General features: G+C 46.2%; 2 protein-coding genes and 1 pseudogene across 5 annotated transcripts; all 3 read left to right on the forward strand.

Annotated features, from left to right (window-relative positions):
* The first annotated feature begins 6,345 nt into the window (after nucleotides 1-6,345).
* Nucleotides 6,346-104,923, forward strand: LOC142573180 (riboflavin transporter 2-like). 4 transcript variants are annotated; one of them, XM_075682751.1, is made up of 7 exons: nucleotides 6,346-6,598; nucleotides 36,667-36,977; nucleotides 42,176-42,372; nucleotides 47,916-48,126; nucleotides 92,725-92,961; nucleotides 98,397-98,627; nucleotides 103,890-104,923. In XM_075682751.1, the coding sequence occupies exons 2-7, from the start codon at nucleotides 36,717-36,719 to the stop codon at nucleotides 104,076-104,078; spliced, it is 1,326 nt and encodes a 441-aa protein (XP_075538866.1). In that variant the 5' UTR covers nucleotides 6,346-6,598; nucleotides 36,667-36,716; the 3' UTR covers nucleotides 104,079-104,923. The 4 variants fall into 4 exon arrangements, with proteins under 4 accessions (XP_075538866.1, XP_075538868.1, XP_075538869.1 ...); XM_075682753.1 differs by having other exon boundaries at nucleotides 36,681-36,977; XM_075682754.1 differs by lacking the exon at nucleotides 6,346-6,598 and adding an exon at nucleotides 27,368-27,518 and having other exon boundaries at nucleotides 36,681-36,977.
* A 21,959-nt stretch (nucleotides 104,924-126,882) lies between these two features.
* On the forward strand, nucleotides 126,883-128,413 carry LOC142570734 (uncharacterized). The gene is made up of 2 exons (XM_075679078.1): nucleotides 126,883-127,981; nucleotides 128,410-128,413. Exons 1-2 carry the CDS (start codon nucleotides 127,149-127,151, stop codon nucleotides 128,411-128,413), a joined length of 837 nt encoding a protein of 278 aa, XP_075535193.1. The 5' UTR covers nucleotides 126,883-127,148.
* A 1,881-nt stretch (nucleotides 128,414-130,294) lies between these two features.
* Nucleotides 130,295-131,522, forward strand: LOC142571234 (uncharacterized; annotated as a pseudogene).
* The last annotated feature ends 12,657 nt before the right edge of the window (nucleotides 131,523-144,179 follow it).

Raw genomic sequence — 144,179 nt, forward strand, 5'->3', positions numbered from 1 at the left:
TCCAGTCATGTGTGAAGTCCGACACAACTAGGAAAACTAAGCGTCCTTATGACGGAGCACTGGCGCCGATTTTCTCCAGGTCAAATGCATTCGTGTGCAGTCTCTTGCCTAAACCTGTGCCTTAGCAGAACGAATTACGGGCGAACGTATTTGATGCTAGTTATTTTTTGCACAAACCATGGTGTCATTTTCGCGGCGGCTAAGTTTTTCTTCCTGAGACCAGCAGATAGCTCACGGGCATAGTCGCTTCGCGAGTCGGTTTTCAGTAGTGACTACTGTGTTAGAAAAAGAAAAGATCATTTAATATCTATTTTGGAATTATCCCACATAGATACCAGAGGGCGGACTTTTATGTACGGAGATAAAGTAACCATCTGGTTATGTTTGATACGGCAAGAACTGTTTTCCTTTGCATAAGCACAGTCGTGACAGTGCCACATCGTGTAGAGGTTTGTCAAACTTGCGCGGCATTTTAAATTTTCATGTCATTTTGCGGTTTTTGAAAGCCCTTCACGGTTCCTTGTCTGTGATATTCCGCGGCCTATCTCAAATAGGGGTTACCATCACCAGCAGCAGAGGCAGAGCCTATTTTGATGTCCACCAAAAACGAGGGCGATACCGCAATCTCCAATTACCGCTGTCTAGCGCTAACTAATTCCAAATTGCACCTCGCAATTTACCTAATTTCATCACCCCCACTTCTATCTCTCTACCGTCCCCAACTGCACTTCTCTTCCTTTGGAAGCCATTCTGTAACTCCAATAATAAACCTGTCCTGTAAATGCGTCCTACGCATTACATGGCCTCCAGTGCTCTATTTTTTCACTTAATCTCAATTAGAATATCGGCTTTCGCCAATTTCTCTCTGATCAGCACCGCTCTCTTCCTGTTTTGTAAGGTTACGCCTAAAATTCTTCATTACATCGCTTATTGTGTGGTCCTTATACTTAACCTCCAAGTTTGTGCTCCCTGTGTTATCACCCGTAGAATGGTGTAATTGCACATCATTATTTTTAGTGACCCTGGTAAGCTGACAGTTAGGATTTGCGAATGCCTGCGGTATGCACTCCACCCCATTTTTACTCTTCTCTAAGTTTCCTTTTCTTCATTAGGGTCCCGTGTGAGCAATTGACCTGGATAAACGTACTCGTGCAGACTGTTGAGGCTGACTGGGGATTTTGAACTCTTGTTACCTTGCCCATCTATTGAACCTTACCATTCTCTTCGGGCTATTAACGTATTCAATCATTTATTGCAATGTATTCGCAGTGTCGCTGAACCACACATGGTGTCGTCCTCACGCCTTCGATTCCGGGCCCAATGGTTGAAGCTATTACCACTAGGCATGTGTTCCGGGTCGTGATGTTGTCGTGGTCATTGTATCGTAATCATCATTGCAGCTTTGTCATCAGCACAGTAACGTCATACCAGTATGCTCATGCAGTTCGTCGGCATACTGCCTTCGTCGTTCCATCGACGACAATTTTTCCTCTTCGCTGTATTGCATTCATATCGTTACCAGTCAATATTGATTATGCTGGCCTCGTCATGCCGTGATCGTTAGTCGCTATTGTGGCTCCATCGTCAGAGCATCGTCGTGGTGCCCCCGTGTTCATTTCATCAGCGTCACTTTTAGCTACGTCATCCGGCTGTCGTCGCGCCGTCATCGTTATAAAGGCTTCGGGGTGCAGTCATTATTGCGCAAGAGTCATCATGCTTTCGTCGTCAGCCCATTGTCCTAACGCAGTTGTACCATCGTCGTCACGGCATCGTCAACATACAGTCGTCATGCATTCGTCGTCGTGTCGTCGTCGGAATGCTGTCGTGGTCATTTCATCGCCATGACTATAACTTTGACATCTGACTCTCGTCATGCCATCACCGTCGTTATACCGTTGTCATCGTACCATCATCATTACTTCACTTCAGTTTCTTCAGCTCATTGTCGTTGTGCGTGGCCGTCATACCACCTTAGTTCATCTATCAACGTCATTCTTTGTTCGTTATTCTGTCGTAATCATTCCGTCGTCATACAGTCGTGATGATAAATGCCGTTGTCATGCCATGGTCGCCATTGCGTCGTCATTACATAGACGCTATCTTCCATCTGTTGTCACCAGGTCGTCGACATGCCGTCTTAGTTGGGCCGTCGTTGTCATTCCCGCTTCTTCATCCGGTTGTCATCATACCATCGTCGCCACGCCATCGTCCTATCAGTGTAGTCGTCATCTCATTTTCATCCTGTCATAGTCACCACCGTGTCGTTATACCATCTACATATTTAGGAATTGACATCCCATTGTCGCCAGCCCATCTCTCTATCTATATTTGTCTCTCTCTATATATATAGCCAATTTTCTGCCTTTACCTGTTTGGACTACTAGGCATGTGCTCCTTGCCGTGATGAGTTGTGGTCTTTCCATTGTCGTCATTCCAGCTTCCGCCTATCATACTATCATCATGCCGACGCTGTCTTGCCTTCTTCCCAAAGCCAGTGGCTGAAGTTGTCTAATAATTTTGGCCACTGGGTGTGGGCTCGTGGTAGGGATGCCGTCGCGGTCATTGCATAACTGTAATTTCAGCTTTCTCATCCGACAATCGCATTTCGTCGCCGTCACGGCATAGTCGTCACAGAGTCGTCATGCATTCGTTATCACACTGCCATATTGATACCGGCATGGCCCCTCAATCGATGTCATTCCAGCTTCATCACCTGAGTCTCCCCATTCTGTCGTCGTCATGCCTTCAAATCCGACCCAGTGGTGCACGTTGTCTAATTGCTTGGGCCAATAAGATCGGGGTCATGATGCCGTCGTGGTCGTTTATCGTTTAGTCGAGATCGTCATTCCAGCTTTGTCATCAGACGCTCGTCATGCCGTTGTCATCGCGCCATCGTGGTCACACTGCCGTCCTCCTGTCATCATCGCCCGCTATCATTTTATCATTAGCATTTCTTCAGTTGCTAAAAATGTAGGATAGGGCCTGTTGGTGAAACACGCTTTAAAGTCTCAATAAGAGCGCAAAAACAGCAGAGGGGACAGAAGTGAGAACAGAGTTCTATTAGCGCTCTGTTCTCTCTTAGTCCCCTCTACTGTCCTTGTACTATTATTCAAACCTTTAGTTGCGTCATCGCATTGTCGTCATGCCGTCGTCGTAATGCCTTTGTCAGTACATAGACGTTAATCTTTCTTTGTCATTGTGTTGTAATCATACTCTCGTCATGTAATCATAATTATGATGTCCTTGTCATGCCATCATGTCAGGAAGTCACTATTGCACCTTCATTGTCGTACCATTATCGTAATTCCGTTGTATTCATGCCATCATCGTGATTACAGTTTCGTCATCCAACTTTCGTCATGTCTAGTCATAGAGGTACATGACAGTCATCCTGACGCCATTGTTCCCATACAGTCGTCGTCATCCTGTTGTCCTCATGTCGTTATCATGCCATCGTCGTTACTGCATCAGCGTCATACATTCGTCGTAATTCAATCGTTCTTACACCGCTGTCAGGATGCCGTCGTGGTTATCCAGTCGTCATCATTGTAACTTCGACATCCGAGTCTCTTGATTGCATCATCGTGATACCGCTGTCGTCAAGCCATCGTCACCACGCTGTCGTGAAGCCATTGTCATCAACTGAGTATCGTCGTCTTATTGTTGTCATGCCGTCGTCGTCATACCACCTTCGCCAATCCAATGGTATCATTTCTTGTTCGTCATTCTACCGTTACCATGCAGTCGTCATTCAATCATGATTAGGCCACCATTGTGATGTCATCGCCGTAGTTCTTCGTCGTCATGCACCCGTTTTAATACCACCATATTGGGCCGTTGTGTTAGTGGCATCGCCGTCATTTCAGCTTCGTCATCCGGTTGTCGTCATACGCTCGTCATCATCCGGTTGTCCACATGTCACCGTCATCGTCATGCTCTTGCCTTTATACAATCGTCATCCTTTGAATTATTTCTTCGGACTGTCGTCATGCCACTATCGTAATACCACCTGATTTCGTTCCTCCGACGTGATTTCTTCTTCGCATCCCCCGCGGTGGCTTAGCAACTATGGCGTTCCGCTGCAAAGCGCGACGTCGCAGCATCAAATCCCGGCCGCGGCGGCCGCAGTTCCATGAGGCCGAAATGCGAAGAGGTCCGCGTCCCGTGCATGGGGGCACGTTAAAAAAGCCCTGGGCGTGCCCCATAATCACATCATGGTTTTGGCACGTAAAACCACAGAAATAATTTCCAAATTCCTTCTTTGTCATTCCATCGTCGTCCTTGTTTCAACGTAATATAGCTCCTTTCATGCGGTCCTTATCATGGACGAAATCGGCAAGCGGGTGTCATTGCAAAGTGGGACAGTACGGGAGTATGTCGCACACAGCCGAAGCAAGGAAAGTCTCAGACTGACTAGTACAGCTGTTTAATAAACCTGACTTCATAAACATGGCGTCTCGCTACGTTGCCCGAGTTCTAATCACATTACTGTCAGGAGTCAGCGTATGAGCTCTGCGGTAATAATTTATGGCGTCTGATTATTAGTTGTAGCTCAAACCCACCATTCCAGTGTAAGATGTATGAAAAAAAAACCTGAATCTGCCAGATCTCTCATTACGCCGCAAATGTGCTCGCCTTTGCCTATTCCACAAGGTTTATCACTCTAACCACGCGCTCAAGAATAAACTTATCACCCCCCTTTTCTAGGTTTCATCCCGTTCTGACCACAGATATAAAATTACCGTCCCATCCTGCTGACCGAACAAGTATCATGGTTCCTTTTTACCCTGCACATGCGTCGACGGGAAACACCTTCCGGCTTCCATCATTCAGATCGCAGATAGCTCTTCACCAACAACAGCAGTCTACCACGCTATCGCTTAACGTTTACCTTTATACCAATGTCTGCAGATTACTTTGATTTGTTATGTACCACTCCTTTCTGTAGGGCCTTAGGGCCTTGAAAGTATGTATAATAAAAAAATTAATGAAAACAGCGTCAGGAGATATGGACCGCAACCACCATTTCCTTGTAGACCTGACCTGTACACTCTTAATGGTTAATGGTTGCTCTCTCAATTGCTATTTTGATAGGAGTGTGCGAATAGTGAATTTTGGCACGGGATTGAATACGAATCGAATAGTGGCATAAGCCAACGAAATCGAATCGAATATTGTCACGTAGTATTGACAGTAAAGAACACAGTAGCAATACTGTGAATGACGAAACTAACCTTTATTGGACGAAGCTGTTCCCACAAAAACAGGCTACACTTAAAGCACAACGATAGCGGCGAATTGAGTCGGCGTTCATCGAAGTCTGACCTCCCGGTCAAGCGCGTCGGCTTTCATACACGAGCTATGGAAGGTTCCAGAGTAATCGATGGTGCCCGCGCGTCTGTCAGAAGGTTCTATGCAATTCGCGTTGCACATGCAATCAGATTACAGAAGCTTCAGTGACAACATAATCATCGATAACATTCGAGAAACTTCCGATACATGCGGGCGCGTCCCGAGTTGAGCGATAACCTTTGTTAGACGGCGAGAAGTGCTCAACCAAAAAAGATAAGCAAGTGCACGGGTCAATATTGAATCGTTCTCGAACATTTTTCGAACAATTATGAGCTGTCATTACAACTACTATAAAACGTTATTCACATCCCAGTATTTTTGAAATTGGCGATTTTGTGTCATTACATACTACGTGACAAAGCATTGCTTAATAAAAGCACAAGTGAAGCGTTACGAAAAAACAAGTAGTCCCTTCGCATGAACAGGTTTCTTTCAGAGAGCGCGAATGATCACTGTACAGCCTGTAAAGTAAGGCTACCTAAATGACGTAGCCTGTTGCACTATGCCAGTTCTCACGTTTTATGTTCATACTATGCCATGGGGGGTGAAATTTTTCCGTAGTTTTGCTGAAATTTTATATTTATTTGGACGCAGTTGACATTTTAACATATTCGAAAAGTATTAGAGAAGTATTCGCGTTTACAAATAGTTATGATTCGATTCGAAAACCGAATCGAATAAGACACTAGTCGATTCGTTATTCGATAGTTCCGAATATTTGCACACCCCTGCTATTCTATACGAGCTACTGTGTGCAAATGTAACTAATCCTTTATCACTAGTGCCAGAACCGTAGCAGTCTTCAACATGCTTTGCCATCGTAGCGCTGATAACGCGTTCCTCTCTGCCGACCGGCAGCGAGTGAACTAAACACATATTAAAGTTTTCCTCTCTTTTTGTCTCTCTCTCGAGTGTGCAAGTAACGCAACAGCGTCAGAAGGTTATCTACGATAAGCCGGTCGGCCATTTGGCATTCTTTCTTCAGCTGCCCGCTCAGCGATATGGCTGTTGCAGCACGTTTACGGCGGCAATAGCCTCAGCGTAAGCGGTCGCAGACTTTACCAGCTCCGGGCTGCTGTTCTTTGATTCCGCGCGTTCAGGGGTGAACGTGGCGAGAGCGTACACGCTTTCTTCACAGCGATCAGGGCCGCCATCATCCCTAGAGGAAAATAGCCCCGCAGTACGAAAGCAGGAGAGGACAGCCTGCTCTACTCACTGTGAGTGTATACGTGGACCCGTCGTCGCGGTGAGTGTCTGAGTGAAATACAACGTGCTCCAGTGTCGAGGGTTCGAGTGATAACATGCTGTCGGTAGCCGATATCACACCGATAAGTTGACGGCGCACAGTGTGTATCTCGTACGGTGACGAGAATTTTGAGATAGCGCTCAAAGGAACCAATAAATCTGCCTTTCAGTGGGCGTTCATTTATCTTGCGGTCGCAACGCAGGAAATTGTTTTTTGTGGGAGTTAGCGCAATGCACGTTATACTTGTATTACATAGCAATTTATCAGACAGTGTTTGTGGAAACGGGAAATTGCAAAGCCTAAATTCCTTCAGCCTGAGCGCACCTTTATCGAACTTTGGGTTGTGGCTACCTCAAGCTCGGGACCAAGACTCGGTTTCGGAAGGAAAAATAAGATGGCGCAATCCTAGTGATTCTTCAGATATCTTTTTGTGTTCATGCGGGTGCGCTTCAAGATCTGTTAATTATGATCGCAAGACATGCGCTTGTTTTCAACCTAATGTCTTCGCGCATCAGCTTCTGCACCACTTGTTTTTCGCAGTGGTACTCGTGATAAAAACATTAAGCGAATCTCACGCACACGTATTGCGGGAATCGATGCAAGCGAAGCTTTCTGTTCTGTTTCTGTTGATTGACTACAATTGGCAGTCATGTTTACGGCGAGTGCTTAAGTTCCTCAGCGTTTAGCGCGATATTAGAGTGGTGAGCTTATATTAAACGTTACGTGCGTGCATACTTGTGGTTGTCAACGCAGTACACAGAACACACAGCGAAACGTGCTTGCTTGTGAAGTTGTTGTGCACCATTGTTCATGGCCCGCCAGAATGTTATCGCTGTCATTGCCTTCCATGGCGCAACGCATCGTGGCAGAAGTAGAAAACGTTAATTAATTATGGTGCTTTGTCACCTCGGATTCTTCACGGTACCCCTAAATCAGGGAACGCAAGCGTTCTTGTGTTTCGCCCACATGGAAATGCGTTTGATTCGGTCGGAATCGAACCCGCGAGATCCAGCAACGCCATCACCACAAAACTACCACAGCGGGTGCAGAAGTTTTGAATTGATGGGCGACTGTTCCCGCAGTGTCGTCTAGGCGCTGCGGTCCGTCAATGTGGCTTTGCGTCCGCACGGACTACGTCAGTTGCCCGCTTGATAAGCTTGCACGGTGTTTAGTTTCCAGAAATAACACAAACGTACCGTACCGCACCTTGAACTTACATTTATCCAGTTTGTCCACAACTGCTACCGTCTCTAATAGTAGCGTTTCCTTGCTTTATTACGTTGACTCCCTCATCCCATGTATGCCATCTTCGAGCGAATAACGGCAAGGCTGTTATTCACACATTTCTTGACTCCATCGGTTTTACCCATTCTCTGCCTCCTCTCCCGAATCCCTCGCTATTGTTAAGTCTACATCCCCTTCGGGCTGTTGCACAAGAGGTAAACGCAGCAGTTTCTGCAACGCTTCTGCGGGGCTCACAGTCAAAAGGTTACTGTGTCGATGGCCTAGGAACTCCAAAAGGCATCGTGGCAGCGCGATTGAAAGGTCCAAACAATCTTCTCGAGTCGCCTTTCCTCGCTATCGCCCTCGTGCCATGCATATACAAGCTCTGAACCAATCCAAGACGCAGCATACAAGACGACAGCAGCAATATACACGACGACAGCAGCAGCAGCAATACAGATGTCGAAGGTAGAGGCAAAGCAAGCTTCTTTGTAAAAAACGAAGCCCTAATCATGTACAACTTCGTAAAGCGCCAGAGTTTTACTGTAAATTTTAATTATGGGGTTTCACGCGCCCGAATAACGATCTGATTATGAGCCGTGGGGGACTTCAGAAATTTGAACCACCTCGGTTTCTTTAACGTGCACCTAAATCGAAAACCTAAACCCCCATCGAAATTCGGCCGCCGTGCCCGGGCCTCGATCCGGTGCCCTCGTGCTCAGCAGCCCAACACCATAGCCACTAAGCAACCACGGTGGGTAGGAGGTTCACTGCAAGGTGTGTGAAAAAGAAACAGTCATTCAAGCAAAGATAGGAACCTGTCGGTACCTAACATATTATTTAGATAACTATATTCTTACGCAGCAGTGGGGAATAGTGTGACTGTGAACAATGGCGACGATATAGAGAACTGAGCGTGCGGATATTTCGGGCAGCCATCTTGTGTATCCAGCATTGCTGCAACTTCTAAATAGCTGTAAATACAGCTTCGCTTGACTACTTCTGCCCCGTGGCGTTTCGGTGGAGGTGCGTGGTATCGATTTCCATACCTCTTGCTACAGTGGCGTAGAATGCTCATGCGCACTACATCTACATATTAACAAGGAAACTAAAAATTTATGCGTCGACGTGTTTTCAATATGAGTAGCATTGCATGAATGCTGCTATAGGTGGTGAGCTACTTTCTGCAGTTGTGACTATACGCAAGCCAATATTATGCCTTACATGTAGCTTGCTCGAGGACACATGTACACCCCTGAGCAAACGGCTTGGTTGCATTCAAAGAAAGAGCAGTAAATGATTTTTATTGCCTAATCCCTGGTACGCATACTTTTGCTCACGGGTGTACCTATACCATTTCGTTCTCGCAAATGTTATGACTCCTGTTTTAATGTGCCTCATTGCAGTACGTAGACCCGAGTTTTAACAGCAAGGACAGGACAGCCTAGTTTCATTGGAAAATCAGAAAGCTCTCGATTTTTTCGAGGCTTAGAGCTACAATTCGCACAGAGTGGATTTTGGAATCGAGACTCGCCACCATGAGGGCACTGTTCAGAGCTCGTGGAATCGAGTATGCCAGTGAAACATAACGCACGAGCACAATAATAAAGCTCAAGATTGCGTCTTTGCAGTGGCCGATGTGAGGTTGCCCTGTAAAAAGCAGTTGCTGAGAAGCATCGACGTAGAGTCTGAAACAAGAAACTCGTGGTGAGTCCGCAATAAAGAATGCAAGGTGCCGCGAGTAAAGGTTACATAACGAGTGGTGGCAGCTGTTCATATATAAAAAAAATGCCGTGAATGACTTCGCCAATATTTGCTCTTCCGGCTGCATGCTGCAGCACAGATTTGTGCTTCACGCTGAGACGCGTTCAGACGGACGTTCTCACTGAATGAAATCGTGGCAGAAGCCTGGTTACTTAACGCAGAAAAATAAGAACTCAGCCGTGGCCCTTTCTTCAAAGTAACTTATTGAACTTTATTATCTTTCAATGTAGAGATAAATGCAATAACTGCAGCAAGAACGTTCTCCAAGCCTTCCTAACATTTTGTGCCCTCTCTCTTAGCGCCTGTAGCGTATAGGGCGAGAGGAGGACTAATGGAATCCGAGGGGCTCGACTATTTGCTAGTCACAACGACACAAGAAAACAATTCATGAAAGCATGAAAAGACAACTGCAGCAAACTACCTTCTGGTTCACTTTCACTCGCCCTTAATATTTCGACGTTTCTATTAAACCTAAGCAACAATTCCTCTTGCGCTTTGTCTGGCTTCAGTCTCTGTTTTTTTTCCACTGAAGTGCGGATATCTGGTAGGTTGTTTACGCAACATTAATCTATAAACTTTATCCAGATATTACTTTAATCTGTGTGTCCCAGACAGTTCCGTTACCGTGGTAACCGGCTGTTTTTAGAAAGGGTCTGGGAATAGAGATTACTACTGTCAGTCACTAATCATATCTCGTAAAATCTGAAACACAGCCTTTTCTTGCGATGGACATAAAATAAAATGTCAAATTCGATTGCATGGTAACCAAGCAGTCATGGAGGAGTATTTCGTATTGAATTCGTGCAGGAAGCTCAGGAAAAATACGCGATTGTGATGGCACTGGCGTTCACACGACCGTTGTTGAGCTTTGATCGCGTAGGCTTTTCGGAGCACATCCTCTCATTGGGAAAGCGTTTACGCTATGCAAAATTCTTTGTTGGAAACACGGCAGTTTTTAAATGCGTCAGCATTTCTATGCCTACCCAACTAGAAATGTCCACGAAGGACAATAAATGCATTATACCCCCTCAAGCAATGGCTCATACCCAAGTAAGGCTGAGGCTACGAGCGCTCGGCAAAGTGAAGCGAAAAGTGCATACATTCATAGAAATCACCCATACAACCCACAGATCCACATTGTTGTGTCGGCAGTGGCAGGCAAGTGGGGACCCGTGGCCAGCGAACGCGCGGCGAGCGCCGACGCAGTGAAGGAGACTCGGAGCTAACTGCTCCTGATGAAAACCGGAACCAAGACTGAGCCGGCTCGCGGCCGTTTATTACTAAAAAGGATCACACGCCAGATTGCACCTCCTGATTGGTCCCAGCTTGTCACATGACAGAAGGGGGGCGCGCCATCTAGCTAAACTACTACGAAACATAAATGTATGATAACACAGAGATCTGGCAGGGGGCGACACTATACTACACACATGCGTTTCAATAAAGAAGCTCAGAACAAGCATCCGAATCATCACTAAAGCATTGCGTACCCTCCTCAGCAAATGTAGTAGTGGTTTGCAACACCTGTGCTAAATTTACCCTACTTCACCTTAATTAACACCAAAGGTACCACTCCCACGAAAATTCGAGGGTTCGAGTGCCTTAGTTAACTCCATGTTAATTAACTGTGGCTCATTAACTTCACCTCAGCACCAATGGCCATGAGTTCCAGTGCCGTAAAGTACTTTAACCTAATTAAACCTGCCTTATCATGTTCGCTATCGAACATGGTGAGCAAACGACCGATGAGAGTTGATAAGCGTTTATACTGGTCGGATCAAATCCGATAACATTGATAATAACATCGGGCTACGTGGATATGAGCAAATAGCGCAATGCTTACGTATACTTAGACAAATACCAGAGGAGTTCCTGCATTTATTTTTTTAAATTCTGGTTTCATCATTTAGGCAAGAATCAATGGTGAATATTTGAGCAGTTCCACTGTAGAAACGTGCTGTGAGCAACTCAGGTTATTACTGCATTCTATTTTAGTGGCACATTATTCCATTTCCTTAATAATAAGCTTCTTAAAGGCGCCTGCTCTTGCGCAGATCGATCCGTTATACTGAACATCATTTATTGTAGAAAATCAAGGTACATAGAGAAGGGCACACAACCCACAGAAGCTGCCACTACCAACTGATTTAAATATCAGTTTAAATGATAGTGACTTAATCATTTTATTTGCAGTTTAATGACACTGTGCGTGTCAAAACGCTCGAAAAAAATATCACCGCCCAAGCACTCCGTAGATGAATAACCAACGAAGCTGAAACGTGCGGCTCCGATGTTCATCACTGAGTTAATCCCAAGGGTTCATTAAACGACGGCTTGGTAGGCTCCGGGATCTTCGGTGCGCATTTGCTGCTTGCGCTCGGCTGCACGAGCCTGTTCTTATGTCCGGGCTGCAGCATCGGGACGGCGTAGACGAGCTCGTTCCCGGTTCTGCTCGCGGCGTTGCTGATAGAAAACTGCCTGCTCCTCAGGAGTAGGTATGACGCAGGGCCTGATGATTTCGGAGCCGGAGAGAAACTGCGGCGCACGCGCCCGGCTGCGAGGCAGAGCAACGACGTCATTACTGGCGCAGCTACTCCAACACCAGGATTTTTCACTCCGATTAATGACGTCATGTTACCTTACCCACTGCCATAAAATATAATGGGGATGCTCTCGAGTTGGCAACACTGATTTCGATGTCGCCGCTTTCATCGCGACAGCCTTTAGCAGGGAAAAAGCTTGGGCGTGTTGGTGGTATAAATACAAACTGGGATACATAGCGCAAGAAAGACAAAGGGACAAGCAGGAACACGAGCGCTCGTCCCGTGTTCCTGCTTGTCCCTGTGTCTTTCTTGCGCTATGTATCCCAGTTTGTACGCCAGCCTTGTCAATGGAAATTTCGGGCCAGGTAGCGTGACGTCATGGATCGGAGTAAGCAGGCCTTGTACTATCTAGGTAGTGTTAGTTAATCGCGTGCCTTTATTTCTCCTTTCTTTATTTTTCTTTGCATGTGCATAGGGTTGCGCCGGAGGAGTTTTCGGCATACAGGCGACCGACAGATGGACGGACAGACGAATTGGCTAGCCATAACAGCGTCGCAGTAAAAAGATTTATTCAGCAATGAACCTCGGGGAACCAAGGTTCTTAGCAATAAAAGATCCCTCTTTGCCTGCCAGAAAAAATCGTGCTGACATCAGTGAGGTCAAATCATTGCCAGAAGACTGAGAAACGAACCGCTGCAGCGCCAAAGCCTAACATAGAAGAGGTTAGTTAGAAAACCAGACTGTGCTAAGCATAAAGGAACGCCTGAGCTTGGCAACCGCATGGATATCCACATTACAGTCCAGCCGCATATACCGTTGCTGCATTACCTTTGCGGCACTAGCCTTTGCCTCGAGCCTAAATGTATATCTTTCACCTGCATTCGTTAGATGGGTATGCGACTTTGCCATTGTCTCTACTATTCGCTTTGTTCCAGCCTTCTACTATATAGCGGTGTCAGCAGCCACTGTCTGCACTAGGCTCTTTAAAGCTAGACTGGTGTGCTTTTAAAGCTAGACTGGTGTCGTGCGGCCAAAATGCTGAAGTAAATCTGTTACCGCAACAATGTATACGCGCCTTAGATCTCATTACTTTTTGAATGATGGGTTTTAGGTGCCGTCAGCAACAGGCGGATTATGTGAGAAACGACGCAATGGGCTAGTTCCGCCAATGCGAGCCCGATTCTAGACGCAGCCTTGTCGGAATGCGCTCGCCGCGCTGGGGGGTGACCTGGCGCTGAGCGCCAGAACGCCATAGGCGCTGAAAAACTGCAGCGTGTCGTCGTCAGCGTTTCTCCATCATTACAGCGATACGTGTGCTTCACAGTAAATGCAGGTGATTGACTTCTACGGATATTAACGGAAGCCTAATACTAATGAGGGGCGGGCTATTTCAGTGGCTCTAGGCGTTAAACTGCAAACCTCCGGCAAACATTCGGTGCTTCGTCCCCCTCACCCATATGTCTGTCTGATTCGGACACCCTGAAAATAATCTAATTGGATCACCATCGCCAGAGCTTTTCTTCCACAGAGTGTGTATTATGCGTTCAGGTACTTGCTGCTTTCATCGGAATATTCCGAAGTCATTACATAGTAAACGCACAGGAATATCTTCATCACGCGCGCACGTATGAAGAAAGCTTGCGTGCACTCTGTCGGTGACCCTGCTTGGCAAACAGCTATTGCTGTTGGTGTGAATGCCACACGAACTGACCACTTAGTTTTATTTTATTTTTCTCACAGTCCTATGATCCCTCGCTAATGATACGCTGACATCTGTCGAGTGCCTTCTTGTGTTGTTCCGAGAGATTTTCTTATTCGCTGGTCTCCGCATCTTCGAAGTGAGTTCGTTGTGCTGTCGCTTCCTGCTTCCTTCGCGTTGGCATGCCCTTGAAGTTCAGCGTTCCTCCATTATACTTTGTCGCTTCTCTAAATAGCAACCACAAAGAAATGTTTTCTCTCCTCAGCTTGTTTCAAATAATAATCTCAAAAATGTTGTGATTATCTAGCGTATGTATTATTATCTAATCAATGATTCAAGATACCGTGAGTTCTTAATTTCAAAGAGGTTCCTTTCAAAACTTGCATCCAGCAAACAGCTCAATCAGCAGGATCACGGAGATATCAATTACGTACACGCGACACCTTATTTAAATGTTTGTAATTTAAGCGAGTCACTAATTACTTTTTAATTATTCAATTTTGGGAAAATGTTCAAATGGGCGAAATTGAAGCCGACCAGCAGTGAACTTGCGTCTGGATAAGCTCGCATCCTAAGACAAGGACCACTTTCTTTATATCAGTTCAAGGTACGCGCTCCAGTTAATTTCTCAAATCCTCCCTCGAGCAGTTCGAAGGATTTACCGGGTGTTCAAAATTAAGCTTTATGCTATTCTTAAAATTAGGCACTGGGAGGCACGCGAAGACGACCTGTGCAAATAAGTTAAGTGGCTATGGTGACACGAATTGAAATGACAATTATCGATGTGAGCAGCGCAATTAACTAAAATTGAATAATTAACTTTCTATTGACTGCAGTCAGTGTGTATGTTTTTATTCAAAAGTTAGAGGCAGTCGCATTTCTACACAGTTTCACTTGGAGGAATTCTAGCATGCCTGTCCTCCGAGATATCCGACTCCCTATTTTAATTATCGATCGCATGATTACGCATGCAAGAGAATAAGGATCGGCGCAAGGACAACCGATGGTCATTAAGGGTTACGGACTGGATTCCAAGGGAAGGGAAGCGTAGCAGGGTGCGGCAGAAGGTTAGGTGGGCGTATGAGATTAAGAAGTTTGCAGGGTCGACATGGCCACAATTAGTACATGACCGGGGTTGTTGGAGAAGTATGCGAGAGGCCTTTGCCCTACAGTGGGCGTAACCAGGCTGATGATGATGATGACGACGACGACGACGACGATGATGATGATGATGATGATGATGCGAGTACAACAGGGCGCAGGCATAGGCAAAGATGATACCTGTCCCCCTTTCCCCCTCGGCTGGCGAAATCAAAATATGGCAGCGCGGTGCGCCTTGCTGTTGTGGCTCTTGATTTCAGTAAAACTTACAATAATTGGAAATTAGCTGTCCCTTTATTTGCGTAGCCCAGGCAAGGACCATGCCCACTCGACTAGTCACCATTACGCACGCGCACTGCCCTCCGGCTTCTTCACTCGCGCCATTATCTCGACGTGGTAGTTGCCGCCACCGTTACAGGCTGCGCGGTCACGTGTCACGACAGCGGTTCCGGGATCTTCAATATTTTTTTTTTATTTCGCCAGCAGAGAGGGGGAAGGGGGACAGTTATCATCTTTGACAATGTTATCATTAAACGCCACATCGCCTTGTTATCAGATTAAACGCCACACGCAACAGCCAGAGGAGCTGGCACACAAAAGAGGATCTTTGCGCCGATCCTAACTAGCTTGCATGCGTAATGATGTGAACGAGAAATAAAGTTTGGAGTCGGATACCTCGGAGCACAGACACACTATAAGAATTCTTAGAACTCATACTGTATAGAAACACGGCTCCCTCTAACTTTTCAATACAGATATACCTACTTACTGCAGTCAACACAAAGTTAATTATTAAAATTTTGTTCATTGGGATGCTGCCAGCGATAATTACCATCTCACCTTGTGTCCCCCTGGCCACATAATTTATTTGCACAGGTGGTCTTCATGTGCCTCCTAGTGCCTAATTTTAATAATAATAATAATAATATAATGGTTTATTTCCATCACCATTACATTGATGGAGGGGATGGGAATAAAAGCGATTGACGCTTGACTAAGTTCCCACACCCCGTACACTCTCAAAATTTTCACACCCTTATGGGTGTAATGCGGGTGTACTTATCTTTTCACCCTTGTAAACACCCTTGAAACACCCTTTTTAACGGGAAAGGCTGTTCAATAAGAAAACACTCTTGGAACACCCCCGTCTATCTAATTTACACCCTAATTATAAGGGAGTAAGTGAACAAGCTTACAGTATATGATAAACGAACATTGCCAGTTAAGGCGTTGATATTGGCTATACATGAAATGCGCGCTACCTGCGCTTGAATCAGGTAGCTGCAATGATTAGATCGGGACATGTAGGCAGCAGCGCACTGACTCCGAACAGTGGCCAAAAATAAGTTTCCCACGAATGTTGATATCGAACGGATGACACTAACGCGCCGACTTTGCATAGCCAGATATCTTCAAAAAGGCTTCGCATGATCAATGGCGAAATATTTACAATGCTATCGCTGAATACTTAAAGGTGTGCAACCAGTTAGACTGGGAATGGTTAGGAGTGATGGCTAACGGTAAATAGCTCACCAACTTACGGTTTGTAGATGACATTAGCATACTCAGCAAGGCTGCAGACTATTTGCAGCAAAGGTTTGAGGACCTTCGCTCAGAAAGTGTAAAAGTCTGATTCAAAGTTAGTATACAGAAGAGAAAAGTAATATTCCACAACCTGGCGAGAGGACGAAATGTCATGGTCGGCAGTCAGCCTGTAGAACCTGCGCAGAAATTCGTTTATTGAGGTCATTTACTCGCAGGGCCCTCTGATCAAGGAAATTAACAAAATAAAACATTTGCTGGAGAGCTTACGGCAGGCATTACTAAATCATGACCATGGATCATTGCTTTTTACCGTTACTAACGTATGGGGCCAAAACTTGGAAGTTACCAAAAAAGCTTGGGAAGACGTTGAGGACCGCGCATAGAGCGACGGAATGAAAAATATTAGGCATGACGATAATAGACTGTGAGACAGCGATGTGGATTAGAGAGCGAACGGGGATAGCTGATATTCTGGTTGACATCAAGAGGAAGAAGTCGTGCTGGGCAGATATTGCAATGTGTAAGGGATAGGGTAAGAGATAACTGCTGGTCTATTGGAGTTGCAGAATGGGTGCCAAGGGAAGGGAAGCACAGACGAGGACGGCAGAAAATAAGGAGGACGTGATGAAATTAGGAAACTTGAAGACACGTGGAACCAGTTAGCACAAGACAGGGGTATTGGAGATAGCTGGAGAAGCTTTCGTCCTGCGATGGACATCAAAATAGGCTGATGATGACGATGATGTCACGACATCCATGCCAACTTCGCGGCATGTCATTCATGTTATGCTATGCATGCGCGTCATGCACGTTCTGATAGCTCGATCGGCGTCGATTGCGGGGAGGGGGGGGGGGGGGAATAATGGCGTAGCCAAGGGGGGCACGCAGAGCACTTGTAACGCTCACTAACAGTAAATTTTTTGCTACTATGGCAATGGCCCCGCTCCTTCCCCCTCCACGGTCAACGGGGACCCCCCCCCCTCACTCTGTGGGGAGGGGGGTGTCAGATTGCTTTAGACCCCTCCCCCTAACTTGTAAACGGAAACGGGGAAAGGGTGGGGAGCTGCCACCAGGCCACAAACCTTAGGCAGCTCAATTACCGGCTGCATTTCCATTTGGACGTGAATACTGCTCTAATGCCATTACACAGTAGGATTCATGGCGGTTCGAGGGCATGCGACAATAAAAAAAAAACCAAATGCAGCCATCAGCGAGTCTCAGCTTGAGGAGAACTTTGGGAGCTGGGCAAGACTCTCACAAAAAGAAAAGCTTCGCACCCCTCTTACATGCATTGTCAACTCTGGGTCACCGCCGACAGCAGGGGGGTCACTCCCCCCCCCCCCCTCTGCTGAGCGATGCCGTCTTGGTCGCCCCCGGGAAAAGGGACACTACGCCTGTATCTCAGTTGAAGAAACGATGATGAAACGTTAACAACGACAAGAACGGCGTATGCTTAAATGCTTAGGCATTTTCCCATGGCCTCCGAGATTTCTAGGCGAAGCTGGCGCACGCGAATCTACGAGGCCATAATTTACCGTTTAATCGCATAAAAAGACAAAAAAAATTCCAAGGGACACAGAAAAAACGTAAACAAAGAACTGATCTTAACCATACTGTTTGGAAAAAAGAAATAAAAGATTAGGCAGCCGCAACACACGCCACTAAAGCCACCACCACCGGCATAACGTCGGAACCAACAGTTGTCAACATGGGTTCACCGCTACACGGCTACACCACTGCTTCGTCTCCGCAACAAGAGCCGTCATCTTCTCGTGCGTAACGTTTTGTATGGTTTTATCTGCAAGTCCGCGCACACAGCTCATCAGTGGATGCATGGCTGGACGGCGTCGCAATGCGGCCTGGGTCACTTTCTCATGTTCGCTTAATCGGTGTGAGACATGTCGCATGTGAAATGTTTCATAGAAGTGCCTCCCGTCCAAGTGAAGCGGCTGTATGGGGTACGGAAGTGTCATCGGGTTTCCGGCGTGCGGATTTCAGGTACGTGCAAATGCGTTTCGCCCTCCTATTGAACTCTGGTGCAAAGCGTGCAATATTTCACGTGAAAGATGCAGTGCCCGTCATCATGGTGTGAATGTCGAGCGGCAAACGAGAACTGCGGCACTTAGCGCACACCGCGGGTGCTAAGTCAGCGTGGAAATTGTTTTATGTTACCGTAATATGTTGCTGTCAGTCTAACCTACGGCTTGTGGACAGCTAGCGCATTAGCCCATTGACTTTTGCTTGTGGCAGCGACAGATATGTAAATGGAAGCGGTAATAATTTTCGAGAGCAGACAGTTGTTTCGCACGATGTTTGGTCGTGTTCATGTCGTTATGAAGGCTAGAAAACTGTCTTGATCGTGCTTAGTTCTAACTACAAGAGGCATAACGTTTGCGCTGTATCTGTTTCTTTTCCTTGCCGCGAGTTCCACTTTCATGCTATTGCTGCATGAGAGTGGTAGCTGCTACATGCCGCCTGGGCAGAATACACTAAAAGCAATTTTCTCACTTTCATACGTATGCAATGTGACGTAACAAAATTTCCAGCGTTTTATTCGGAGCGTAAATATCCAGTATAGTTTAGTAGGCAACTCAAATTCTAGCTTAGCTTAGTAGGCGTGAAACAAGTGAAACTCGCATTCCTTTTTGAATAGTTCGCCCAAACGCCCGCAGATGCGTAATCGGGTATTTGACAGTAGCTTCGCTACGTGAGTTGTTTTATGCGCAAATATTGCCCGGTTAAGTATCCTATTAATTTATGCCGACGCTCGTTCATCTTAACGTTAAGCGATTACTATCCCCGAGTACCGGACGATGCCAAACTTGTGAGGTGTTGGAAACGCGGGAAATTCAAAGTGGCGTGGCTGCAAGTTCCTGTTTTTACGTTTCTTGCATTCAAAGCCAAGAGACACATTATCACTGATTTATTTCCATTTCTGCTGTACTTGATCAATACAAAGTGACAACTGTATTTGCTCTTTAATGTTCTCAATTTTTGTAGCTTTTTGCAGTAGCAGGTGCTCATTTTTTTCAGTATTGGTGCGCCAGTTTTAATTTGTTTTTCTTGGACTGTGCAATTTCCACTCACAGGAATGCATGTCATCTGAGGTGTTCTTTTTTTATTCAAGAATGCTGAGCTTTCCTTTGCGAAACTCGATTTCTTGCCTCAAACGACCTTGTACAAGCTGAACAAGGTGATAATTCGACCTGCTTATATATAAAATATGTTGCAGTTATGAACCCTCATAATGAATGACACATAGTACAAAAATTTTATATATTAAAACAATTTCATGGAATTTTTCGTGTTTTTCGCCTTCGTGTCGTCCACTTCTCTACTCTTGTGTCCTGTTTGCACGCCTCGCCTCTTTTTTGCATATTAGATATCGTCTAAATTTAACCATGCTTTCTTTACCACAACGCAGGGAGAAAAAGTTCCGATAACACCATGCATTCAGTATGGTGGCCCAGACGTGTAGGCAAGCAACCTCCTTCATGTGGACCAAGAACTACTCTTCAGTGTCTGGCAGACTGCCATGCGAAGCCCTCAACATTCTCGTCTCAGTGGAATGGCTGCTCATCTATCAGCGTGTCCATCACAAAGACTGCTACTTGTAAAGCTTCTGAACCCCTTTAAGGAAGCTTAATAATGTTTTTATTTACTTTTCACGGTCGGCCGTAGAATCTGAACATTTTTGGTGTTTCCAACATTTTTACCTGGCACAAAGCGGTGCAATAACTTTAAACCAGTGTAATGTATTTAAGTGATGCTCACTCTAATGCCTATCTCGTTGTGTGAGTGTTTAAGAAATTTGAATGTCTGATGAGGTAACATCATTTGAATTTGTCATCGTGGCTCGTTTCACTGAGCTGCTAGGAAATAAGACGCAAAACTTACCACACGCCAGTTGTAGCATTTTTGTTTTCATGACTACAGTATACACGTTTCAAAAGATGGATAGTGGGGAAAAAAAGCCTCGAGAACATAATCATCCTAGGATTGTCATGTCCTTACAGCTCTGCAATGACTAATTCCTCATAAATCTTGGGAGCACATTGGTCGCAAGGCCTAAAGGCACATTTGATAATATATATATATATATATATATATATATATATATATATATATATATATATATATATATATATGTGTGTGTGTGTGTGTGTGTGTGTGTGTGTGTGTGTGTGTGTGTGTCCTTCGCTTCAATAAAAATTTACTTGCGAGTTAGCGCTCGTCGTGTCTGCTTGTAGTATGTGTCCGTGTCACTTTTTGCGCTACAATCCAAGATCATGTTACCGTACCAACTCGCCCAACTTTCTATCCTTTTGTTCACATACACACACTCAGCCTTGCTCTTTCTTATGTGGCCGGTTATTTCCGTACTTTATGATAAGATGTAGTGCTTTTCGAATGAAAACGTGTGATAGTTCGTAGTGAGGTTATTTAAAAAGACTTTTCTGCTTAAAGTTTAATTGAACAAGCCTGTGACATTATTCAGTGCTTATGTCTTTGTATTGGTATGCTTTTACTGCTTATCTTCCCTTTTACTTTTAAAATGTGCAAACATTATTTTGTAACCATTTCTCTTTAATGAAACAATAAATACTTCTGACATTCCGTCACAAATCTTAGGATGATTTTGTTCAATTAGGTAACCTTAGACTAGCTGATTGTTATTCTGGTAGCTTAACTTACAATGCCTGTGCGATATTCAGGTGAAAAATAAACTAAATTATTTGGTATAAGCAGGTCACTGACAGTAAATGAAGCATGCATAAATTTGAGGAAATAGTGCATGCTTATATATTAAACAGCACGCACAGCTGCACATGCAGTTTTGTTTGTAAATGCTGAAACATTATTCTAAGTGGAAGCGCTTCGTTGCACTTTGTTCTTTGGCATTCAATGCTACCTTTAGGTCATTATATATATGAAGGTACTAGTAAAAGCATCCCTCGAAGATAAATGACAACTTTCCTGAATAGAGGTATCAAATATGTGCTCAAAACAGCAAAGAACTGCTTGACAGGCAAACGTATGCTTCTGTAGTACTGCACTGGTTACCGTCGCCAATCCGTGCATTGCTTGCGATCTATTGCATTCAATATGAGCTACAACAACGAGCTGTGGTGGCTGTCCCTCCTGGTTAAGCTGGTGTTGCTGCGAAAATTTTTGACCAAGAAAAGTGGAGGTTCTTAATTATTTCAGAAATGCATGTAACATGCTTTCGGTTGTGTGCTGTTTCCATGGCGTGATAAGTACTGGTGAACCAAGGTGCGGGATTTCCTGTGTCCTTAGTGCAGCTTGTGTTACTGCGCTCTGCATCCTTCCGGCAGTGTACTATCACAGCAGAGGAAGATGACGAAAAGCACAGGGTGTGTGAATTGCTGCGATTATGAAACTTAAATATTTTCCTGAAAGTGTCACACGTTATATATGCTACCACATGACAGACCAGAAGCGCGATACGACGACGCCTCACAGATTCTGGCTCATACTGAACAAGGTAGTAGCACAGCTAAGGCTAGGCAGCATTCACAACAGCTAGTGTGTCCATTAACTGCATGGATGTGTTGAACGCTAAAATACTTGCAGGGATAACACCCTTTGGAAGGAGCTGTCCATGCTATACTCATATTGAAAGGGTGGTGCCTGTGTTACACCCATATAGAAAGGGTGTTGTTTGTCTTACACCCGTAGGCAAGATGACGTCATATTACCACCCTTTCCTTTGTGGGGTGTTAATTCACACTCCTTTGCTTGGGGTGCAGCAATGCACCCAAAAATGGTGTCACTCATGAGACGTCATTTACACCCTTAAGGGTGTTAACATTTTTAGACTGTACTGCAGGTGAGCAGTGGCATGCGACGGCACTTCTGTCATGACAGCAAATACAAAGTCAAACAAAGCATTAGTATAAAAACAAGTATGCAAAATACAGAATCACCTCCGTGTGTGAAAAAAAATATAAACCGATTGAAAAGAAAGACAAGTAGGTCGCGGGATCGAATCCCGGCCACTGCGGCCGCATTTCGATGAGAGGGAAATGCGAAAACACCCGTGTACTTAGATTTAGGTGCACGTTAAAGAACCCCAGGTGGTCGACATTTCCCGAGTCCTCCACTACGGCGTGCCTCATAATCAGAAAGTGGTTTTGGCACGTAAAACCCCATAATTTATTTTTTTAAGAAAGACAAGCACAGCAACTGAGAACAAAAACGCTTACGAAACAGCAAAAGAACAGCAACCAAAAATACGCTTATGACACAATTAGACGCAGAAACGTTCACAGATATCTAAATGTTCACGGATATCTAAATCTAAATGTAAAAAGGGACGCGTTAAGGAGGAAGTAGTCGTGGAGGTTAGAGCAGCTAATGTTTCTTAAGTCTATATTTTCATCAATAAATTTGTTAAGTAAGGATGGAACTTGAAATGCTACCATTTGGCGCCCATAGTTTTTTCTTACTTTTGGTAATACCCAATGTGGTTTATGCCGGCGTGGATATGTGCAATGAAGTAATTAAATCGGGGCTAAGTCAGATATATCACTTATGCATCTTCTTTGTTCTAGTTTGTAGGTGCGTAGTAGTCTATAAGCATAGAGGCTGAAAACGTTAATGATCTTGTTCTTGAAAAATAAGTTTTTTGTTGAGTGTCTACTTGGCAGGTTAAGAAGTAATCTGAGGGCCCTTTTTTCGAGAGTTCCTAGTTTCTTCAGACCGGTTTCTGTAGCAGTACCCCATACTAATGAGCAGTAGTTTAGATGTGAGCGAAATAATGCGTGATATAGAGAGAGTTTTACCTTTTTTGGGAGATAATTTTTGGAACGCGTTATCAATCCCATGGCTCTAGATGCCTTTAATGCTACATTGTCTGTGTGTTCGTCCCACAGCATGTTTTCGGTGAATGTTACGCCAAGTGATTTGAATAACCTTACTAACTCAATCTGGTCTCTGTTATAAAATAACTCACGGAAATCACGGCATTTTTTATTTTCGGGACGAAAAGTACTGCCTTTGACTTTGCAGTATTAACAGACAAAAGATTCTTATCGCACCATATATGTATTTTTTCCAGGAGTACATTTGCATTTGTATTTAGCTTACTACTACTAGCGTCAGATAAAAACAAACTAGCATCATCGGCGTAGATTATGAAACGAACATTAGTATCCACACTGATGATATCATTAATGTACAGGTTAAAAAGCAATGGTCCTAAGATACTCCCTTGGGGTACCCCGCACGAAACTGTTCGTAAAGTTGACTTCTATTGGTTTATCTGGACATACTCTCCTCTATGCGATAGGTAAGAACCATAAAGCATAATTGTGAACAGCCGGCGCAAATGCACGTTTTCTTTTATATCCCGGCACGACGCCCGCATTTCAATGGGGGTGAAATGCGAAAACACTCGTGGGGCTACTAAGATTTAGGTGCACGTTAAAGAACCCCAGGTGGTCGAAATTATAGCGGACTCCCCCGCTATGGCGTGCCTCATAATTAGATCGTGGTTTTGGAGCGCAAAACCCCATAATTGTTTTTAATGCACGTTTTAAACCATCTTAAAGGCGGTGATATTCATAGGATTTACGCTAAGCAAACGGGGGGGGGGGGGTTACACGGCAGCTGCAGTTTTGCATTTGCAGATATTGTGTTCTACAGCCAAATATAAAACTTTAGTCTATATTTCATTTAGCTTCTTGTGCATTGCAATTTCAAATACAGGTAATTTTCACCTAGCACAGAATTGCACCTGAAAAGCCTAAGAACGTATGTCTCACGGCCCCTTTTTATTTGTTCCTTTCTTTTTATAGAAGGTCCATATAAAGTTAGAAAGAACGTGGGTGCTTTCGTCAGCGAGTGAAATAGCACAGTCGGGTTCAAACCCCATTGTCGAGTTATTCCCCCTGGACCGCATGTTCTTTAAGTCGTTTTAGCGGTATCTGCATGGAACCCGCCTACATTCTTATATTTAGTTTCATCCCGAAGCTGAGCCGTTTGGCAACGCAACGGAATTAAACAGAAAGGATCCTCCTTCATTCTAGTGGGGGAGATGTCGCTTCTTTCGTGCAAAATGTATAGCTCATTTATCCTTTGGTTGGTCGACGCGCACGTGCCTATCATTATGAGGTCTGTAGCGTCGCTATTCTTTACCATTATAAAGCGAAGCTTCCTTTGCTCTGCCAGTCAATTTGCGGGTGTTGCTGTCTAACCGAGCATGGAAGTTGCCGAGTGGACAACTAGGTTCACTGTTGATGTGCCCAAATATACAACTTAGGCAACTGTACAAGAGGATATGTGCAAGAGTACATGTGTAAGATGGTACGCAAAAGTGAAAATTTTGTAGTCCACGCGGCGGTTACCATATGTATGCTCCAGGAATGGGTATGTGCCCCAAAATTGACATGTTCCAATGTGACGCAAGCGGTATAGAAGTCTCAAATGCATTCGTGTATATTTCGCGCTTCTGTGTGCCACACACATTTCGTCAGCGCACTTTCGAGTGGACAACCACACGGCCTCTTCGGCCTCATGACGGAGACTGCTAACAGCTACAGGCGACGAGGTTGTGTCCGTGTCAGTCGCTGGTGCTGTTCACTCGCTAGCTAACACGAGCTTCCCGTCATTTAGGTTGCAACACTGCGATGAATCCGTCCGTCCGCCGATTCTTTTTTTTTTTTCACTACCGTTTCATCAGCCAAGCTGGCACGTGTTTCTGTCTGACAGAAACTCCACGAGCTGCAAGGTCGGTGGCGTGTGACATGAGTGCTGCGCAGCTGCTGTATCAGTTGTAGTCCGCATTTTGTTTGTTGCAGTGCGAGTGCTAGCCAGAATGCGCAAGCGCTCCCACAGGAAGTGTAGCAGCGGGACGGCTCTTCCTGCAGCCGTCACACGTTTAGGTTTGGGTCCGTGGAGAAACAGAAAGTGGCTCGCTTGGCTACGCGCTTTCGCAAGTCTGCATAGCACAAAACCAAAAGGTCGCACAGAAAGTACGCATCAGAAGCGCGCAAGAATATCGCAGTAGGAACGCCAAACCTTCACTCCTTTTAAGTTCAGGGATATGCGCCAGTGCCATTATTTTCGGGGAGCTTCAGCCCACCTGTGCAGTGACTAGCAAATTCTTCCGAATAAATCAGAAAAACTTTGTACCTATATTTTTTATTCTTTATTTTTTAGCTTAACCTGCATAGGCAAAGCGGACAGGACAAGCTGTGACCATACACTAATTTGATGGCCTTTTTGGATGTTCTATGTTTGTTACTTGTAGCTTATGTTTCAAATGAAGAGCAAAAAAGACGTACGTCGAAGGTAACCTGCTTTTTCTACATCACAATACGAGTGGCGATGAATGTCCAGAATCTCTGATATCGAATAATTTAAGCGTCTGACTAACTACCGCTTGCTAATGGGCTTTAACTAAGCATTAGGGCTGACGTTTCAATTACGCAGTTGAAGCTTGCTAGTGCTCAATTCGTGTTCACTTGGTAGAAATCCTGAGAACGTCAGTTGAGATAATCTCCCTCAACGTCTCGAAGAAATGGCTCTGTGCCACATTGAATAAGGGTTACTTCTGAAGAAGATATTCACTGAAACACCAACCTAATTCACCTAAGATTTTAGGAGAAATGATTCAAAACTAATCCCAGTCTCTGGATTCCCACGATCTCTACCGGTTTTGAATTCCTGCAAGTTTTAATTTCGTAGTTGTTGATCCCACGTTCGGTTTCCTTCGTCGCGACTCCTCGCTAGCCCTAATTCGTGTAACGGTGCCGCTCTGCAACACGCTTGCCGATTCGAACTCGAATACTCTACGAGTACGTCGAATCCTCATTCCGCCTTTCTAATCTGATCACCTCAATCCCTCGAAAACCACGCAACTTGTTTCACACTTTGTACTTACTTTGACACTGCCTCTCTCGTAAAAACAGCGTTATCTCCCTGACCTTGAACAAAGACGAAAGATAGCATGCCTTGTTTTTTTTTTTTTTTGACCAGATCAACCACATCAATTTTTCCCTGTAGGAAATATTGTTCTGATCACTTCACTACTTCTCATCTCACGTTCTGCACTGAGTCAATGTACAAGTCCCAAGCTGCCATGCAGACCTCTATTGAACTTCGTTCTAAGAACAGCGTCCAACTGGAACAATTTCCCAACACTCGGTGCCAGCTAATACTGAGCCATCATCTTTTTAAAGGCACTGACATATTAGTTTTTTATTATTCAATTTTTAACGTTAAACGAAATTCCTTGAGAAAAAGTGGTGGCAAGTCATTTCTTACGGCACCATATTTTCTCAAATAAAATGGTATGTAGTACCATATCGGACGTCTTAATGGCGATACAACACCGCATAAACGAAGCCAAAACTGGCTTTAGAAAAGCTACTATAGTAAAGAATTTAGGGCACTGTTAGGATGACTGCCCCCGCCCCCCCCCCCCATGCTCATGTACAATAAATAAAAACGAGGGACTCGAAAATATTCTGTACCCCTCTAAAACCACCACCCTAAATATTTTCACATTCATTTTTACCGCTAACGCCCTACGTGGCGTCGAGAGTGTTCCAACAAACAAATAAATAATGGCGCATTTGGGAAAATACACATGAGAGACCACTCCTCACCACAAAGGAATCCTTCTGCCGTGGATAATTTCAGCTTTCAAGGGCACTTCGTTAAAATGACAGCGTTGCAAGTGCAAGTTAGCGCAAAATCAAAGCTACGAACGCCTTATTAACTCCGTCGTTAACAGGCGGTTCGCTATACCGCTGTGCCGCAGCTGCGGTTGACACCGGCCGTGTGAATATTTTTCACTTTTCCCGCGCAATTGGTGCCAAGGCATGTTTCCTTTACGGCTTCGTGCCACCTGGCGCCATCTGCCAGTCTGTTCTCTATTCAAGTCACAGCGCCAACACTTGGATGTGATTACACGGATGGCACTGCGCGATGTTTTGTTCTAAGATGGTTACCCTCCAATTTTGGTAGAGCTCTGTTGCGAGTATCCACGGAGGAATTGGCTGGATAACCGACACACGTGAGTACGGATTCGTGGCCATGTCGTCGGTTCCCGATCGTATCACGCGACGCGCGACATCCTTTCTGAACGAGGCCTCAGCTCGCATGGTGTGAAATTGCGCGGAAGCTTGCGAAACAGTGCGCTGGCTAGCCTCTTTGCCGTCTCGTGCGTTTTTGCCGCTAGGAGCTAGAGCGGCGCTGTAAAAGTTTCTCCAACAGGGAGACGAATGCTGCGCGCAGCTCAATCTACCACTTAATAGTGACACGTGTACTTATCTTTATCGGGCAACCACGTTTCGCGGCCTAACAAATGCAATCACACAGCGCGGGACGCGCCTGCATGTATCCGAAGTTTCTGGAAAGTTATCGATGCTTCTATCCGCTGTCTGTTGTCGCCGAACCTTATGTTATCTGATTTCATCACCTGACGCGAATGGTATAGAACTTTGTGGAAGGCACGCGGGTCCGAACGGTTAGTCTGGAATATTCGACGACTGCTCTATAAAAGCCGACGCGCTTGACCCGCTGATCAGATTTTCGACGATCGCCGACCGTGTTCGCCGCTATCGTTGTGCTATAAGTGTAGCCTCTTTTGTGGGCACAGGTTCGCCCAATAAAAGTTAGTTTTGTGCTTAACAGTATTGCTACTGTGTTCTTTGACGTCAAGACCACGTGACAATAGTGAATTTGGATGTAAGCCGCGTACGCGCAGTATAGTGCACTAGAACAGTGTACCCGCCTAGTTCGCTACACCTGCTACACAGTGGCCCTTCGAGATGGCTACCGCCATTCACATGCCGTCAGTGCTGCTGGACAAAAGTGTTGCCGCGCCAAATGCGTATCTGTGCTTCCTGGCATGAGGGAAGAGGTAGTCCTCATCTGTCTGATAGGTGCAGATGTTCGTCGTGCGATGTCAATATAGCTTTATTGTCATTTTGCAGACAGTATTTCATTTAGCAACAGAGTGCCAAAATAATGAATCACCAGCTGGCCTACACCCACACTCTGCTATCTATTATGCAGTACGAAACGACGCCGATAAAACAAAAAAGTTCACTTAGCTGATCATTCTAAATGCCTCAAAACAAAGTGTTTAGTAAGCACCTTTCCTTCTTTGTGCTCCCCTCATTCCTCGGACCAGTACAAAGAATGTGCTATGGCTTCACCTCGAATATCACCGGGCAGGATCAGTGCTACCTGTGAGAGACTTGACATGATAGTACTGCCTTGACAAAAAAAAACTAAGACAGCAGCCGCGGCCTGCTAGCGTTGCAAGGACCGCCATTGGCGCATCATGGTTAGCGCCGAACAACTTCAGAGATGAGCGAGCACAAGGCATTAGGGTTCCGAACACTAGGCAGCTGACTCTTGATTTGGACGTTCATATCATGAAGGCGAGATTAGATGAGCGGAACTCTGCAAAATAGAGAAAAAGAAAGCTGATGATCGATGACCAGTATCCACCTCACGGATAGAAAAGGACCTACTTATATTCGTTATCGGACATTCGTTATTGTGAACCAAATAACGAATGTTTGTGTGCGTGCGGCAGCTGGTTGAACATTTGAATACATGTCTTATAGTCTGTATATCGCATCTTGTATTGTATCCGTAGGACACTGTAGTGCATGTGCATATTTCTTTTGTATCTGGCTGTCTTGTACGAACGTATATGTAACATCCCTCCCTGTTATGACCCTCAACTGAGGGTTGACAGTATTTCTAAATAAATAAATAAATTAATTAATTAATTAATCAGGATAAAAGGAAAACATTGTTCTCGACGAAGATAAATAGTTATTCCGCTTTGCTCTATAGAAGAAGATTGCAGGAAACTTTTTTGGTTTTCTGGTCACGTGAGCAAAATACGCAATTTTTAAACGCAAGCTTGAATGTCGTGGCATCATAAATCGTCGCCTCAGGTACACAAAAAGCTAAATATTTCCGAACGAACGAACAATATGTCAGAAAAACGAACATACAATTTCATGTACGCGTTTGCAACAAATCTGCGTGTTTCCTTCCCAAACTTATAGGTTCTGTGGCATCTGCCAACACTTTAAAACCCTCTACACCCTCAGGAGCAGAATGTCATACAAAACGCCATTGACACCATTATTTTCGGCATTTTCTTAATAGGGCTCAACACCGCCGCAAATACCCATGTTTCACCCTTGAGGCGTATAAGGGTGTCAGAGGGCATATTTGACAGGCTATGCTTGATAATGGTGTAGGGGTGTTATATTGTCGCACTTCTGGAAGGCTTATGATGTCCTTATAGAATTATTTTCGCAAATCTCTGGGTTGAGATTATGCTGAGTAACGATTATATCCTTATGGCGAGTTCCTATGCACGCGAAACTGCAAATTTGGTCGCGTATAATTTATCTTCTTTGAACAGAAAAGAACTTGAACAATAATGAACAATAAGAACTTGAACTTGAACTTGGACTACTCTGTAAGCCGTTTCTTACAGAGTAGTCGACACTAAGCACGGGAAAGATAAACAGTTCGGCAGCGTGTTACACACCCGTAACACATGAAGCCGAAAGCCTGCCGCACACTCGGCAATGCGTTAGGTTATACGATCGGAGGGCTGAGACTTCTTGCGAGACCTAACAAGAAGCAGCGTGAAGTGCACGTGTGACAAACGCTTGTCTGGGAGCTTCGGCCTCCTCTCTAAGTTGCCCTCTCGCGTCGTCGCGTTGCTGCTTTCGCAGTTCGGCTTCTTCGGCTCACATTCGACGCTTAGGTGCGTCTTCGTGCGCTCGTATAGGAAATCAAATTTTATTCCAGCATTCGGGATGCAACATTCGAGGTCACTCTCGTGCCAACGACGTTTCTCTTCGATTTTACCTTGCATCTTTTCAGCAGGGGAGGGCGGCAATCCCAGTCGAATGCCTTCCTTCGCACGTCGCACCTTGTTTCTAGCTTGGCGAGCATTCTCGGCCGTAGCGTACTTCTGAGGGGCGCATGCAATCCTCTATTGGTGGTTCGGAGGATTGTGTTTAATTTGTTCTGTATTGAAACCTATGCTGTTCTGTGCGTTGGGGGGGGGGTGATTTCAATAAATGAATGCACTGTTCGCTTAACTTTGCTGAGCGCTTGTAGCGTCTGCCTTAAGGGTGTATGAGCCATTGCATTTTTTTCCTTGCTTACGTAAGCACGAGCCATTTCTGATTATGATATTTTTTTACCACTCGATTAGACGCCGCGTTTCTTAGGAATGAGACGTTTCAACGAGCCACTTAAGGTTTTCCCTTTAGTATGATAGCGCACGGAACAGCAACTAAGAAAATCCTTATAATGGCGAGAGACAAGGAAGCCATGGAAAGCTAGGGGAAATTAACAATGGTTCTCTGATGATATGTGCCACTAATAAAGTAAAGGGAAATGGAAATCGGCAAAAAGCCAACTTGCGTCCGGTGGTATGTGGGTTCGGCTCCCCTGGCAGCAATTCTTTTCGCCCACTTTCGTTTCCCTTTTCTTTATTTCTTGCACATTTAATTAAAAACCACATATTAAACTCCTATGCATGCTTTCCTTGCTTTGTCTGTTGGCTTTATTTGGTTGCTGCAGCTAGATATAGAGCACCTTGGTCCCTCTTCTTGTTTACTGATATGCTTGAAGGCTGCAGATCAGCTCGTCCGCAACATCCACCTAAGCGACGACACAGAGAGTGGTGATGAAGAGAAGCAATCCCGATTCCTGTTACAGTTAGCTAAGAAAGAGCAGTGCTTTATTTTTGTGCTTCAAGTGGTGTCTATGGAGCTCGCGGCCTACGTACAGGGCTCTTTTATCCCTCATCAAAGAGACAAGTACAAGTGGAAGCAGCATTCAGTTTATAGCTTCGTAGCATTTATTTATTTCTTTATTTAGCCGCAGCGACTTTCGGTACTACAGTGGTTCAGGGGGGAGGAGGAAAGGACGTGCGACTGTTGTACAGATAGACGAAAAAGCACTCACAAAAGAGGCATTGTGAACTGCGTAAAAATGATAGATCAAACGTGAGGCTAGTTGGGAGGGGGGGCAGAGACTTATGTCAGAAAATGTGTGTACAGACACGAGAACAGAGAAACAGAACAACATAAACGCCGGAGTTTTGTGTTGTCTGTTTCGCTGTTGTGTCCCTGTCTTCACGCCCAACTTTTTGCTAACATGTAAACTGCGATTAAGAGGCTTAGATAGGCTAGATGGTTGCAGGCTTGGTGGAACATGGTTACGTGGTCTTGAGGACGGGACACAGAAAGAATGCACAGAGGAGAGCGCGGAGTTGAAGTTTGGGAGTGCGTGTGTGCGTGGTCCTGTGTGTATCACTGGGTTGTTTCTATGTATTGTCGCTGTACGCACTTCCGCAACGGATCTTGACCACGCAGTATATTTATAACGCCCTAGGTTTCAATAAACTCCTTTGCAGTCTGCGTTTGTCCTTTTTATGGGCCTATGCAATTAGAAAACAGTCCTCTTTTTAACAAAGTGCCGACTGTGTCGTAGAGTCCAGCACGCTGCATCGCCTTTATGTGCCCACCATTTTTGCCTGTATGCATTTGATTTAGTGTCTGCTTGTATCAACTTTAGTTCTATTTACCCCCTTTCTTAGGCAGAGCTTAACCAGCCGGTCATTACCGCAGGGGCTAACCTCCTGGTCTTTCCTTCCCGTTTTCCTGCTTCTCTCTCCTCAGAATCAAGCCTCGAGGAGTAATACTGGGCACCACGTAAAGGAGGACAAAAAGAATGAAGTAATAGGAGGGTCATTGCAATCGGCAACCGATTCCCCAGAGTGGGTGGCGCCTATTCATTGGGGAACAACAATACTCCAGCTGAGAGGAACGGATTAGTTGAGAAGAAATGGGCGAAGTAAAGGTTTCACACATCTGCCTTCACAGCAGATACCGATTTTAAACATTTTCGGGAATTATTCCGCGAAAGCATCTCACTATTTTCGTCGTGTGTTGCTCAGTTATCAGGAAAAGCTATTTAGGAGACCCGTTTAGAAATGAGCTATAACGTGTAACGTGGCTTCGACCACTTAACAGTTTTTCATATAGTGTAGTTTGGGCGCAATGGAAAAAGGGAGGATTTAGCGACGATCGACCCTGTCACTCATTGCCAGGAGCTGCCAGTTTCTGCGTGCAATAAAGTTTCACAACATTTGTAGTCCTATCATGTCGCGATTCACAACAAGAAAGGCGTTGTAGGTGCCTGGCTAACACTGCTACCAATCAGTATAAAAGTGCTGTGAAAGATTAGAATAAAATCCAAGACATACACTAAACTGTCTTTACTTTTATGACGATACAACAGAAGACAGGGACCAGGGGATCAAGGGACCAATTGCAATGCATGCTCACTGACCTGGAGAGGCAAAGAAGAAGAGTGCGTCTAAAAATTAATCTGCAGAAAACTAATTAACAGTGTCGGAAGAGAACAGCAATTTACAATAGGTAGCGAGGCACTGGTGGTGGTAAGGGAATACATCTACTTAGGGCAGGTAGTGACGGCAGATCCGGATCATGAGACGGAAATAATCGGAAGAATAAGAATGGGCTGGGCTGCGTTTGGCAGGCATTCTCAAATCACGAACAGCAGGTTGCCACTATCCCTCAAGAGAAAAGTGTATAAAAGCTGTGTCTTACCAGTACTCACGTATGGGGCAGAAACCTGGACGCTTACGAAAAGGGTTCTGCTTAAATTGAGGACGACGCAATGAGCTATGGAAAGAAGAATGATGGGTGTGACGTTAAGGGATAAGAAAAGAGCACATTGGGTGAGGGAACAAACGCGAGTTAATGATGTCTTAGTTGAAATCAAGGAAAAGAAATGGGTATGGGCAGGACATGTAATGAGGAGGGAAGATAACCGATGGTCATTAGGGTTACGGACTGGATTCCAAGGGAAGGGAAGCGTAGCAAGGGGCGGCAGAAATTTAGGTGGGCGGATGAGATTAATAAGTTCGCAGGGACGACATGGCCACAATTAGTACATGACCAGGGTTGTTAGAGAAGTATGGGATAGGTCTTTGCCCTGCAGTGAGCGTAACCAGGCTGATGACGATGATGACGATGATTAACAGAAGACAATGTGGAACTGAGTTGTCAGTGTTATCAAAGGGAAGCCCGGTTCACTGGTTGTCATACAGAATAAAAAAAATTGGTTGTTACTGCTGGATCAAGTCGACACTCGACACACTGAAAAGATAGAACTTTCCCGCTAAATTCGGGATGATTGGCAACCCTGTTTCTTACCCATCCATTTACGCGCTGCGGTATCTTTGTGTATGTGTGTTTTGTGTGTGTGTGCTTACGTGCGATGGGTAGTCTTTGTTTTGTGTAAAGCCTTCTGTGTGTACGTCATGTGAGTACTACTGCTGTGTAAGGGACGCTGAGCATCCGTCACGTCGCTGATAGCTTTTCACCCAGGTGTTCCTCTAGTTCCTCTAGTGATCGACCGATTGACTGATTGATTGATTGATTGATTGATTGATTGATTGATTGATTGATTGATTGATTGATTGTGGCGTTGCAGTGCTGAGCACGAGCTCGCAGGCGTGGCGACCTCATTTCGATCGAGGCGAAAACACTCGTCTATAACTCCATTTAGGTACACGTTAAAAATTCTCACATTGTCAAAATTAATCCCTTATTACTGCGGACCTTATAATCGTATTACGGTTTTGCCACGTAAAATGCGGAATCAAACTTTCTTTGTACTCGCCGTTGTAGTGGATACCCGGCATATACGAAGCAAAACATCCACAAAAATTTCATTTTTTTTTGTTCTCCTCGAGCTGGTGTCATGTCGGCAGTTTTGTATTCCCACAAAATTACAGGGATGCAAATCATTGGAACTGATCAAAGTGAATAAATATACACTCACAACACAAAATTCAACTGGAAAATCACAGCGGCATGCGCACTACTGTGGCTGCGTTGTTTTCGCATGCGTTCTCAACGCTCCATGGCTTCAAGCACGGTGCCATCCAAGTGCTGACTCTGGCGCGAGGACGTAATGTGAGTGCGCTTCTGCCGGGACCATCGCCGCCACTGCCCGACAAACAACGTGTTGCTGGGCTACGTGGTTCATACTTCCTCCACTTTGCACGAGGTCGAAAGACAGAAGGCCGCAGGACAGCCCCTATTCGCAACTTGCAATTTTATCATAGCGAGAATCCTTAAAGAAATTAAGAAGTGGCGCAGAAGGAAGAGGGGGGGGGGTGCAGGTAGGTGCCGCGCTTAAGCCTTAATGGATATCTAATAATGTCTAATCGACCAATGCCGCCTAAACTTTCTTTCCTGTAGGGCAACGTTTAAACAAGTCATTGTAATTGAAGCCTCCTTATTAATTTTTTTACATAAAATTCTTCCATCGAACGGTTCTTCAAGCGATTTTCGCCGTGGCTATCAGGGTGCCGCCTTCACCTAGAGAGTATGTCATTGAATTCTTTCTGACAATAAAAAAAGATATATATATATATATAATAGCGCAACCTTGGACGAGGAGATAAGCCGAAGAGCATACAAGGACAAATGCTCACTTTCAACTGGGAGTTTTTATTGCAAATGTAATCATGCAGAATCAAGTAGCCCAAACCCCGACTTTCTCTCGAGCATCCTATGTCTCCGGGCTATATTGAAAGAGCTACAAGTGGTTAGAGATTACCCTCCTCTAAGCTGCGGTGTTCCCTCGCAAATTGTATTTGGTGCGGCTATATAGCTAGGTCCAGCTTCCGTATAAGGCGCAACGTCGTGCAGTGATGGAAGTGTTGTCTAATTACGGTCGAACTGAACCTGATATTTTTTCTCATTGGGGATAGCCGCCTGATGTCAAGATTTCAAGCAGCGCTCGCGTCTTCTAAAACGTGCAGCCGAGGCAGTTTTGTACCTGCACGCACCTGCACGGCGATCGTTGGTGCCATTCAAGTTCTGCCGCCCGAAGAAGACGCCACTGTGCCTGCGTTGCTCAACGATCACCAATCCACGTCCCACCGGCAGCCGAACAATCTTTTTCTAGCATGCGAAAGGGTCTATGTCGAGCAATCAGACCGTTGCATAAATGATTTTGCTGTGAAACATCAGCTTCGTATCAAGAATCAAGCCGTGCCACATTTATCAGTATGCCGGCGCTTCTGTGAGCCTATGGTCCCTAAAAATCGAATTGGTGCTAAATGTGAGGGCATTCTCGCGTGTGAAATAATACAAGGGGTTTAGGTTCAGTAACTGAGAAGGCTTCCATTACTGACACGTTTGTTACCTTGTCCACATGTAATAAAATTTTCGCGAAAAACTTGTGATTAGGTTTCATCGAATAATTGAAGATGACTGCTAATATTTCTTCACGCTAATGCGTGGTGAATTCTGTGCACTTTCCTTATTTATTTCTATTCAGTTTACCTCATATGACTATACTCAAGTTCCCAGTAGCAACGGTTCTGTGTCTGTTTGTCTTCCGTCATTGTGCATACTGAGAGTTTGTTCCCACCTGCAAGCAATGATTAAATATCGACTAAGTTTACTCAGCGTCTTTGTAGAAGTGAGCTTCAGGCCGCCCTGGCTGTGATTTAATGGCCGTATCGTGAGTAACACGTGCCCGGAAAGCTAACAAAATAAAAGCACTACGTGTTTCACTTCTCAAAGCGCGTTAAGGAACCTGGCCAAGAAGGCTTTTCAGGTGTTTGCTTGAAGAACTGGGACATTATTCCCTCGCGACATAGAACTCTTTTTCTTGTTTTCCTGTTTCCTGTTATGTACCTGTTATACCTGGTGTATACCTGTTTTCTTTACCTGCATTGATTGCTGTATCCTGATCTACAGCTGTCCAAAAGGCGAAAGAAAAAGAAAACCGTACGTTAGTCTACTACGCAATCTCGCTCAAGGATCTCGTCAACAAAGCTTTTCGGTGGGTTTCCTCAAACACCACACACCCCACGCGATGTACCATATCTGGTTTCCTCTACCCGCATGTAACATAGAAAAGAATTTACACTGTTCGTAGCCCCTTCTATGCATTACCACACGGGGCAACTTGAGTAGACGCTCAGTTTATGGAGCCTTTTTTGAGCACTCAGGAGGAGGCAGAGACTACGCTTGCCTGACAGTGGTCTCTGCGCGCCCGTGTACATTTAGGGTCAGTTTAAATGAATGTTTCACAATGTTCCTTTCTTAATACAGCTGTTTACCGACAGCACTTAGGTACGAGCGGAAGGACGTAGGAGCTCGTCATGGACCGGCCTGCTGCAGCTACCGCCAACATGGAGACGCCACCCTCTGAACCCCGCGGGTGGTCGCGGGTACTCGTGTCCGTCTGTTCGCTGCTGTTCGGTGTGAGCGCCTGGGTGAGCGTGAACGGCCTCTGGGTGCAGATGCCGCTGCTCGTGCCCGTACTGCCCGAGGGCTGGAACCTTGGCTCCGTGCTCGTCATCGTCATCCAGATTGCCAACGTGGGACCGCTAGCGTACACGCTCGCACGCAACCATCTCGGGGTAGGCCATCACGCACACACACACCGGCAGTGCTGCCTCCTCGCCGCTTCTGCGTAGTTGTATAGCATACTGTCGGAAATTATGCAGCATCTTATGATGGTCTTTTCTGAGTGCTCAAGAGCGTTCCCAAGAGGCCGATCCTGTTCGAATGGTCAAAAATAGGTTATCCGGCTAACTTCGGATCGTTATTTCCCATCCCCTGACTCCAGATTATTGCACCGAAAGGCGCTTGCAGTTCTACCATAGAGAAAAAAGTTCAACAAGAGCGGACACTCCCATAGATCCCAGCTGCCGAATTGACTTTAGCGCTTCAAGTGGCTCACAATAATACCTCAACCAAACTTCCGGTTTCAGTTTTGGGCGAAACGCGTTTTGAACGTTAGCTGGAACGCGTTACGCTGGCTGCGCTGATCGGCGTGGCATTTCTTTGTTCTTTTTTTCCATCTACTACTGGCGCGGAATTGTCTTATTAAGTGAAAATGATTGCGAATGATATTTAGAAGCCTCCATCGCATGTATGTCGTCTATCGCTGTCCTTGTTCTTCGCGCTGTACGTTATTTTTGCGCATCTGTGCCACGTGAAATTTTATAAAGCACACGCCAGACGCCTTGTGAAATAAGAGAAAAGTTTATTTTGCTCTATATAAATGCTCGTTCCGGGCCTTTTGTGCCTTCATCCAACGTTGTGGCACCAAGTAAGCTGCAGTACTTCCCGTACAAAGCTGCGACACCAGCTGAAAAACCTAACTTACAAGCATGTGTGATTTTAGTACTAACGCCTTATAGAAATAATTGGTGTAGAGGCGAAACGTGCGAAAGTGGTGAATGGGCGGCATTACAAACAAAAGCAATTCGCTTTCACCTACATGGCTTTGAATATACCCGACTCATCTCAAAACAATAACGTACTTAACATATCACAAAAACATCCGATTTCCAAGCATCCCCCCATTCCCGGGCCTTACTTCCCACCATTCAGGAGCATAAATACACGCGCGATGGCGCGTTTCCAAAATAACTTGGCTCCAACCGACGCCACAGTTCGCTACGTATACACATAGGTGACCACAGCGCAGGCTCTCGACCAGACCATGCTAGACACTCGCAAAATTCCTTATACTCACAATCAAGGCAAATGCTTCGGTGCAAAGCCTGTTTTCAGTCGTTCAGAAGACAGAATTTTCGAGTTAGAAGTCTCCGGTGTTTGAGCTCCTCGGTGTTCTCTTGCGCGATCAGCCGGCGCAACACACTCCCGTGTTATGACTCTCTGCAATCGCTCGTCGCGTTTTCGACAAGCGCGAGTACCGGAAGATGGTATATGTTGTTTCGGGGCATAAAAAGCGTCACAAGCTTGTACCACTAAGATTCAGTACACACCAGACTAACTTTGTGACCAAGGCCAAGTTGCTTTTCGGGGGTTCACGACAGGCGCGGCGAGTGTGCCTCAATATCATCGCAAAATGTACTTAAATGATTACAATCATGTTGAGGGGTCAGAGAAAGCGTCACGAACTTGTCCAAATGAGATTGTGTACAAGCGAAACTAACTGCGTTTTACAGCCGATCTGCTTTTCGCTATCTGCGTCACAACAGGCACGGCGAGTGCGTCCAAGAACTACCGAAATTAGTTACAATAATGTGACACTCGCAGAAAGCGTCGAAAACATCTCCCAGTATGAGTCATTTACTCAAGTTAACTGCGCCAGGACGGCTGAGCTGTCTTTCGCTAACTGCGTCAAGCGGAGGTTCCATGCCGTAAGCCTAATTGCCCGAAATGCGTCGCAGAATGTGGAGCAAAATTTCTCACCTTGTCGTAGTACAATATTGCAGTGGTGCCGTGTCGAAGTGCGCAAGAAACGCAAGTATAAGTCGGGAGCCTTACTAACCAGGCTAAATAATAAAAAAGAAAGACAGACAGACGGGTGGCGGTACAGGTAAACGCTCACATGCGCCGCTGTCCTCGCTCGCTTCGGCGGCGTGTCTGAGGCATGACGCATGCATCTGGCGCGTCTTTGCCCTGGCGCTAGGTGACGCAAGAAAAAGAAGTCCCGAAGTAAAGCTTAATTTATACGCAGGTATTCTTATATTTGCCCCCAAAGAATGAAAAACACAATGTCTGTTTACTTCATTTCACATTCTTTTTTATTTCTATGCTCGCGATTCCAAATAGTCGACATTCATGCTAGCGTGACGTGTTTTCTGTCGCCAGTATTCGCGGAGTGGTCCCTCTTGTTGAATTTACTCCTCTATATATGGCAATGCTGTCAGAGCAGCCATGAAATCTGGTTGCTATCAAGTCACTTAATCCCGCCCTTTACCTTTGTTGCGCTGGCGAAGGGGAACTGTCGCTCCATTCACGGTGACGATGATTATCATCGCCGGCAGCGCTGGCCGTGTTGCCGGAAGTTTTCCTCTGCTTTCGCTTCCTTCCGTCTCACTTCTCCGAAAAGCAGCCGGCTGTTCAGTTGCTGCAAGATATCTCCTACTTGGATATCTCCTACTATATTGTGAACGCAGTGGCGCAGCCTATGAGCAGCGCCATACTGGCTTGGGTGAAAGCGGTCTTTTGCATGGCAAGTATACGCTCGGCGGTAGGTTCTGGCGTTGGTTTTTGCGGTCGTGCATTCTGTTTAGTATGACGTGCGTCTTCTACGTGGTAAACGGTTCTGTGAGACGTGCTGAAGTGGTTTAAGGCGTCATGGCCGGAATTTCTGCTGGCGTTGAGGTGGACGGAACACGTAGCGCGATGTGTGCGCGTATATTTGAGCCTACAATCAGCCTCAAAGATCAATTGTGTATATCTGAATGTTCCAATCAATAATGTGACCTTATTGCAGTATTATTATGTGAGCTGCGGTTTAGGAGCCATGAAACATACGCGACGATCGTAACAGCGTGGGTACCGTTCTGCTATACGATATAGGAGCTGTGATGTTATACTTCGACAAGCGTTCAAACTGTTCGCGGCAGGTTACATTGCGTGACTACTTGGTTCGATGACTGAGGTTCTCGCCCCTGAATAAAATAGTTTTGGCAAGTAATGGCAGCATACCTTACAGTCTGAATTAAGCTTGTCCAGCAAAGGGACTGTTTACGAACTGCGCGAGCGTCCTAAGCAGTGGTAGGTGCTGGATTACATATATCTTTGTTCTATATACCGCATGGTCCAAGCATGCGGTATTTATAAACGTTGTGCGGCGTGACTATACGAGGTCCCATTGCGGCGTTAGCCCGTTTTCTCTTGCTTTTTCGAGAAAGAGGATGATAACCGATTTTTTTCGGTTGTATTCGTTCCGTTCTCTACGACGCACTCGCACTTATTACGGAAATTTTGTCCTCAAAAATAGGCATCGTATTTATGCGATCCCTCTCATATATTATGGCTGCATGCAGGCCAAAAAGGCCATGCCGAAGCGCACAGCTTACATATGTATCGTGCTGGTTAACTAAGCGCAGTGATCGCTGTGTTAAGCAATGCCATCGGCCTCATGCAGGAAGGCTAGCGTACACATATAGAAATTTAAAGCCTACTAGACTTTAAATGCGCGAGAACGATGCCGGTGCATTAAAAATATTTGATAGCGCCTGCCGCTTAGATGTGTCGTGGTTGTCTTAGGTTGGCCGTGCACGAGTATGCGCTCTTATGCTTTGTTTTACTCCCTACGTCAAGCGAACATATAGTGAGCAGATTTACCATTTCATGCTGCTAATACATGCAGAGACACCGGTTTCCTTTGTTGAATTAAAACCGATATAAGCAAAATAGGTCACAACACGTACACACACCGCGACTGATAATGTGCGTACACCGCGGCTTAGATAGATATTTCTGCCTACTGTAGTTACTGATATACCGAAAGGCTTCCCTGACGACCTGATGTGAACGGACATGGCGTAAATTTCACAAAGTACCATCTAAAACATCTCGAAATCGTTCCGCAGCACGCGACAGCAATACAGCGCCGTGCCGGATCGCCCAAGCCAGAGAGGAGGAAAGGCTCTCCGCGCGCCCTATCCTCCTCGCCCGATGAAACGGTCTATATATTACGAGCGCTGTTGTTTGTGTCCCTTCACTCGTCCGGTCGTTTAGCGCTGTTTTTATTGCTCGTAATCATGAACCAACCAGCCCAAATGCGTACTCTTCTGCGGTCTATATATGACGTCGGCCACGCGAATCGCGGACGCCGTAGTAGGGACGGCGTAGGGACGCGTTGCGGGCGCTCGTGCCTTGAAAGAGTTCTGCGACGTGGCTAAAGTGCGCACTAGCGCGGGCCTCACCTTCAAAGCGATCTGCGATGTTTGCAGAGTGCGTGTAGTGCCGGTAGCTTCGCATGCGCTGTGCTTTCGACCTTTCGTACGGGTTGAAACGACAAATGTGCGGATGTCAATTGGCTCGCGGCTGCCGCCGCGATTCCTAACTCCAGCGTTTTCACAGACAGTTCCCGGTGTTATCGAGCGATGCGTGTTCATGTTTACCTGTGCGCGCATGACACCGTGCTCGTTAATTTACTTAAAACACGTTGGTTTGAATTCTTTACTGTTGGTTTGAATCCATGGTAGAATGTGTAAGCGCGACTGAACAAGGACGTAGAAAGAAACAGACACACAAAGACAGCGCTGTCTCTCTGTGTCTGTTTCTTTCTACGTCCTCATTAAGTCACGCTTACATTCTATGATTGCTAACTTAGTAAGGGTATGTTTACAACTTTACACGGCCGATAAAACTGTCATCATTATTTCGCACAGCTATCTACTTATATGCTATCGCAATCGGGGCTTCGCCTTTCCGGCGGAATTAACTGCATTTTTTTTATAAATGCCAAGGTCATGCATACTGCTTTCTGCTCCAGACTTCAACAACTCTAGCGGCATCTGCATAACGCCTCGCTTCTCGCAAATAAGACCTCGTGCAGGTCACAAAAACAATTTAGCGGAAGAACACATCCTCAATTGGGTCAACGCAATTTACATTTAATCAAACTAAACCCATATTCCATTTATCTATTGTCGTAACGTGAAGTACGGTGCACGCTTGCCTACGCAAGAATACAATGTTTTGCTTTTGCCTATGTCCAGTGCGCCTGATGCAAACAATTTCCAGTGGCTTAGTTTCGTCTACATCGTAGGGCACTAGACGCTGTCCACCGATGGAGGTATTACAAACGTGCAGTAAATGTGGACATGCCCTGTCGCACCAGATCCGTTCCTCGGTGCACGCGACGCTGCTGGTGGGCCTGACAGCGAGCGTGCTGATGGTGTTCCTGTGGCGGCGCACGGTGGGCGAACACAGCGTGGCCTTCATTGCTCTCGCCTTCTTCCTGTCCTGCGTCGACTGCACCAGCTCGGTGCTCTACATGCCCTTCATGGCCCGCTACCCGCCGCAGTTCCTCTTCTGGTGCGGTGCAGCCCACGTATCCGCACTCCGAATATGCAGTTAAACCCGCCTATAACAAAATGGCACGATGAACGAAGATTTGCTTGACACGCGCATGTTTGTTAAGGCTTGATGGCGGGGTTGTTGGCTCTTATTCATAGTGAACGAATAACAGCTCGAAATCACGAGGACGAGAAGCCGCCACACACATGCGCTGGCTTACAACTCTGTCACCCCTCTCGTCCTCGTCATTTCGCAGTGTTATTCGTTCACTTGATAGGAGCAGTATTCCATTTTGCTGTAGCCCTTAGTTCAGGAATGTTTGTTTACAAGGGATTATGAATGCTTTGCAGGCGTGTTCGCCGAACTATGTCGAGAGAGAAGCGGCCGCGTTGGAGTTGTGTACAAGATGTAATACCCATCTTCGCTCGACTTTTTGTTATCAAGTTTTACCAACATGCTCACCTTTACACCTTGCCGCGTTGAACACAAGCATCTTTGTTTTTGCATGCGGCAGTCACTGTTTAGAGCAAGCATAGTCAAGCGCAGCATTGCAGTCCTCCAGTACCCGGGCACCACCACTCGGTATGGTGCTAAATAAATTGCGCCTGGAGGTCATACTGAGACTACCAGTGTGTGAGCACTAAAACTGTTCCAGGTCAGTATTCTTTCCCCAACATTCAGCATTTCACCGTTGCTCTTCCCTGGACCAACATCTTTTCAAAGATTGACCGTGCCCGAGCGTTACGCCAGGTAACCATGGCAGAGTAAGATATACAACGGCAGCTATTACGACACTTTTGAAATTCTGAGTTCCTGCGAATGCCGTTTGATCTTCGGAACGCCGCGCAGTCATTCCAACATTTTATTGATTCGGTCACGCGTGGCCTCCCCTTTGTCTTCGCCTACGTGGATGACCTCTTAATGGCGAGTTTGTCCGCCGAATAGTACTTGCAACTCAACGGGTTCGGCGTCCCTCGATTTTCTCGGTTATCACCTGGTTTCAAGCAGCACTTGCCCACTCTCTTCGAAAGTCCAAGCTGCAGCACACTTCCCCCGGCCAACCACCACCACAAAGCGGTGCCAGTTCCTTGGCATGGTTAACTTATACCGTTAATTCATAAGGAGCTGTGCTGCTCTGGTGGAGCCCTTGGACCGCATACTTACTAACAAGAGCATAAGTATTTGCTGTCTCGGGATGCCGCCGTCGAAGACGCCTTCAATGCATTCAACAGCGTTCCGGCCTACGCCGCGCTCCTTGCCAATCTCAATCCCGCATCGCGCCTGCCTCTCGTGACCTCCACGCCCAATGCTGCCGTGAAATAGGTTGTTCAGCCACGCCTCACTTATTCCTGGCGTTCACTTGGCTCTGTTTCTAAAGATATAACTCCGGCTCAAGCTCGCTACGCCACTTTCGGTCGAGAGTTGCTCGACATTTACCTCGCCGTACGCCACCTTTCGCATATTGTCGAGGGCTGGCCTTTTGCCATCTTTACGAATCACAAGCTCCTGACGTACGAGTTCGGCCGATCATCATCGACTTATAGAGCGCTAGAGGTTCGCCATGTCTCCTTTATGTCCTACTTCTTCACCGATACCCGACAAGTCGACGGCGACAAAAGATGGGTCTGTTGACGCGGTCAGCCTTCTGGACACCGGGATGTCGTCACCATTTCCGTCACCGCTCTATGTGCAGGCACTCGACCGGCCTCGTCACACTCTAATAATCATAATGAACTCCCCCAGCTCCGCTCATCTGCTACATGGTTGTGGTTCGAAGATGTACTGCTTGATCACGTCTCATAGTTCTCCAAGAACACGGAAATCTTTCGTCCTCAGAATGCTGCGCAGGCATATTTTCAACCTGCTGCACCAGCTTACCCATCCCGGCGTTGATACCGCGTCGTGCTTTATTTGGTAGCGTTACGTGTGGCCGCGGATGAACGCCGATCGACAATCGCGCTCATTATAAGCCGCAACGCGTGAGCCGTGGCCGAAGCTACGCTCTCAAGAAAGAAAGTAGAGAAGTTTTCGCCATTTCAGAAATACGCACCCCTGTGCTTTACGCTGCCTGCTTTCCTCGCGCAGCGATAGTACAATGGCAAGCAGGGCAGCCCGTGGATTCTCAACCTCTAGCGCAGCGTGCTTCGTCATGGTGCACGCTGCCCTAGATTGTTAACTATTCTTGTATTTTTACAGTGGAGATGTTATATGACAGGTTCTGACGGTTTGTCTGCGCAGGCAAAGAAAATGGCGGCCACCCCAGAGCTCATAGAGCTAAAGCATATATCAAAAGCGTATCGCCGGGTATGCCCCAGCTGCGGTTAATCGCGACGAGTGAAACGGGTGATGGTGGCAGTGTTTGTGGTGCCGTAGCGCTGCCTCTGCGTTTGACGCACGCGTCAAAAGGGGGCGATTGATGTCAACAGACGCGCACCGCCATCGGCATAAAAGAGAGTGGCGGTAGGTTTTGCGCTGCCGTGTAGTGGTGCATCAAATAGTATTGTGGTAATTAAAATATCGCAATAAAAGATAAAAACCGGAACAGAAACTGTTTAGTAGATATTGCGGCTTGACGCCACGGGCTCCATAGGCAAAGCACATGACCCTATCACAGTTCCCTTCTACCCGGGCAACGGGTAGGCCGCGCGCAGTGAGCACCGCGGAAGAACAGCGCGCCTACGAACACCGTCGTGAACAGAAACGGGGATGTGTGCGGCGACGGCGGGCGGCACGTGATAGGGACGAAGACCGTGCCGCAAACGCCAAGCGTATGCACCTTCGGTTGTATCACGCCTACCGACTCCACTCCCATCGTAATTGCGGGTGATTTCAACATAGGCATGTCCTTCGTGGGGTTTCTCTCAGAAAAGTTCGTTGTTCAATGTTACACGAACATCAGTGTACCGACGACGCGTCATCTGTCGTGTATAGACGTTATATTAGCCAAGAGCCTTTCCAGTGTCGCCACAGAGCCACTGGGCGTGTATCATAGCGATCACAAAGTGATTTTCACCCTGGTGCCTAAATAATAAATCCAGAAAAGCAAACAAAAGAAGGTTAAAAATCAATACCCCATTGGGGATGCAATTTAATAAACAACAAGAAAATCGTAAAATAGCGAATTCATTGTGATATGAGTCTTTCATTTTCAATCAACATGTCTATTAGCGGCACATTTACCTCCACATTTACAGCTCAGCTGTCATCCACTTTCAGAGAGTGCAATGGTTCTGAATTTTTTTCTTGTTTTTCTTTTATCCGCGATGCCGAGCTAGCTGCTCGCTGGGCCTTGCCATATCTCTCCGCGAAGAAAGCAGACGACAGAAAGCAGGGGTTATGCGCAGTGCTCAAACGGCGACACCCTCTCCACTTTTTTTTCTCCATAGCGTCGCTGGAGACACCGCTCGCGTGCTCAAATTGAGTGCGATAGTACACGACAGGATGCGTGCGTGCGCGCCTTGTCAACGTGCGCAAGTGCGTCGTCATCCCGTTCCTCCGACATGGCAGTTCGTGCAACCTCACCATCGCTTTTATGATGTTCACCCTGACATCGTAGGGCCACTAACACAATGTTAAGGCTTTCTTTATCTGCTCACCTCCATCAACCGGCTTACCTGGTGGCCAGAAGCAACGCCACTTGCAGACATCTCTGCCGCGGCGGACGTGGCGGCTTTTATCAAAACAAGGGTCGTCCGGTTATGGATGCCCGAACGGAATCGTCACATACGGCGGGCAGCAGTTTCTGTCGGCACTCTTCGCATAGCTTCTCTTGCTCTGTACGACTCGACTGTTAACGGCCGCCTACCACCTTCAGACCAACGGCCACTGCGAGCGTTTTGACCGGCACCTCAAGTCGGCACCTATTCTTCATGGTCCGTCATCGCAATGATTTTAGCATTTGCCACTTCAGTGCACCTGGTTCGCCCTGAAGTTGGACGTGGTGTGCTCGAGCGCGGAGCTTGTCTAAAGTACTACACTCCTCCTGTGCTGCGAATTCTCGCCGCCACCTCCTTCATCTGCTCCCACCACTCACGAGTATGTGCAACTTTTGTGGGGCCTCTTCCGTGATCGCAAGCCCTGTCCGGCAGGCCCGAGCCCCGTCCGCACACCTTACAAATGACCTCTCTGAGGCTACTCACATAATAGTGCCCTAAAGAACCGTTCGGCCCTCTCTGCACCCACACAACGTCGGAGCCTTTCCTGTACTGAAGGGTCGCGAGTTGACACACGTCGTGGACTTTCACGACAAACTTGACGCCGTCTCTCTTGGGTGGCTCAAGCCTGCTTATTGCGACGCGCCTCCTACAGTAGCACCTCACGTGGGAGCCGTGGATGTCGCTACTTTTCGTCGTGCTGACTCCTCTCCAGTCCGCCGAGTTACCTGGGAGGGGGGGGGGGGTATTCTGTAAGAGTCCTCCTAGTGTACTGTCCATTTCGGCCGCTGTTGATTGGCTATGGGCCGCTCGTCTCCTCCTCGTTCTTTCAGCTGCACCCAACCAGCAGCCGCCAAAATGGACAGTCCACTAGGTTGACTCTTATAGAATAACCCACCTCCCCAGTGTTGCTAAGACGCCGTCTGCGCAGCTTTCTAGCATGGGGGAGCGGCAGAGCCATTATTATGACTGGTGATCCGATATGTAGGGTATGGATCGGTATATGTAGCGATGCCTTTTCCCGATGCTTTTGCCTATCGGCGTTTTTCGCGTTCGTGAGTGGTCAAAAATCAAAGTGACGCTTTGACCACTCACGAACGTGAAAAGCGCAGAGAGGCATCGACATCGAAAAAATTGGAGGACGCTTAAGCTTCGCCTTCAAGAGTGGAACGCGACAGCGTTCCCGTCGACCCGCCAAGGGGTGTAAGACAATGGGCTACGGCGCAGCGACTACGCGCCCCGCATGGGACGCGGTGAGCGTCGAGCAACGCAGCGTTCGGCGCGACAACGAAATGTGCGCCTGAGCAAGCGACGCACGCCTGAGCCTTAGAAACAGCTCGTTTCTAAGGCAACACCGCGTTCACTAGAGGCGCTTTTGTACCGCTTTGATGCATCGAACTCGTGGCGCAGTGGTAACGTCTCCGTCTCACACTCCGGAGACCCTGGTTCGATTCCCACCCAGCCCATCTTGGAAGTTGCTTTTTATTTATGAAGTTCCTGCCGTTATTTATCGCTCACGGCCAACGCCGCGGACGCCGACGCCGACACCGACGCCGACGCCGACGACACCGGCTTTTCTGCGACACGAGCTCCTTAACGCTATCGCGTTAAAAGGGTTCGCTACAGAATACCAGCGCGGCCACGAGCGCGAGGAGCGCTCCAGATGGCGTGCCTAAACTTATATGTGAAATAAAGAAATAAAACGGGATTACTCGCAGAACCCAGTGGCGGAGGGCAAGCAAACAGACAAACCGAATGTAGCTCTCAGCGCGTCTCTGCCTTGCCTGCATTCCACTGCGCTCAGCTGGTGCGCAGATGTAGACTGTAGGTGTAGATTTCCGGCAGCATCTCAAAGTACACATACGAAAAGCCAGAGGTTTTATATGTCACTTGTGATCCACGTCCTAGGTACATGGTCGGCGAAGGATTGAGTGGCCTCGTGCCAGCTGCCCTTGCCCTGGCACAGGGAGTGGGTGATCTGACGGCGGACAAGGCGGACCCTCCAAGGGGCCCTCGTTTCGGCGTGGAGACATTCCTGTCCATGCTGTCTGTCATCGTGGCACTCAGCTGGCTTGCCTTCGCCGCCCTCGGCCACTGGCCTGTGGTCACTGCGTTGCAGGTGAGAGTGGCAAATGTGCTCCGTCCACGGGGAAGGCTAGTGCGCAACTCCTACACTCCAGCTGCGGCGGCCCAGAGCGGCCACACACGTCCTGTCTTGGAGGCAGTCGGCGCTGGGCTCGAAGGCTAGCCAACCTGAAATATCTGATTGCTTCGTGTGCCTTGTGTTCTCGCACGCCTATTTTGCGTTGAAGCGAGAGAGGCAGCACGTAGGAGTTCGCAGTGCTGCCGCTCTACAACACGCCAGCGTTCTGACAGTGAGTGCCGGCAGTCGTCGAGTGAGATTTTTATTTATTTATTTATTTATTTATTTATTTTGTGATACCGTCAATCCCATCAGGGACTTTTACAGGAGTAGGTTAGAAGGGTCTGTAGACATTTTAGTACAGGCATTTACATAAGAATACAAAGGGTACTTAGTGAATGTAGAGGTTCATGGACCTATGTTAGCAGCAATAAGTACGGCTAAAACATAACGCACAAAGAGCTTATTTCATTTACATATGATGTTTCGCAAAGAGATGAAAAGGAAGAAAAGAAGGATAAGCACATGGGATATACAATTGATAGCATGATCCATCATTTCACATTACAAATTTCCAAGAACTTTTGGTATAAATACCATGATAAAGACAATGTTGATAACATCACTTAGTCGTGGGTGACAGTACTGTTGGGCCAACAAATTCAACAAATTTGTGAACAGTGGGCTGTGCGACTACCGTCTGGGCCAAAGCATTCCAATCGCGAACAGCTCGAGGGAAGAACAAAAAGCTAAATGTATTGTTAGTGCAAGAATATTCTCGGAGTTTAAGGTGATACTTGTGACGGGTTTCTGTCGATGTGTTATAGGAAATATAGGTGTTAGAATCCACATGAACCTTAATAATGCCGGATGAGATACAAAAAATTGAGCCGGTACAGCATCGCACGACTGCTTAGTGTGTGAAGGCCGTTCTCGGATAGCATCCGAGTACGCGAGTCAGTACGCCGAAATCGGTTACAGATAAACCGCGCGGCTTTTCGCTGGACAGCCTCAAGAGTAGCAATTTGATTTTGGGCAAAGGGAAACCACGCCACGTTCGCATATTCTAGGACAGGACGTATGATTCTAACGTAGGCCAAGAGCTTGGCTTCGTAGAGTGTCGCAGGGCCCGTTTTAAGAACATAAGCTTTCGCATCGCTTTGCTATGTGCTCTACATGAGCCGACCATCTTAAGCCTGATGATATGATAACGCCCAAGTACTTGTACTGAGTGACAGTGTTGCGTATAGTATTATCACAGCCGTGTGTAAAAGTAAGCTTGGATTTCTTTTTTATTACTGACATTGAAACTGTTTTATCGAAGTTGATGGCCATTTGCCAGTTTTCACACCATTTGACTATCAAAGAAAAATCCTTGTTAGGACTAATTTGGTCTTGCCGGTTTAGTACTTCTCTATACAGGACGCAGTCGTCTGCAAATAACCAAATCTTGGATTCAGTCTGATTAGTTATGTCATTTATGAACAAAAGAAACAGGATAGGGGCCTAAATGGAACCCTAGGGTACACCAGAAAGTACTGGCACAGTTTCAGAAGCGTGGGAGCCCAACTGAACAAACTAGCGGCGCCTTGTCCTGGTCGTCTTTCTTGTGTCTGTCGTTTTGCGCTAAACAATGTATTCCTGGGTGTTTCATGACCAGGCGCAAGGGGAACTGACGATCGCTGCTCAGTCTCGCGCGCTATATGTGGAGGAAAGCAGGCATGCAGCGCGGGAGGGAGGGCGGGGGGGGGAGCTTCGATTCCGCCCGCAAGAGCGTACTTTGCACGGCCGCGCGCGCTGCATAGTGCAAGGGATCCGCAGACGTCTCATAGCTTTGTGCGCGCTGTCTTCTCACCGCTCTCGGTTGACGCGACAAACCGCAGGAAGGTCACTTCGCTCGCTGCTGCTAGCGCACTCGCTCAGGCCGGCGTTTTCACAGCGAGCGTCCGCGCTCACGGAGTGCGATGTGTTCATGTTTGCTTGCGCGCGCTGACATCATGCTTGTTTCCCTTAGCAAGCGAACGCTTCTAAGTTTATATGGCCGAGAAAACTCATAGTAACCGAATGTTTGCACGGTTATGTGGCTGATAAAGGTACTATACTTAGTATAGCTGTCTACTAATTTGCTATCGCAATGCATGCTTTAACTTTTGGGTAGAACTGCGACTTTCTTGTGTTGCGTGTCTACTCTCGTGCCGGTTATATCATTTTGGAATACCAGCTAGCCCAGTCTCACACCTTCCTTCAGTTAATGAGTGGCATGCATAACGGTATGATTATAGCAGGTTCCCGATGAAAGGTCTAGAATGAAATGCTTTGAGCGGCAGAGCAGACGATGGAAGGAGGCTCACTCGCGCTTGCTCGGGAACGAAAACTGAAGGCGTCTTGAAGATCGATCAGCGGAGACAACTGTACGGAGAAGAGTTGCTTCTCAACTTTCGTGAGTTAGGGATTGTGTTAATCTGTGGATTGCAGCTTCGACTTCGATATCCTCGTAATTGCGAAATGCTTCAACACGAACGCATTTGCACCAATCAATTAGTGGAGTGGTAGTGAAGCGCAACTTCAGAATTGCTCTATTTGCGATAAGCCCACGTGGTCATACAATCACGTCGATGGGCGCCGAATGGAATGTGTTTTTCATGCTATGAGGGCACGCGTCAGCGCTACAAAAGCAGACGCGGTAGAGCAATGAGGAACGCGCCGTCTGCGCCGGCTGCACCGAAACAGGCACGCCGCACCACAACACACGCGGATTGAGCACTGACGCGAGCGAAGCATGTATTGATTGGTTCAGGGTGCTTCTGCCCCCCCCCCCCCGTATTTTAATGTGAAACAAGGAAAAACAAGAAGAAACGTAGGGTGTACCTGCGCAAATACACTGGCGGATCCGTCTAACGTAGGTGTAAAGAAAGTTGAAAGCAGACCTCAGACGTACTAACTTTAGCCGCGCCCTATCGCTTAATGGGTGGGCTTATTTAATGAAGGAAGGTGCCTTTGATGATGACCTTGAAATTCGTTGCTATGGAATGATGCGCACGTTCTTCGTTCAGATTATTGCAGCCATTCTTTTCCGAACAGCTAAGAACAACCTAACATATAAGCAAATACACTGGCCATGTAGTTGGATATGTGGTTTTCTGGTGATATACACCCGAAGAATGTCGTAAGACAGCCCTATAGAGTTTTTGATAAATGAGCGAATAAATTTGTTATCAAACATATCCTCGGAATTTTACGTTTCTTTGTGAAGGTTACCTCGAAATGTTCGCAGAGACATGCTGTTGTAGGAGGAATATCTGTTTTTGAGGGAATAAAACTACCTAGTGCAGAGTATACCTGAGGGAAGTACAGGAGTATGGTTAATGAAGGTACGAAAGTGCGCATGCGTATTCCAGTTTGGGCCCTGCTGCTGTGGAGTATTTAAGCAGTTTTACGCAAGGTTAAGCGAGTCGTCTCTTAGACAAACCGACAGATATATCAATGAAAATTCAGGCAACACAATGAAAGCGTAAAAAAGTATCAGGATTGCACTCTGGTACACTCTGGCAAATGCGCATGTCGGACGCTTTTCCATAAAATGGGAATTACTAGCAGAAATAAAAGCAAGAAGCGCGTCAAATCATTGAAGCAGAAATTATTGAAAGACTAGGTGTGCTCTGCGTAAAGAACTAAAATTTCATAGCTTAAGCTTTCGACGTTGACAGCGTAGTCGTTGAGTTCACTTGCATGCTCAATGCAAATTCTATTGCAAACATGTACATATAAACTGTGGCCTCCTCAGGCTTTACCGCCTTTTATCGCAGTTACCTCTTTCATCTTTGAAGGAAAATAAACCTCAACTTGAAGTTCAACTTCATATATCGCGCGCTCTCCCAATAAAGCTGTTGTGTACGTCGAGCGCTCGTGATCTTGTCTTTGACTGAGTCCTCACTTTATGTTTGTGCGTTGTTTGTCGCTCCTGAAACATGCAGCAGAAACCCGAAGTCTCGGCTCTGATAGTTTTGAAGAGGGACAACCTAAGGTGGCGAATGAATTTATGTCGAGAACTACTTATATAACGTCATTATTTTTTTAGTTAAAGGCTTTTTTTTTTCAATGTCAGGGCCCTTGCTACAATCATTACTCTCCACTTCCATGCCCTAGCGCCTCTCATGTGTCAGGACTAGCACCTGTCATGTGTCTCTCTCCGTCTTTCTTTCAATCGTGTTTGAAGTTTGCGATTTCCTTTATTCCATTCAATAATGAACCAACTAGCCCAGCAACGCACTGTTATTATCACAGTAGGTTTTGCATCTAAATAAGTGCCTTGGCAGGCACCCTCTCGGATCGCATCACTCACTCCCCGAACTGCATGCCAGTACGTTGTGTCGCACGTTTATGTGAGATTTGACTCAAATATCTATTTATTTATTTATTCATTCATTCATTCATTCATTCATTCATTCATTCATTCATTCATTCATTCATTCATTCATTCATTTATTTATTTGTTTATTCATTTATACATGTGGTTTACCAGTGGGTTACGAGATGGGAAATCGTGCACAACAAAATACCCTATAGCGACAAGCATGATGGGCTAAAACCCTACAAATTGGATGGCAAATAGAACACTTCGGTATGGGCATGCCGAATAGACCCAGGAAAAGAATTTGTAATGAAGCAGACGCGCCCCTGTGTATGTGCCGACTGAAGAGGAAGACGAAGGACCGTGCCATGATCGCGAGTGAGCTCCATGCTACGGACAGCCCTTGCAGTGCCTTCCTATACTTATCGTTCTAGGAACGTTGTCAAGTACAATAAAACTCGTCGAATTTGGTGGAGGTTGCTGAGATCCTTCGCCTCGTCCGCACTGCGCTATGCCTGAACCCGCCGCCTCCTTGCATGTACTACAGGGCGCCACTGTCATCTGCGCCGGCGTCCCTCGTCAACGCGTCCCTCCCATTTTCAGTGGGACCGCCGAACACGACGTGGAAGACGGGCTGTCATCGTACAAACGTGTAAGTGCCCATAACAAATGGGATGACCAGTCTAAGCTCACCCAGCTGCCTTTCTATCTCGCCCACGTAGCCAAACTTTGGTTCTTCAACGACGAATCCCACTTTACAAGCTGGTCAGCGTTTAAGGCTCTTTTTGCCGAAGTGTTTGATCGCCCAGCTGTGCGTAAGCTATGCGCTGAACAGCGTCTCCGCCAGCGCGCACAGCAGCCTCGAGAGACATTCCCCAGCTACATCGAGGATGTACTCGATTTGTGCAAGCGAGTAAATCCCAGCATGTCAGAGGATGACAAGATCAAGCATATCCTCGAGGGCATCGAGGAAGGCGCATTCCAGATGTTGCTGGCAAAAAGTCCAACTAGCGTATCCGTCCTCATTAACCTCTTCCAGAGCATTGACGAGCTGCGCCGCCAACGTCACATCGATCGCCAGAACATTCAGCACGCCAATTCCATCTCGACCATGGCGGTTGTTACCGACCTGACCAACTCGACCTTCTCGCAGCATATCAAAGACTTTATTCGTGAAGAGGTGGCCAGGCAACTGTCGCAGCTGCCTCACAGTGACAGTGGCAAAACGGCACCTCAAAAAGTGCCGTTTTGCTGCAAGCAAGCTAACCATCTTCGGACACGTTGTCTCAAAAGACGGCGTCCTCGCGGACTCAGACAAGCTCCGCGCCGTTGCAGACTTCCCAACGCCCACGTCTATTAAAAGCCTCGGAAGCTTTTTGGCTTTGTGTCGCTTCGTATGCAATTTTGCATCCATCATGACGCCCTCGACAAGCTTACTTTCCGCCAGTAACGGTGAGCGTGGTCACCTGAATGTGATGTAGCATTTAAGCAGTTGCGCCACTTGTGGACCTCACCACCATTCTTCGCCACTGCGACCCAGCTGCTCCCGCGGAAGTTCACACTGACGCCAGCGGAGTTGGCCTTGGTGCGGTCTTACTGCAACGGAAGGCAGGCTATGAAGAATACGTCGTCGCTTATGCTAGCTGTACTCTAAAGAAAGCTGAAATGAATTACTCAGTCACAGAAAACGAGTGCCTAGCGATCTCTGGGCACTAAGCAAGATTCGCCCATACCTTTTCGCCGCAGTTACTGACCACCACGCCCTTCGTTGGCTTTCTTCCTTGAAAGACCCGTCGGGACGCTTGGGACGTTGGGCGCTTTACTTGCAAGAGTGCGACATATGCGTTATGCACCGCTCCAGTCGCAAGCACTCCGACACTGATGCGCTCTTCCGCTCCCCACTGACGCCTGATTTGGTGTCCACCTTGTCACCGTTCGCATTCATGCACTGACATGCTCACATAGCAGCGCAAGGGCCCACCACTTGTAATGTTACTCGACTACATTGCCGCTCCGTCTGATGTCCCTTCGACACGAGCACTGCATCGCCAAGCGACGCACTTTCTCATGCGAGACAACATTCTATATCGCCGCAACTGCTCGACTGTCAGAAATGGCTCCCCGCTATACGTCGTCATATGCGCTCTGACATCTACGCGTCTTTTCACGCTCATCCCCGAAGCGCTTATGCCGGCGTCCTCGGAACTTACACAAGGTTCCGTCAGAGCTATTATTGGCGAGGCATGTACAACTTTGTGCAAAAGTACGTTCAGTCTTGTACTCCATGCTAACAAGGCAAGACACCTACCCAGCGTTTCACAGGACCGTTGCAGCCGCTACCATGCCATTCTCATCCGTTCGACCGTCTCGGCATCGACCTCTACGGCCCACTTCCATGCAGCGGGAGTGGACATAGTTGATTATTCTCGGCGTAGGTCACCTTACTCGCTACGCTGAGAGTGCAGCTCTGCCAGCAGCGACCACCCGTGACGTTGGTTTTTTTCATCCTTCGCAATTTTGTTCTTCGTCACGGTGCTCCCCGAAAACTACTGAGTGGCAAAGGCCGTGTCTTCCTGTGGGAGGGCATTCAAGCCCTCCTCACTGAGTGCAGGATCATTCACCGAAAATCGTGCGCGTACCAGCCCCAAACCAACGGTCTGGCCGAGCGGTTCAATCGCACATATAGCGATATGTTGCGGATGTATGTTTCATCCAAATGCGACGAGGCTTATTGTCGTTGACAACATTGCTGCAACACTAGGTCTAGGAAGGCACTGCAAACCCCCTTCCCTTTAATGAGAGATAAATGAAGTTTTTCATCATCATCATCAATGGCTGTCCGTAGCACGGGGCTCACTCCCGATCACGGCACGGTCCTTCGTCTTCCTCTTCATTTGTCACTTTCACAGGGGCGCGCCTGCTTCATTACAAATTGGTCTTTTTGGAATGAGGGAAAAAGCTGAATTTAAACATATTAGTGCGTGCAAAGTAGAGCTTCAGTATTAAGTTGTGATGTCGTCTCGTCAAGGAATCTGGCGTGATGTTAGTATAGTTGCTTTTTGAAAGTCTAACGGTAGAATTGATGATGCTGTGCAATAAATCTAATGATGCTATGCGACGACGTGAATAAAGCGAAGTTAAATTCAAGGACCGAACTGGTACAAGAACGCGAAAAGTCGCGATGATAACGGTGGCATATGAATCTTACAGTTTTTTTTCTGAATTGCTTCTTGCCTGTTAATCTCACACTGTTTATAAGGGTTCCACGCGACAGAGGCGTAGTCAACAACAGGACGCATTAGCGATTTATATAATAGTAACCTAACATTTAGTGCTTTGTTACAAATGTAATCAATGCGAGTAGACCATCAAACGTTCTGCGTAATGATGTCACCGAGATACTTATGGCTCGATAACCTACCCACAGCGCGATTATTGAAAGAGTAACGAAAAAGGGTAGGAAAATATTTTTTACAATATGTCATAAGGACGGTCTTATGAAAGTTACTGTTCATTTGCCTGGTGCGCCAAGTGCAAAACTAACAAATTTCTCCTGGGGTGGTCATTATCATCATAATAGCTAATCAATTCACATAAAACACAATCATCGTCATGAAGACGAATGTTTGAAGAGATGTTAACGGACACATCATTTATGTAAATTTAAAAAAGGCACTGGCCTAAGAACAGAGCCTCCGTGCGCTCGAGATATCACATCACTAGCGGTAGAGTCGGTCGAGCTGTAAGAGACAGACTCTGAGCGAAATGAAGAAAGCTTGAATTTCAGTTAACGAGTTCAGGATTATTTAGTGCAGTGTTAAGTTTAGCAAGGCGTTTAGAGTGTAATACTGTGTCAAATGCTTTAGAGAAATCCGTAACGCTATCGTCAACGTGGTTGCCAACATCAAGGTTAAGGAAAATGTGCGTAAACTCAATTGAATGTGTGATCGTACTAAAACCGTACCTACACCCGTTCCGTATGTTAACTAACAGATTATGTGATTCCAGAAAAATCACTATGTGTTGATGAATATGTCCTAAGATTTTACATGACTGGGAAGTGTTTGAAATCGGTCTGTAGTTCTACAGACTGCTTATCACGGGATGGAAATAGAAAAAACACTTTAGCTAACTTTCATGAGGAAATAACAGTGGCAGATGATGCACATTTGTTGAATATATCCGTCTGATATCTTGATGACCACAAGAAATAGCGAAGCAAGAATACATTTTGAATCCTGTCCGGACCGGGGCATTTCTTGGTATCCAAGTTTAATATAAGGCTAAGAATGCCTTCATTGTTTATGCCAATGTCACTGGTTGCTTCAGAGCAAACTATATTAGTGAGAGAACAAACGAAGTCGTTGTCGGGTACAAATACGCACTGAAAGTGCTTGTTCATAGCATCTGATATACCTGATGGTTCCCTGATGACGTCATTACCAATCTTGAGTGAAGTGGGTGAAGGATCGTGAGCTATAAATAGAAGACCAAATTTACGAGTGTTAGATCTTAACAGATCAGGCAGTTTCACAAGCAAAAAGGAACCTCCCGTTTGCAGCTTAAAATGAAGTTAATTTTTTGTCCTGTGAAAGATGTCCAGTGTTATGGCATCGTTGGTTAATTTAGAACGTCTAAGCTGGTGGACATGACGAGAAAAAAGCGAGATGTCGAGATTGATCCAGGGTAGGTTGGTGTCGCCTTTGCTAGCTTTAAAGGGCACAAGTCGTTAGATACAAGACTTGATAATATTGTCAAAGCAACTAACTAGACAATTTAAATTCTGTCTGTCTCTCTTACAGAGAGCAAAATGTATCGAAATAATCAGCGGAGCGATCAGTAATGGAATTGACGTCACCACGAGTGAAGTCAGGAAAAATAGTAAACGTATAGGGTAATTTGGAGCTTGGAGAAGAAAGAATAACAAAACGCCTTTATGATCTGAGAGTCCCTGAATTACGTCGCAAGAGAAGTCACTTCTCGCTGTATCATCGCTTAAGAAAACTAAGTCGGGGCTGGAATTTAATCTAGTTGCACTAGAAACAACTTGAGTGAGCCCAAAGAACAAGAAAATATTCTGTAATTCATTACAAATTGCTGCGTCACGACCTGTTAAATGGTGTAAGGTGAATGGCAGAATCATTGCAATAATCCATGCAGATAAATCGGCATGAAGAAATGTTAGTCAGGTAAATGAAATGTACAATAGCATAAAGGACATCAAGGGCAGAACCGAGCGGACAGTACATAACTCTAATAATAATACATTGATTATTCAGAAAAATTTTGCGCCACACTGTTTCTGTGTCCGGGGAAAGGGCAAAACAGAGAAATCAAGATCCGATGGATAAGCAGTTCGAAACCGCCGCGAGTGCCGTGGAACCTGTGTAGGCGCAGGGTACTAAAACTGGACGGAGTAAACTCGGAGTCATAAATAATACTATGTAGTCATGACTCAGTGAGGCCTCTAACATGAGGGGAATAATATAAATAAGAGACAGTAAGTCTGGAAGTTTGTAACAATGCTATGAGCGTTAATGTTCAAAAGGACGACGTTATAGAGATAGCCAGAACGATGTCAGGTAGTGGAAGAGCCAGGAGTCGAAGATACAGGCGCGCAAGGTACTGGTTGATTAGGTACCTTTACTAATGTGTTTGAATTGTTATCCCAGTTATAACGGACCTTGTCAATGAACGCATGATCGTGTCTTATCTTTACGACACAGCCATTGTTACGAAAATAAATTGATGCTTCCCAGATTTTTCCTTGCACAAAATTTGTCCTGTAATGAAGCAGTTCGAACTCTTCAGTTCTTTAGAACCAAAATTTTCTTGTTCATATCATGAAGCATTAGAATAATAGTAGGAGTGTGACCAGCGCGTGCTCTACTGAGCCTGTGGACGCGTTCAGTGAGAGTAAAGCTAATGTTCAAGGTCTCACTAAACACACATGAACGTGAGACAGCAGTATGGCAACACTTTCATTGAGACTATCCAAAATACCGTGCAATATAACATTATTTCTCCGCGAACGATTTTCCACATCATCATTTTTTAAAAGCAGCTTGGTAATTTTAGAAGATAAGGAGTGGATTTCTGCACGTTATTTACATACTGAACTGGAGTCATTTGGTGAGGACTCCGACGCTCGAAAACGTGACTATGAAGCATCAAAACGGCAGGCGACTGTCTGTTGTATTGACTTGACGTCAGCAGTGTCTCAAGCCAGCTTCTTTTGCCCCATCAGTAGTTTAGAGAACATATCATATACAGAAAGATCAGCAGTGTCATGGCGTACAGACGGAGAATATGCATCAGCAGCCTCATCGAGAGCGGAGTTGGAACCAATCGCACTTCGGGCTCCAGTTTTATTACCAGAATTATTGGTTTTGCTGGTACTCGCTTACTCATGCTGGGGCCTCATATTGAGTCCCCCATCACCATTCAGGATAAGACGACTTGTGCAATATATAAATTCCGCACACCAGGAAACAAGACCATATGAGCAGCGAAGCAGCAGCAAAATGCGCTCATCAGGTCGGATACATACAGCGTTTGAATAGTAACATACCTGATGAAGAACAAGCAACGATTAAACATTGTACTGGTGCTGCTGGAACCTGGCCCACAGAAGTATGGATCGATGTGCAGGACATTTGTACTCCTGGTGGCTCACGTCACAGACCGCCAGTTGTTGCTGACTGCCTTACCAAGAGGCCGGTTGCCCGGATGACTAACATGCAGAAACTTGAAGAGGGACAAGCCGGAGCAATCACATATCGCAGTGATGAGGTAGTCCCAGAGCAAGTACTCAGTGGCATTCACATGCCCGACCAGAAACCACGGAGCAAAGTGGGATGAAGATAATCCAGGCCATGTAACGTCCCAGAAGTTGTGATCAGCAAAACAGGTGAAGCAGTGCATGAAGAGTAACTGACGAATAAACATTGTAGTGGTGCTGCTGCAACCTGGCCCACCCTTGTGTACCTGTAAAATGTATTTGTTACACCGGCAAAGTCGCATGTCTTGTGCATACCCGGACGTACCCAGTATGCGCACTGGTTAATGAAGGATGCTTTCTATTGGCATGTTCGTCATAAGATGCCAGCCCGGCAAAAGAACTGATTTTTATTTAGACATTGTTGCCTAAAGTCAGCCAAGTCATGAATAAGGTAACAAGACGCCTTGTGGAACCATTTTCTTCTGCCTCTGTTTTCTCGCTTTCTCACTTTTTTCTTATTTATTTTCATACGAGTGCCCTATTTCATACCTTTCAGTGATTCCAATAATGTTCCCAGAACGTAATTAGGGTCGCTTACATAACATGTAGGGAAAACACGGGGAAGGCGGGAAAGGGAAATTCGGGAAATTCAAATTCAATTTCAAGGCAACATATGCCGCCTTGAAAGAGACAAGTCCACTTGTCGGCACATTGGCTCCCACTTTTACCCTTTTCTCGTTTCGCTCACCGACATAACATGTGCGACACTGCTTCACGAGTAGCTTGGCAATAAGAAAACAATTTAGCCTTCTAAGGGTGAAAAAAGTACCGAGTATATCGTGAATAAGTTAGCAGAAATTTCAGCAGCTCTCTGAGGCGCATACGAAGTGAAATATGTGGGCATGGTCTCCACTTGTTACACAGGTTTTTATCATAACAGCCTGCGGCTTTAGCCACTGTGAAACTTCTCGCAGTGGTTCTGGTCCGCAGCTCGAGTACTTTGCTCTGGGCAGTAAAGGTGCTTCTTGGTCATCGAATTTGAATCGGTGCGAATATGAACAAAAATACTCGGTCTCTCCACCCGGAAGGTACCGCAGGGCAGAGTGTGAAGTTAAAGTTTGCTACCTGAGCCTACAATGAACTGCTATAATGAGCGTGATTATGCAAAGAAAGCGTCTACACTGCCATACATTTCGCAGAGTCTGTATACTGTACGACTTAACAGCGATCCACACCTTTCCGAAAGAAAAAGTCCACTTTAGATCTCGCCACATACGTGACCAATATTAGAAAATCAGACGCGAATCAGTGAGCGTTATTTCTTTTCGTCGTGATCGTAATTTTCAGTCGCGGCCCTTATGTATCTAAATTACCTGGTCCAGCAGGTAACGCCAGACGAAACCAGTATTGTTGTTTTTTGGCACGTTCCGGGTTGGATCAAGGAACGAAGTAAGTAAGTTCATGAAGCTTGAAAGGGAGTTGGCAGTGAGCTGATACATCCATCTGCTGTAACTAAGGCGGTATCAAGTTACTGATCGGTTCCAACCAGGCATGGAAAGTTTCGGTCGGCGAAGTGTCACCAGCGATGACAATAACCAGCTGATTGCGCTGAAATCTAAGCATGGATAGGCATTTTAGGGACGTACTGCTCACAGACGTCAGAACAGCATCACTAATGATCGTCTGCGGGATGAAAGCTCAAGTCAACGAGTCCGGCGAGTTCCTGAAATCCATCCGGAAAAAATTGAAATTTGGAGATAACAGATAATCTACACAAACTACAAGAAAGCAAAAACAGGTTCTCACATTTTGAGAACACCATCAGTTATCTAAACGGAAGGTACGAAGTGGCGCCTCCATTGGAAGGAGCAATTTGAGCTTGCATACAATAAGTAAGTCAGCATTACAAGACTGGAAAACCTTGTCAACTGTCCAAAAACTAAAAAAATGACTGCTGGATACATTTGACGCCACCATACGAGAATACCTGCGAGCAGGACTTGCTAAAGTTGTCGATGACGTTCTTTCCTTTAGTAGAGCAATCAAGGGGGCTAGTTGGTGAACGTTCATGGTTATATTGCGCTCAGTTTTACAAACACGATAGTAAGGAAGGACAGGACGTGGACGGACGTAGCACAACGTTCGTCCACGTCCTGTCCTTCCTTAATATCGTGTTTGTAAATCTGAGCGCAATATAACTATGAACGTGCTTTCCAACGTGACAAAGTCAAATTATATATCACACAAGGGGACCATGCGAAATCAAGCGCTGAAAACGAAAATATGGGTAGTGTTTGGTGCTTTTTCGCATGCCAAAAATACAAATCGCTCAATGAGTGCTTGGGAAAAGGCGACAGCTTCTATCAAGATATTGGTAAAGCACTCTCATGCTTCATACACACCCATGGGATTGATTGAAAATACCGAGAAGGCGTTCATTCATATTGTAATACGGGAGCAAGATGGATAACATTTGTGATGGCTCACGTTTTATGAATGTGGCTTATCTAACACCAAAGTGCAAGAGTGGGGGATGACAAGAGCGTCGTCTAGACCAGCCTGTAGCTCGTTCTCGTTTACAGTGACCACCCTATGTGAGGTCAAAACAGCACTGGACGCCACAGTAGAAACAGCACAAACTCCCGCTGAATTTTCAGGTGTCGGCGACCAAATCACTGGTAGCAATATAGAATGAATATGTGGTTTTTATTGGCGCAAGGACCAGGTATGGCCTAAGAGCGTCATGCCAGTTTTAGGGACTTCGCAGTGTAGTGGTGGATTCTATGAAGCTGAAGTGACGTGGCTGTAAAGGGGCCTAAAAACATTCGCTCTAAAGGGATTAAAATCTGTATAATAAGATATATTGATGACCTATTACGTGTACTATAAACATTAGGATGCATTTCAAAAAATGATGCGATGTATTAAATATATCATATTCTAAGATTGGCCAGAGCACTACTGTCTCCTTAGAGCCCTTGAAACACAAGGGCCTGGAGGCATGTGCTATGCAAAACAATTATCGCAGCGGCATCCTCTGAAACGAGGGTGTTCTACGCATTTAATGGGCTTATAACACGTAAGGTATAATTTAAGAAACCGAGGACTGCTTTGGTGTTAAACAGCGGTTCTTGGCCAAGAAAGATAGCCGGGTGAAGAGGGATGTAAGAATGGTATGCAAGAGGAAAATGTTTCTTTCTCTCAGCTTCAACTTCCCGACACTCCAGTAGGGCGTGGAGCACGGTCAGCCTCTCCCCGCGTCTACCACATGTACCAGGTTCATTTACAGAAAGTAGAAAATTATGGGTCCCAAATGTGTGTCCTATTCTGAGTCGACAGAATCGGACATCTGTTCGCCATGATTTTGTGGCGGAGGGCCAAAAACCTAACTGGGGCTTTATCACGTGCAGCTTATTATGTTTCCGCGTCCCACAAGCGTTGCCAGTGGTTCCGCAGTTTGCTTCGTAAGAGAGGCTTCAGATGAGTAGCAGGGACAGCAGCGGTAAGAGTAGCTTGCGATGTAGTGGATCTGGCCGTTAGGTCTACTAGAACACTTCCCTCAATGCCTGTGTGGTCAGGTACCCAGCATATAATATGTTGGTTAGATATGTATGCCCTACACGGAACGGTGTAGAGCTCGATAAGTACAGGGTTTTTGTGTTAAGAGTGACGTCAGGGCTTTTACGACGCTTAGGGAATCTGCAAATATGACTGTTTTTCGATGTTTGGATTTTATTATATACTTCACTGTCGACAATAGTGCATTGGCTTCTGCCGTAAATATACTACTTTCCGAGTGGAGTGCGCCGGTTTCTGAAAAAGATGGGCCGATGGCTGTGTAAGAAACCCCTTGATCTGACTTGGAAGCGTTCATGTAAAACTCAGTGCAATAGTACTTATACTGTAGTTCTCAAAAATGCATTCTGATATGTGCCTCTGCGCATACTTCGTGACATCTACAAACGACATATCACAGTGTATTAGCTGCCACTGCCATGGTCGTAACAGTTTAGCTTGAATCATCGGACAATGTTCAAGAATCGGAACACCCATTTCCTCAATGAGGTTCCTCATACACATAGCAAACAGCTTCCTCACTGTCGGCCGGTTATGCAAGAGCGTAGCAGCGCCTATATCGTTTATGGTTGAATAACAAGGATGTTCAATGTTCGCTTGTACTCCAAGGAAGTGTGTGAAACTGCTATATTACCGGTACAGATGAACTGACCACTGATTTGACTCTACCTAGAAGCTCTCGATTGGGCTTGTCCTGAAAGCACCGGTCGCGAGACGGATATCCAGATGGTGGACGGGGTCTAGGATTTTTAATGCACTTGTTGCAGAATTATAACTTATTGCTCCCTAATCAAGACAGGAGCGGACACGACTGTTACCTAAGTTCAGAAGGCACTTTCGATCACTACCCCATGTAGTGTGTGACAGAAACTTGAGAAGGTTTATTGTTTTCAGACATTTTATTTTCAGATTTTTAAAAGCAATACAGAAGTAATGGCGGCTAAAATTTGTTGAGAAGGTCAAAAAACCATGAACATCGGCAGCCTTCACAATTGAGCTACGAATTCAGATAGCATGATGAGAGCACGCGAATGTCAGCAAAAGTCTACTACAGGTTTTCCCGCTAAATTTAATCTTAGCGCCAGTCAAATTAATCCGAGTGTCAGTCCATTTATTCCAAGCGCCATTCAAGTTAATCCAACTGCCAGTCGTATTATTTCAATCGCCACTCAATTTAATGTAAGCACAAGTGAAGTTAATCTAAACGCCAGCCGAAATTATCTAAACACCAGTGAATTTAATCCAAGCATAGCGCAATTCAAGAACCTTTCAATTTCAAGGCAACTGAAATTTTGCGAAAAGATTAGGGCTTAATACCCTGAAAATAAAAAGATAAGATAAGAGACCAGTATGTTTTCTACCACCTAACTAACGAGGTTTTTTTTTCTTGTTTTTCATGAGAGCAACACAGCAGATGACAATTGCAAATAATTTATAGGAATTATTAGCATGAGATTGCTACCAGAGTTATTGATTCACGTACGATTTCGTTACCGCTGTCAAACGGAGCAATAGAGTGATTCAATGAGAATCGCTAGGCAATGGTACACCGGGGCCGCTAGCGAATACGATTCACTATTCTACTTCGATATCCGTAGACTCCATTAAAACACCTTATCATTTATATCACTAATACAATTATGAAAGAGCAATGAATTACATATAACACCTAACTGATAGGATCGAGTCACTAGTGATTACAAGTGAAATACAATGTGGAGTTCAGTATGATCGCTATTTATTGCTCACCATAACGTCATGCCTATCAAATGAAATGTGACGAAACGAGTGACTCCACTATGCCGACTATGAACACGTACGCTTAAATCACTAGTGACGATTATTGATCTATTTTACTTTCACAGCGGCGGCTTTCTGTTGTCAATGCCTTCATTGATATCGATCAAGCTGTAATAGGCAGCACTTCTTTGTTACCACTGCTAACTGATAAAGCCCAGTTATTAGGGATTACGTGTGAAGCGCTCACTGCAAGGCTCTCCTGCTTTTATGCAGAACAGCGCCATGGATATCAAATGAAAGCCAATCACATGGCGATTCAATAACTATATAGATAACTAGGAGATGCTAAGATTGAATCACTACAGAAGACGAATCACTTTGTGTAGTGTGACAGTCGCAGCCAAAATTTGTGCACATCGTAAATAGTATAAGTGAAGCTGTAGATAAATCAGAGCTTTAATCAGTCAGTATTGCTAACTGACATCACAGAGACATTATTGATCATTCGTGATAGGCCCAGTTCGGTGTTCTTGTACTTTTTTGCACCATAGCGGTCATGGTTATCAAATGAAAATTCTTTTAAAAAGAGATTCTATTATCATAACTAAGAGATGCTAGGATGTAGCCACTAGAGATCTGCATGACCGCGGTAGCCATTATTAGTGCACATCATCATTGGTATCTATCAAACTATCATAAAATAATAGTTTTTTTCTGCTACCATTAGTAATTGATGATGCAGGGCGATTAGTCATCACTAGTGATAAGGTCAGTTCGGTGTTTTCTTACTTTCATACAGCATAAAGTCATGGGTATCATTTCCAAATTGAGTAAAATGGCGATTCAAGATTAATAACTATGAGATGCTAGGAATTTGTCACTAGTTCTCACGAATCTCTTTGGTATGACAATGGTAGCCATCAATCGTGCACGTTGTCACCGATGTCTATCAAAATAGTATTGAATAAGCATTCTTTCTGCAAATATTGCTACCTAATAATAAAGAGTGATTAGTGATCAGCTCAGTTAACTGTTCTTTTGCTAGTAAAGACCGTACAGTGTCATGGATATTAAGTGATAAGTAATGCGAACGGCGATTGAAGTTGGATCACAAGGAGATGCTAAGAATTAGTCACCAGGGATCATGAATCGCTTTGTTTTAGTTACTAACTTAGGCGTATCACCATGGCCATCAAGAAGCCATTCGATGGTTGATTTGATGATTTCGGTACCAAGACAGTTCTCTCTCAGACATCCTGTTTTGTGTACGCGTGAAGGGTGGAGTCTTGTCTGTAATTTCGTGCATGGTCTCCACCACACCCCGACCCAAATATTTTGTCGGACCACCAGGTTTCTTAGCTGTTTCGGGGTCTGATGCGGCAAAAGAGCGCGCAGTCTTTATATTTATTTCCAGCGTTTTGGTCAGCTGCTTCAAGTCACCACCTCCTCTGTACGTATCGATGACGCGGAAACGATCCGGGGCAGAAATACGAGCCTACTCGGTCTTCTCTTCATCAGGCATATTTCTTAGTCATCCAGCTGCTCGCTTGTTGCCTTCCTCTGTGGTAGCAGTTTTCAAAATATTCGCTTTACATAAATGTTGAGGTATGCCACTCACAACGATGGTACATTGCCCAACGTTTGTCATTTGCTTGTCATCTGCACGGAAGCGTCGCGCCCCTTACAGATGAAACAGCATGTCATCTGTTTTAGTGGGAATGGTAGCATTTACTCTTGAACGCCAATTCAAACATTAGTTACGTTCAAAAAAGCTGATTTAATTCGAAGATGCAAGCTTTTACGGGTTTTTTACCCGATATAACGAAGTGTTTGATTTATGATGTCCAGGCAGTCGTGGTAACAGCCCACGCAAAACTACAACTTCATTGATTGTCTGCTCGTGCCTTGCAAGAAATGGCTTGCGCTATCTTGCACCTTTGGTCTAATTCGTGCAAGACGCATTCGACAAATTTCAGTTATGCTTCGTGTCTCCTACTTACGTTCAGTGTTCCAACTTAACGCGTCACCACACATTATCGGCTTCATGAATAAAAATTACCTGGAACTTTTGCACTATGACATCAAAAGTATCTGGTGCTCGAAAGCATATCGAAAGGCGAAAAGCCTATCCAAGATCCTCCTGAGTCTTTGTGAGCCCTTAGTATACAGAAAATTTCCTATTTTTACCTGTCCAGTAGCATGGTAAAGACCAGAAGCGAAGCTTTATTCTCAAAGAGAAAATTTTACTGTGGCCATTCGAAGAGGTTCTTAAAGTCGAACCACATAAATAGAAGGCTCATGGCGTTTGCTAAACTAAGCTTTCTCACATCTCAGTATTCGCCATTCTTGTCAGCCATTGATGAAGCACAGCAATGCCGGGCCTTGGCGACACAAGCGCGAATACAACTATTTATTCTGCTTTATTGCATACGTACTTTATCCCTCCAGCTTGCGCCTTCCAAGGCCTGCAGTATTTCATAAGTAGCAATTAAGGAGATGCATACAGTCAACAGATTTATACAGGAATATAGGAAAGAAGGGAGCGTCCACGGCGCTTCACATGACTGTTGTCTACGCGCAATCACCAGGAGAGGTGACGATATGCAAGGCTATATTTACGCATGAACTAAGCTCCCCTAAAAGGAATCATTTACGCAAAAAACCCTCTAATCAGAACGAATACGAACGTTCTTGGCATTTATTATTTGCCCTATTCATAGTCAGTTTTTCTTTAAAGTTATGAAAATGAAGCACAAATAGTAGCGCACACGGGTACGATTGCTTCTCAAGAAGCGTGATGTTTTTTTTTTCTTATTGTAAAGCCATCCTTACCGATTGCATCTTGAGCATTTATGTCTCGATCCCAGACCTGTTGGGCAGTTCGTCCTTTGTTGTCGGCCTTTTTAGTGCTTCACACCATACGCACTTTCAAGAAATTTATTAGAATTCCAAATGGTCAGATCGTCCACCGTTCTCTGAGCGTATAAGGTTTGCGAAAGCGTTCTGTACGCGCCACAGCTACCGTCCCCATTACAAAGCACAGTCAGCGCTGTGTTCGTTTTGCAGGGCAGTACTGGAGTTTACGTATGTGCGACGTTCGGAAAATGTTACTTGATTTGTCATCACTAGGGACTAAAGCATATGAGAACCTACACATCATAGTTAATTACCCTGCTAACGACTGTATATGTGGTACCCTTACATTAAAGGATTGTATATATCTGACAGCACAGAACCGTGCAAAATCGCTATTTATCACTAATGACTCGCCGATTCTCTTTATTTTCTTAAGACAATTGATGATATTGTTACGCGAAGGACGAGTCAGTAAGATGAGCAAGTATTTACAGGTTATATTCACAACCACGTTTGCACCGCTGACCGGTTAGATTCACAGCGCGAGCCCAGTTCGTTATTCATTCTCATTTCTGGAGAGATGGCGCCCACGCGCCTCGTTCAAACAAACAAATACCATACGCGTGTAGCATAATCCCTAGGTGGCAGAAGCGACGTCCCGGAGCCTCTAAATGTCATCACTGGGAGGGTGATACTGTTTTAATCGTGTAATGTGCACGATATTACCGGACTGGGAAGCAGAGCGGGCATCAGGGGCGATCTCGTAGGTGACGAGAGCCACGGTACGAAGCACTCGGTATGGGCCTGTGTCATGAGACAGCAGTTTTTCGGACAGGCTGACCTGACGCGACGCAGACCGTAGAAGAACCAAAGAACAAGGCGGGAACTGCACGTCTCGGTGTCGCCAGTCGTACAAACGCCTTTGATTTTCTTGGGATTTCAGAAGGCGGTCACGGGCAATTTCACTTGCGTGGGCACTGCGGGCGATGAGGTCAAGTGCATATTCACTGGTCGGTGCTGCGTGAACAAGGAGGGTTGTGTCGAGGGTCAGTGCTTGTTCTCGGCCAAACAGAAGGAAAAATTGGGAATAACCGGCTGTGTCGTTGCGCGAGGAATTATAAGCAAATGTTGCAAATGGTAGAGCGAGGTCCAAGTCAGTGTGGTCTGAAGAGACATATTTCGCGAGCAAGTCTGTGAGAGTGCGATTGAGATGCTCCGTGAGGCCATTTGTTTGCGGATGGTATGACGTGGATAGCTTGTTCCTCGTGGTACAGGACCACAGGATGCCCGCGATCACTTTCGTTAGGAATGTCCGGACAGTAGGATCCTCGAGTGACGAAATCCAACAGAGCGCATGATGGTCTGTGATTACTGCAGTTTATTTCCAGTTTGTCCTACGTAATTACAGCGCGTACAAGTAAACGCTATCATGGTAAAAAGGTTATTGATATTTAATACTGGCTCAAACTTCTCAGTTTCTAATTGTAATAGTTGACTCACTTTTTAAGCAACCTTTCATTTTATGTCCATAATGCAGTGATTTGTAAGTAGTCGCGAGCACTGTAGTAAACATAATCACTAGTGATCGCCGCTCTTTAAACCACACATGCAATCTCAAACAGAGGAAAGTATTTAAAGAAATACATTCATAAATGTGGAAAAATGAATTATTCATGGCTACCTCTGTCATACCAAACAGATTCGTGGTAACTAGTGAATAATTCTTAGCATCTGCCAGTCATTTATCTTGAATCGCCATTCGAATTATCATTTGACATCCATGACACTAAATGGTCTTTACTACCAAGATAGCTCTGAACTGAGTTTGTAACTAATCACTCTACATTATGAGCTGGCAATATTTGAAGAAATAATGCCTATTCAATACTATTTTGATAGGCACCGGTGACTACATGCACGATTGATGGCTACCGCTGTCATACCAAAGTGATCCGTGATAACTAGCGACAAATTATTAGCATCTACAAGTTATTAAACTTGAATGGCCATTGGACTCGCTTTTCATTTGATATCCATGACTTTATGCTGTACGAAAGTACGAAAACACCGAACTGAACTAATCACTAGTGATGACTAATCACCCTGTATCATCCATTACTTATGGTAGCGGAAGAAAGCTTACTTTATGATAGTTTGATAGATACCAATGATGATGTGCACAAATGATGGCTACAACGGTCATGCAGAAATGCCTGATCCGTGATCTCTAGTGGCTACATTCTAGCATCTCCTAGTTATGATAATAGAATCTTTTCATAAAAGAGTTTTCATTTGACAACCATGACGCTATGCTGCATAATATACAAGAACTCCGAACTGGGCCTATCACGAATCATCAACAATGTCTCTGTGATGTCAGTTAGCAATACTGACTGATTAAAGCTCTAATTTATCTACACCTTCACTTATACTATTTACGATGTGCACGAATTTCGGCTGCGACTGTCACACTACACAAAGTGATTCGTCTTCTGTAGTGATTCAATCTTAGCATCTCCTAGTTATATATATAGTTATTGAATCGCCGTGTGATTGGCTTTCGTTTGATATCCATGGCGCTGTTCTGCATAAAAGCAGGAGAACATTGCAGTGAGCGCTTCACACGTGATCCCTAATAACTGGGCGTTATCAGTTAGCAGTGGTAAAAAATATGTACCGAATTTACCACAGTTTGATACCAATGACGGCATTTATGAATGAAAGCTGCCGCTATAGCAGTAAAATGAGTGAATAACAGTCACTAGTGACTTAAGCATACGTGTTCATAGCCGGCATCGTGGAGTCACTCGTTTCGTCACATTTCATTTGATAGGGATGACGTTATGGTGAGCAATAAGTAGCGAACATTCTGAACTCCACACTGTATTTCACTTGTGATCACTAATGACTCGACTCTATCAGTTAGTTATAATATGTAATCTGTTGTTGCTTCAACGGGGCGTCCGGAAGGAGGATCTACGACGTGAGGCCTAAATGGCCGGGTCGCGCAGCGCCGCAAGAAAAGCCGGACTGCTTCAGTCGGGGACCAGACCAAGAATGATTTTATTTCCGCGAGAGGAAATGCAGCAGGCAACTTACAACGTTTGGCGCTGAGTGGCGGCCTGACGTAAACGACGCAAAACCGAAACCGGAATCCAACACACGATACCACATCACCTCTCCCTTGAGAGGAAAATTGCCTTTTCACTCTCTTCGCAACAGAAGCAATTCACGAGTTACGGAAAAACACATGTTAGCACTGTAACACGCGTGTTTGATGATGACATCTTTATACAATAGAAAATGACATCTTTGGCTTGCCCATTTTAAGAGAAACGCACAACATCAAGACGGAAAATAAATATGATTGCATTACTGTTCTGAGGAGTTTCAGTACCCGTCTTGGGAAGACGACGAGATGCACACTTGCACACACATGAAAGAGAGTTCATAGAGTACAAAAAGGCAACGCGAACATCTGTGTGCCCCCTGGGACAACACTGATGTGTGGCTCATTTGCCCGTAGCCCGACTCGAGACAGCTCTGTGGCTGTCGTGAATGGGAGATTGTGCGTTAAACTCCCAAGAAGTTGAGATAGTCCCCCCGTGAGGATGCTAAGGGCCTAAATAACAAAGCTTTTTGACATGAAAGACAAATTCGTATGGCGGCTATTATCGTAGTGCAAATGTGCATACTACATGCTTATGCTGCAAGAAATGTAACGAACAAGAAATGTATGGTATCCCTTCTACGGGGATGCTAACAAATCAAGGAAAGTGTTCCTACTTCTAGGACCCACTGATAAATCTGCAGTATAACAGTGAGTGCAGTGTGCGCCTTGCACCATTTATGCTGCCAGAAATCCCCCCATTTGAAGGAGGCTACTTATGCACTATTTAGCTAACAAACATGTAAAGAAGACTTTTGTCGTTTAGAGCCGAATTCCCATGGGAGGGCTGAAACCTCTGTACACAGTAAACCAAGGCAGAAAGTTACTTGGAAACATAATCCTTAAACCATTCCTGAGGTTGTCTATGACATGTAGACCTACGACGGACTGGTTCAGGTTGTAGAGGAGGAACAGCGGAAGTGTTACTCGTACAGGGACTGGAAGGTGTGTCAGTGTCCTGAGTGCGTTCAAGGGCAGTGTCTTGGGGAGGAGTGTCGCACGGACGTTCTGGAGACTTTTCTGCACAGGGTGAACCCGGTAGCGGTGGTGAAACAGGGAATCGCAAAGAAGCGGCCGCCGCAGGAAAATAGATACCAGTAGGAACTGGAAGAAAAGGTGGAAAACTATCGTCAAAGGATGTGTCGTTATCGAAATGACCGCCTTCATTTGTTCTTAGCCTGACGTACCGAGTACTTCACCTGTTTAGAAGCATTCCAACGCTTGCCATTTTCAAGCTGGAAAGTACTTCGACCTACTTTACGGTAAATCATGTACAGACTGGAGTATTTAGGACCAGATTTTCGTAAATTACGTACTCTAACCAGATCGCCTGGCTGAAACTGAGGACATTTGGTTGCACGACGACGATTCACATACTTTTGAGTATTTTCCTGTTTTTGACGAACTCTGCTCTGTACTTCCTGGCGCAACTACGGAAAAGCAAATTCAAGGTGAATTGGAGGCATGTTTGCGACGTCCAGACGAGTTAGTGATTGTCGACTATGGAGCGGCATAGCTAGAGACACACCGGTAGTCATATGTGGAGTAAACGTGTAAATTGCTAAATATTCTAAGACCGCAAGCCTGAGGTCTCGCTGTTCCAAAACAGCAATCTGCATGAACTCTAAGGACACGGCTATGTGTTTCTACCTGGCCATTGGCCTGTGAGTAGTAAAGAGACGACAAGAAATGCTTCATGCCTCTTTCCTTTAGGAAGTTTTCGAACTCTGCAGAAACAAACTGTGGTCCACTGTCGGACACTATAGCATGAGGAAATCCTTGTCTACTGAATATGCACATGAGACTGCGCATGATGGCTTCGGATGTGACGTAAGGCATAAAAGCAACTTCGGGCCAGTTGGAAAGATAGTCAACCATGACCAAAGCAAAACGTGCATACTATGGAGCACGATCAATAGGGCCTATTATGTCTATGGCTAACTTTTCTCATGGTCTTAACGGCCATTCGACAGGTTGTAATGGAGCAAAAGATGGCTTGGCAGATTTATCTGCTTGTTGGCACATAAAGCAGTTTCCCACAAGTTCCTCAACTTGCCTGTCCATGTCAGGCCACCAGTATATGCCTCTCAATCTGAGCTTGGTTTTCGTGATGCCTAAGTGACCTTCATGAGCAATAGACAGGACTGTCTGACGGAAGGAAGCAGGAGGAACGATACGTTCACCCCGGAGAAGCAGATTATCCACGTAGGACAACTCGGACTGTACAGCAGCATATGCCTAAAACTCTGGCCGAAGGTCCGCCGCAGTTCACCATCCTTTTACTATTTTGTCTTTTAATGCTTGGCCCAGTGGATCTGCTTGTGTAGCTGCTTGGAATTGCTCCTTTGTAATACAAGATGAAACTAAAGACACTATTTCCTCATCTATTGCTGGTTCACATTCGGGAGGGACAGGTAGGCGTGACAATGCGTTCGCAATGAGATTTTGGTCACCTTTACAGTACTAAATGGTGCAATGTAATATAGCGAACTTGCATTCCACCATGAAATACTTAATGGTTGCTTTCCAGGACCCTTTGAAGATAGTAATTTGAATAAACCTTGGTGATCAGTTCGTAGAGTGAACTGTCGACCCCAAACGTAAACATGCCAGTGTTCACACGCAAACAAACATGCCAATGCTTCCCGTTCGCCTACGAAGTACCGTCGTTCTGCGGAAGATGACGTACGAGAAGCAAAAGCTACTGTAAAGACCCCATTTCCGCATTTTTGCTGTAAGATGGCTCCTATGCCAACGTCAGAAGCATCAACCGTCACAATAGGCAGATGCGGTTGAAACATGCGTACCACCGGGCGTGATGCAAGTACGTCTTTAATCGCCTGAAAGCTGCATACAGTATCGCGATCCCAGACAAAGGCTTGTACTTGCCTTAGGAGTTTGTTAAGTGGTTTCACTACGTCGGCATACTCCGGGATAAATTTAGCATAATATCCCGTGAGGCCCACAAATGAGTGCAGAGGCTTTTTGTCAGACTGTGGTGCCTCCACGATTCCTTGAATGTTGCTATCCATGCGCGACATGCCGTTTGCGGAAATTTTATGTCCTGGGAAAGTTAATTCTGGGACACTGAATACGCACTTGTGGTTAAGCTGCATGCTTGCATTACTTATTCCAGACAGGACGGTTTGCAAATTTCTGTCGGGGTCACGTTCAGTGTGACCCCACACAAGAACATCAAGGTGGCACAAGCTGCTTGGAGAGTCTTTTAAAACAGATGACATGATCTGCTGGAAAGCGGATGGCGCAGATGCCAAACCGAAACACACACTCTTGAAGCGAAAGAAACCGTCATGAGTGCTAAAATAGAAAGCTCACGGCTTTTCTCGGACAATAAAACCTGATGATAAGCGTACTGCAAGTCCAACTTACTAAAGACAGTAGCACCAGCGAGTCGGTGCAACAGTTCGCAGCTCTCGGTAGCGGAAACGCGTCGATGATGATAGCCTTTTGGGGTCTCGAAGATCGACGCAAAGTTGAATGGAATTGTATTTCTTCCGAACCACGACGAACGGAGAAATCAACTCCGACGCAGTGGCTCGTTCGATGACATCTGCTGTTTCCAGCCGTTACAGCTCGCCGTAGACTTGCTCACGGAGAACAAGAGGTAGAGGACGCAGTTTCGTCGAGACTGGTTGCACTGAAGCTCGGAGAGGAACTTCGTGGATGAAGCCCTTTACAAGTCCCAATTCTCCTGAGAACAGATGGGCGAGCTCTGTTGGAGCGTTGTGCGAAAGAGACGGAGGCTGAACGCTTGGGTCAGGTGGAAGTCCTGATACTTGATGACATGTGAGCGAAGACCCTTGAATGTCAATGCCCAACGCTTGAATGGCGTCTAAACCCAGAAGAGAAGTGCCTTGGTTCGTGACGTAAAACGACACTACTGCAGCCTTGTTGCGGTATTTGACGAGCACAGAGAAACGTCCTGAATACACAATTGCTTGCTGCGAATAATTCTTGAGTCGAAGGCTCGGAGGAGATAATGGAAAAACCTCGAAATGTTCTTCGTATAGGGAGCGGTTCATCAGCGACACCGTAGCTCCTGCGTCCGCGAGCAACTTGAGTGTAGTATTCGCAATGAGGACCTCGACACGAATTGTTGCCCGACGGGAATTCGATGCTTGAATTGTAAGCACAAAGGGGGCTGTAGTGGCTGATTCTATATCACTGGTAACGGAAACAAGAAGCTGCGTTGGAGCAGGAGACTGTCGCTTCGTTCGGTTCCTCGAAAAGCAAACCGAAGCGCAATGTCCCACTTTTCCGCCCCCACGGCAGGTAACGTGCTTTGCCGGATAGGCTGGATCGGATGCGATATGGTGAGGTGAACCACATCGGTAACAATGGGGTGCGATGTCTCGACTGGCTTCACAGAGTTCGGGCCGGGCGTCACGTTGGTAGGCCTCTCGAGGATGCGACTGTCAGCCATTCCGTTGATCGCCATATTGAAGGCGTCCGGTCAAGGGAGAAGAGTGGCGGGGACCGCCAACTTGCGCGCCCGGGCGAAGAAGGTGATGGCTGGTGACGGCATCTTGGCGTTGCGTCGAGACGCGCTGAGCAGACGAGCTGTTGACTTGAAGTTCCCTGTCAACTTGCTCCACACTTCGTCCGATTTCCCCGGCTTTCTTGAGCGTGAGAGACGATCCTTCGTAGAGTAGCCTTTGTCGTATTCTTGTTGATTTGACGCCTTGGAGAATTTGGTCGCGAAGGGACTCGTCGTGCCAAGCGCCGAGCGCACAAGCAGGCGCTAGCCTTGTAGCGCGGTGACGAAATCCTGATAGGTTTCCCCAGGTTGTTGCTTCCTGTCCTGGAAGATAATGCAGTGCACCAGGGATTGGTGCTTTCTTCGTAGTGCTGGTCGAAGATGCGAATAATGTCTTCGAACGTAGTAGTCTGGTCCGTTTGCGACGCAAGGTCGTAGTATAGACGCTGCTCCTCGAAGCCTAAGTTACTCAGTAAAATGGCTTTCTTCCTCTCGTCTTGTAGTGCTTCGCATCCGTTCGCCTGGAGAAACGTGCAAAAAGGACGTTTCCATGTCAGTCACGGTACCGAAGGAGTACCGGGTAATGCAAGGAAAGGCGGCATGGAGGGTGCGAACGCTATGCTGGGTGTCACGGATCTCCTCCGGAGAACACTCTGGCCGAAAGAATGGACTAGGCGACAGGTGTACCCACACAGATGCACATTTAATACAACCCACACGACACGAACAGCAGCACACAAACCTAACAAAACTAACACACAAGATACAAGAACTATCACTACACACACGAACTGGTAACACTGCCACTAGCGTTCTATTGAGAGTGATTGGCGTTCGTGCTCACGTCTGGTTCGGTGCGGATGTGGCGTGGTGTGGGTCCCGTAGCCGGCGTCGGAGTGGCGTTCGACGTTCGAGGGCTGGCGTCGCTGGAGGCGTCGTTGGATGCGTTGTACACACTCCCGGTCCAAACGCCCGTGGAGGTGTGGCCGATGATGTTGGCGTTGGGGCACCACCCGGAAGAGTGGTGACAGCGGTAGAGACACCCCTGGCCGTAGCAGGTGGTGGCGTCCTCCGTGGACTCCCCGGAACGGGCTCAGGAACGGCAGGAAGTCTGCGGTGCAAAGCCGTAGAACGCGGGCTCACCGGAGCACTAGCCGGCGTCGCTCTCTTCCGGTCGAACCGTCCCTCACCCGCCGAGTCTCCGCTGCTTTCTTCTCCCCCTGTGTCTCGCCCTTCCTCGCCCTTTTATAGCCTTCTTGTTAGTCCACCTAATCCTTCTCTTCGTCTTCTTCTCTTCTCCACCAATCGTCGCTTTCCATCTCACCGGATACTTCTCCACCAATCATCTCTTGTCACCTCACTGGAAACTTCTTCTTTATCTTCTTTCGTCTTCGGTTAATCCACGTCATTCTTAACGCCATCCTCGTCGTCTTCTTGAAACCTTTCTTCGTCTATCATTTTATTTCATCTTCCCTCTTATATGTGACAAGGGCCCCCTCTCTCAAGAGTTTTTCCCTGAAAAACTGCTCAAGTCGTCCTCCTCTTCAAGCCATCCAGCCAGCCGACTATCTTCTGTGGCGATTCTGGCCCCAGCACACCATACAACACAACGTAGATGACCAGCACACACCAAAAGCACATCACTAACACATCACTGCCGTTGTCCATACGGTGTTCTAAACATGTTAATGTCCACAACTTAACTGCGTTTTCAGAACAATGCAATTGTCCACACGGTGTCCTTAATAAACATGTTAATGTCCAAAACACACTCCTTTGTATAATCACATAACAACCACAACAACACCGACAACACGATACATCCCTGAGATACATAGCACAGCAGCGACAACAAGATACCTCCCAGAGATACCTATCGCTGTTCAGTTGGCTCTACTTATGAAGTTCGCTCCAACGTTATCCCTGTTTTTAATACATTCCACCTGAAATTAGTATTCTTGTTAGGCCAAACTGGACTTACTGGGCTCCTTGCTATGCTTTTCTTTGCTTCCGAGCTCGTCCTCGTTGTGTTTCTCCTTGCTTTGTTGCTTTTCTTTACATTTCTTATCCTTGCTGTGTTTCTCCTTACTGCTCTTTTTCTTGCTATGCTTCTCCTTGGAGCTCTGCTTCTTGCTCGCCTTCTCCTTACTGCCTTTGTCCGCCTTCTCCTTGCTTCCTTTGCCCACCTTCTCCTTGCTGTACTTAGCTTTGCCAGCCTTCTCCTTGCTTCTGGATCTCGAGCTGCGTTCCTTAGAGGAGCCTTTCTTGGCCTTCTTGGACTTGCGCTTGCCTCCCCCTTTCTCTTTGGTGCTCTTGCTGCTCTTGCTGCTTTTGCTGCTTAGCCAAGTATAGAAACCCTTCTTTTTCTTCTTCTCTTTACTATCCTTGCTTTTGCTTTTCTTGTCTTTGCTCTTACTCTTCTTGTCTTTGGACTTGTCTTTGCTCTTGTTCTTCTTGTCTTTTGACTTGTCTTTGCTCGGGCGCTTCTTGTCTTTGGACTTCTCCTTAGCCTGTTTCTTTCTTTCCAAACGCTGCATTGCTCTGCCTGTCGCTTGAGCTCTTGTCTCCACTGCCGACGAGAAAGTGACTGCCCCATCACTCGCCTGAGTTGTCGTGGACTTTTCCTCTTTTCGTTTTTCTTCAACGTCGAGCATCCTCCACTCGGGATCGGGGTCCTCGACACTTCTTGCACCCGTAATGTTTCCCACGATGAGATCGTAGATGGGTTGCTCTACGCATTTTGCCACTACCTGCCCAGTATAATATGGCGTGGACACTAGAATCCTGGCTTCAGGAAGGTACCCTACTGTGTTATCTGCGAGAGTGAGGGTCGACGTTTGCCCTGTAAGCTCCTCGTCCTTCACCAGGCTTCTCCCAACCAAAGGTGTGTTGGCTCCGCTGTCTCTAAGCACCAATACAGGATGGTCCCCTATTTGCCCAACCACCACCTGCATTGCTGCTTTTGACTTGGATGCTCCACTCACCCCTTCATTTCCCAGCGGCGTTTGTTCTGCTTTCAGCTGTGGAACTTCCGATGGGGGGACAAGTTCTGCCCGAGAGTGGACAACGCATGCAGCTCGGTCTTGCCCCAGAGCTATCCGCTCCAATCGTTGCGGATACGCGTCCAAATCATCTCTTTTGTCATCAAAAGGAGTCCTTGACTTTCTTGGACAAACCCTGGCCGGTCTAGGAGATTCGGTACCCGCTAAGGAACGCTGATAATCTTCCGTGATCCCCTCATATCCTCCTGCGATATGCGCCTGTTTCCACAAAATGAACTCCTTCTCTCGTTCTATCCTTCTTTTCTCCTGTTCTTATGCCTCGCGAGCTCTTCTAGCCTCTCGCTCTTCTGCTTCGCGAACTTTTCTAGCCTCTCGCTCCTCTGCCTCGCGAACTTTTCTAGCCTCTCGCTCTTCTGCCTCGCGAGCCTCTGCGCGTGCTTGCGCCCTTTCCTCTCTCTGCCTTCTTGCCTCTTCTTTCTCCTCGTCACAGAGACGCATCGCCTCTTCCTTGCTTAGCCCTAGCTTGAGCGCCAGTTCCAGCGTTTTTGCCAAATCCATACTTTCAGCCGTCGAGAGATCGGAAAGATCCGAGACAAAGCAAAAAGAAACAAGGAAATGAATCCTGGCAGGCTCGCCACTTGTCTTTGTCACGGATCTCCTCCGGAGAACACTCTGGCCGAAAGAATGGACTAGGCGACAGGTGTACCCACACAGATGCACATTTAATACAACCCACGCGACACGAACAGCAGCACACAAACCTAACAAAACTAACACACAAGATACAAGAACTATCACTACACACACGAACTGGTAACACTGCCACTAGCGTTCTATTGAGAGTGGTTGGCGTTCGTGCTCACGTCTGGTTCGGTGCGGATGTGGCGTGGTGTGGGTCCCGTAGCCGGCGTCAGAGTGGCGTTCGACGTTCGAGGGCTGGCGTCGCTGGAGGCGTCGTTGGATGCGTTGTACACACTCCCGGTCCAAACGCCCGTGGAGGTGTGGCCGATGATGTTGGCGTTGGGGCACCACCCGGAAGAGTGGTGACAGCGGTAGAGACACCCCTGGCCGTAGCAGGTGGTGGCGTCCTCCGTGGACTCCCCGGAACGGGCTCAGGAACGGCAGGAAGTCTGCGGTGCAAGGCCGTAGAACGCGGGCTCACCGGAGCACTAGCCGGCGTCGCTCTCTTCCGGTCGAACCGTCCCTCACCCGCCGAGTCTCCGCTGCTTTCTTCTCCCCCTGTGTCTCGCCCTTCCTCGCCCTTTTATAGCCTTCTTGTTAGTCCACGTAATCCTTCTCTTCGTCTTCTTCTCTTCTCCACCAATCGTCGCTTTCCATCTCACCGGATACTTCTCCACCAATCATCTCTTGTCACCTCACTGGAAACTTCTTCTTTATCTTCTTTCGTCTTCGGTTAATCCACGTCATTCTTAACGCCATCCTCGTCGTCTTCTTGAAACCCTTCTTCGTCTACCATTTTATTTCATCTTCCCTCTTATATGTGACACTGGGCACTGAGGACAAAGACGGGGGAGTTGAGGTGGACGAAGCCGAAGTAGACGCAGCGTCTTGCATGCCGGAAGCAGGAGAGCAGCAGAACTAGAACGGCAAGGGGACGTAGGAAGTAAAGTAGGAAGGAAGTCGCCAGTTTGCTGTAGCATCGACGGGGCGGCCGGACGGTGGAACTACGGCATGAGGCCTAAACGACCGGGGCGCGCAGCGCCGCAAGAAAAAGCCGGACTGCTTCAGTCGACGACCAGACAAAGATGGATTTTATTTCCGCGAGGGGAAACGCAGCAGGCAACTTACAGCGTTTGGCGCTGAGTGGCGGCCTCACGTAAACGACCCAAAACCAAAACTGGAATCCAACACAGGATACCGCACAATCCATTGCTATTTTATGAGCGTTTTAGTGATATCGATGACTATGGGTTTCATTGGGGGTATCGAATATTTACCTTTCTTCGAAGACCTAGAGAAAAAGAAGGCAACTGCATGGCATGCGAGAGCGTAGTCGCACGGAGAAGACGAAAAGTAGGAAAAAAGGCAGCGTCCTTCATGGAGTGCATTTGATCTAATTACTGTAAATAAGGTAAATACAGTTGGGTTTCATCATAGGCCGTGACAATTTATTCTATATTCTGGTGCCCAAACCTGCCGGTTATACTCATCGGGGCTCTACACGCCTGGAGTGCTCATAGCACGTCGTAAGAACAGCGGAAACCTCCAGCGAAAACAGACGGTTACGACCTGACTGGACCATCCGCCATTACCCTTCGCCGTGATAAGGCACCTATTCAGGGTCCATCCGAGAAGGTGAGCAAGGTCACACATTGTCTAAACACAAGATGACCCTCCTCAAAGTTCTCAAAGACAAGCGAATGGCACGACGCCAGTTCAATACGCATTTCATCAATGAAACGAAAGCCGTAATTCAAAACGCTGACAGTGCAAAGATTTCATCTTTGATCGAACGACTACACGCCAATAATGCGGACTTGGACAAGCTTAACACCGAGATAGAAGAAGCTATCCCTGAAGGCGAGTTCGCGACAGAATTTGAAAGTGTTCATTTATCAACATGCTGCGCGAGGAATGTTGGGGGATCTGAAGGCTCGGGAGTGGCTACTCCGTCAAGATCAGTGTTCTTTCTACCAGTTCCCCTTCCGCAGCTGCATGTTCATCACGTGCACTCGATGATCGCACCCCGCGCAAATAAACCAAGCTTCCAATGCTACAGCTGCAGACATTTGACGGACAGCTTTGCCATTCCCCTGCTTTTGGGGAGAAATTCAAGGCGTCCGTGCATGAAAAGGAAAAGCTGACGAATGGAGAACGATTTCAATATCTGAAGAATCTTCTGAGCGGTGCAGCAGCAGCTTCAATTTCTGGTCTGCAAGCGACAAGCGAGTGCTACGACGATGCCATCGAAATTCTAAAGAGTCGTTTTGGCGATAAGCGTCGCATGCGCAGGAGCATCTACGCCGTTTGCGCACACAGCCAGCAGTTTCTTGCTCATAATATGTACACAATCTTCGAAGGCTGTTGGATTATCCGCAGTGCCATATCAGAGGCCTGTCATGTCTAAACGTCAGTCATGACTGCTACGCAACTATGGCGATGGACATTCTGTTGAAGGCATTGCCAGCAGACATTGTCATTGGCTATTACCAAAAAGAGCACAGTTCAATGTCATCACCATCTGCTATCGACAGTTTAGGCTCTGTACAACAGCAAGACTCCACGACAGCGACAGCCGATGAGAAGTTGCAAGAACTCTTGACCTATCTTCGCGTGGAAATTGAAAGCCGAGAAATAGGTGGAGTTCGTGATTTTAAAGGAAAGAAATGCGCTATACCACCTGCGGAGACAGGAAACTTGCACTCCACCTTACCAACAGCAGCTGTCCTGCAGTATTCCACGAAAGTTAGAGATAAGGACTGTCTCTTCTGTGGGCATTCATAGCACTCAAATTCAGTTTGTGACAGCAGCATCAACCTTGAAGAAAAGTTGAAGAAATTGGCTACAGAGAACCGATGTTATCGATGCACCGTGAGAGGACGTCTGTCCAAATGCTGTTATCGAAAATTCAAGTGTGGAACATTCACAGGAAAACACGTCTCGTCAAATGGAATCCCAAATCCAAGTGGAAACCTAAGAAGATAGAACAAGAAAGACTCGTAACCGCGAACAGTTTTCATACAAGCTCTCGTTCGTACGTGGATGCTGAGGTTTTATTGCAGACATTTCGGGCATGGTTATCGGAAAAACTCAAAGGGCCTACATTTGTGGAATTGTAGACAGTGGAAGTCAGCGCACGTTCATTCGTGAAGACGTATCCAAGGGACTTGGCTTCAAAGAACTTGGATCTGTTAATTTACAGCTAAATATTTTTTGGACAGACAAGCTCGGTTACCATCCAACATCGCCTTGTCGAACTAAAACTTCGCAGTCAGTATGAGAATTGGGAGTACCTGGTACATGCCATTGAAGTACCGTTCGTCTGCAAGGATGTTGTTCAAGTCCCACTCGAGCATGACTTTGCAAGAACCATTAAAAGCGACGGACACCTTCTTGCAGATAAGCTCTCATTACCGGGCATGGCTGCTGTTCCAGTTATTACCATTTTCATTGGTGCTGACGAGCTATGGCTATTCATGTCTGGAGAAATTAAACGATACCACGGCCAGGCAGACTTGGTGGCTGTGGGTTTTGCATTTGGCTGGATGTTACAAGGACCACTTTCGTTTAACACCTCTTTGGAAGCAGCATTCAACCCATGCGTATTGCGTGTAAGTAAATCTACCGACTCTATTGATGATCTTCTTAGGAGGCTCGGGAAGTTAGGGAGCATCGGTATTGTGCCAGACTCCAAATAAGTAACCTAATATGGTGCTAGAAAAATTTGAACACGATATCACCTTCGTAAATGGTCGCTACCAAGTAGCCCTTCCGTAGACAGAAAGCTGTGGACAACTAGAAGATAACCAATTGCAAGCACGGAAGTGACTGATGTGTCTCGAAAAAAAAAGAAGAACAACACAGAGTTTGCCGTAGAATATGATACCACCATCAGGAGCTATATGAAGATGGGTCACGCCGAGAGAGTACCTAGCCTAATTGATGCGCAACCCTCTAAGCTCTACTACATGCCCCATCACGCTGTTGTGCGAAGCGAGTTGACAGCGACTCGGGTACGAGTAGTTTTTGACGCATCCGCTCACGATCCTGATCCATCGTCCCTCAGTGACCATCTCGAGAAAGGACCTACGCTACTAGCCGACTTGGTTGCTCTTCTCATACGTTTTCGTGTTAACCATATTGCTCTGACGGCTGGCATTGAGAAAGCTTTCCTCCAGATTAGCGTAAAAATGGTAGACAGAGATGCGTTGAGATTCCTATGGTTCAAGGATGTACCCTCTAAGCGAAAATCCGATCCTAAAATAGAGGAATGGTTCATGACAATGACGCCTTTTGGAACAGTAGCAAGCCCATTCCTACTTAACGCCACACTCTAACACCACTTGAAAGGAGTGAAGGATCAAACAGAAGAAACGGCCAAGTTGCTTGCTGCTTCTTTCTACGTCGATGAACTTCTTATAGGAGCCTACAGTGAAGATTCAGCTGAAAACATATGCAGAGAAGCAAATACTATAATAGAAAACGCTGAATTGTAACTAAGAAAATGGTCATGAAATTCTAAACTGCTGGGAGATCTTATTGCCACTGCTGAAGGAAATAGCACCGCATCAGGAGCTGTCAAGATATTGGGACTCTTGTGAGATGCTCTAACATACAAGATGACAGTAGCCGCAAAATCAGCGTTATGCTTCTTGAGAAAAGATCAAAAGCCCTGTAAGAGATATGTTCTGCGAGCAGTGTCAATGATATTTGACCCGCTCGGAATGGTTGCACCCTTCAGCAATGAAGCCAATATAATGTTTCAGGAGTTGTGGCAGAGACAGGCAGATTGGGACGCACATTTGCCTTCGGACCATGCTTTACAGTGGCAAAATAGGTGATCAAATCTGCATCACCTGACTTCTGCGACTATCCCACGTTGGGTCAAGACTGGGCTCGAAAATCACTCCATGCAGCTTCATATATTTCGTGATGCAAATCAGAGGGCACATGGAACTTGTAATTATTTGAAATTACTTGAGCAGAAGAATCGGGCTCATAGTCACCTCACACTGGCGAAGTCTCGAGTGGCGCCTATGCAGAAAGCGACTTTGCCAAGACTGCAGCTACTTGGCTCTTTGCTCGACGCAAGGTTACCAAAATTTCTGAAGACTGCCCTTGAGAAGTGCACGTTAGAAACATCTTTTGGACGGATTTCGAGGTCACACTGCATTGGATAAAAAGGTCTCCGAAGAAATGGAAGCCGTTCGTCGAGAATAGGGTGGCCTAAATTGAAGGCTGTTCCGACAAGAGCGAGTGGCGACATTGTCCTGGGACTGATAATCCTTCGGATTACCTTAAGCGTGGAGTTCAGCTGCAGTTTGTCTGTAAAAAAAACTGTGAAGAAAGTTCATCCGAGGATGCAACGCTTGCATCAACACACGCTCAAAGCCCAGCAGGGTACCTGTTGCACCATTACCAAGTGAACGAGTACGCCGATCTGATCCCTTTGAAGCAGTTGGAATCGACTTTGCTCGACCTCTCTACATGAAAGATAGTACGTCGAAGGGCTACATTGTATTATTTACTTGTGCCGTCACAAGAGCACTACACCTTTAATTAACCCCCAGACTGTGAGCAGAAAGTCTTCTGCTCACATTTCGTCGGTTTGTATCGCATCGTGGATTGCGTGAGGTAATGTACACAGACATAGCGCAGGCTTTCAAGAAAGCGTCACAGGAAATCGCCTCCTTGGCAAGAGTACTGTTTAGTGGAGTGGTACAGTTCTATTTCTTTCAAAGAAGAATAGAGTGGAAGTTCATCGCAAAAAGAGCTCCATGGCGGGGTGGCTTCTGGAAGAGATTGATAAGAACTGTGAAAACCAGCATCCGGAAGATCCTCGGCAAGAGAAAGCTTACGCTAGAAGAATTAACGACGGCATTGTATGAGGTAGAGGCAATAGTAAACTCCTGGCCTCTCACTTACTTGTCAACGTCACCAGCGAAAATGGAAATACTTACTCCGACTCATTTCTTAACCGGTAAACGACTAACAAGCCTTCCTTACCACAACGAAGATATCGTTACTTCAGGGCCAAGACCTTCTACGGTCACAAGAAAGTGACTTCATCGCAGTTACTGGAGCACTTTTGGAGAAGATGGACGAGATAATAGCTTCTTAGCCTGCTTTCAGTGCACTATGCCAATGTTCAAGCTTCGAATAATATGACAGCTGATCTTGTGCTTCTTTAAGAAGAAAATGCCCCACGACAACTATGGAAGACAGGACGAATCCGAGAAGTACCTCGTGACGTGATCAAAATACCAGAAAGTGTTAGGTGAAGCTCCCAAATGGCTTCTTTATACGCCGACCCGTCCATCTTCTGTACCTAATTGAACTTTTTTCGCTCTAACAGACTCTAACTGCGCGCCTTTCCGGGGTTCGGATGATATAGAATATTCTGCTTTCTTCGAAGAGCTAGAGAAAAAGAAGCCAACTGCACGGCACGCGAGGGCGCGCACGCACGGAGAAGACGAAAAAGTAGAAGACAGCTTCCGCATGGACTGCAGTCGATCTAATTACCGTAAATAATGCAAATACAGTTGTGTTTCACCATACGCCCTGAGCATTTACTCTAGAGGGAGCTACGGATTTCGCAGCAAGATAGTGAATGGTATTAGCAAGCTGCCAAGGTCTACCAGTGCCTAGTGATTATCACTGGATCACTCTCTATTGTTCAGTTTCGTAGCGGTGACCACATCGTGCGTGTTTCATTAACTTTCTTAACGATTTAATGCTCACATTTTCTCTCAACTAATTGAAAAAATTGTCACCTGCTGTGTTCTTTCATGACAAAGAAGGAAAAAATGGTGGGCGACCCTAATCATTCACACAGGTGTCTCTTAGTGGCACTCGCACCTCGGCGTTGCTGTTCTTTAGGTTAGCATTAGGCGAACGCAGCGCACGAGCAAACACGGAGGCAAGTGTTTTCCATTAATTAGCCGGTTAAATATCGTGTGAACTTCTTGTGGGACGTAATTTGTAACGTCATCACTTCCACTTCCCCGTTTTCAGAAATTTCGCCAAAGTCATGCTCACGTGGCGGGTCTCTAAATTCTACGAGTCTCTGCTTTGGTGTGCGTTAATCAGTGATTTCTAATTCTAATAATTTAAGACAATACATTAGTAAACGTGTTACTAATCTAACGCTCTGATATCTCATCTATTATGATATTCATGAATTTCGTACTTTACAATTTCTTTTCCATTTTGTCCGATTTATTTTGAATTTATTCTCTGGTCGTCTCCGTGATTTATATTTTTCATTGCTTCAAAACCTTCGGTAAATCGACTTGTAACTAACCTTATGCTCTCATAGCATATCTACAATGCAACACATGAATTTCGTGCTATACTATATTTCCATTCTTTTCTAATTTATTTGGAATTTAATCCGCGGTCTTCTCAGTGACTTCTGTTCAATTCTAATCATTTCAAACACACCAGTTACTGAACTTGTAACTAAACCTATGCTCTGATATATCTGTAATTAAACCCTTGACTTTTATACTGTACTATCTTTTTTTCTGATTTATTTTCAGTTTTCTCACCGATCGCGTCAGGAGGTGAACCGAAATTGCGGCGCAAGAAACAAGTGTGTCATTCGATGCTCGTGCTACAAAAAAAAAGACCTCCAAAAGTTGTTCTTAGTTACATGGTAGGAAAGCTACTGATGTCTTATCTCGCCCTCTTATTTTCAAGGTATTAACCCCTAATATTCTCAGAATGTCTCAGTTCCCTTAAAATTCAAAGGCTCTTGAACTGCTTTATACTTGCAATAAGTTCACTGGCGTTTGGAGTACATTCAGTGGTGCTTGGCTTTGCTTGTGCGGCGCTCGTAATAAAATACTTGGTAGTTGGATTAATTTGAATGGCGCTTGGGTTATACTGATTCGCGCTCGGAATAAATTGACTGGCGCTTGGCTTACATTGAACAAGAAAACCTAGTAACGAAATAGTTGTTTTTTATAAAAAGTTCAAAGTTCTTGGCCTAAGGCGCTTTTAAAAGAGTCAAATTTAGCGTTTAGGTGGCAAATCTACTTGAGTATGTAAGAGCTCAAAAGGGCACAAATATGTTTGCTTACAGGCTGCATGAACAATATTTCACACATTGCGTCATCTGCGACCCTATACCATCGCCATTGAGTTCTTTTTCTAGAAGATGTAAATTCGCGGTATCAATTGGGATAAAATTCTGCCGGGCGATATGCAGTAGGAACGGAGTGACTTCGTCCATCAACTACCACAACTGCACGCAGTAGCTGTTCCTCGCTGTCTATGCGCCGAACATAAAGTGACTCCGCTCAGCCAAGGAAGCCACTATACATTAGAACGAAAGTAATTTCATGGAAGTTTATTGCGCGCAACTGCCCTTGGGAGCGAGGAGGGGTGGGAAGGGCTGGAAGCACGTTGTGCGTTCACTGAAAGCTCTACTGTATACCATTCTCGGAAAAGCTCGTCTTAACTATTAGTAAATCAATACTGTATTTCCTGAGGTTGAAGCAGTGTTCTACGCCAGGCCTCTGATTTTCATGGACACAGATAGGGGAGGACCTTGCATGTTATGAACAGCCGAACTTCCACTTGGACGACGGTTGACCAGTACTCCACATTAGACCGTCGAAGTCACCGACTGTTCTAAATAAGCACATGTCATTCGCAGGCATGCCTACCGAAAACTCTGGATAGAAATATTTTTGAAAATAGTGGCGAAAAGAATACTTGCTGCAGCTACGATCTGCTCACTGTGCCGATGCCAAATAAACCACAGCGCGGAAACTAGGGGACGTCGAGTTGCCGACAACTCGCCATGCCACCTCTGGCAGCGGTGTGAGGGTCCTATAGAGGTGCCACAAAATTCCGATAGCCACATACCTACCGGCAAAATCAAGTTAAAGAGAGGCTTTCTTACGACCAGGCCGATACAAAAAAAAAACCTTTATTCGCTTATTCGCTTCCACTGAGTGCGTACCCTGTTCGCGGGTCCGGCAATGTTCTTTTATTGCACGTTCAGAGCTGGAACAAGGAACGATGAACAACGCGAGGCAATCATCGCAAACATATGAGGAACAGGAGACAAGGCAAGGGATAATTGATGGATCCGTTTCGTCATTTCGTTCAATAGAACGAACTAGAGAGGACGATAAACGCCGTCCCGAAGAATGCGTCCATGTTGTGCAGCGCAATTTTCAACACACTCTCTGCCGCGAAGATGAAGAGTTAATTGGTGCTAGTAAAGTTTAGCAATGTTTGCCGCATGGCAGTCCGTGATCTGAAATTTATAGAGACGTTTCTGGTGGCTGGCAGTTAAAGTGGCTTGAACCTGCAGCGATATTTCAACGCTGGGAACATAATATTCGTGTTCGCTTGCCGTCTAATCTTGTGCAGTCTTCTTTGTGTCGCCCTTTATCAATTTCACATTTGTCGGTGCCAACCAATGTAACAGTAACATTCATTTCTAATCCTTTGCGCGTATGCTGCAGTTATCTTCATCTTCCTTCGTAAGGTCAATCGTCAGCGCGAGCATGGCTTTTCTTCTCGACCAACTTCTGTTTTTCTTTGCCGCAAACAGACACACGCCAAACTTTTTTTGTACTAGAAAGGTCTTTGTTGCGGCATAGACAAATGTTCGTCAAAGGAGTTTTTCCTCTGCCCTGTCCACAGTGGTACCATTGCATGTGTCACTGATCACGAAGCATTTGTTACCAGCCTGAAACGTTACTTTGAGCTGCAACATTCATGTTTCGTTGATGCTTGTTCCTATCTGTCGTTTCATTTTGATTTTTTGTTTCAACATGCTTTTAACGGCCAACGACTTCTGTACACATGTAGTGCTGCGTTGCTTTGTGCTTGCGGTTATCCCCCCCCCCCCTATGTAATGCCTGCCCCGTACTTAAGAGTACTTGAATAAATAAATAACTAACTAAAGTAATAAATAATAAAAAGTCGGGGCCCTCGATTAACCCCCTTTCTTCTGTGTCGCAAAATGTGTCAGTCGTTGGCCTCAGCACATTCATTCTATCGGGTCCATTTGTCGAGCTGTCAACTGGTGTGGCAATAAAGTGGAGCTGGCTTCCGGGATCGCCTACATGAAACATGCTCCCAGCACAGCTGGCGACAGCGGAGCCACCGCACGGAAGAGACACGAAGAACAGCGCCGCGCCGCGTATCGGTGCCTAGGGGATCAGAGTTTGTGTCGAAGTACGCCATATACTTACAACGCCAATATCCCTAGTAGCTATTTGGCCATGCTCGCTGGAAAGCGCGTAGCATGCGAAAATAAAAGCTATACAGGCATACGCAGACATCGTGAAAGCACCTGGCAATATAATAAACCACGCTGCTCACGGCTTCCAAAGCATCCAAGGAGTTGCGGGGGGGGGGGGGGGGGTTGTCAAAGCCGGAACTACAGTGGTCCGTAGGTTGGGGGCCACGGAGGCCGAATACTATAGGGATTGTTATCGCGGAGAGCCCATATTATACACCCCCCGGCATGCGGAAGCCCTCGGCGATACCCCAACCCACGAAACAGTTTAGATTCAAGCTTCCGTTGCTGCAGCCAAAGTGAACTAAAGAAATGGCACAACGTGTAGGCTTAGTCCTCACGCAAATGTGAATGGGCTTGCATACTTATATGTGCAGTCAACCACAAGGTTATACGGACCGCGAAATCTGAGAAAGAAAGTTTAATTTCTGCGCAACCTCACAAAGGAGCCTAATATGCGCCTTTGCAGCCTCTACCAGTATATGTGAACAGCATTGTGACGTTTAGCTTTACTGGCTACTGTTACAGGCTGCTCGGAAATCGAACGTTTTCTGAGATCCCGTGTTACGTAAACTTTTGTGGTTAGCTGTACCTCTAGCTGAAGCCTGATCCAGATGGTAGAGACAGGCGGCGTCAGTTCGCTTCCCGTCCCATTTGTGCGACGGCGCTGCAGTCGCCGCTTGTACTGGGAGCAGGTTGACAAATACGAGTCAGTCACTAACGAGCAATGCCCATGCCGACCTCTGTGCAGTTGCTTCGGGTAGTTTACCGGCAATTGGGGATATAGTAAGGCCTATGAAATTGTCATTCTAACTGTAAATCCCAGTAGCTTTGATCAAAGAGCTGGACACGTTAGCTTTTGCATAAGTGGAATGGCATGTTATTTCAGATTTTGATGCAAACTAAAACACACGAAGAAATGCTTGTGAACAAAGAGATAACAAAAAAAATCAGAAATCTCAATATCTCGTTTCAGGAAAAAAGAATGCAGAATCTCCACTGGAGTTGTTTTAGTATGCGTAGGCATACCCCCAAGTTTAAGTTGACCCACACCCAAATTTATGTTGGCTCACTCCCAAACAATAATTGGCGCACTCGCGAATTTCACTTGGCCCACGTCCAAATTTCAAGTTGACCCACCCCAAATTTACGTTGAATTCTTCCCAAATCTCAAGTTCACCCACCCCCAAATTTCGACTTGGCCCGTTCCCAAATATAAGTTGGCCCACCCCCAAATTTAATCTGACCCATGTCCAAACTTCAATTTGGCCCACCCCCAAATTTCACGTCGGCCGCCCCCATACCTTAAGTTGGCCAACCTCACATTTCAATTTCCCCTACCCGCCAATGTCAAGTTGGTCCATTTGCAAATTTCAAGTTGGCCCACCCCCAAATTTCAAGTTCACCAATCCCAATGTTTCAATTGGCCTATTCAGGCTATCGATTCCGTATGCATATTCTAAGGAGACCTATGTATCTCTGTGAGTATCCTCTGTTTGTATAGTTTTGTTGAAATTGTTCCTTATCGCTTATAAAGCTAGCAGTCCTGTACATTTACACTATTGTAATGATTAAATGTTAAATGTGTTTGCAAATTAAGTATTTTTGTGCATTACACATTTCGCATGACGGAGCTGGAGTACTAGCCAAAGAATGCTTACGCATCAAATATGAGAACTCGGTTTTAAAGCGATAGCGTTAAGGATCCCGTGTGGCAGAAAAAGTTTGGAGGACGCTTAAAGTTTGAGTGAAACGCGATGGCGTTATCGGGCCCCGATGGCGCCGACGCCGGATATTCTGCGACAGAGGGTCCTATACAAAACAATGGTGAGCCGATCCCAGCAGCAGTGCAGGGCAGAGCAATGGCTCGTACCCCATAAGACAGAGGCTACAAGCAGTGACTCATCAATGGTTCATACCCCCTTAAGGCAGAGGCTACAAGGAGCGACTCATCAATGCTTGTACTCCCATAAGGCAGAGGCTACAAGCCGTGGTTCAACAACGGCTCTTACCCCCTTAAGGCAGAGACTACAATCAATGTCTCATACCCCGTGAGCAAGGAAAAAGGCGTTTATGTTTGATTTTCCACGTAACAATATTATGTTTTTCGTATGTTGAAATTGTTTTGTCGTATATTCAATTTACAATCCGACGCTACCATGTGTGTAGGTTGTGCATAAGCCGGACGTTAGGAATATCCTGATGCATTTCGCTTGGATAAATTCAATTATATCAGTGACGCCTCTTTGCCACGCCGGGGACCTGCGTGGTTGTGCTTGGGGATGATTTTTTTCTGACGGATAACTCCGTCGACACTGGGTTCCCATGCGACACGGGGCCATTAATACTATCACGTTCAAATCCGGTTTCAGCGTCCGCAGTCGAGAGAATCATCCCGAACCATGCAGGCCCTCCGCGTGGTGCAAAGACATTACTGAACTAATTGAATTTCTCAATGTAAAACGCGTCAGAAAATTCGTACAGTACGACTTGCACACAACTTACAGACATGTTCACGTTGAATGACAATTTGAATATATGAGAAAACATAATGTTGTTACGCGGAAGCTCTAAAGCAAACACATTTTCCAGCTGCCCTTTGAGGTCTGTATTAGTAGGAGCGGTGTGGCCCGCCCTGTTTCTGGCAACACCATGAATAAAAGAACCAGAAAGCTTGCTTTCGTGCATAACGTTCGCCGCCAGCGTTTCCAGGAAAACATTACGGTTACATAAGTAGAAGTTGCCAGGAAGCATGAGAAGCAGTCATGCATCTTCGAATGCTCTAGCATTCTGCTTGTAATGGCGGAGTTTAGGCGCCGTCACAAATTTTTCGCGTTTACACTTACTAAACATAGTCCTCTTAATGCCTGCGTCGCAAAAACGCAACAAAAGCACCGTCATATGACGCAAAGTGTCAAGCAGTGCTCTCACTAGGTCCTTTTTTTTTGGCGCCTTTATTTCTGCATTTCCTATGTTAGACTTCGCAGCAGAACAGAGGTGCTTTATGGGGGCGGGGGAGGGGGACCAGTGCTGTCTTCTTCCTCGAAGTGGAGTGGTCCCGAGGTCGGTTCTGCAAAGAGGTCGCTGGGCCCTTCCTTTTCCCTGGAATAGTCCCGAAAAACACGTCAAGGCTGGATGAGCTATTGGGCCCGATCTGCGTTGGCGAATCAATTCACTCCTCCAGGGTGCCAGGTTGGTGCCCGCCAGGAAGTGAAGTGTCCTTTTTGGATTGTGCCAACGGCAGGGAAACTCCACAGATATTCGGCCGTACCTCTGGCCAGGCATGTTGCACTTGGCGTTCAGGTATGAGTGCGGGTTTTTGAAGTGTAGCCTTGCTGGGGACAGAAGCTGGCCGGTCTGGGCTCGGCCAAGAAGGACCTTCAGAACGTGCTGGGTGGGCGGTGATATAGTTTCTCAGGGTTGACCAAATGCTGGAGAACGCTGTGCCGGTAGCACTGCGCGTGGTGCCATGTCTCGGCCCTATCCGTAAGGAGCGACGTCGCGTGTGCAAGGGCGGAAACGACAGTGGCCTGGTGTACCTTTTAATTTCCAGTGATTTATTCAAGTGCAGGAATTCATTTTATGTATCCGAACTTTTTCTAACAATGACATGTGGTACTGTGCTCTAGACTTGATTACAGGTGATGGCCATGCCTGTAGCTAATCTTTCTTCGCAGCGTTCGGTGTTAACATCATTTGTCTCTTTGCTCTCGCAGGTTCCCGACAAGAAGAAAGGCCTGCGATATGGCGCGGCTGAGAATCGGGGCTACGAGCCCGAGAATGAAGTGGCCACTGCCACGAGCGAAAATAGTGGGGCTGGAGTCCGGTGCTCACCGGGCGAGAGCTCTTCGCTGAGCAGGCAAGGCCGCCTCAAGCGCTCTCAGTGGTGGCTCGTGCTGGGTTTGCAGGCCGTTATCGCCTGCCTCGGAAACGGCGTCCTGCTCGCCATACAGGTGTGCACTTCCCCACCAATATGACTCACCTTGAGAGGGGGGAGACGTAGCGAAGTAATTTTCGCAATCTACCTAAGATAAACGAACTGACTGTGTGCAGCACAGTGAACAAATTTAGCGGCAGCTGTGCTGCAGACATTCTGTGTTTAGCCCTTTGCTTAGCCCTCATTCTCGTTGCCTACTGAGTTCCGCCGCCCTAGAGACCGGCGCATGTAGTCTGGCTAGTGTTTCTTTTTTAATCACCGTCGATTGTTGACTATTGAGTGCTTATTTAATTATATATTTATTTAGTTAGTTACAGTTCCTTATTTATTTATTTATTTATTTATTTATTTATTTAAACTCCCCTGAGAGCCGCAGATATTAGAGGAGTGGTTAAGAAGTTAAAAAATAAGAACAAGTAACACTACAGGACCGACCATAGAGCACATTTTATACTTATACAGTTTTGCTTAACGCGTTTTAAGCAGGTAATTATCCTTGATAGCGGCTGACTCGATAGGGAGGCTTTTGCACCCTTTGGAAGTCCGGAGTATCAGTTACTGTAAGAAGGCGTTAGTTCTGCATAACTGTGTATCAGTTTTATGAGGGTGGTCTAATTTAGTGAAAATCAAACGTGGGTGCAAGATAAGCTCATTTCAACCTTGTGGATGGTAATAACATTGGCAATCCTTGATAGCGGCTGACTCGATGGGGAGGCTTTGGCACCCTTTGGAAGTCCGGAGTATCAATTACTCTAAGAAAACGTTAGTTCTGCACAACTGTGTATCACTTTTATGGGGGTGGTCTAAATGAGTGAAAAGCAAGTGTGGGTGCAAGATAAGCTCATTTCAAACTTGTGGATGGTGATAACATTGGCAGTTTCGCCCGAAGGGTGGAGCACTGACAACGATAGTAAGGTTTAGCGCTGTGCTTGAGCTCAATGGTCGGCATTGATGTATTTGCCGGTGCGACAACACGGGGGTGCGCTAAAACTTTTTGCACCATAAAAAGCTTTAACACGCCGTGTAAAGCCTGCAATTTCATCACACAGGACCCACTTCACTGGTCGTAAAGAGTGGTGCCAGTGAAATCGCATCACTTTCAGATTCTGAGCACCAATATTCTGTTCAACTTTTTCATATTCTGAGATTTAAGATGAAAGACATATGTTCTGACATTTTTAGCGCGCTGCAATTCTCCAATATTCTCAGCAATTAATTAGTCAGGAACGTAAGAGCTGGCTTGAACAACCTCGCAGGGGATCTATAGTAGCGTCAACCTTGCACAAATGGCATAGATACACATATAGCAGAGTGCTGTGATACTTTTGACTGGTCACGAAACTTCTCCGTCACTTAATGCAAAAGCTTCATATGCTACCAGCATTGATTGCGCGGTGGCTCCACCAGTTCATAGGGAGAACGTTGAGGGGGTACTCTGCAAGCGGCGCAGAAGATGGACGGTGTGTTCGTTTATTTTCAGTGGCGTTACGCGCTTTTTTTGCGTCTTAGCTTCTACAGAGAGACTGTACTTCTCAGGAGCCTAATTACTGTATATGGTAACAACCTACTGTGTGCAGCAGCGTCGTTCCGGCTAACGATGGTGGATGAAACGAGCTGCCAAGCTTCATGAAATCAACCGCCAACAGAAAACATCGCACAGACAACACGTTTGCCGCAGCACCTGAAGAAAAAGAAAGGAAAGGGAAAGTAAGACATGGTGTCAGATATGATTGCGAGACCTACGGTGCTCGGTCCTCAGACCTTGCAACGGATGCTAGAGATGGGAAGTCGAGTAGGGTGTCGGATCTAACCGGAACTGACCCGAAAACCGGAGCTGAATGATTTTCACCTGAACCAGAACCGAACCGATATTTTCTTTCTCTCTTCTTCCGATTCAACGGGAACTGAAACATTTGGGAGCAATCGATCCGAACTGTCTTGACGAAAGGTTCGGCCCAGAGTCGCTGTTGAAATTCTCTTGCCGTTCATGCCGTTCCGTTGAAGAAAGTCACTACCTTTTGCGCAAAATCATAGTAAAATCTACGCGCGGCGCCCCGCGCGAGTAGTTTGGCTCGGGAACAGTCGCGTAGCTCACCAGACTAATCTCACCGGCACACTCGTACATGTTATGCTCATAGTACACAGCGTTCGGCGCGCACTTTCTAGACCGAGCGTTGCCGGCGCTGTGCGGCCTGGAGGATATGAGTACTAATTGAGCTCAGAGCGACTACTGTGTTTGGAAGCGCACTGGTCGCGCTCTCATATCAACCGTTTTATCCAATGCACAGCCATATTGCATGTGCAGTGGCGCCATCTATGACCTGTTTGTTTTCGCCAACTTGCTGACTTGGGCGGATTCTCCGTGTTTTATGTTATAACTACATGGACAGTGCCGGTCGCTTACACGGTCTTTTTACTTGACGACGTTTACGAGGCAGAAGATTCTGCGAGACATACTAAAGTTACTTAACTCAACATGGCAAGCATTTCTGCTGTCGTGAGGCAGACAGAGCACCTAATGCAAAATGTGCGCGGATGTCCCTACAATCATCTCTGTGAACAGTTTTCTATCTATCAACATTCGTTTTGCAAATGTATCATTATTGCAACGTTAGCCCAGTAGTTTACCTAGGCTGTCCTTTAGCACGAATGAGTAGTTCTAGAGACATACGAGACAAATGCAACAGTGTCATTGCTTTTCTGCTATTCACTTTGGCAAGTGGTGGAACCTTTTTTGTAGGCTATTTATTCACCCCAATAAATTAGTTTGATGTAATAACAAGAGCATACCGTACAAGGCAAATTGCGATAAAAGCCGATCTTTCTGTTCACTCTTGCTCAGTTGTCCTGTTTGACGCACCATTTTCCGAAACCTTTTCCTTCACAAAGCGTCTTCACACTGTTTTTTGTGGTACATGTTTGATATAACTGCATTACAGGGCAAAGTGGCGGTGCTCAAGCGCAAATCTTTGCGTCATGGAGTTTTATCAACCGCCGTGACCACTGTGTTGAGCCATGCCATCAACCTCATACACGATGCCTAACACTTTCGAAATGCGTGAAAGCGACGCTGGTGGCTGCCGCAAGTTCATTCAGAATTGCCGCTTGGATGTTTCTAAGTTGAACTGAGTTAATCGTACATGAGCACTTTTATGTTACACTTCCCACACCAAGTGATCATATGGTAAATAGTGAGCTTTCTTTTTTTTTTTTTTTTTTTGAACTGACGCTGGGCAATCTACAGACACCCTTCCTCGTCGTCGAGCGGGAGCCGATGCAACCGAAATAGTTTACAGCCGCACACCGCAGCTGGCATCGCACGTTGCGTGTTCGAGCAACCAATGGCTTCGTTGTAGTTATATACTGCAGCCAAATACTACACAGTGGTTCCCTGACGTCTGTGCATGACCGGACATCGCGTAAATATATTTTACAGAAAGCAGCTCGGTGTCTAACCTCACCACGCGACGACAACACTTCCATGGAGCACTGCGGCGGCTCGCGCAGGCCAGGACAGGAAGAAATCGAGGCAAAAGGCGCGCCGCGCGCTCGCTGCCCAACCATTCTTCGCATAACGAAAGTTTTGCCGTTTGTGCCGCATTTTCAGTGACAGCCTTCGATTCCGCAGTGCCCTGAAAACATCTGTCATGAGCCTTCTAATTAAAGACGCCGGACGTAATGGATGCAGTATTTAACTGGCAATTCTCCCGTACGTGTCATTGGTGAAAATTGCGTGGTTTTGCTCCATTCAAAACATTTACGTTACGTTAAACAGTGCCCAGTGACTAATAGAAAACATATTTAATTGAACGTAAATTTTTTTTTGTACAACCGCACTAACACATTCGCCCAGTTTCATGCTACGCTCCTTTCCACGTGCGGTCGTCTCTCGCTTTCGGTGCGTGCTCAGGCCTTGGTACTGGCGCGGCTCATGGCGCATAACTCCATATACCCGGCTTCTAAAGGGAGGACAGAGTGCGCCAAGTAAACGGCCCTGGACGGAGGCCGTACACCGTGTGTGAGATCCTTCAGGGAAACTACACGTTGTTTGCCGAGTATTTGCAAGCTGTCCGAAACAAAAGAACGGTGTTTTCAGTACCCTATGACATTCGCTTGGCTAGCTACGGGATTAACTTGGATGCACCGTATAAGCTTTCGTTTTGTCGTTTCTGTGTATTGGTTAAGTGGCCGCCTATCTAATCGCACACAGGTAATTAGGCAAATGAATTAAGAGCAAGTTTAGAACGAAAGATTATCTCCACTCCAGCGTTCAGCTAGCCCTAATTATGGTGCCCCTTTTCATCAACATTTTAGTAAACGTATCGCTCAAAATTTCTTTTTTCACTTATTTTAAACAGATATTTCCAAACGTGGAGCTTTAAGATTGAAGTTTTTTTTAATCCTGAGATGGCAGGATTTGAGTGCACTGTCGCAGCAGCTGCACGTCGTTGCTGCATATAGCTACATTGAGGAAACTTTTGCAACGACTGTACTGCGACGAACAACTAGATAAATGCGCGTGAAAATTAGTTCCATGAAGCCGTTTCGGAAATATTCTTATCTCTGCACATTTCCGACTCTTCACCTCCTATGTTGTGGCCTCGCGCGCAAACTGTGAAATGCTTAAATGTTAATTTTCACTCACGGTTCTTGAAACATTTGTTTGGAGGATGTCCGTAACGTGTTAAAAGCCTGTATTTTGTGAAGTGTCTTGTCCCTTCTTATTTGCTCTGTTCGTCGGGCTACTTAATTGAGCTTCGCTGACAGGGGTGTAAGGTGCACGATTGCAAATTCAACTGACCAACTCCGTGTTCGTTACATTTTGAAGAGGAATTATGCATTGGACCCAAAAGTGCAACTTCCAAGAACGGCTGATTCGCCCACGAATCTGCGTACAAGTATTTTTTAATAAACAGTTTACACAAACGCCTTTTTTTCGGAAGCCTTATCTTGCTCTGAATTACGATATATTGCGTGCTCTTTAGTATCGAGCGCATATAATTTTTATGGACATACTGACCGTGCGGCTTATATTCCTAAAATATTGAGTCCTCTTCCCCACAACCTTGCTGCGAGCTGAAAAAGATAACTGAATAAACTCCTTGATACCATTCCCACCTAAGTTCGAATGCATTTGTGCATATATATATATATATATATATATATATATATATATATATATATATATATATATATATATATATATATATATATATATATGTGTGTGTGTGTGTGTGTGTGTGTGTGTGTGTGTGTGTGTGTGTGTGTGTGTGTGTACAGTATGTCTACATACTTCCTGTGAATTTCACACACCCGGAGAGATGCATCAATAATACTGTGTGCAATTGTTACTCTTTCTTCTTACCAGTACGAGTGATACCGCCAGTGATATTAGTTGTGGAGCAGTCTGTTGCGCACTCTGACACGAAAGTGCATAACGTTCATTCGCAGAGCTACTCGAGCCTTCCGTACGGCCAGTTCGCGTACCACCTGGCCACCAACCTTGCGGTGATCGCCAACCCGGTGTCGTGCGCTGTGGCCGCTCTGCTGCCTCTCAAGAGCCTCGGGGGACTCACGTTCATCACGGCGGGCGGACTCGGCTGCGCGGCCTACATCTTGCTGCTGGCCGTGCAGAGCCCAAATCCAGTGTTAGTAGGAACGGTCGCCGGAGCGTCCATCATGGTGCGTATTTCTCCCCCCGCCCCACCCGCATTATTGCCCCGTTCCAGAACGATTATTGCAACGCCACGAAATTATTCTGAGTCGCTGGCATAATTTTCAGGAGCTGAATCTACAAAGCTCTTCGTTTAGAGGAGCTCTTTGCCACAAGCCGGGAGCCTTCGCTCACATGTCGAGTATCAGTATTGGTAGAAAGTTTCTCTTGCGAACAATTATAGCAGAAGAGGTTTTTCTGGATACAGGCCCAGAAGCTTACACGGTGTATGTCTGCGCCCCTAAAGTGAGGGTAGCTCACCCGAATTTGTCCTCGTTTTTACTGTATGGTTTATATTCGTAATCAATAAAATAGAACACGTTATTGCTTCGAATAGCAAAATCCCCTTTCCATAAAATTCAACTTTTCTGGTCCTGCAAGATCACCTTGATTTAAGAGACTGGTTAACGTTACCGAAAGGCTCACACTTATATTGTTTGTTTGCATTGCTATTCTCAGTTCTCAAGCACTGAAGCGGCTTTGGCCAATGCATAAATAAACCAATTGTGATTGTAAACTGACGCAGAAAAAAAAAACATTTTACTGCAGTACCAGTTCTTGGTTAGGCTTCCTGTAACCTTCTGAGCCACAAAACCTGCGTCATCGCCCGGCGTGACGGTTATAAAGCTACCCGCTAAAAAAATCGTTTGCGGTAATGTTTTCAAAAGTTCAGCAGTCACGCCTGTTTTCAGACCTATCATAGGGGAGCAAGCACTGTGAGGATTCTGCTGTACGTTCGTTATACTAAAGAATCAGCGATGAGAGTTTTAGCATTGGGGATACGTACAAACGTGTATCTATATATGAATAGCGGATGACGTGTCCCACACCATAAAAGTGGGGAGAACGCTTCTGACCCTGGGATCAGGATTATTGTAATAAGCACGTTCCTGGAATGTATGGCTCTTCTTTAGCAAAAAAATACACGTATTATGCAAATACTTTACTTTTGTGAAGATTTTGCAGCTACTCAAACATTTACGTGAGCTAATAAATAAAATTGCGGTTGTCATAGCAGTAAATGGGGCGCCTTATTTTCGTTAAACACAGCCCCACCGAGTGGCCACAGGATAGTGCGCAACACAACCTCGAGGGCCGTACCACGTTTTCTGGCCTACTGTTATACACCTCCTGTATGCATTCGCTTTATTTGACGAAGGGCAATGTTCCTGGCACTCCCTAAGTTTGCAGATTCAGACGAGCAGAGCAGTCCTGCAATAGAGAGAGAAAGAGAGATAAATAATATTTATTCCTTCCAAAGAAACTAACGCCCCACTCCGGGCCTCCTGGCAGGCTCACGCCTCCTGGTCCAGCACGTCCATGACGTGGATCACCAGAACTGACGACTATAGTTTTTCAAACTTTCGAGGGGACTAGTCCACTCCTCCCAGCTGCTGGGTAACTGGCTGTGTCGTAGTTTGAAAAGTATTGTCTTTTTGAAGATGGGGGGGGGGAGTTGGCAGGGCACTCCGACAAGGTGTGTCTATTTTTTCGATAGGGCTCGCACTGTTTGCAAGTGAGGGAGCCTGCGTTATGTTGAAACTGTGCAGCCAGGACCGCAGAGGTAGCGTCGGCCTGGTGGTCTGAAGCTTTCCCAGTAGGGAGGGGCCCAGGTGTTGACGCGGTACGATCGACGTTGCGAGTAACAAAGACGGTTAAATATATCGGTATGGAGCGGTCAGCTTTCCAAGCTTCCTGACTGAGAGCGACGGACACTGTATACAGGGTCTTGAATATTTCGCTTCGCGTGTTCAAAAAAAGAGTTTGCACTCAGAGCTGCACTGTTCTTGCAAATTTTGCAGACCGATCGCATTTTGTCGTCGGCTTCGTTTAGTATAACACTAGCACGATTAGTCTCTGTTTTCTAAGACAAAAATAGGAAACTGTTGTCGCCTAGGAGGAAATGGCGTCTGAAAAGCCGGCCCTGGATGGATGTTATGAGCGTCTCCTTTGTAACGGGGTGGTGGGTTGCGCCCCCAAGCTCTAGCTATTATACGGCCTAATGTCCTACCTAGGTTGAAGAAGAAAAAAATACGCTATGAACTCCCACAACCTCCCCACTAAGAACACTATCAAACACTATGAACCTCCCAGAACTTCCCACAACCGGAAACTCGGCCCTGGCACAGACCTGTGTCGCCGCCTGCCGGCAGCAGCAGGAAGGGGCTGCTGCCCCCTTAGCTTGTTTGTTTTTCCTATGATCTCAACATGACAGCTTGCTTTGCTGCAAAACAGAGAGAATAGCGCATTTCTAGCCCAAATAAACTTACTTTTTACGCGAATGTTTACTGCAATCGTTTTCATGTCGTCTGCTTGTAACAAAAGAGAGATGACGTGCAGCATAAATTTTTTCTTGTCTTTCTTTTCTGTCAGTTACATTCATATTATCTTATATATTTTTCTCTTATGTAGTTTACTATTACGATTTAGTCGTACCACAAATAAGTTTGGATAACATGTGTGAAGCTATTGTGATGCATGGTGCAATTATATCTTTTATAGAGGGTTACGCGGTAGAGTCCTGGTTGCTCGACTCTTGCCGAGCGTCATGTTGTGGGTCCTGATGAGGACCCTTTCGGTTGATCAACGGTGGAGAGGTGGAAACTCGGTGGCGCGACAACCACAAGGGTGCTTAGCGTTCACAATGCCCTTCCTCAGCATCGATGCGCATTTGTAGCCGTGCTTCGTAGCGGCTGAACACGGATGCACGCATTTTGTCTGTAATTAACGTGAATGTTTGCTCAATCCGCTCTTTCACTTCATCAGTGCTGCCAATTGCTCCTCGGCTGTATACGTGGCCTTTAATGAATCCTCACGGGAAAAAGTCACAGCGAGTGAGGTCAGGTGAACGCGGAGGCCACGGCATGTTGGGTGACCCATCCAACGCACGCTCTCGTCGTAGTGAGGTGGCGCGCCGTCATGCTAGAATATGGGTACTCTTTTGCATGTGGTTATCCTCCAGCTCTTGCAGAAATTATGTCTTCAGCACATTCTTGTACTTCTCAGCCGTGACCGTGTCGTCAAAAAGGAATGGCCCGACAACACGTTCCCGCCACACACCACACCAAACTGCCAATCCTTTTGACTTCACCGGATCGGTAACCAGAAAGTCCAGGTCAATCTTCGACCAATACCTGGTGTTCTGCCTGTTTACATTGACAAACAGGTGAAACACCGCGTCGTCACTAAACAGCAGGGAACAGAGGTGCTCCGGATTAATTCGTATGTTGTGCTGCTCTGCCAGACAGAAGGCTAGCAGAAGGGTCTTGTCTTGGTCTGAGAGCTGCTGCAGTACTCTTAGCCTGTAAGGGCGATACCACTTCTTCTTCAGCGCTATGCTAGCGTTAATTGTGGGGCGCACTCCAAATATTGAAGCAGCGCACTGCGTGGACATTGAGGCATTTAAAATAAAAGCACCTTCATTAGCATCAGCCAAGCTTTGGTGAGCTTCCCCCTTGTCCTTTATTGGCATCTTTTGCAAGGTGCCACTTTGTTCAAGTCTCTTCTTCCACTGCCGGATGCTGTCTCTAGAGGGAGGCCGCCGGTGAAATCTCTCCTTGAAGTTTGTCCTTACTGCGCCAAATGAGCCTGATTGCAGCAACCACCAGACAGCGGCCGCCTCCTTGCTTGGAGAAAACAACGGCATCGTGAAACCGTGCCAGAAAATGGAGCCGAGCTGTAAGAACGCACCTCTTGCCTTAGCAAATCTTCGCTAAACTACAAAAGCACGTCGCCGTCTGCAGCAGCACGGCGAAAACAGACGACATGAAAGCGATTGAAGAAAAACATGGTGGAAAAAGTAAGCTTATTTGGGTTAGAAATGCGTTATTATCTATGCTTCGCAGCAAAGCAAGCGAGGTTATGCTGAGATCATAGGAGAAAATTAGCAGACGAGACGGCATCTTGAAATGGGCCACTTAGGCGGCAGTAGCTCCTTCCTGCTGCTGCCGGCAGGTGGCGACACAAATCTGTGCCAGGGCCGGCTTTTCAGACGCAATTTTTTGCATAGGCAAAAAGAGTTTCTCATTTTTCTCTTAAAAAACAGGTGACTAATCGTGCCAAGTGTTATACTTAACGAAGTCGACGACAAAATGCCATCTTTCTGCAAAAGTTGAGCAAGAACAGTGTAGCGGTGAGTGCAAAATCTTTCTCTCTTTTTTTTTTTTTTTGAACACGTGCAGCCAAGTAGTCAGGACCCTGTACTCGCGGACGACTTTCTGTGGCAATGAAGGGAAAGCCACGGAGGCAAAGCGCGCACAAGTCAGAGTGCTTCTGAAAAGAGTCCCGTGTTTTTATCCACGTTATATTAAGCTGGGGAAGAGAAAACATAAACACATTATTAACAACAGTTTAATAAGGTAAACACACCACGGAAAATAAGAGTTTGCTTATTTTACGGCTTTTACCTTCCGCGCCTGGGCAAACACGAAACCGTCGAACGTGCAGCTGCGTCGATTCAGCGTCTGTCCCGAGAAACCAATAGCACTGTCAAACGCTGGCTGAATACTTGGCGCCGTAACACATGTGCAGCAGTCACTCACCCGTAGCTTTCCCTTCACTGCCACAGAAAGTTGTTCGCTTGTTCTGGAGGATCCTCAGGGCTGAAGTCCGTTGGCGGGGGCGTCTTTTATATATTCTTTAGAACGCCCTCTCTCAGGAGAAGGAGAGAGCGAACGCTCTCCACGCTTGCGGCCACCGCTGGGTATACGTAAGCCCTTTCAAGGAATTTTCTAACCGCCACTGGGCCAGCAGAGGGAAAGGCACTGAGGCGCACACACAGAGACAGCCGGGAATTTCCTCGCCGAGGAGAACTCCTCGGTCTCCGTCCATCGTTCCGCTCACTCAAGGGAGACAGCACTGGCGAGCCTACGCAGACATCGGGGTGTCGCGCGCGCGTAAGGGAAGCAGGCGAGAATGCATGCACAAAGGCTCTTTCAGCCTATGCAGCTTCCTCTGCGTCTTTTAACGCTTGCGGGCGGCACGGAGTATTCGAAGCGTCTGGGCTTTCGCCGTGGTTTCGGCAACGTGACACAAGTTGTTTACCATACGGGCCAGTCGTAACAGTCCTTGTCAATATAATGCGTATAGTGTAAGAGAGCATGGCGACAGATCTTGGCATTCGCGGAGTCGTTGGGAAGCTTTTTCACTAAGACTGTCTGTTGTGAAGGGTACATTTATTTAGAAAGCCACAACTAGCCACAACCTATACAAAGTTTGCCGCCGATGCACAGGTCTTGGCGTGGGTGCTGTTCGTGTCCCTGACGACGTTCGTCAAGTGCCGCCTGGCAGCGGGCACCATGGCGCACGGCGGCGCGCGCTCGCTCCTGTGGTACGGTGTCGCCACCCAGGGGGGCTCCTTCGTCGGCGCCCTGGTCATGTTCGTGCTGACCAACTACACCCACACATTCAAGTCTTCTTGACCGCAGAATCGACACGCAGCGTGCCGTCGCACTCCAGATTGGAACCTTGATGCGTGGCGAACAATTCACGTGATCATTTTCACTTGTGCCGCTGGGCAGTCGAGCGACGACGACACACCACCGTATGTCATGTACCGTTTCCTGTAAATTTGCAAAGCAATGTGCTTAGAGGAGCTCCCTAGAGTGATTTGAGAGACGATTGAATGCTCGCTCGCGTGCGTGCCATGGCAAAGAAGTCGCGCCCCGACGATCCGTTCCAGCGCCGACCAATAATATTTGCGCTTATTTCTACGCTATGCACCATAGAGGTAACATTGCTGAGGATTTCTGGTAGCAGGTACATCACTTCTAGAAAGCCCTGCTTCCCGAACGAATGAGTGCTGACAACGCTAACGAAACAATCTAGAAGGACTAGTAAGGAGAGCGGACGTCATCCCTGCAATGAACTTACGCCTAATATGCATCAAATGGAGCCCATAACTCGGCTCGTATCTGCGGGGAAGCGATTTTTGCAAGTCACGGCTTGTCACTGCTGCTCATCCATTCTTAAGGGTCTTGGTCTTGCTCATCCATGCTGAAGCGCCACTTTGCATACAGTCCCGCCAGTGCTACACTGCGATTGGTGATTCGGAATACGCTCACCGCTCAAGCCCTCGTTCTTGTCTTATCTACTTTGAAGGATACCGGTGGTTTTGATTGAATCAATAAATACATCCCATCGCACGCGTGTCCTGCTTCCTTTTTTTACGTGAAACGAAACCATATACTGTATAACGTAAGGAAAACATATACGGTTGTCGCTTATATTTGTGCAACCGCACTACCAGCGTGCTCTTATTTGGTATCGCATGTCGATGAAAGAAGCCAATGCTCGACCATGCATGTGTCGCGTACACAGGGGCGCCGTTGTTGCGCCAGGCATGGCACAATCGGAGCCTAATCTGGCTTCTTGCTCGGCGTCCAGGTAGGCCTTACCTCGGCAACACGTTTGTCGATCCGAGCGGGAGTGGTCGTGTTTGAGAGACCTCACTCAACCAGACTAAGTATATTCCATCAAAAAGACCTGTGCTCATCAGGAGTTGTAAAGCCTACAAGTGCGGAAATTTCAAACTTGCTAGGCTTGCACCTCCTCGTTCGACAGGTAGGGTCCAGAAACGGCGTGAACTCATTCCGACAGCACAAAAAAATGATTCAATTCACTACCGCGGCTTTTGACAACGGCGGGCAGATTACCAATAAAGAGTGAGCACGATTGCAAGGTTATACGGTAGGATAGCTATAGGGGCTTCTTAGTACGGCATATATTATTTTGTTGTAGCGCAAGCTGAACAAGGACAACAGAAAGGCACATCTGTGTGTCAGATCTGCCTTTCTGTTGTCCTTGATCAGCTTGCACTACAACAAAATAAGATATACGGTAGGACCCCCGCAACCTGCCTCATAAGTTAAGCATGTAAGCTTTGTAGAGCTTGAATGAATCTCATGCGCTTTACTTTTCATTATTGTGTAGGGGGGGGGGGGGCGTCATTACTCGATTGTGCATGTTTCCGAGCGCAGATGGGGCCATCGTCGCGCTACGCATGACGCAATTGGAGATAAAGTTAGCCTCGCATGTGGCCTTCTAAAGATGCATAGCTCGGCAGTACGTCTGTCGATTCGAGCAGGGGTGGTAGCGTGTTATAGAGCTCACTGTGCCTTAGTAGCGTAATTTCTTGAACCGGAAGGAGTGCTCATTAGAAGGCTTACAAGTGTGCAATTTGTAGCATAAATTTCAGGCTTACTTTGCTATAGCGCCCCTGTGTTCGGAACGGCGATTTAGAAATGGCGTGAAAGACCTCGGGTAGGAAGATAGAAGGATACCCAACCCGTTTTGCCACGGCAAAACGTGCCGTTATTCATAGGGAGTGCAAACGCGGGAGGATGAGGAACGCGCAGAAGCACCAACCATATACGAGTGCAACGGTGGGTGCCAGTCTTGGGCGCCACATACGGGGGGGTCATTCTTTTGCCCTAGTGGCCCAAACACCCTCTACAAAACAAACGGGCCAGCTACGAATAGGCAGAGAGAACGATTGCAAAATTAGACCGCACTACTACCACTAGCTCTAACATAAGCTGAAAGGAAGCTACAGCTTGGGCAAACTCCTGTGTCGCCTATTCAAATACCTGCTAACCGAAGGAATGCTTTTCTGAGATAACTCCTTGACCGATAATACCAAAATTTCTTGCATTTGAGAGGGAAAGTTACAGTCTAGTGACTGCCGGCCGTCAGTGCAGTTTTCATTTAGTGCGAATTTTTGTACAATAATTGCCGAAAATCGGTAAGCTTGAAAGCAAAAAATAGGAGCATCGACTTAACAAGTCCGTCACTCGGCACGAAGAACGGATATCGCTGTTCTGTACGTAGAATACCTTCGATAGCGCATAACTTTGATATGTTAATTTATATCGTACGTGAGTTTGTTACAAAGTTTGCAAGGGTTTTGCGAAAGTCGTGCTCACATATTAGTGGTTTTTTTTTTTTTGGAGCCATGTGTAGTAAACCAATTTCTCCTTTCGATTTGCTATTAGATACAAGTTGCACAATGGTGATATCATTTTTCTTTGCTCAGTTACGTAGTTGTAAATTTGATAGTTTCTTTTTCTAAAAATTTCCGACTTTCAACGAATTTTACTGAAGAATTGACGCCCTAAATAAGAAATCCGCTTCTAGTAGTAGCTATATTTTAACTTTTCCTATTAAATGCAATATATATAATCAAGTTCAGTGCTGTGGTTGCAAAAGAAATTTATCCTTTTCTATGCATTGGGTAGGAGCCACGGGGCTACATCGAGGATCCTAATGCGTGAAAAAATAAAGCCTGTGCATTTGGTCACGCCATTCTCGTACCATAGTTTCCATACACCCTCTGCAGCAAGCACAAGACGTTTCACGTACCTCACTCGGGCAGCGTCCTCGATGCAACTTACACCCACTTTGTTTTGTTCTTTCATTTGTTTTCGGCACTGTTGCCAATATAGCGGTTTTCTACGCTCCCTAGCGGGAAAAGTTGAACGCTTGCGAGCGGCGGGTTCTTTAGCGGTTTTGGTCTAATGTCGGCCTCTTTTTTGGTGCACAATAATTAAAGATTTCTGTACAATAATTCGTGCTTTATGCCTCATACACACGTAGCTTATTCATGCCCTACTGGAAGTAACAGGAAATTATGATCATGATACACAGACTATGCGTTCCACATTTCTTTCTCCATGACAGCTCCTCTGGACTATAGTTCTGGCAGGCCTGATAGTTCGAGGCAGGTTTACTCTTCGTCATTTTCACAGACGGGCCTTAGGAGATTTTGCATCGTGAAGTGGCTACAGTGAAATAAATCTCAAAATTCAGTTGGCTAATTTCGCTTTATCAGCACTCGTGCTCCCATGGTCCAGCTCAGATGTTGAGTGTGTCTTAGGCCAGATCAATGTTATTAAATCTAAGTTACGGAAAAGAATGTCCACTGAGATGACAAAAGATTTACTTACTCTGCGCGCTGGTCCCCTAAAAAATGATAAATGCTGCTTCAGTTACATGTTGCCCAACACGTTGTTCGTAAGATCGGCACGATGGAGGTCTATAGGGGTGAGTGGTGGCACCGACCGTAGACCCAGCCACGCCAGCGAACGAATACATACGCCGCACCAATACGAAATAGCACATTTTTTTCTAATCGTAATCGCTACTCGGTAGTTCAACCTGATTTCCGTCCAGTGATTGTAGTTCACAGTAGCGTCTCTTTTTTTTTTCTCAATGTGTGTCGGTACTTTTTAGTCACGCAAAATCGTGCTTATTAATATTTTAACGAGAATTCAGTGCCTTGAACGGGTTCTAAGCGCTACCCGACACACCGAAAGCTAAGCCGTCCCAAAACCGGCTATTTTCCTGACCCACTGCTAATATATCCTTCTGCCCTTGCCCTTCTTTCACTTGCGGCGTTATCGTTACCGTTACACTCGCCGCCCCCTCTCCCCTCGAGATCGCGCAGGGCTAAGGAGTTTAGTCAAGGTTTCTCGAAGAACGCAAAGCTTCATCTGGCTGGGATGAGCAGGAAAAGTGCGTTTGCGACTGTAGTCATCAAGTTCAGGAAACGCGGCTAAACGAAATGTCAGAGAACCTAGAGCTTCCTATATGTCAGAGAACCCAGAGCTTCCACAATAGGGACAGCGCCAGAAAACGGGGGTAAGCATCTTTCGCAGCGCTGGGGTAAACGCAGTGCCCGTCGAACCAAAAGTCCCGCTTGGAAAGAGCGAGTAGGAATTTGTTGAGAAGCGCTTGGTGGTGCAGTATTGCTAGCCGCACTCGGACGCGAGCCTGGCTCAGGGTCTCGCTGGAGTCCGCGTTTGAGGGGCGTTCTTGCAGAGACGCGTCGAAGCCAAGGAGGTGTTCTTACGATAACTTTAGCGTCCTCCCGTAGGGCAGCTGAAACCGCGTGGCGCGAGTGACTTCCTGTTGGGACGAGTTTGGAACGAAAACCGCAGCAGCGACGCAGTCATTCCAGTGGTCGTGCGTGAGACAAACGTTGGAACAAATGATGTCTTTTATGGTGCAGTTGGTGCGCTCGACCTGTCCAACAACGAGAAGCGATTCAGTCGAGACGAGCAATCAACGCAATCCCGAGCCTCCCTCAGTACGGTGGCGCCATCTAGTTAAGGCATCTCTTCGCGCAACGTAAATTCTAGATCAAGAATTTTTAAATAGGTATCGAATCTTCGTTTTCTTGTCTCCGGAGGTTGAGGAAAACCAACCCTTGAGGAAAAGCTCGCCATAGCATCCGTGCGTTAAAATCAATAACCGCAGGTTACCGCATGGGTGCTGACATGTTGCTACTGAGATGTTACTGACATGGGTGCTGACATGTTGACACGGCGCATACAACGAGGCGTGCGTCTATTTGTCGTACAAAAATCCCTCACGTGACCTGATCCTAGGTGCCTAGGGACAGCATCGTTTAGGGATTTTCGAGAAGGCGCGATGCTGGCGCTGAGCGACGCCGTGTCGTGTTCGTCCTCGGCGTGATCGTTCTCTGGACCGCGCATTGTTAAACATTGCTCATGTGATCGTGCGTGCTTGCTTGTGTGGTGGTTGTAGTTTCTGTGTTACTTGGCGGAAAGCCATAAGTAGTGGCGGTGCGGCAGTGCGGCAGTGCGGCTTTGGCCTCGGTGAGCTCTGGAACTACAGCATCTGCGTTGTGTGACCCGTGCTTTCTTGAGAACCCGGCGGTGGTGACCATTGAAATATCGAAGTGGCCTAGCGCCTCGGCAAAAAGTTCTGCGAACCGCGATGTGGCGTCGCCGTGTCCGACTTTGCTTAACGGGCATCGAGGGATGTGCTGCTCGTTGCAAGTCATGTAAATGCAACTGCGTCGACCGCCCACCGTTCAGCGCTGAATGTGTGTTTGGTGCGCTGTGCTTGAAACGCGTGGTGCAGCCTGGCAGCGGGGTTAGCGGAGGAGCAGAGTGGCTTAGGGTTTGCGCGTTCACAGACATGTGCTCCCGTCTTGGTCTCATTAGCGGCTGTCGCGGGACTGCGGGGTGCTAGCTCCTTGCCTAGTATAAAGTTTACGACGCTAACACACAGCATGTTCACGTTTTTCCGCGCTATATGTCATTTGCATGACGGCCGAGTTGAAAACGAGACATATAGTGTTCTTTGCATTTGTGTGTTGTAAATTACTTTCTATTGTGGAAGTTCTGGCAGTCTTATTACGCAAGAAGTGCGAACGTAAACATAAACACCTATGTGTCTTTAAAATTTTGAATTACCCACGATACCTTTTACGACTGATAAGTGGCCTACACGGCCTGTGTGAATCGGCTACCGTATGTTGCGACGCTCTTTCGTGTGGTAGAATGATGCATGGTGCGCGCTTATTTCTGTACTGTTGTAAAAACCATTTGTTTATTCACTCAATACATATGTACGGCTTATTCGCCGCAGCACATTTTAGTTACGCGGTGAAGCATACTAAAAGTGGGAGGGGGCCGCTATCAGTCAGCATAGTATGTCCACTTAGGTGATCTGAGAGGCGGCGGGTGCGCGAGTGTATAATTAAGGAACTCTTATTATGTCCAGTGACAGTACAGATCAGTAACTGTAGCACCAAAGTAGTGAACCACTACCAGAACAAAGGCATGTAGTATGCCCATCTCAATTCTCGTTCTTATGCCAGTCTTCTTTTTTACAGCAATAGCTGCTATGGGCGAACTCCCCTGGTTGTTCTGATGTTACTGGTGTTGTCACTGGAATTCCCGAATTTCTTGCTAGAATATTGCAAATAAAGTTCTCATTGTGCTGCGAGGATTCAAACATATGATCAAAAGAGTAGCAGTCCACAATTCTACATTTCAGCCACTCTGATGAAGGTTCAGTCGCGGTGAATACTGATCCCGGAGAGCGTCATCTAGCCAACAGGTGCCATGATTGGCTAACACCTGCTCAATGTCTGCGTACTGTATATAGAGCTGGCATCCACACCTTCAAGTTCTTACACATCACCTTCCCACTTGTGAAGGCAGTCCTATGTTAAAAATTCTTCTTACATGTGATGACAATGATTGGGTGCACCTGTTTCATTAATCTTCTTCTAGTGCTTGGCTTTTCAGATTTACTGGATGGAGCTGTTGGTGTCTTGTTTTCCTCAAGCAAAGCGCAGGACCTAGCAATGGCTAGCCCAAATATAGATTTGAGAAAACCAAAACGAATTCAGCAGTAAGAAGCTAAAGGGTTGTTTTGGTGTAGATCAGTGGCTAAGTCCGGATATGAAAGAGGAGGAAGAAAAGCCGAGTCTTTCCGCGTTAACACTGTGAGGCACAACTCCCACAAATAAATACGACTCTTACTTATTTTACTTTTTAAGGAGATTGCCGACTTCCATTGGCAAGTGTTCACTTCAACAAACACTGCATGAAGTAAGCCTCCTGCGCATATTTCACCAGCTACTGCATCATTGTTTCCCATTATGAGTGAAACTGCAATTTCCTTTGTGCTACAAGTTGCCCAATTTTGTGTTTTGCAGTAGGATGTTAGCAGTGCTATTAAGGCACTTAAAACTTATGAATTGTAGTAGAGAGAAAAAAAAGTAAGAAAGCAGTGGCTTTTTGTGCGTAGACTATGCATACACCTGGTGCTCTTATGGTCATTTTTTCCTTATCCGCTAAACCATTCTAAACAAGAAAAGTTTATACACAATTAGTTTATACACAGACCACAACTAAACCACAGGTATCGTTGGTAAGCAAAGTATACTTGTTCGGTGACATTTTGTGCAGCCCTGCTATTGGGCTTTCCTTCCTTCCTTTTCAGCTGTGCAGGTTCATTAAGAAGTGATGATACAGTTTGACAATTTTAATCGTTGAAAGACTTAGCGAAACCTTTCCCGGGTTGTTTTTTCTTGGTTTCAGACTCTGCACATTGCATTTTAAGGCGTATTTTCTGTTTGTTGCTTTTTATTTATGGGTAGGGCATGTCAACATTTTTTGCACCATTTCAAGTATGTGGTGCCATAGACTGTTCTTAGACGGAGTCTTGCCCTTTCATTCTGTACGATTTGATGTCGGTTTTTTGTGTCCAAGGCCGTTTTACAGCGCGATTGTAGCATTTTGCGCAGTTTTGCCTCTGTCACCCAAGCTTGAAAGATTGCTACCCACTTCTGGTGGCATGACACATGTGACATTTCTTTTTCAATAAAAGGAAGTCTGTCACTTATCCTGTGCACTGGTTGTCTTTTGTCTCTTTGAATTGCAGTTTGTTGCCTATATTTGCTCTTTTGTTGCATTTCAGATTAGGAATGGCTATCATAATTGACATTTAGCCATACTGCACACAATGTGGATAATATGTAATTGCAATATATGGCCACCATAAATATAATAGAAGTTAATAATTCAAGAATAGTGCCTTTGCATGGTGGTGCAGCCATGAATTGTGGCTATAAGGTACCAGCGCTGCAGATAGCACTGCTTGTGCAGAATATAGTTCAACTCTACTACTTTCAAACATCATTGTTTTTATCTGCATTTGTATAGCTCCAGTTTCTATGAACAACACACGTCTGGTGGAAGAGTCGCTTGCACCTGCAGTTGGGCCCAATGAATAGCCAAATTTCTGCCCGTTTTCATGTTATCAGCATATTAGTAAAGGCAGTCGTTTTTATAGTAGCTTGTTTGCCCAGTATAGAAGTCGCTGCAGGGTGTCAGGATCTCGTACACATCTTCAGCTTTGCAGGGGACACAGCATCTGGCACATAGTTTGTCACAGGCCATGTATTCGGGGCAAGTTGAGTTCACTCACTAGCAAAGGGAGAACCAAGCTTGTTGGATATGAAGTAAACCACCTGTATACTCAGTGGCCTTTTTCATTTCGTGTGACATATGGGGTTATAGCGACCTTGTTTTAAGCACTTCTTGTCAAGCAGCGGTCATTTGCTTTTGAAACACTCAGGATAGCTTTCAGCAAGCTGGACAGGAATAACACTGAAAAACCAGCAGATGTTAATTCTCGCACTTATCTTGCGAAGCTTCGTACAGTATGATGAGGGCGTAAATAAATGAGGGTGTTCCTCAAGGGCTTGTAGCACATGTCACGAGTTTGGAGCAACATGATGTATAGCACTTTTTTGATTGCATGCTATAGGTTTAGCAGGCCTGGCCATGGTTGAAGTGCAGTGCAAGGTCAAGAAAACATATCTATGAGCAGCACCCTGGTAAAGGAGACTCTGGGAAAACTAGTGGGAAGCCTGTTGAACATCTGGTTGACCCACTTGCTGGCTCCATCAGACAAAGTATGATAAAGAGAAGGAAGTCATCAACACATCAGAAGGTTTTTACATATAAACACTCTGCTAAGGTCATAACATGCCAACAAGTCTTAGTTCGCAGGCTATGCACAACCAACTACATATGCCTTCTATTCGGACATTGCTCATTGTAACTAACAAGGATGGAGTGGACAAAAAAAAGAACAGCAGCTCCATTAATTTGGTTTCACTGGTATCAAGTGTTTTGTAAGTGTACATTGCCATACTCCCCAATGCCTTCTTGGGTGACATCAGCAAGGACCAGCTTGAGGCAAGGGGTAATAGACGTCTTTACAAGCTAAAAATGCATGCATGCATGGAGAGCCGAAAAGTAGGCACTTCACAGGGGCACTGGAAAAGGAACATGTTAACAGTGGGGAAAGACAAGCTACTAAACACCCAACACTGTTGCCGTGTAACGACCTCTGAAACAATCCCTCTTAATGAAGAAATCATCTTTGTGTATCCATAAAGAGGGCAGATGGGCAAAGCCCCTTCAGTAATGCTGCCAGCTTCAAAAGCCTATTTTGCACATCTTGAATGCTTCCTTCTTAAGACTTTGCTCGGTGCAAGCATTCTACTGTCCAAACGCTGTCATTGAGAGCACTGTTGGTTTGGTGGCAATAAAGTTCAGAAGCAATTGCAACAAACCTCCCTTCCTAGTTGGCCTGGATGCTCACCGTGCTTATGAAGCAGCACCATGAGGCAAGCAAGGTGAACTGATGCCTGCAAGCCCTTGTTTGTTTATCACACTGTTCTGTTAGTGACAACCACGAGACTTGAAACCAACAAGCTCAAGTTCTCCACTCGCATTGGTACTGCGGAGGATTTATAAAAAGCACAAAAACAGAAAAATCAAGGGAAAGGATAAAGCACCATTTAACACTTCATATTGCTACAGTCCACTCCCTTCTTTTATTTTGTCTGGTCGTGCTACATCTTTTTACTATAGATAGGCATCAATTTAGGTGATGTTCTCAATCAGTGTCCAATTTTTATATATACTATGTGCTTGTTCAAAGAGGTTCGAAACACTGCAATGGAAGCTTCAAGTAGAAAAGGTGCCAGGAAGAAAAAAAAAGCTGTGCTGCAACCATCTCGGCAACATCTTGTCCCTTTAATAAAAATTGTGCTTCCATATTAACTTGAGCCCTCCAGTTTAGAGTAAAGTACCAGTGCACTTATGAACAATGAATCAATTCTCAAAGAGCATGTGCAGTCAAGCCAAAAGCAGGGGCAAGAGTCCGCATTGCGTAAGAAGTTTTCAGAAGACTGGCTACCCTAATGCCTGGGCAGGCTTCAAGAAAGGCCACCAGTACCACCTCGTTGCAGACTGTGCTGAACATCCTTGTTGGTTCGACTTTGACTAAGAACCCATACATCTTTCCCACAAAGCGGCTGGTATTGGCGATGCTTTGATGCAGAAAGAGGCTACTGTTTCACATGTCTATCTTAGGCCAGAAACCAATCTGGCTTAGGTGGAAATAATCTTTCCCTGATGGTGAGCCTCGCGAGGCACACTCCTTCAGTCAATTTGCACACTGTCAATGTTAGTGAGACTGATCGAAGGTTGGCTATGGTGTCAGGTTTCTTGCCTGGTTTCGGCAGTGGCATCATGACCAAGTGTTTTCAATCTGTGTGAAATTCCAATATTTCATATTTCATTTGTTACAAGCAGTAGTGCTTGTTTCTTGTTTCGGCAAGATTCCTCAATATCTGCAAAATGACTCCATCTTTGCCACTTGTGTTTTATGTGTTGACATGCTCAAGAGCGAAGTTTCTGCCATCGCAAAGAGGCTTTTGATTCTTTCCTTGGCAAGTGGTCATTAAGGTGCGTAAAAATCTGGTGATGCTCAGTCGCTGTGAGGTGGTTGGAGAATGCATCGGCAGCATGTTCCTAAACATTTCTGTGATGTACACTGAATATTGAGCAGCGCGTTTTCTATGGTATTACAGTACTTGGTTCATCCTGTTATAGCCGAGAATCTGTCGCAGCTTACTGAGACCTATGCGTTCAAATGACGCGCAGCAGTCCGTCCACTAGGATCTGGCAAGTTTCTCAGCATGACATCTTGCCTGCTCAGTCTTGTGCAGAACATTGATCGGGGTTTGTTGCGTACGGCCACAATTTAAGTATGCGCTATGCAGCTTGGCTTGCTCATCCTAAGTTGCAGCAGGTGCTTGTCAGGGCTGGATGTTGCCCCAGTAAGCAGTTGTTCGCATGTCGCTCTTTGCACTGCGTAAAGGATGCGTGTCGCTAGCGATTCTTCAACACCTTCACATTCTCCAGACTCAAGTGCATCAAGGAAATGGTCCCAGTCTGAAACCCTGATTTCTTGAATGTGGCACATTTTCACCCCTACATCAAATCTTATATCGGACAATGGTCACTGTCTCTTCGGGCAGAGTAACACAGGCACTCTGGATGAAGGCCCCAGTTGCCCATGCTAGGTAAGTGTACTGCCCTTCTGTTTCTAATGGAACTTGCAGCAGTTTGGATAGTTGATAATAATAATAATATTTGGGGTTTTACGTGCCAAAACCACTTTCTGATTATGAGGCACGCCGTAGTGGAGGACTCCGGAAATTTTGACCACCTGGGGTTCTTTAACGTGCGCCTAAATCTAAGCACACGGGTGTTTTCGCATTTCGCCCCCATCGAAATGCGGCCGCCGTGGCCGGGATTCGATCCCGCGACCTCGTGCTCAGCAGCCCAACACCATAGCCACTGAGCATTGGGATAGTTGGTGTCATTTGTTAATTTGAGGTCTTTCGTGTCTGCTTCGTCAAGGTGGTATCCTCTTAGCCGTACGTCTTTGCATCCCCAATGTGGATGATGTGCATTTAGTTCACCTCAACTGAGTATTCTGTGCTGGGGAAAGTGAATTTGATGATGTCAAAGCCAAGTGATGTCGCTTCGGCTGTGGTGCCTGGTTTTGGGACAGAGGTAGACCAATACCAAAACGGCTTCCTTTCACTGCATTAGCCTGCAGCACACCGCCACAGCTTTCTGATGAAGAGGCACGGTGTAGAATAATGTTCAGTTATATGTGCAGAGCATCTGTGGAAACAAAGATGGCTGTTTGATCCTGCCCAATTGGTGCCTTTCCTCACCATGCCCGATGCTCTATAGCCACTTTGAGTCAGCCTTTGTACCCTTGTATGTGAGGTGTAGCACATCTGTTTTTCTGCAGCAGCAGGACGATGGGTTGGTCCCTTTGCCAAAACAGCTGACCTAATTTGGTCACACTAACGCTCAAGCTGCAGCTTCTGCTTCATACGGTCTGGAGCACCGGCCACGTAGAACGATTAAGAGAGGCTAGTAGTGGAGTATTGTGGTTGTGAATTTTTCAGTGTTTCAGAATGACAAGAAAGCATTCTTGAGTGACGATGACAATGATTATTGAATGAGAATTTGGAGGAGATTGCCATGCTGGTCCATGTACACTGCTAGTATATGTTATTGCTTCTGATATTGCTACTGAATGCGAGTATTGTGGTGTTGACTGAAGTTTTAACAAATTTGCCGTGTTCAGTGAGGACATGTTGAAGCTTGGCGCACAGGAGTGATACGGCTTTAATTGTGATTTCCTTATGCAGAGTTTTACTCGAGAGAGTACAGCCCTCAGTGGACGGTAGCTGTTGACTGGTGCAGCCTCTTGTGGCTTCTTGCTGTGTTTCACTTTTTTGGGGCACTGAAGGAGCAGGCTTGCAAAATGTGGACCTACTATGAGAAATGCTACGCTTCGGGGTGGCTGACTGCAGTTGCTGCCTGCTTTGCCCACCTCCTCTGGCTTTCTCGTGCTTTCTCGTTCTTCTGATGAGGCAGAAGCACCGATGTTGGATTTGTCGACTTGTATTCCGACCGGTAGCAACTGCAGCGCCCTCTAGAAACTGCAGGCACGTGCGACGTCTTTCGATGAAAAAGGGGGTAACGCAACGAGATGTCACCTGCCGATGGAGGCTAAGCGCAAAACCACTCTTTTAGCGTATGAACACTCAGACATCCACCGGGAGCCCATGTGCCCAACAGAGACCATTCCGTTCAGCCTACCGGCGTTCAAACAGCCAACGCATCCTGTGGCCTTCTATGCCTGACAACACTTGGTGCAGCTGCCACTCAGCAGTGGCTTTATTAGAATTTCCTTTGATTGACTTGCCAAGCGCTAATGCTTTCGGAGTACTATCAACTCCTTTCCCGCTTGCCTCTCTGCTGAACCCGTAGGAAGCGGTGGTAGGGGAAAGCCCATGGTAGAGTTGGACTTCTTCCCCTGCTTCTGCTGCCCCAGCTCCCACTTTAAGCCGTGCGAGCATCCAAAGCCACTAGCACGTTGCTCGTGATACACCCTTAGGAGGTTGGGAGAGCTCTTGCCCAGAAGCCGCGACTCCACCCATGCTGGATTACATGGACAGGCAACCGTCCGCATCTTTCAGGCACCTCTGGACCATGAATGGTTGTCGGACTCTCCCAGGACTGACTTACAACAACCGAATTCCACGCTGTGGCCTTCAGTAAGCTGGATTACAGCGCGGTCATTGAACTCTCTCACAAGGACGCAGTCCCTTACCGAGGCCTTCAAGTAGTTGCATTAGTGGGGCATACCAATAATCCCCAGACATTTCGATAGGGTCCTTGTTCACCCTGTGGATCCTTTTTACCCGGATGAACATGGATGGTAACGTTCCTTGGACGTAAGCCGGTTGTACTTGAATTCATCCGTCTTTATTCATGTATACGTTTATCACCACCTTGTTGCCAGGCAATGCGTAACAGAAGCTCGCCAAGAGCCTTCGGCATAGTCCAGCAATGGTATACTACAGCGCCACACCATTCAGCGTCACAAAGCATCACAGGTCCAATTCTTCCAATGCTGCTCATCCTCAAGTTCAAGGAGGCGTGCAGTGGGTAGTTTGCTGCTTGTCCAGCTGCTCAATTTGACCTAGTACATCTGCTAAAGTCACCCTCAGTTCTTTGACAGATTCCGCCATCATTTCAGTGCGATGTCTCAATGTACTGCAGTGGCCAGGTCTCCATTTTGATCATCCGGACACTGCTTGCGTATAGCCCTTCATTCTTAATGCAAAGGTCACAGAAGTGTTCTGCCTGTGTGAGCGGCTTGTTCTGTCTGTATCGTGCAGCAAGTCTCTTGACTCTTGTCGGGTGTATTCACATTTCTGGGATCTGAAATACAACTGTACAGTGTTCAGCTACGCGCGCTGCTCGCTGTGTTTCTTCAGTTCTTTTTTGCGACAAGCCTCTTAGGGGTATTTTGGGTCCGTGTGAAAACATATGTGAAGCCACAGTGGGGAAGTGTTCAGGTTCGTGTTCTGTGCCCCACTTCGGGCAAACGGGTGGGCGCATACAGATGCCTTGTTGATAAACAGTCCCGTGGCATCTAAAGCACGGTAAACTTCTGGGTTCAAGTCGTGACACAGGTGTCAGCCAGCTGCAGTACTTCACATTACGATGACACCTAGGCGCCGGTAAAATGAGCAGCACCATTTCGATTTGAAAGCACAAAATCAGCGCCTTTTCATTTGGCTGCTAGTATCGTTGCTGTTTCGAGTACAGGGCTTCCACTAGCGATTCGGCTGTTGCTACTTGCATATTATGTGCTACGCATCGACACACACCTTTGCTGGACTGATGGTACTCACTGAATTCAAGAGAATCACACAAATCAAACACAAAGTTCTGCGGTTTGGCCGATGCAAATAATGTGTTGCCGGTTGTAATTTGCTATGGTAACAGTGTTGGAAGTTTAAGTAGGCCAAGTTGGGCTACAATCATCTTGTAGAGACTGCCAGAAAATATCTTTGACATGGCCTGCCTGGCTCTGGGCAGTATAGAGAACACGTATTCTTCTAGCATTTGTTCTTGTAGGCGTGGTGGACGCCCATATGCATTTGTATAATGCTGTTGCGTTGCATGTAGACCAGCTGGCTTGAATGCCATGCATAACAATGTTGTCTTCATGCTCAGGACGTTCACTTGCAGGTCTGTTTTTTGCTGTTAGTGGAGACATCATGCGCCACTGTCACCCTCCTTGCACCAGAGGGTATGCCGTTGGCTGCCATTTACCTTGGCATAGTGCTCACGGAAGTAGAATTGATTGATAAAATTCATGAAATATTCATGCACAGGTCACACGCAAGCTATCGTTTTCCACTAAGTCCTAGGCATGGCCAACTGTATTGAAAGTGCGCGAAGCTCATGGAAACCATGATAGTGTACACAATCGGCATAGGATTAGAGTTACTCTATTAATACACACCTGGAAGTAGCACACTTACACAGAAGTCTGCCATATTGTATTATAACCACAACAATGAATGGAAAGGGGACGTTCGATTCGCCTGCACCACTTGAACAAGTTCATGAGGTGCTGCGCCTTCCCATTCGTTTCAGCGGTGCAGCATTGGCACCCGCAGAACTACGACGTCCGTTTCAACAGGTGCAGGAAAGATGCAGGGCTGGTTCATGAATTTGTGGCACCCACTCCACTGTCGGTGCTGACTAGGTGCAGGCCTACAGGTGTGAAGCAGTGGCACACTAGACGAAGCAGCCCACGGGCTCGAGCACTGTTAAAACGTCGCTTACGCACGTATGTTGTGTCTACGCAAGTGTGGTGTGTATTTACGCCCCAGAAGCCGATCATCCCTGCAGTTCAGTATCCCTGAAACTTATGCACTCCATGCACATTGGTCTGACATAACATAACGCCTGCACCACCTCTGCACCTTTGCATTCGTTTCGAGTGTTTTGCTGGGCGTGCCCTTCAGCAATTGAGCGGCACAATTTCTTAACTTCTCGTGAGCAGCCTTGAACTGGTTCACAGTAGTGCAGGGGAATACAACAGACCCATAGCATGACCTATGCTTGCAAGAGCTAGAACCTGTGTAACATCAGCAACATGTGCATGTTCCGCCCACTTTATCTGGGACACTTGAGGATCACGTGAATATAAAACAAGCACATTTGAATAATTGAACAGTGGTAGATTGCTGCTTCACAATGAACAAAATAATTTTGTATGTGCCAATGGTAGCTTTTTTAGGAGACCTTGCTGTAGACAGTACAGTAAGGGCTCCTAACAAACACGTACGTGGCAGTCAGCAAACATAAATGAGAAAGAATAAGCCTTTATCAGTTATTAGGTACAAAAGATGGTTACAATTTCAGAAGCACTTGTGTGTGCACCCGTCCACATATAGAATCTGCCAAGCTGTGGTGATCGATGAAGTGCACGGCTCGCTGTTGTCACCATATTTGTTCATCTGTGCGAACCTCTACATCACTGCCGTAGTGGCGGCTACTCCACATTTCACGACATGGGCCACGGGACCACACTCGACAAATAAAGGAGCAGTCGACGCATGAAATGCAGGTATGCACTTCCTATCCTTGGAAAAATAACGCCCTATTTATCACAGCCAATTAAAATACGAGACAGAAGGCAGCACTATATGCGCTCCATTGCAAACCACGTGATGTGAACCTCCGGCTCGTAAACGGCGTCCTGCATATTCGTGGCGCGGTGATTCTTGTTGGGTTACGTACGCGAGTTCGTCCTGGTGTGTACAATGGTGAATGAACGAAATACGACAAAGCAACCATGAGCCCTTAAATGGATTCTGTGCTCAATCTAAGTGTTCCGATAACCGCTCATACGCGGCTGCGCGATAAAAGTAAAAGGGGTTCAGATTCATGTGGAACTCGTATGCTCTCACTTACTCGCTGTCGTAGGTTTCGCCGCGGATAAACAACGCTCGCCATATTGTCTTTCATGCACTGACGACTGTATGTAAATCTTTTACTGGGAATCACTGAGACATGGCCGCATTAAGGTAAGAGGCATCCAGATTCACGAGCAACTCGTGTGCTTTCAGTTACTCTCTGTAGTACGTTTTCCAGGGTGATAATATGTGCTGCGGAGGAACAGCACTCGCAATATCGTTTTTCACACGCTGACGATTGTAGGCATGTCTGCGGCTGCTCGGACCTTTGCTATATGACGCCTGTGCTTTTACTCAAAATGTAATAGCCGCCTGCCCTATAGAAGGCGGTACAGAAAATCTCCACCGCGCTTGACGCTTTGATGAACGTATGTTTGAGAGAAGGTAGTGTTTAAACTATCTGCCGGGGGAAAATGAGAAAACGCGTGCGACGGTGGGCGTGGGCATATGCTGCGAAGGCATGAACAGCAATCTCGAACAGTCACTTTCACGAGTTTACAGCACGTGATGCACCGGCCGTCTACGGACGACAACCTTATTGGCAGACAGGGAGGGTGAAGGGGGAAACCGGGGTTGACGGTGGTGTATTGTACTTTCATATACGTATATCCTATGTACCCAAAAACCGCAAACTCAGTCGACTAAGTTACTTAGTGTAGGTTTCTGTACGGGATTTCTCCCAAATCTTGGGGAAGTGAAGTGATTCTGAGAGACACACCTCACTGCGCGATCAATTTTGTCACTGCACAAGTTTTCTGCACAACAAGACATATCAGAAGTGTAGAGCACTCTTGGGGACTAGTGGACTTGAAAGTTCAAGTGGGAAACGAAAAATGGATTCGATTTCATTATTTGCAGGTATCTCGGCATTGTGTGCTACCAGCGCTCCGTTTTCATCTTATTTAGCTCTTCCGCAAGGTTGAGAATTATTTTCAATGCCTTCCGACCACACAATAATGTCCTGCAGCTCACCGCCATCACACAAATGCGGTGTTCTTACTTTCAAAGGATCCTCTGATCCTCTGCACTTAGCTGCTTTTCTTTTCATTACAACGAAAAAATATGACGCTAGCTTCCTTACTTTGATTACTTTTGTTTAATAATTTTGTCGCGATTACCGTGGTAGGTTGTAAAAGAATAAGAGCAGCTGAAAGCACTATCTACATCTTCATTGTCTTCTTGTCGCTTATCGGTAAAGTGAGGCTAACATGTCAATGACTTTGACGCAGTTTTTATCTGCACCATTTGCTACATGTACTATACTGACAAATTCTTTTTAACTGTACTGCACTGTGCTTTTCTAATTATGTCATGTGAAAAGCGGTGGTACTAAACACATGACCCTTTTGTGGCACTTGTGCCACACAGCAGCGGTATAGTATAACACCATCATGTAACACATTTCTATGAATGCCTCAACAATTTTCAGTGCACCAAAATGATAATGATGAAAAAAGCTAAGCACAGGCATGACACAAACCTAATCAAACACACTCAAATAATCCATTCAACAATGCTGGTCAGCGCATTCCCACAGAGCTATCCCGGAACAGCGGCATCTCACTAATCTAGTGGCAGCAAATATCTCTTTCCGCTTCACACCCTTGCCCAAGACCTGCGTGACCCAGCAGGCATGCTCTTGCATGCTTTGATCGAGCGTCTGTGATAGAGTACAGTGAACACAGAGAAAACGCAAGAGCAAATATTTTGACATTGTGTTACAAATGCTTAAAAGGGCAGCACTGTTATAGGAACCTTCAAAACTAGTAGCAGGTACAGAGCACGCCGAAGTGGATATGGTTATAGTAGTATGAATACTGTCAAAGTAAATTGACCATAGGCACCCGAAGGAGTCTGCGATGGTTAACATGCCATGCTCGCTGATATGCACCGTGAAGTCCTGCTGCTTATCCGTCGGCTATAGTCAAGGTCAGATGAAAAGCTTAGTGTTAGTCACGGTTATCAGCAGTCCCTTGCCAAGCAATGTCCTCAGGTGACATCCACTGTGGAGGGGGGACCCAGATCACCACATCAAAGCGCCTGTATATGTTGCTGGACACAGTGCTGAGACGCCTGATGTTCTTATGTTTGGATTCCCATCTGCCTGCACCTCTCACGCAGCCATGCGATGTTTCGAATGGCCATTTTTCTCTGTTTGGTGCCATAATCCTTTATTGGGTTTTTCTTTGTCGTGACACCTTGGTTGGTAAACAGTCTCTTCAACCTCTTTCAGAAGTATGTTTGCCTGGGCCAAGTAGTCACAGGGTACTCGGATCATGAAGATAACACCCAATAAGAATGTATTGGAGGGCCTAGTTCAGTTTATTGCTATCCTAGACGAGAAAACTCTTCAATCAGTGCATTCTACCAGTAAAAAGTTGTAGCTGAAACTTGGGGGATAACAAAGAAACTTGAAAATAACGAGAACCGTGAATGGTGGACTAGACTATGGCAGCTTTAGCATTATGAGACGAAAATTGCACAGTACTTAATTGAGAGCAAATTAGTGTAGCCAATTTACTGGTTGAAAGTAATAGAAATGGAGTTGGACTGATATTCATGGAAAATTGGTCATTCAATGGCAAAAGCACATAACTTGCACTGAATTTAACAAAATGTCTGTCAAGGGGAGGGAAACATGGTCGAGGGCAGTGGAGGCCATAGTAGCATGGCACTATTAAGAAATTTGTAGGCATAGTATGGAGTAAATTTACATAAGGCACGAAAGCTAGATATAACTGTTACCTTAAATGGTTTCCGTGGAAGAGAACCCACTGTTTGTATAAAAATTGCGAGTAAGGTGGGTCTTCAAGTTATTCAAAACTTATCACAACTTTGTTGTTTTTTATTTGTTTATGTTTTTTGGCTGTACAGTACCTTGCACCATCAGCTGCCTACATATCACCCTTTCCTTGTTTCCAGTTTTTAAACACTTTCTCTGCGGCTTCCCCAAGCTTGGCATTTGTCACTTTCTCACCGTATATTTTTGTGACAACTTGTGTCACTGGGCATGTGCAGAAATATACAACCTGCTGCTGATTATTTTATGGCGTAGTAGACAACTTCGGCATAGCGTATCTGCAATTCTTGGCGTGACACACAGGGTATGAATCCTTACATGCATTCAGATACGTATTTCTCTGTGCATTCACTTGTCAGTACTGGACCTTCTACACATGCTTTATCACGTTGCCTAGCTGCAGATCAACTCAAGGTTGCCCACCATGAGTTTAGGCACATGTGGACCATTTTATTTATTTATTTATTTATTTATTTATTTATTTATTTATTATTACGCTCAGGGCTTACAAGAAGCATTATATACGGGAGGGGCTTTAGTATATCAGTACATATAAAATAGATACAAGTGAAGAACATAGTTATATTGCAAAGAAAATACAGCAACTACAGGTAAATGAGCACAAAAGTAACACAGCAAAAATGAACATTTAAATATCAATTAACAAGAACAGAAGAACGAAAACACGGAATAATAACAATGAAAGAAAACGATAGCAATAGGTGACAACGCGGTAGTGACGCAGTTTTGAAGTAGACTTATAATTCGTTTGTTAGTGCTTTGCGAAAACGGTCTCTATTTGTGATAGCGACTGGTGACGCAGGCAGGCGGTTCCACTCAAAACATGTTCTCGGCAAGAATGAGTATCCGTAGGTGGCTGTGCGCTACGCAGGTAGATGAACTTTGAAACGATGATTGACACGTGCAGATATATAAGATGCTGGTGTAATTTACCTGTACTTGAGCTCGTGGTTATGATGGTAGATTTTGTGAAAGAGGGAGAGATGAGATAATTTTCTTCGCGATGAGAGAAGGGGAATGCAAAGAGCAAGTTTCATGCTAGTAACGCCAGCAGTGCGATTATAATTGTTAAGAATGAATGGGACCGATCGATTTTCCACACTTTCAAGGGTATTTATTATAGTAGGGTGCCCAGGATCCCACATTGAGCATGCCTATTCGAGGTTAGATCTGACATAGGTAACGCAGAGTTGTTTTAGTTTCAGTGGGAGCTAAAGAAAAGTTACATGTGAAATAGCCAAGCATGCGGTTAGTTTTCGATGTGATGCATTCAATGTGCTTTCTTCCATGAAATATTGCTGGTAATATGCACACCGAGATATTTGTAAAGAAGTACTGGGTCACGGGGAGTATCATTAAGTACGTAGGCACGGCAAGCTGACTGGTTACGGGAAATTCTCATTGTTTTGCATTTAGAAGTGTTTGGTTCCATTAGGCAAAGTATGCACTATGCTGCAGTGTTATTGAGATCATGCTGGAGTGTTAAAGTATCGTTAGTGTTTTCAGTCTTGCGGTATATAACACAGTCGTCAGTAAATAGACAAATGGAACGTGCGATTTGGTTAGGAAGACCATTGATATAAATTAAAAACGTAAGGGTGCTAAAACAGCGCATTGGCGTACCCCTGAACCGACCAGAACTTAAGAAGAATCATTATAATTAATGCTTACATATTGTGTACGGTTAGAGCAAACTCTCGAATCCAGTTGAAGACCAAGTAGGAGTAAGTGGTTGTTAGGCCTGTCGAAGGCTTTTACAAAATCTAAAAATATACATTCCATTATAAAGCCAGCGTCTAGAAAGGTATGGAGATGGCTACAAAATTTTAATAACTGCGTTTCGCATGAGAAGGACTTACGGAAACCATGTTAGGTGTTATAAAAAAAACTGGTTTAATTCCAAAAAGGTAACAAGGTGGGAGAAAATGATGTGGTAAAATATCTTACATGGTACTGATGTCAAGGAAACAGGTCTGTAGTTGTATGGGTTATGGGTGTCTTCGGACTTATGAAATGGATTCACCTTGCCTTTTCTCCAGTCTCTGGGTAAGGAGATATTGTTCAGTGATTTTGTAAAAATCAGGTTTAATATAATGGAACTATATTCGGTAGTACCCTGCAAGAATTTGGACGTAATGCTGTCAATACGACACGAGAAGAATCTTTTTAGATTGTTAATAATGGAGCGGTTACCAATTCAGTCGAGTAAAATCGGATTCATTGGAAAGAAACTAGGTGCTATGAATGGTGGAGAGTTGCCAGAGTGAGTGGGGCAAAAATGAATAGGTGAAAGCGATGTTAACTGTAGACGCGCAATGACGGCTTGGGAGTATCTCTCCTAATTCATTAGTAAGAGTTACACCTTGACTATAGCGGCTTTTCACGACGTTCCGAAAGCGTCTCAGATTCTTTCTGAGTGACGATGGAAGCGTAGTGTTATAGAAATTAAATTTAGTTTATTTTAAAGCATTGGGGTAGACTTTTGCGGGGACGGCATAAGCGCACCACTTGTCAAAAGTTGATTGTTTTGCAGCACGGAAAAGTCTGCCTTTTCTTTAGATAGTCGGTTAAGGTGCCTAGTCTACCACAGCGCGTTAGATGATTGATAACCTCTTCTTAAGGGAATGTATATTTTTATTATATGCATTGCTTTACCTTTAAATGATGCCCACAATTCTTCGACTGATGCGTTGGTGTAAGATTTATAAAAAATTGGAGGACGCTTAAACTTCGCCTTTAAGAGTGGAACGCGACAGCGTTCTCGTCGACCCGCCAAGGGGTGTAAGACAATGCGCTACGGCGCAGCGATCACTTACGAGGCGCCCCGCGTCGGACTTTTCACCTACCAATCACGCGGTGAGCGTCGAGCAACGCGGCGTTTGGCGCGGCAATGAAACGTGCGCCTGAGCAAGCGGAAGAACCAAAGAACTCGGTGTCTCGGAGGGGGAAACGATGTATGCCAGCCAAACGTCGTGATCGGCACGGGTAGAGAGATAGACAGATAGTGATCTAAATAAAGGAAGGACGCTTGATTATGCAACCCGTGAGGGAGCATGGCGAAGCGTCGTTAGGGGCGAGCGTGTCCGGGCCGCGACGCGCCTGGCACCGGTCCCCGCACAGCCCCAATGCGCGCGTGGTGCGCCACCTGTCGGGGCGACGCCGTACATTGAGAGGACGGGGTCTTCTGTGTTTGCCGCAAGATGCCTCTGCGTTTGCGGAAAGCGCAGAAGAAATGTAGCGGAAACGCCCTTCGCTACTCGTATAACTGCGACTTCTGTAAGTTACATGGTCATAATTACCTATATAAACCGCAGTATCACTTTCTACCGCTCGTTTCTAAGGCAACACCGCATTCACTAGAGGCGCTTTTGTACCGCTTTGAAGCATCGAACTCATGGCTGAGCGAAGAAGAAGAAGAGGCTTGTTCGAACGGCCACGTTTGCGATGAGCTCTGCTGGAAACAGCACATCGGCCCTTGGCCGAGGATCACACCCACCGTCATCTACCGATTCCGGTAATTATAAAGTCGTTCTTCCTCGTCTACCAACTGGCAACACCGTCCTCAATTCAGTTTTCCTGCATGCTGACCTGGCAGGGCGGCCGTATCGAGCCCCGGACTTTCGCGATGCTCTCCTTTGAGTACTAAATGCAACTGAAATACTCGGCGCTGGCCAATACCAGATGAGCCATTTGTGGTTGGTGACATGTGTTAATAGCATCGCGAAACAGAAACTTGTCGACAAAGGCGAGTTGTTGGTGAAAGGCCTCAAGTGCCTTGTCATTGACCCGGAATGCAAGAATATCAAGATGAAGCTTCTTTGGCTTCCCCCACACCTCGAACAGAGACGGATTGTTGAAGCGCTAGAGCCATATGGCACAGTGCAGTCCATCACGATAGAAATGTGGCGGTGTGACGGCATGGAGGGCTGGCCAATGACTAACCGAGACGTGGCGTTCACATTGAAAGATGGCGCTTCTGCCGGTAATCTGCCACATCTGTTGAGCATATATGGCCACCAGTGCCTTATCTTGGTACCTGGCCGACCACCAGTTTGCCTCCGGTGCAACAGAGTTGGGCATATCCGGCGACAATGTCGAACACCACGCTGCAGTAACTGTCACCGCTACGGTCACCCTGCAGATGCATGCGTCGGAACCTACGCTGACAAGCTTCGTGGAAATAGACCAGCTGAGGCTGATACCATCACCGATCATCTCATGGACGTGAGCGAAGTTGTGGATGCAACTGGAGAAACACTCCCTGAGACTCATCGACAAGAACAGGTTAAACCGTCATCGGCTGACATTAGCCTCAGCCAGAAGCCTGCGAGCGAGGAGGAGACTAAGGCACCTGACGACGAACCAACTGTGTCTTGGGCAGAATCTCCACCAGTTCAAGATCACCCACTATCAGTGGAATCTGGATCGATGTGCGAGGCCGCCAAGAAGCGTCCAGCGCCATCCGACAATCCATCGCCCTCGGCAAAGGAGGCTCGCGTTCCCAAGGTGTCAAAGTTGACAAAACCGCTCCGGGGAACACCTACACCTGCTGATGTCCCTTGTGTTAACGTGCACCAAAAAGTCCATAGTGCATCACCTCATCAAGAAGGGAGTGGTGCACCTCTGGAGCAGCGTTTAGACGCTGCACCTACATAGGTAATCATGGCGGGCGCTCTTCCCTTCCATTTTGGCACTTTAAATGTCCGTGGCTTACGAAGTAAGCGACGGCAAGTACAGCTTCTTCATTTGTTACTCAATAGAAAATTAGATATTGCTGCTATCCAAGAAACAAAGATTGAATCCGACGAAAACACAGAAGTAGCTCTATCTCCATTCATGTCTGACTATAATGTTTGTGTCAGCCATGCAGTAGGCGTTTCCGCAGGCTGTATGTTATTTGTTAGCAAACATTTACAGTGTGATTTCCTACATTTGTTTACAGATAGGGAAGGGCGCCTAATCTGCTGCGATATTGATATCAGTGGCACGAGCTTTAGATTTGTGTGTGTTTATGCCCCGAACAAGTTACGTGAACGCGAGTGTTTCTTCTTATCTCTAGAAAATCATTTCTGTACTGATCGTGCATTCGTCCTCTTTGGAGACTTTAATTGTGTATGTAACACGCAAGATCGTACGTCACTGAAGCTGAGACATGATCCAAGTAGTGATGCGTTGCAACGCCTGATATGTGATTATCAGCTTGTGGACATTGGGGAAAATGAAAAGGCGGGATGTCGATATACGCACTTCCAGGGTACCTCGCACGCAAGGCTTGACCGAATTTACGTTTCACTTAGCGCGCTACCTCTTATTCATGGTTACACTGTGCATCCTATATTCTTTAGTGACCATTGCCTAGTCTCAGCATGTTTTGGCAGCCGTCGGTACCAAAGTCGGCGTATGTGCTGGGAGCTGTGGAAGTTTAATAACCAGTTACTTTCGCGTGAGTGTTTCTTAAATCGTATTACTGAGCTTATAGCTCATGTGTCTTGCCGCAAAGACTTGCCACTCTTTGCTTTGTGGGAATTATTGAAACAGGAAGCTAAAATGATAGCTATCGAAGAATCATCAATATTAGCCTTTGAAAAAAAAAGAATAATTGCAAAGCATTGTATAGACTTTTGAGTGAGTTGCATGAGCTTGAATGCATACATCCGGGTCAATATATTGATGATATTCATAAGGTCAAGGGACAGTTACAAACTTTGAACGCAGAGAAATACAGAGGTGCACTAGTGCGGGCGCGAGAGCAGCGTTTCCTGGAGGAACAGCCTTGCAGTAGGGCCCTTGGTGATGAGTGCCGACACGCGCTGTCTAAACAAATACTAGAAATAGAGTATGGTGGAATCATTGTTAACGAGCCCACTCTAATAACTAAAGCATTTTTTGAACATTACCAAAAACTATTCCGAGACCATATGCCATTGGATACAGATGCTGCCAAAACAAATTGTATCGTTGCTGCCCCAGTTAAATCAGGATGAGTACGATTATACAAACGAAAACATTGATATCAATGAGGTAACTTCATGCATCGATTCGTTAGCGAAGGGCAAAACGCCCGGCCCGGATGGCCTTACTGCCGAATTTTATCAGCGTTTTCGCTCCCTCTTATCGCCATTATTACTTCAGGTGTACCGAGAGGCCTTGGAAGTAGGGTACCTAACCGCCACAATGTACGAAGGACACACCGTCCTTATAGCTAAAACCGATGATGAACAGAAATTGCAAAAAGTTGACGGATATCGTCCTATCTCCTGATGCAATGTGGATTATAAAATTTTTGCTAAGGTATTAGCTAACCGTTTGCAAGTTGTAGTAAGATCTGTGGTCGGTGATCATCAAACATGTGGCATCAGGGGACGGTCCATTCAGATGAACATTCATGTTGCGAGATCGGTGCTAGAGTGTGTAGCTGAGGGGATTGGACAGGTGGCAATGGTACAGCTAGATCTGGCTAAGGCGTTCGATAGGGTGAATCACTCATTCCTGTTTACTTTACTAGAGCATATAAATATCGGATCTCTGCTCCTTAGAGGCGTGAGGATATGTTATGCTAATGGCTCAACGCGGCTTATAGTGAATGGCTATCTCTCCGATCCGATTAGGCTTTTATCATCAGTACGACAAGGATGCCCCTTGTCACCGCTTCTGTTCTGCTTGTATTTAGAGCCACTTTGTATGGGCATTCTTAAAGAACAAAATTTCCAAGGGTTTAAATTTCTGACTAATGAGGTTCGGGTTCTTGCGTATGCAGACGACGTGGCCTTTTTCTGTACCGATAAAAAGAGTGTAAACACTGCTCTAGCAATTACAGAAGAATTTTGTGCTGCTTCTGGTGCAAGCGTTAACTTTGAAGAAAGTTCAGGTTTTTGGTTTGGATTATGGGCCATAATGCCATCACATTACGCAGGAATTCAATGGAAAGAAGATCTGCGTTATTTAGGTGTGCCTCTCTCACAATATAGAAATAGCAACGCTCATTGGTCGAGAGAAGTTGGCGAAATTCAACGTAAAGCGAATTCATGGCGAGGGCGGAATTTGTCAGTGTTCTTTCGTGCTGAAGTGTGTAACGTTTTCTTAGCTTCCCGTCTTATGTATGTGCTCCAAGTACTGCACTGCTCAAGACTTCGCCTTCAGGCCCTGCATCGCGTATTTGCAACATTCATTTGGAGTTCGAGATGTGAATGGATGCGGCGCGACAATCTGTTTCTCCCCCTTGAACGTGGTGGTCTAGGATTAGTACACCTCTTCGTCAGGCAAATTGTTTCTCGCCTGTTTTTCTTTCGAGACAGTGACCATCCGTTCTTGCGTGAAATGTTGCAACTGCGTTTAGTTCATTATGTTCCTAACATAGTAGTGTCATCAAATGTCAAAGATGTCCCACAGGCTCCTTGGGGCTTTCTCAAGGAGGTCGTTGATACATTGCTTTTCTTGAAAGTTAGATTCAGCCTGGAGTACGTGTTCACAGCGAGTCGAAAAGCAATTTCTGCGGCACTGGTTGACTGCATTTTCCCAGATCCTTTTTATCGTGCACCTTATTTAAATCGACCTTAGCAGGATGTACTTAAACGCGTCCGAAAAATATGTGTGCCTCCTGGAGTAAAAACTTTTTTCTTTAAATTACATTCGGAAACACTCCCTGTTAAAGCTTGGTTGAATTCTAGGGGTTGCTTTGTGCCGTGGTCCACAAACTGTCGGCTCTGTCCACGTGCCGAAACCATAGATCACTGTTTCATAGACTGTAGGGACGCTGTATTTTTTGGGGACATTCTCCAACGGACACTTAAAAAGGACACTGACATGACTCCATACTCAATTAGGTTTCTGCCGTTTAAGGTTACAGGTGGTCCTCCCTATGACATGTTCATTGTACTTGGTTTATATAGCCTGTGGAGAAGTAGACTCTGTGATCGCCATGCCGAAAGCCCACGAACTACAAAATCCTTATTTCGCGAAAGTGCTGCGTATGTAAGAAGTGTGTACGCCGTGCAGGACGCTCCGCCAGACTGGATGCACTTGTTGGATGCATGTGTGTGTTTGCCTGAGTTTTAAGTGTGTAGTTTTGTCCACTTTGTAATGCACCTTCAGTTTTCTTTTCCATGTAATAACGAAAAAAAAAAACTCATGGCTGAGTGGTAGCGTCTCTGTCTCACACTCCGGAGTCCCTGGTTCGATTCCCGCCCAGCCCATCTTGCAAGTTTTTTTTTATTCATGAAGTGCCGCCCGGGATTTATCGCTCACGGCCAACGCCGCTGACACCGACCCCGACGCTTACGACACCGACTTTTCTGCGACACGAGCTCCTTAACGCTGTCGCGTTAAAGCTGTAGAGGAAGGAAGAAAGGTCGGTGTTGATAGCGTCAAAGTTAGCTGTATTATAATCTCTGATAAGTTTAAAGCACTCGTTCCTTTTAGCAGTTGGTGCAGAGATAGAAAACTGTATCACGTCGTGATCACTGAGCTCTGGCAAATGAGTTATTCTTGATAGAGTTTCACGTGATGGCGTTAGTATCAAATCTAGTAAGAATGATGTCGTAGGAGTCAAACGTGTAGGAAGGCGGGCTAGTTGTGATAAGTTGAAATCCAAGCATGTGGTTAGAAAGCTACTAGTTTCGGCAGAAGCAGCTTCCGCAAGCGGACATAAATGAGACCATTGGATTGATGGAAAATTAAAATCACCTAGATGAACTGGTATACCGGGAAATCGGGATGAAACTTGGCCTAGGCACTCATGAAAGGCCTCGCGAAAAGAGCTGTTGGAGTGTTAGGCGGGTGGTAACAAATTTCAAAAACCATCTTTCTAAAAGAAATGGTTATACAACACCACACTAGTTCTAGATTACATGGAATGTCCAAAAGAGCGCCTTCAAAGCATTCATTCACGGCAATAAGGACACCGCCACCCGTTCTCTCAGTGCGGTCACAACGATATACGGTGAATCTTTCCTCGCACTTATAAAGTTCGCGGGTTGAAATTTTGTCAGATAGCCAAGTTTCAGTCGGCAATATTATGTCAGTATCTGTATCCTTAATTATTGCACTTAGACTGTCTCTTTACGGGATAAGACTGCGAATATTGGTAGAGAGCACGGAAAGCACTGACGGTGTGCCACCACCCCTCGCACTGTCCTAACTAGTGGCAGAGTAAGTATGGCCTGAGCGGGTCGCCCTCGGTGAAAGGGCATCAACAATTGGTGGTGTGGGATTGTAAGGAAGGTGCTTCGCAGACGGAATTCTCGGAAGCATCATACACGTAGCACTTTTTGTTTGCGTATATAGACTTTTCTACCGCAGTTTGAAAGGCGTTTTTAGACCAAGGCCGAATTTCACCAGTTTTTTACGAGAATGGCTAGTTTGTACGGAGAAATCTTCAGTAATGCTGATGCCTCTACCCCGCAAGGCAGACCACTTAGATAATAACAGTTCTTTTGATTTGAAGCTAGAAAATTTAGCAATGAGTGGCCGATCATTGCCTGCTACGTATGTGCCCATTCTGTGCGCACGTGCTATCTCTTTAGATGATAAGTGAATCTCCAGCCTGTCACAGACCACAGCGATAACTTTTTCTTCACAGTGGCGGGCGTGCTCGTCTCAATTGTCCGATATGCCGTAAAACAGCAAGTTGTCCCGTCGAGACCTATCTTCGGCTTCGTCAAGGTGGGCTCGTAACTCAGCCGCCTCTTGTTCCACGCGATTGAGAGATTGACGTGTCAGAGATAGTCCTTGCTGCACATTTGGATGATCTTTAACCCTGTTTTCTACAGTTTGCAACCGCACGGTGATGTGAGTTACAGCAGCAGAAACCGTTTCGTGGGAAATCTTAAGATCCGCCACTGCCTGTGACATACTGGATCGGTTAGATTCGATTCAAATACAGCGCTCATTTGTCTCTTTGACCATCTGAATTAGTTCCACAATGGCCTTGTCAGGCTCCGGATTTTCTTCACTATCGCCACAAAACAAAAGCAGCAAAGAACAGAAGGGTTTCAGCAATGCTTCTGGGCACGGAAGCACAACCGCAAATGGGTCGTCTGTCTTGTAAAATTCACAAGCTAGGAGCAAGGGATCACCAACCTGCACAACAAGAAAGATCCGCTGTGAGTCCTTCATTCTGCTTGTGCCTCCGTGCCCACTAGCATGGTTGCAAGCGGTGCGTGCTCGAGGTTCGGGCAAGGAATGACGTCAGAAAGGCCGGGCGCTCTGTCCCCAAAGAACGTAAAGATTCAGTGGCGGCGCAGTTGATAACCAGGCGTGTCAATGTCGAGCAGCAGCAAGAGATTTGGACAGTCGGAAGAGTTCGATGATCCGGGCCACCGCTTGAAAAGAAGCCCAGAAGCTGCACAACAAAAAAGATGCGCTGTGAGTCCTTCATTCTGCTTGTGCCACCTCGGCCATTCCAGCCCATTAGCACGTCTGTTGAACATGGTACCCAAGAAAACTCCAAGTGACTGGCGCTTGAACGAGAGCTACCAGCGTTTGATGCCACCGTCCAAAACCATTAGCCATTGACCCACATTGAAGGCTTCGCAGTAGCACTGCACGGAGCTGCTATCTTCTACAAAACCTCTCTCATCCTCTCAGCAACATTTTCCCTTGACAAGCATCACACATCGCCTTCATCTTTGACCCAGAGAGCCAACAGATAAAGGCAATGATGCTGTGCTCGTGGGATTTGCTGCTGCAACCTCACCAACTCGGACAAGTTTCCTGGCATTTATATATCAACAGTGTGTTGAATCTGCAGGTTTTATCGTGATAACCCTTACAGTGCATTAAAAAGGGTGCATGGAGGAGCGCAACGGATTATATATCTTTACCACAATTCCTTGCTTTTTGTTTTCGTGAGGTTGCACACACTTATGTGCTTTTTTAACAATAAAAGTCTGTTTGCAGACAATATAGACATTTTTATTCAAGCTTATCCTTCCGTGCACTAATTCAATAACAGCCAATTTTAGGAGCTGCAAATCAAGCCGAATAAAAACTACTGATGTTCTTGAGCTACTTCTAGTTGCTTTGTTAATTTTCTAGTTGGGCATGATGGGGTGCAGTGCAAAGCAGTTCGCTTTAGGGGCTTGACAAGCTTCGTGCTTAAAGAAATGAACTGTTTAAAAAATTATTGGAATAATATCAGGAGAGGCAACTAACTTAGTGATCACTGCTTTTGTCGCAAAATGTGGCAATGAGCTAGCAAGATGCTGTCACGACAGCGCAGTGTTTCCGTTGTACGAGTATAGAAGAAACAAAATTGCAGTTGTGAAGTTCAATGGCCTATTTTTACAGCCTTTCTTTATACTGCTGACATTACATAGCTTTAGATTAGTGGATGCAAGCAGCATCCGTAAACAAGAACCCTGTTTGGATATCTCTAGGACTCATGTGGTTTGCATAACCAAGCAGCCCACGAGTCGCTTGCGTCCCCTTATCTAATTCTAATATTTTCATTGTAAACCAACCAATATCAGAGTAATTCTGATCAACCTGCATCAATATGCTAGCAATTTTTAAGTACTTAAGGTGTGCCGGTTGAGCGTTCAAAGCACTACACCAGATCATTGGCCACTAGACTTGTGCATTTCAGTATTACTTGATAATCAACCCTTGAGGTGTTACGTTATTTTTCTGAGCTGGAAGATTGGTTTGATAGACCTAACAAAATTATTAAAGTGAATGTCCGGGCTGTTATATTGGCCATGTCATAAAAAAAACTGTCAGGTCTGACACTGTGAAAGCATTTGGCAACTTTAATAAGCTTCACCTCGTTACACACATATATATATATATATATATATATATATATATATATATATATATATATATATATATATATATATATATATATATATATGTTGCGGGGAGACAATTTAGCATGTGAAAATAATAATACCAGCAAATAGGGAGTTCGAGAGCACCTAAGATGACAGTAAAGTAGGCGGCGCACTATCTTGGGGATAACGAAGACACCAAACTGGAACTTGGGCTTCCACACTATCCGTCACCGACATAAACTGTTTGCTTCATCGCATTATCAAATGTGTTGCGGTGAAGTTATTGCGGACCCATATACACATTCATTCGTCCCAACTTTCCACAGAACCCTGACAAAACTTAAAAGCGTGAAAGACGGGCAGAGATGCAGCGGAACATCACAGGGCACGGTATTAAGTTCCATCTCGCTGCTCATTGCTCCCTTAGTACCAATAATCTGAAACATCTATGTATTATTTCGTGGAATTCTGGCAGACCATGCGATGTCACTAAAGGTCCGTGATGTTCACAGAACTACGGTATCGTTGTCTTAAAGCCCACAATAAAAGTAAATCACAGGAATTCACGGATAGCGCACTAGCTCTGAACACAATTGAAAACATGCGCTGCCCCATGTCAAGGACGCGTGAACAGCTGTGAGCAAATACCACCTTAAGCATTAAATTACTTACCTAACGTAAGTCGTGGCGAGGAACTCGTACAATACCTCCGCCTACGACGCCCGTCATATAAAGGTGCATGCGCGATGTGATGACGCTGCCGAAAATGTCGAACACCGGCCGAGCCGCTACGCCACATGAATACTTAGATCGTCGGCACCACTGAATTCTCCAGAAATACGGGTCTCACACTACCAGAGCTCACCGAGACGAAAAGCTGACATGCCACACCACTACTACTGCACGACTTTTCGCCAACAAATACTCAGCCCGCTGCGGAGACATCATAAAACCAGCGGTTGGCGTGGGCCAGAGATTCAACGCGCCACATGGCGCCACGGCATTACTTGGTGCCACCATCGCGTCTTCTCAAAAGTCCCTAAACGATAATCTCCCTAGCATCTAAGATCAGGTGACGTGAAGGGTTTTGGTAAGACATTTAGACGCAGGCCAAAAATTAGGGGTGACAACATGGCGGCGCTTTTGCGGTTGCCCCTTTTTTCGCTCACCTTTTCGCTATTGGTCTCGTGCGCTTCCAATGGCGGCGCTGCGGATGGTGCTCTCGTAAAATACCATGATAATTTGAAAGTACCGCCACTCTTCTAACTCAGCCGCCACCGCGCGACCTTCTCGCCTCCTCCTCGCCCCTTTCGCGTCCCCAGCGGGAACTAGTTCTGCCCCCTTTTTTCTGCACGACGATTGGCCTCCTTGCTGCGGTCCTAGGAAACGTGCGGATCTTGCGTTTTGCTTTTTTTTTTCATTCGCGTCATTTTTCCCCTTAGCTCGCGGCCGGCTCAGCGCAGCGAACGTTGCACGCTGGGTTTTCTGAGGTGTGCTACCGCTGTGCCATCTTGTAGCGAATATAACTACAGCAAGAAGCCTGAAGATGGTTATGCAGTTTTTATGATACCGCAAGGAGAGCGTGACAACTTGCTCAAGAAGCAGTTGCTGTTCTACATTGGCCGCAAGAACTTTGTTCCGAGAATGAATAATGTTGTTTGCGAGGAAAGGTGCCTTTGTTATTGCTCCTATCAAACCAACCCCTAATGCTTCATCGTTTTGTTAAGGGGGTATGGTAGGGTAAATGGTACATGTTAGTTTTAACGTAACATTTTAGAAACGGCTGCAGATATTCGCATCAAATTTCACGCGCTTTTAAAAGATGCACTTGGGTACAACATTAGAAACCTTGTTTGCGTCTAGATGGTTTGCCTTTCCTCTGGCCCACTCCCAATATTTCAGGTGTGTTTAATAATTTGATGCGCCTTTTCTCTGCAACCACGCAGAGGAATGTGATGATATTACACAGTATTATTCTAAATACCCGTAGGTTATATCTGAACTAAGGAGATATCATATCCTCTTTGGAGTTTGTGCCCCCCAAAAAATGACATCACTGCATTCATAGAGCCACAGGAGGGTTTCTTGCAGTGCAGTTTTTTCCATTGTTATCATTCATATTATCAGAATTTTTTTTTAGTTCAGAATATTTACGGCTTATTGTAGTACATGTGTACAAAGTTTCACTGGAATGGGCTGAATACTCTCTGAGAAATGGCGCATTGAATTTGAAAAACTCATAAAGAACGCAATTTGAGAAAAATGAAGTTTTATGTTCGCATACTGCTTGTGCATGCTCAAAATGCCCTAGGAGAACACATTTAACTGCTGACTTTTTTTCAGGGGTCACCAAAACCCTTCTTAGTGTTCCTGTTTATCCGTCATCCTTCCTTGCTTCCGCCCTGTCAACATGCTCTTTGTCCATCCTGTCAAGTTTAATATTACGAAACACACCTGGAACAATTCTAAGAACCTCGAGAGCAGCTTTTAATGCAGAGTTACCGTCATTGTGGTAGGCTGCAGCATTGTTAGTTGCTGTCGTCAATGTGTAAGCACTGACAAACGTTGTCTGAGGGCAGCGGCACCAGATGAGTTGGTTGAGTGACTCATTGGTCTTTTGCGTTCGGCCATGAATACATTTGCTCAGAAGACCCATTACCTTTGAAATTTCTCTTTATGCTCGATTTGCTGGACGATTGTGCCATCTTCTGGGAAAGTAATACGTCTGAAAGTCGAAACAAAGGCGGCCACGACCGTAATTGTGGGAACGGTAACAAAGACGAAACACGCTACAAGAGCACCCCTAGTGGCACCTATGCTATAAAACGAAATATTTTCGACAATATATGATCTTGACGAAATAGCCCTGCGGAAACCCGCAAGGTGGAGAGAAGTAATTAATTAAGAGAAAATGAGACATCCACCCAATCGTAACAATTACCACACAGCAAACCCATACGGGTTCCTCGAAACAAAAGCCTCGCAGTTGAAGTAAAATTCGTCCGGGCCCACGACTCGAACCCGGGACCACCGCTCTCCGGAGCAGCCGCGCTGCCATCTGAGCTAACCAGGCGGCTAGCAGATGGCAGGATGAAGTCCATCTGTCAACAACTCGAAACAAGAGTTTCACGTAATAGTCATTTGTAGATAAGAACCGTTACGTCAAATTCTTGCTTTTTCGGCGAGTTGTGGACAAATTCGACTTCGTCTTGCTCTCTGCTCGCTGCCTGGTTAGCTCAGATGGTAGAGCGGCTGCTCCGTAAACGCCGTGGTGCCGTGTTCGAGTCCCTAAACAGGAAGTTCCTCAACTGCGAGGCTTTTCTTTCGAGGAAACCATATGGGTTTCCTTTGTGGCAGTTGCTACGATTGGGTGAATATTTTACTTTAATTAATATATGAACTTTTAGTACAAATCATTTACATGCCACACATACACACAAGCAAAAAAAGACACACGCCATAATGAAGAAAACCGCGAACGACAACAATAAACAAACCGGCCTCAAGCTCTGCCCGCCATTTTTTAACGCCAGCACGCGCAGCACACTTCGGCGCGGCATTTGAACCGCTTTGAGCGGGCGCTCGAGGTCGCGCTTCCGCAGGTTGTTCTTCATAGTGCATTCAATATTTTTGTGCTAAAGTTGCAAATTCGATTTTTTGAAGGGTTTACCCTACCATAACCCCTTAAATTTCTCTGATCAGATCATCGGCGTTTTTGCTGCGACACTTTGTACACTTCCTGAAAAATGGGGTTGTCCACAGTATGCCTAATATTCTGCTGGGACTCCATCACCTCGCACGTGGCCAACTGTTGTTATTCAGTCGGAAATGCAGCACTGTAGATCCTGCTTTCCGCTGTGAACATTTATGTGCGAAGATACAGCCTCCCGATCGCACTTTTCGCGATTGTTCAGATCCATTCCGTCTTACTAAATACTGAACTACCGGCTTGTAGAGGAGCTAATATTTTAAGCTTACGTCGATGTGTGCGTCAGTCATACAATACTCGACAAGGCTATTTAGCTTCGGGTGGGCTAGTTGCTGTTCAGTGAATTCTTCCGCGCTTATTCCAAAGAAGACGTCGTCATCCTCGTCATCTTTCGGCGGCGGTTCATTGGCGCCGCGTGATAGGCAATCGGCATCAGAGTGTTTTCGTCGGGTCTTGTTGGTTACAGTGATGTCATATTTTTGGAATCTGAGCCTCCACCGCTTCGGGCATCCTGAACGGTCCTTTAGTTTCGCTAGCAAACACAACGCGTGGTGGTAGCCGACGACTTTGAATGGCCTGCCGTATAGGTAAGGGCGGAATTTCGCTGTAGCCCGAATGATGGGGGGGCATTCCTTTTCGGTCGTAGAATAATTTCCTTCCGCTTTTGACAGCCCCGACCGGCTATCGTAAACTATTACCCGTTCAAGACCGTCTTTCCTCTGGACAAGACGGCACCGAGTCCTAGGCTACTGTCGTCAGTGGGAATTTCTGTACCGGGATCCTCATCGAAGTTCGCAAGTAGAGGTGGCGACTGCATGCATCGTTTGCGTTCTTGAAATGTGTCTGCCTGCTGCGTTTCCAACTTGTTACATGTGTCAGCGGCACAGCGATGCGTGAAAAGTTCTTCACAAATTGCACGTAGTAGGCACACATGCCAAGGTATCTACTCACTGCTATCTTGTCGATGGGCTGCTGGAACTTTGTGATGACAGCTGTCTTCTACGGGCCGGGGGGACTCGAGATTTGCTGATGACGTGGCCGAGGAAGAGAAGCTCACCGTAAGCGAAGCAGCGCTTTTCCGACCTCAACATGAGGCCTGGTTACTTAATGGCCTGTAGTGCTGTCGCAAGCCGCCTAAGGTGATCATTGAAATTATCCCGGAAGACGACGACGTCATCCAAGTAAACAAGACCGGTCTGCCGCTTCAATCCTGCTATTACAATGTTCACCACGCGCTGGAACATTGCAGGCGCGGAGCACAGTCCGAATGACATGACCTTCTACACAAAGAGGCCGTCTGGCCTCATGAAGGCAGTCTTTTTGCCATCCCCCTCGTCAACGTCTATTGGCCAGTAGCCAGTCTTGAGATACATCGACGACAAGTATTTAGCGTTGCAGAGCCGATCAAATGCGTCCTCTATCCGTGGGCGGGGCTATACGTACTTCTTCGTAATCGTGTTCAGTCGGTGATAATCGACGCAGAAACTTAGGGTTCCGTCCTTTTTCGTCGCCGAGACTGCAGGAAATCGCCACGGGCTTTTCAACAGCTGGATGATTTCGTCGCGCAGCATTTAGCCTTATAGCTTCGAAACTCGGTAAGGGCTCTAGCGGATTGGTCGAGCGCACTCTTCAGTTATTGCGGGATGCTTTGGGATTGGTGTTTCTCGAATCCTCGATGACGTCATAAAGCAGTCTTTGTATCGTCGAAGAAGGCTTCTGAGCTATTGCTGCTTAGTCATGGGCAGACTAGGATTTCTGTCGAAGTCTGGATTGGAAACTATGGTCATAGATGCAGCAGAATCCGAGAGGACAAACCTCTTGCTGGATACCACAATTTCCTCGATGTTTGCGGTCGTCGTGCCCTTGTTGATATGCTTGATTGAGCTCATGGTTGAAGTTTGTCAGTATTATTATGGCTTTCACTCCGTGAAGTCGAGCGATCCCTCTTGTGACGTGGACTTCACGGTCTAGCAGTAGACGTTGGTCGCCCTCGATGAGGCCTTCTTTGCCTGCGGGTGTTTCGCTGCCAACGGAAATGACAATGCTGAAGCGAAGAGGGATGTTCTCTTGGTCACCTAGGTACACTCAAAGCCTGATGGCTACGAGCGCTCTCAAGCGGTATCGCTTGATCTTCAGATAGCGTTATTGCCTTTGACACTGCAGGCCAATGACTGCGCCGTGTTGGTTCAGGAAGTCCATGCCAAGAATGATGTCTCGTGAACACTGCTGGAGGATAACTGTTGGAACACTGTTGGAAGATGGCAAGGTAGGCCCGGTCATGAACTGCAATTCTTGCGGTGCAGATTCCAGTCGGCCTTATTAGGCCGCGTAGGGTCACTTTGGCGGCGAAGGGTTCATTGGGAGTAGATGGCTCCTGTGTCAACTAATGCGGTGACTGTGGAGCCATCGAGCAAAACATCGAGGTCACTGGCCCTTTGTTTTGCGTTGTAGTTAGGTCTTGGCTTCAGATCACGGCTGCGTTGCGTTGACGTGTGGCTGGTACGTTCGCGTCGTCAGGTCGTTAGTCGGTACATTCCTTGCTTCCAGGCTTCGTCGGGATGGCGGCGTGTCATTGTTCTCTCGTGTAGATGGTGTCTTCGGCGTAATCGTCGGCGGCGGAGACTCTTCGTCATTTCGACGAACAGCAACCGCACCTCCATCGGTTGCTGCTTTTAGTTTTTGGGATATGGGGTAACGGACCAGCCCCGGGCTGGGCCAGTTGGCGCTACGTCGACAGGTGGTGGTGGTGATAACTTTATTGCACACAGGGGAGTTGCGGACACGCAGGTCCTTGGGCCCCCGCACGGCCCCACTGCACTCAAACGTTCATGTCCCGGAGGCTCATGACGCTGGCAGCCCGGCCTGACGTCGACAGGTAGCGGCCTGGTGACGAGGAGGGCTCCGCTGAGTGGCGGCGAAATAGTCAGCCAGATTGCGAGGGCGTTTACCTTGCTGCGGGCTCGGTGCGTTGACAGCGAACCTTCATAGTCCCATTTCGCGGTATGGGCATCGGCGGTGGACATGTCCGGCTTTCCTGCAGTGATAGCAGAGCGGGAGGTGGTCAGGGGGCCGCCAAATGTTCATTTTCCTCCGGTAGCGGCACTGGGCTATGGATGGGCGTGCTGGCGGTGGCGGTGGTGGACGACGGAATTGCGGCGTTACGGGGTCCTGACGCTGTTGAGGAAGGGGACCTTGAGGGCGGGCGACGGGGGCGTAGGTAATCGCTCCCGGCTGGGGTTGCGCTGATGCCGGCACTTCTACTTCCCGATCTTTTACTATGTCCGCGATTGAGGCTACCTGGGGCTGCGACCAGGGCACAACTTCTGCAGCACTTCCCATACGAGCGCTCTTATCGTCTTAGCGCTCTTATCGGCCCCTAGCGCTTGAGCTTCGGCTCAGCTCTTGTCAGCGCACGGCAGTTGTATTGCCTGATGTGCATCTCAAGCGTCTTCTTGATAGTTGTGCCTTGAGAAGCTAATTCAGAGTCTTGCGCGGGTAGCGCATCAATCCGGCCAATAGTTTTTCTATGACACCCCGCATCAACAGCCAAACTTTCATTTTTTTCAGACCTGTCGGGGTCGGCGTGGTGGAAGAGGTGAGTCATCTCCTCCGCAAAGATTGCGATCTTCTCGTTCGCCAGCTGCGTGCGGCTTTCCAGTCGAGCTTGGGCTCGTTCTTTGCGCAGGACGCCCATGAAGGTCTGCAGGAAGCCATTGCGGTACAGGTGTCATGTAGTCAGGGTCGATTCCGGGTTTTTCAAACCACGTCCTGAAGGCGTCTTCTAAGGCGAAATACACATAGCGTCGCTTATCGTCGGAGTTCCAGTTGTTGAAAGGAGCGACCCTTCCATATGCTTCCGGACAGTTTTTCGGGTCCTCAAACGATGATCCGTGGAAGATCGGTGGCCACCTGGGCTGTTGCAAAATAATGGGGGAAGTTGAGGCTGCCATTGAGGCTGTCTTATCCACGATCTTATTGGTCGTGCTCCGGGGGCAGCTGTTGTAGCCGTCGTCTTGCTCGATGGTCCAGTACGACGTTTTTCTTGCGGTCCACGCTTGGATCACGGCTTGTCGGGGGCGTCCGGTACATGAACGAAAAGCACCTGCACCAGATGTCACGTACTAGTGACGTTGAAGAAGGTTGCAAAACTGTGATTGACGAAACAAGCATATTATTGGGCGTACCTGTGCCCTCAAGAGCAGGTTACACTCAAACAACGATACCGGCGAATACAGTCGGTGATCGTCGAAAATCTCGTCTGCCCGTCAAGCGCGTCGGTTTTTATATACGAGTCATTGAAGGTTCCAGAGTGATCGTTCTTGCCCGCGTGTCTTCTAGAAAGTTCTACGGAATTTTTGTCACACATGCAATCAGATTACACAAGCTCCAGTGACAACATAACCATTGATAATGTTCGATAAGCTTCCGATATATGTTGGCAAGTCCCGCACTGAGTGATGACATTTGTTAGGCAGAGAAAAGTGCTCACCCTAAAAAGGTAAACAAGTCCTCGTGTCCATATGCTGTCCCTCACTGGGCTGAAATGAGGACTGTTGATAGATCAGTGAGGCTCCGTACCATATACGTTAAAACGAGCCTCGCCTCGAACAGTCATTTACACTGTCGAAGGGCTGGATTCTGTTGCTCAATTGTTCAAGTTGTAATTGATTTGTGTTATCTGCCATGTATATAGAAAAGTGCATTCGTGCGAAATGAAAATGTGTTGGAATATTCACCAAACAGGGCACCTAATCGCGTTCGCTAATGCCACTTTCAGTGAATGCTTATTGGATGGTGCAGCAGAACAGGATGAACTGACCTAAAAATAGTTTCTTGTCCGTCTGATCTCCATCGCTTCCTGCCCGCATTCGATCAACAACTACCGATATCATCGTCCGAGAAACTTCACATTCCAACGGGGAAGCAAGAACAACAGACGGACGGAACTTTACTCTATCCCTTCCTCAAACGAATCTGTTGCCCTGGTTGACTGAAGACAAGTGTGGCGCTTATTTTGTTGGAGGTAATCTTGGTGAATATTTTGTGTAATAATAGAAGTAAGCTACTCGGACTCTATATTGCAATTCTTTAACGTCTCTCTTTTTGAATTAGTATAATGTTGGCATTCGTCCAGCTCTCTGGGTCCCCCGAAGTTGATAGAGAGCTTGTATAAAAGGCCGCCAATTCTTCAAGCAATCGGTTTCCTCCACCTTTGATTAAATCGACTGTTAT

This window comes from Dermacentor variabilis, chromosome 2, assembly GCF_050947875.1.
Source record: "Dermacentor variabilis isolate Ectoservices chromosome 2, ASM5094787v1, whole genome shotgun sequence".
In the NCBI taxonomy this organism is placed as follows: domain Eukaryota; kingdom Metazoa; phylum Arthropoda; class Arachnida; order Ixodida; family Ixodidae; genus Dermacentor; species Dermacentor variabilis.

Bases quoted from the DNA above. Each gene is read 5' to 3' on its own strand.
- LOC142570734 (XM_075679078.1), top strand. From the start codon at position 127,149: ATGAGCCATTTGTGGTTGGTGACATGTGTTAATAGCATCGCGAAACAG.
- LOC142573180 (XM_075682751.1), top strand. From the start codon at position 36,717: ATGGACCGGCCTGCTGCAGCTACCGCCAACATGGAGACGCCACCCTCT. The intron at 92,962-98,396 runs GTGTGCACTTCC...GTTCATTCGCAG, and splicing joins GCGTCCTGCTCGCCATACAG to AGCTACTCGAGCCTTCCGTA. The intron at 98,628-103,889 runs GTGCGTATTTCT...GCCGATGCACAG, and splicing joins TCGCCGGAGCGTCCATCATG to GTCTTGGCGTGGGTGCTGTT.